Genomic DNA, 144,179 nt, shown 5'->3' on the forward strand with positions numbered 1-144,179 from the left:
TCTCCTTTATGGAAATCTTTTAGAGGAGGAAACCTCAATACATAAAGGAAAGAGGATAGATAAGACAATTCACTAATTCTCTCCTTTATGGAAATCTTTTAGAGGAGGAAACCTCAATACATAAAGGAAAGAGGATAGTCACACACTACTATCTCTTAAAATAAAATGCAAGTAAAATAATGTTATAGACAACAACTTAATAGACTTTGAGAGTAGGTTGTGGGAGAGTCTCTCGGCGTGTCAACCATAGTTGCTTGCATGAATATAAATGACTTGCTTGAAGTTGAGGTTGATGATCTGCATTTCAATCTTCCATGAAATAAGCCTTTATTCGATCAACTAAATACTTGTTCAGTTGATTGGACCCAATCAAATCTCATTGTTTTCATGCTTGATTTCAAGGTTTTCCCATCGACTGAACATCCTATTAGTTGACTGGAGTCCTAATCTTTCCTTTGTTGTTTTGATTCGATCAGATCAATTTTGCCTAATCTACTTATCCAGTCGATTGATCCTCCTGATCAATCGACCAAATTCTAGAACTTTATTTACGCATGATCACATCCTATATATGCTTTCCAGATAAGTTCGGTCAACTGGTCCTTCTAATTAGTCAACTCAACCTTTATTTTCTTCTTAGTTCAATTTGAATCTGATTTGTTCTTTTTCTTTGATTGGTCTACTAAAAACCCCTCATTCAGTCGACCAAATCCTCCGATCATAGATATTTTATTTTTTGAAAAATAAAGTTAGCAAAATAACAATAATAATAAACTTACAAAATAGAGTTAGAAATAGATAATTATGCATGAATCAAACTAGTAGTTAAGACCATCTGATCTCGAACTTAAAAACCTTCGTTAGTTTATTCAATCATATCAACACCTATCAATTTTGCCTAATCTACTTATCCAGTCGATTGATCCTCCTGATCAATCGACCAAATTCTAGAACTTTATTTATGCATGATCACATCCTATATATGCTTTCCAGATAAGTTCGATCAACTGGTCCTTCTAATTAGTCAACTAAACCTTTATTTTCTTCTTAGCTCAATTTGAATCTGATTTGTTCTTCTATTTGGATTGGTCTACTAAAAACCTCTCATTCAGTGGACCAAACCCTCCGATCATAGATATTTTGTTTTTTGCAAAATAAAGTTAGCAAAATAACAATAATAATAAACTTACAAAATAGAGTTAGAAATAGATAATTATGCATGAATCAAACTAGTAGTTAAGACCATCTGATCTCGAACTTAAAAACCTTCATTAGTTTATTCAATCATATCAACACCTAAGGTTATCCCAACTAGAACGTATTCTCAACATCTTCCAGAATCGAAAAGTCTCTCTAGGACTTACCTTACTTCTTTGTCAAATATTTGTCCAGTTGACTTATTTGAACTTTTTCTGTTTAGTATCTGATCGACCCTGATCCACTAAGACTTTCCTAGAATACCAAGTTAGCACAATAGATATGAGTAGTGAAGTAAAATAGTATGCTTCAGTTGTTCAAATACGTTGATATGATCGATTGTGCATTATCGACCGAAAATCTTGTTTCAGTCACACTTGTTTGGAGTTCACTTCTCTAAGACTTCTCGATATATATATATATATGTTGATTGGATCAAAAATAGGAAGCGCCGAACTATTGATCCTGCTCCCGTTAACATACCTTCCACTGATCCTAGATTCCCCTCAGAGCGGCATAGGGTTGAATTCATTAGACATAAGTTTACCATTATTAAACCTAGGTTCTTAAATAGGACATTTTTTGCTCAGTTTTGTCAGCCCACGGTCCATATGGTTAAGCACTATCAACTTAGTAAACTGGTTTATTGCAATCATACAGTAAATCAGGACCTATGTGCTCAGTTCTTCAACAACCTAGAGAAGGTTGACGATCTGACCTACTCCACCAGAGTTGGTGGATAGGATATCCAATTTACCCTTGCTTTTGCTTCGCACTAGTCTAGAGCTTAGATCATCTGCATGTTCATTTTTGTGTTACTCGGCTAGGGATTTACCATTTGGTGACCCCTATTCTCATATCACATTAGACACCATCTACATGTATTTCTTTGGGGAGGAGAGACCAGAGCTCTTGACTGAGTTCAGGCCACTCTCCCTTAGGGTTCAGGACTATGTTATGTACAGAGTCCTGACAACTTGCATTTTGTCGATCACATCTCGGGATATCCCGAAGATGTGACCTTCACATTCTTTTTTCGTGTATGCATTATGCCACCGCTTAGACATCAATATAGCATTACATATGTTCCATAACATTGTTCATGCATCCAGCTTAGTCACGTCCCTTGAGATCCACATGCCCTATTGTCATATTTTGACATCTATTTTCTTGACCCTTGGGATTGATACCACTCAGGGGACAGTTGTCCCTCTAGGACATTATGGTGAGTTCGGGCAGCGTAATCTCAGATTAGCCCACATAGACATTACCGCTGAGGGGATCCTAGCTTGGAAGGGTAGGCCACAGCCAACAGTTGCTCCGAGAGGGCCCGAGGCAGACGACAAGTTCATTGCCTTCTTTGCTCCAGCTGAGGGAGAGGACTGGCTTGAGTTCACAACCGATGATATTCATGGACAACCCTCCACTTCGGCAGGGTCGTCGACCTCGACACGACCATCCACCTCCTTATCAATCAAGGACCGACTTACACGTCTCAAGGTTCAATCCGCACAATCACGACGGCTTATCCTGGACGAACTTCGCTTACTTCGCACAGAGATAGCCTCCGGCTTTTCCTCTCTTCGTCAGGGACAACCTGCACCCGAGCAACCCCCACCACCAGCTGATGATCCTTCTGCCTGACTCTAGCCTTCTATGCATTGTATTTGATCCTAGACATCCATGCATTGTATATTGGATCTGGACATCTCCTTAGTACTTTGACTGCTTACATGTTTGATTAGTTGAACTTTCGTCTATGTTAGCACTTATTTGATCTTTCTTACTCTCCGTTTGGTTCTCAAAATTTTAGAAAAAATAATGTTTTCAAAATTCCAATTTCATTAGACTTTCTAAACTTGGAGTTAGCCTAGGGCTTATCTTTAGATATCATGTTCCCTTAGATTCAGCCAGAGCATCTCACAAGCACACTAGGTTTACCTTGTTTGTGTTTGAAAAACTTAGAACAGCGTGAAATGCATAGGGTACAGCCTAGACTTCAGAATTCTTATTTCTGTGCATCGCAGTAAGTCTGGGTGTTAAAAACCAACATTACATTAATCAAATTAAGTCATCCAGACCTAGTCAAATCTAACTGGATCAATTGACTTAACTTGACTAACCAAGTGAAAGTTGTTGCTCTCTAAGTAATCAGCTAGTAGCTAACTGGTTAGACATGTGGTCACAAAAATTAAATGCTTAATTTTAATATTTTTAAGTTACTCATGCTTGGACTTTAGGGCTTAACAAATTTCTCTAAGAATACAAATGGCCTTAGTTAAGATTTTCTAAATCTAGTTAAGTGTCATTCAAAAGATTTTTCAAATTTGACTAAGTGTTTGAAAGTTATTTTTAAATTATAAGTAAGTAATTTCTAGCTTCTTTTAAAATTAAGTATTTTTCCAAAATATTTTTTTTAAATTTAACTAAATATTGTTCAAAAATCATTTTGAAATTAACTAAAAATTCTTTAAAAGCTTTAAGAATCAACGAAATGATTTCCAACAAAGCCTTTCAAATGTCACTTTTCAAAATTAAGTATTTCTTCAAATTTAGCTAAGTTAATTTTTAAAGTCAAAATATTTTTCCTTAGCTAAAATTACTTTGCAAACTTACTCCTTTTTAAACCATCACTTAGCTATTACTCCTTTGTTTATTTTGATATATCGCAAAGGGGGAGAGTAGGAAAATTCAAAATAATTCAAAAAGCAAAATTTAAAATTTAAACTAAGAAGAGCTTTTATTAAGGGGAGGCTTACATCGTTAAAAGTTTAAGTATGTTTCAGCTTAAGTTATGCTCGCATTTAAATTTATTTACTTAAGCGTGCTTATGTTTCTTACTTAAACTTTGAAGATCATTTATGTATCTATTCTACTTAACTTTAAATTTTTGTTGCCATAATCAAAAAGGGGGAGATTGTTAGTGCAAGAAGCATCCGACAATCGAACCTAGGTTTTGATAATGGCAAAGAGATTCAAAGTTAAGATTCTTTGTGATCTAACATGTCTGATGAAGATTACGAGAAAAGTCATAAGGGTTCTTAGGTAAAAGTCCTAGCTGTGGTTAGATAAGGTGAAAACCCTAGGGGGTGGTAACCCTAGGTCCTAGGAGTGGTAACCCTAGGCGGAGGAAAACCCTACGGGGTGATAACCCTAGGTCCTAAGGGGTGGTAACCCTAGGTCCTAAGGGGTGGTAACCCTAGGTCCTAAGGGGTGGTAACCCTAGGTCCTAGGGGGTGGTAACCCTAGGTGGAGGAAAATCCTAAGGGGGGGTAACCTTAGGTCCTAGGGGGTGGTAACCCTAGGTGGAGAAAAACCCTAGGGGGCGGTAACCCTAGGCAGAAAGTCCAGTCGGTCTGGAGGACCGGACTGACACCAAGTAATCTCTCCTGAGGGGAGTAAGTGAGGGCGCGTTCCCCGCGGCGAGAACAGTAGGCATCGGATCGACCTAGGGTCTCCGGTCGAAGATCCGAAGTCAGACTCGGACAGTCCGATGACTGTCACACTCTATAGTCATACTGTTATTTATGTGCTAACATTGTCTTGCAGGGTATGTTATTGTTTTGGGACTAACATGTCTTGCAGGTACAAAAGGAATAAGCTAAGCCTTGGATGAACAGTGTCCGAGGCGCTTCCATGGAGTTTGGAGGCGTCTCGGGTGCAAAGGAGCTGAAGTCTGCGCGGCAGAACTGGAGGCACCTCGGACCGAGCTGGAGGCGCCTTGGACCGCAGATTGGAGGCGCCTTGGATTGGCATGGAGGCGCCTTCAAGTGGATCAGAGACGAAGATTTCAGTGTTGATCCACGCGGCTGACTTGACATGTTAGAGGCGCCTTGGATAGTGTTTGAGGCACCTCCAGCAGTGTATAAAAGGAGCTCTCGAGCAGCAAGTTAAGTAATCAATTCACAAGCGACCTTTCTGCATCCAGCTGCTTACCAGAAGCTCCGACAAAGCTACAACTTGACACTGACGACCCGGAACTCTAAATCTGACATTTCACTTGTCGTTGGTGTTGGAACCCCAAGGTGTTTTGATGTGATCAAACAAGCTAAGTTAGGTCCTGCGGTTGTTTAACCCTTGTGTCTAAGTGTGCAGGAGCTTAGGAACACAGGAAGTCGAGCGGAAGACGCGGCTAGCGAGAAGGACGGCACGGGAGAGAGCCGACGGGCTCGGTGCGTCCGAGGGACGAGGTGACCGCGGAAGAGTACACCGGTGGACGAGAAGAACGTGCGCGGCGTTCGAGGGACGAGAAACCGGGAAGGAAGGCTGCTCGAGGAGAAGGCCGAAACATGGGTTCGGGTGAGCCCTATTCCGGATGGCCGAGATCACCCAAGCTAGTGGAGCCGGAACAGAAGACCCGGACCGAGACGAGCTGAACCGAAGCGGAGCGACCTGATAGAAAAAAGTCAACCAGAGTTGACTTTTGCGATCCGGGGCGCCCGGAACCATCCGGGGCGCCCGGACCCCTCCGGGACGCCCGGAACCCTCCGGGGCGCCCGGACCGAAGTTTTTGACCAGATCGAGTCAAACTCGATCTGAACGTTGGGGGATAAAGTTTTATCCCCTCAGGGCGCCCCGACCAGTGCTATAAATATAGCACTGGTTTGCACAGATCATTAGAACTCACTTGTAATCAATTCCTTCTGTGCTTTCAATTCTGTTCTTTTCATTTGTGCTGTCAACGTTGTAAAGAGGCTACTCCGCCCAGAGGAGAATCAGATAGTGCGCTTACATTCCTTGGATTAGCAATCCCCTGATTGCAAACCAAGTAAAACTCTGGTGTCTGCTTTTCTTTACTTAGTCTCTTTTATTTATTTATTACAAGTGTTCATTATATAGTTGAAATCCGAGAAAGGTTCGAGTTTTATTTTGTAGGGCAATTCACCCCTCCCCTCTTGCCGGCTTCCAAAGGGACCAACAAGTGGTATCAGAGCAAGGCGCGCTTCAGGAGGACTAACCACCGATCGAAGCAACCGGACCAAGCATCGTCCCACCAAAATTCGAGGAACTTCGCAGTGGAAGCATCGTATAGAGGTATTCCTAAAAAAGATTTTGAAATTTAGTTTATTATGAAATATGGTTTTTAGCTCCAATAGATAAAGATGGAAAAGAAAAGAAGAGAGCGATTGGACAAAGAAGGAGCGGTAGGTAACAGCCGTGCGGAACATCACCTGCTGAGCGTGTTACCGCCTCAAGAGGTCAACCGCATCGGAAACTATTTATCTGCTAAAGAACTTTGGGAGAAGTTCTTGGAACTCCACAAAGGCACGTCCGAAGCAAAGCTCGCTAGAAGGGACATCCTCCGCAACAAACTGATGAATATCCGTCTGGAGAAAGGTGAGAAAGTAGCCGGTCTACATGCAAAGGTAAAAGAACTAGTTACTGGTCTCGAAAACCTTGGTGAAATGGTAACAAACCGAGACACTATACGCTACGCGCTCAACGCGTTTCCAAGAACTCTGGAGTGGACATCAATCGTCGATGCTTACTACATCTCAAAAGACCTGGAGGTAAGTACTTTAGAAGAGTTGTTTTCTACCCTTGAATTACACGAAACTAGATATGCAGAGATATCAAAGGGCACAACCCAGACTATGGCGCTGAATGCAACCAGCAAGGATGAACCCGAGTCAGACTCCGAAGACGATCAAGAAGCGTACATGGTAAGAAACTTTAAAAAAAAATTTAGATCTAATAAATTTAAAATGCAGAATAAAAAGAATCAAAAAGGTAGAAGAAAGGTACGGTGCTACCAGTGTCAGAAGGAGGGACACCTAAGGGAAGACTGCCCAGAACTCAAGAAGGTCAAAATGAAGGCACCTAAGAAACACAACCTAAAAGCAACTTGGGATGTCACTTCTTCATCTGTATCAGAAGCTCAAGAATATGCGGGGATTGCACTGATGGCAAGCCACGAAGGACAAAGTACATCAGAATCCAGCATCGATGAAGGGGGAGCGACCTCAGATGGAAGTAGCGAAGCAGGGGGAGATTCAGGCTTCAAGTCCGATATGGTAAGTGAGGTATGCCTCTTACCCCCTGATGAACTTTACTTTGGTATCAAAGCTATGACTAAATCCATGTATAAATTAGAAAATAAAAATGCCAAATTATAAAATGAAATATTAGAAACAAAGAGAATTTTGGCAAAATCATGTCTTATAGAGGATTTTGAAAAATTGAAAATTGAAAATGAAAAACTAAAAGAAGAAATAGAAAGATTGAAAATATCTAATTGTTCAAATATTTCTACTTTTAGAAATTATAAAAGTTTAAATTGGTATTATAGATTTCATCAAAGTCAAATTAGAAATATATCAAAAATCTATATACCTAGGAAATACTTGGTTAATCCTGTAGGTAAGAACCTCTATTGGGTTCCAAAAACCTATTTAATTTAAAATTAAAATTAGACTTAGCATCTTCAGCAAGGAAATTAAACAACTAATTTCTTTATGAGACTTTGTCTAAGGAAGTGGTTGTTGCTCCAATAACCAAGAAGGCCTAGTGCCTCGCCACGACCTAGAAGCTAAGTATCGAAATAAAAAGTTTAATTGATTAACTGAAAAAGTATTAATTTAAATTACTTAATGCTTTAAAAGAGTTATTGAATTTGTGTTAGAAAATATTTTAATTTTTTTTTTTAACTTAACTTAGAAATTTTTTATTATCTTAGAAACTTTTATGAAAATTGACTTAGATTTTTTATAAAAGTAAACTTAGAGTTTTTTTTTATAATATTGCCTTATCATTTTTTAAAAAAAATTGACTTAGAATTGTTTCTTATGATTTAAAAAAATTTTTTGGGGAATGCTGAGATAAGTTTTAAAACTTCAATTTTTTAACACTTATGATTGTTCTTATCTGAAAAATATTTTTTTCAAACAAAAAATTCTGAAGAGTGTATTTACTTAGACATTATTTTACACTTGAAAGTTCATGTTTGAATTGACCTTAGACTTGTTTATAACCCCAAATTTTATGTGATCAAAGGGGGAGAAGTATGTTAAGTCTAGGGGCAGGTACTATAATACTATAATTTTTCAATTGAAAAAATATTTGGACTTATTTGAATATAAATTGTTTTTATTGCATATGGTTACCCTAACTTAACTTGGGTTGCTCACATCAAAAAGGGGGAGATTGTTGGAACCCCAAGGTGTTTTGATGTGATCAAACAAGCTAAGTTAGGTCCTGCGGTTGTTTAACCCTTGTGTCTAAGTGTGCAGGAGCTTAGGAACACAGGAAGTCGAGCGGAAGACGCGGCTAGTGAGAAGGACGGCACGGGAGAGAGCCGACAGGCTCGGTGCGTCCGAGGGACGAGGTGACCGCGGAAGAGTACACCGGTGGACGAGAAGAACGTGCGCGACGTTCGAGGGACGAGAAACCGGGAAGGAAGGTTGCTCGAGGAGAAGGCCGGAACATGGGTTCGGGTGAGCCCTATTCCGGATGGCCGAGATCACCCAAGCTAGTGGAGCCGGAACAAAAGACCCGGACCGAGACGAGCTGAACCGAAGCGGAGCGACCGGACGGAAAAAGTCAACCAGAGTTGACTTTTGGGGTCCAGGGCGCCCGGAACCATCCGGGGCGCCCGGACCGAAGTTTTTGACCAAATCGAGTCAAACTCGATCTGAACGTTGGGGGATAAAGTTTTATCCCCCCAGGGCGCCCGGAACCCCTTCGGGGCGCCCCGACCAGTGCTATAAATATAGCACTGGTTTGCACAGATCATTAGAACTCACTTGTAATCAATTCCTTCTGTGCTTTCAATTCTGTTCTTTTCATTTGTGCTGTCAACATTGTAAAGAGGCTACTCCGCCCAGAGGAGAATCAGATAGTACGCTTACATTCCTTGGATTAGCAATCCCCTGATTGCAAACCAAGTAAAACTCTGGTGTCTGCTTTTCTTTACTTAGTCTCTTTTATTTATTTATTACAAGTGTTCATTATATAGTTGAAATCCAAGAAAGGTTCGAGTTTTATTTTGTAGGGCAATTCACCCCTCCCCTCTTGCCGGCTTCCAAAGGGACCAACAGTTGGCATATTCTTTTATTACTGTTAATTGTACTTGCTTGTAAAAGATTTTCGATACTATAGTTGTTACCCACCGAAAGCGATCAATGATCGCGGGCCTTGGAGTAGGAGTCGCCACAGGCTCCAAACCAAGTAAATATCCTGTGTCTTTCTGTGTTTGTCTTCTCTTCACTGTTTCCGCTACTTTAACTCGAACAATTTACGAATTCGAAACGCGTGAAAGCCACAAGCGCTATTCAACCCCCCTTCTAGCGCTTCTCGATCCAACAAAGATCGGGAGAAGTGTTTCGAAGAAGAAGCTTGCCAACAGCTATATACCTCGCGCTCCTAGGGCTCCCAATCGATTGGGCATGCTCTCAATCGATTGCCACGTCAGATCTACGTCATCCCAGCCGTCCATCGCTCGCTTCCTACGTAACGGTTGAATCCCAATCGATCAGCTGATCGGTTGGGGAGGCCTGAATCAATCGACCGATCAATTCAGAGCACCTCTGTGCTCTTTGCAAAAAATCCAGAATCGATTGACCAATCGATTCCATCTGCCTCGCGTTCTAGCGATAAAAACTGAGCCTAATCGATCGACTAATCGATTGACAGCTTTCAATCGATCAACTGATCTATTCAGAAGCTCACTGTTCGCTCAGAAACTCTCCTAATCAATTGAGAAAGTTTTGATTGATTACCCAATCGATCAAGACAATTTCTGCACAAAATCGCATCAACCAATCGATTGACTGATCAATTAACCCCCCAAATCGATTGGACAATCGATTGGCAAGTAGAAAAATGCGTAGATCTTGAAACAAACTTCGTTTCTCATCCGAGATCAGCTCATTCTGATATCCGAGTTAAAAGTTATGGCCTTCGGAAGTTTACTACATCTGAACTTCATAGTTCCATGTCAACTCCCTATTGGACTTACGACTGCTAAGTGTTCGGTCAACTTTTGACCCAACTGGACTTTCTCTTTGTCAACTTCTTGTTGGACTTCTGATCACCAAGTGTAGTTCTCCTTGACCCACTTAGATTTACTGTCTCGTGTCAAGTGTCCGGTCCTCCATGACCCACTTGGACTTCCTTCCACCAGATGTCTGGTTACCCTTGACCCATTTGGATTTCCTTGTGTTAAATATCCGATAAATCTTTTGACCTATTTGGACTTCTCAAAACTAGGTGTCCGGTCAACCTTGACCCACCTGGATTTCCACATGTCTGGCTTCACTCACCAGGTTTTTCCATCTGCCTAGCTTCACTCACTAGGACTTCTCATCTGCCTATCTTCACTCACCAGGACTTTCACCTAGCTTCACTTACTAAGGTTTTTACCTGACTTCACTCACTAGGATTTTCCCACTGCCCAGCTTCACCCACTGGGACTTTCACCTAGCTTCACTCACTAGGATTTTCAACTGCCTAGCTTCACTCACTAGGTCTTTCACCTGGCTTCACTCACCAGGATTTCCCAACCGCCTGGTTTCACTCACCAGGACTTTCAACTACCTAACCTCCAGTTAGGACTTTCCCAGTCAAGTATCCGGTCAATCCTTTGATCTATTTGACTTTTCTTCACATCTAACTAATCAACCTTGACCATAGGGGAATTGTATCAACAATCTCCCCAAACTGACGATTGCATCTGTAATCTCCATGTATTGTCAAACATCGAAACCTAAACATCAAGACTCAAGCTTGAGTCAACTCAAGCTTAGTTAACCAGGTCTACCTTTACCTAGGGATATTGTACCAACATTATATAGTTAAATTAAGAAACCCTAAACTCTATAAAAAAAAGAAGAAAAAAGTCCAAATTTCTCTAAAAGCTATAAACAAATAAATATATAATCTAACACTCCCCCTTAAACTCACAATGCTATAGTTAGAAGTATTGAGAGTTTGTCAGATAAGAAATGAAAACATGAAACGGAATATGACTTGATAAATATACCAGCAATCTGTAGCTTTGAAGGAACAAAAGGTAATGTGATCCGCATACGTTTTCGAAGGTCCAAATATGGTAACGATTTATTCGAAGTCAAATTTACTTAAAGTTGTTAAATGTTTGTTTAGAAAATGATCAAAATCCAAAAAATAAAATAACTTGCTACTTAAGGAAATAGACCACTTAAGAAGCAAGTTAACTTGAGTGACTCGACTAATCAAGTTCAAGTCGAAACTTCAACTCAAGTTGCAAAACTTGAGGAAGAAAATTTCAACTTGAAAGGTTAAGTTGAGCGACTCAAGAGAACGTTGGAAAAGTTTGAACTGGGATCCAAGTGTCTAAATATGGTACTTGGATCGCAACGAGCTGTGTACAACAAATCAGGACTTGACTATAAACCAAATCAAACAAATAAACCATATTTGTTATTAATTAGTCAAAATATTAGAAGTTAAGTCCAAGCATGGGTTCAAATAAAATATTTAACCAAACCAATTAAACCAAATCTCTACTTGATCCCTAAAAGTCAAATTCATTACTTAGATAGACCATATCTAAGCTATGACTCAGGGGGAGCAAGTAGAAAAATAGTTCAACCAACATGATTAACTAATTTTACACACTTAGGATTAGGTTTACTTTCTACTTAGAATGGTTAGATAAAAAAGGTTTACCAAACCCTACAACATAGCATCAGAATGGATTGGGATGATAGTACGTCAAGGAAGCTTTGTTAAAGGCATGTCTAAGTTGAATCTTGTGTATTCTACCTGGTGCATTAGACTTAGCGGATCTGATCGAAGCTACCCTAGTCAAACATGGGCTAGTTAGACCAAAACTTAGTATTAAGTTTTTTGGGCAGAAACAGTTTGGAAAGTATTCAGCAAGTGATCCACCATTGATATACAAGAAGGTCATATGTCTCGCCACTGAACTGAAAATTATTATTAGAAAGCATGCTTGATTAACCCAAAGCTAAGTTTGAATCTAACATGGATTCAATAACTTTTTTCAAACTAAATTAAATTAATTTCAAACTTAAATAATTTTAAACTTAATTAAATTAATTTCAAACTTAAATAATTTTAAACTTACCTAATTTCAAAATTAAATTATTTTAAAACTTAATTAAATTTTTTATTTAAACTTAATTAAATTATATTTAAAACTTTATTAAAAATTTAATTATAAAACTTAATTATAAAATTATTTAGAAAATTTAATTAAAAATTATTTTCAAAACTTAATAAAAAATTATTTAAAAAATTTAATTAAAAATTACTTTCAAAACTTTTCAAAACTTAATTAATATTTTTAAACTTAATAAATATTTTTCAAGAACTAAATTTATTTTTTTAGAAAAAAAAACTTAATTTAAATTTTTCGAAACTTCATTCAAACTTTTTCAAAACTTAAAAATTAATTAAAATATTTTTCAAAACTTAAAACTTAACTAAATATTTTTCTCTTATTTACATTTCTTAAAAAAACTATAAATAAATAAATAAATAAAAATATGATCAGTCGACCGAACATATTGATCGACCGACCGAACCAACGTTGTCCTTTAACCAGTCAATCATATTTAATTTTTAAAAGTCGGACGAATAATCAATTCATCGGTCGACCGATCACCATTTTCGGTCGATCAAAGACTTTATGAATCCCCATTTGCCCTATGTTGGTGACCGGAAAACCGTTCATCTTTACGTTATCGATCGACTGAACATCTATCACTTGGCGTCAAATGACTGTGAATTTATTGGATCAGTCGACCGAACCGTTTATCGGTCGACCGATCAAAGTTTATATAACAACCAGCAGCACCGAATTATTTCATACAACTCTCTTCTTACTCAACATCCCTCCGCAGTCTTCCCAGTACCTGTGTTCACAGACATGCCTTGGTATGAGTTCAAGTTTTTTCCCTTTCTTATCATACAGTTTACTTATTTTTTCTTCTTTTCTAGTGAAAAACTTCGTAAACTTGCCCAAAAGGAGGCTAGCTCCTCCAATCACAGCCAAGACCCTAGGTTCTCCATAGAAGACTTGCATCAATCTTTTTTCCAACAAAACCTTTTTAGTTGTGGGTACTAGATGTCTTGATCTATCGTTTTATCAAACCTATTATCCTGAAATAATCGATATTATACACCATTACTCGTTAGACAATCTGGTTCTCTGTAGACATGCATATAATCCCACACTTTGCACTGAATTTTATCATAATTTGTGTGAGATTGATGCATATCATTTCAAAACTAGAGTTGCATCGAGGGATATGTTGTTTGATTTTAATATATTCTCTCGCTTTTTACGCATGCGCCCCTCACTTACCCGGATATTTTCTTATCCATCGTACCCTGACATTTTGCCCGATCCATTTTCTCATCTAACCCTACACCTCATGTATGTCGATTTCTTCCAAGGTCCTCGACCAATGAAGATGTCATCAGTCCCACTAAGCCCCAATGACAATGCACTCTACAAAATAGTCGTCTCATGCATTCACCCTCTTTCATCCAGAGATCAGGCAGTTCTACGTCCTGTTCATCTTTTTCTGATGTATGTCCTTAAGCATAAACTAGATATAGATTTTGGGTATTGGGTTTTTAAGTTCATAATCTACTACTCTGGCTATAGTACCTCATTTAAGGTACACATGATTCATTGTCATATCCTTACAGCCTTTATAACTTCCTTAGGAGTAGGTGTTGGGCGTGGTGAGTTGATAAAGTTATCCGATTTTGACCTAATTGGTGTTCGTCAAATGCCCTTGGCTGGGATTAAGACTAGTTCTCAGGATCTGGTTTACAAGCATACTCATCCATGCTATGTTCCACTGGTCAAGGAAAGGGTTGATGCTGAGGACATTCCCATTACTGTAGAGGATCCATATATTCTGACGTTAGCCATTGAGTATTCCCAGACTCTAGTCTTTGATGTTACTCAGGCAACTTCATCTACAGCCCCTCCTCAATATAGTGATCCATTTAGTCAGTTACGGGATGATATTTTTGGTCGTTTCGACTCTCTTCAGACGATGTTTCAGGGCCAGCTGGCAGACTTTCGTCAGGATATTACTAGACGAGTGGAGACATTGGAGGCGCAACAGACTAGGATGTTTGGCTTTTTCGTGCTGCCCATGATCCTCCACCTCCTGATACCTGACTCTCTATATTTACTTTTGGACTAGTTTGACTTTTCAAACTTATGTGTGTATTTGGATCTCGTACTTGTTAATTATGAGGAATTTTTATTTATAGTCACTTGTGCATAATTGTTGAATGCGTTTTATAGAATAGGTTCCTTTATTTTTGAAAATTATTATTGAGTAGCTTTTCAAAATTATTTTTGTAAAAATCCCTTTTTAAATTTTTGTTTTCAAATTTTTTCAAAAGATTTTTATCTTTTTGGAGTAGCCTAGGACTTACCTTAGAATTGCATGGTCCTATAGTTTTAGGAGCCAGCATATCACAAGCACAGTATGATCCCTTGCTTGTACAACCTAGAATGGGTGAGATGCTTAAGACTTAGCCTAAGATTTCAGATGCTTATGTCAGTGCATCACTATAAATCTAGGCTTTAAACAACTTACATAGATCAATTTGAGTTAGCTAGCTAATAACAACCTAGCTAGTCCTAAGTACTCAAATTGACCAACCTTAGTCAATAGCTACTATATTATGGTAGTTAACATTGTATTAAGGTTGGACATTTCATCATAAGGACTTTCTTTTTAGTTCTTAATTCATGCTTGGACTTTTAGGATATTATCAATTTTAGGGAGAGCTTCGAGCTAAAATTTTTAAATTTTACCTTACAAATTTTCAAAATCTTTTCCTTTTTATAAAATCATTTTCAAAATTATTACTTTTTAGAAACTTTTTCGAAATATTATTGTGATTTCCAACTTAGTGGCAATTTTTCAAAATTTTACACTTCTCAAATTTTTCATAATTTTCAAAATTATTTTTCATTTTGATATAACTTGATAGAAATCAAAACAAAAAAAAATCCTTAGCTTTTCAAAGAATCTTCATATTTTTTCCAAATTTTACTCTTCCTAAATATTTTTCTCTAACTTTTATTTTTGCTCCACTTTAACTTTGCTAAATTTTATCTTTGTTATGTTTTCCAAATCTTAACTTCTTTAACTTTTCAAATAATTTCCGAATTTTATACTTTTTGAAAGATTTATCTTTACTAAAACTTGTTACAATCTTCAAACACAATCAAAGGTTTAATTTCTTTTCTAACATTCTTACTTATACTTATTCATTGGTTTATAAGTTTTCCCTTATTTTTGATGTGTGTCTAAGGGGGAGAGATAGTGAATTCAGGAGGAGTTAGTTAATTTAGGGGAGAGTTAAAATTAAAATTACTTGTTTATTTAATTTTTACATATTTTAACTTAACTTTGAACCCTAGTTACCAAATATCAAAAAGGGGGAGATTGTTGGTGCAAGTTGCACCAGAATCAAACCTAAGTTTTGATGTTGTCAAAGGTTCAAGTTAAGTCTTGTTGTGATCTAACAAGTTGACTGAGTGTGCAGGTTATTTACTCAACCGGGAAAGACCTAGTTGAAGGCTAGGCAGGAGAAGTCTTAGCAAATCGTGGAACTCAGGTGAAAGTCCAAGTGGGTCAAGAGGATCTGATGCTTGGCGGTGTGATCGAGAGGTCTGGAGGACCGAAGATCAAGAGAAAAGTCCTGGCGAGCCGATCACGGCTAAGTGAAAAGTCTAAACTAGATCTGGAGGATCAAAGTTTGGCAGGTAGGTTGAAGTAAGCAACTGGAGGAGCGGCAATGGGGTCGGGTTCTTGAAGGGAACAATCTAAGGTCGCTGATCCAACTGAAGAAATCGGGAAGGTTTCCAAGTTGAGATCAAGACAGTTCTACTGTCTTATATTACTTATGCTTTATTATATTACTGTGCTAACATTTGTTTTGCAGGATTATTCTTTAACACTGTTTTGTAGGTTCGGCTGGATCGGTCGACCGAACAAGGAAAAATCAAAGCAGTTTTCAAATCAGACCAGAACATACCAGAGTCTGGTCAAAGCTTGATCAGTCGACTGAATAGTAAGATCGGCCGACCGAACCCTTATGACTTAGCACAGACCAGTTCAATCAGCATCGATCAGAAGCAAAAGGAAATTGAGCTGATCGGTCGACCAAACCCATGGATCGGTCGACCGAACAATCAACCATTAATACAGCAATAAGTATGAATCTCGGCAAATCTTGACGAACAGGGAAGGAGCATGTTCGGTCGACCAAACAAGGGGATCGGTCGACCGAACTCTTAATGAACATTAAATGCCGAAGATCAAATCAGTATCAAGTAAGGAAAGCAGCTGGTTCGGTCGACCGAACCCAGGGATCGGTCGACCGAACATAGACGATTCTTATAAAATGAAGCTCGAGGCTAGAGGTCGGGCAACTCTTTCTGATTGACTCAATGTTCTCCTATGCGTAAGCTACTCATGCTACAAGTCTTCTACAACTCTTCAAGCTACTCCGTTCGGAAGTACCGACCAAGCTTCAACTTCATATTTGTCGGTATATTATTTTAGCTTGCATTGTATTCATTTATCAGTAAGATAGTAGGTCGTTACTATCTTGCTTACCTGTACGCACTGCTTCTTTCTGAGGTTTTCGGAAAGAAGAGTTATAGTGGATTGTCCATCGGTGCGGTCAAGGATCGCGGGCCTTGAAGTAGGAGTTGACCTAGACTTCGAACCAAGTAACCGAATGAGTCTCTTTTTACTTTCCGCTGCACAACTTTGTTTTAATCTCTTAAAAGATTTTTTTTTAAAAGAGCGATATTCACCCCTCCCCTTTATCGCACTCATCCGATCCAACATGAAATACCAGAAAGAGGTGTCATATAAACTTCTTCATGAACATCATCATTTAGAAATGTATTCTTGACATCCATCTGAGATATTCTCCATCGACAAACAGAAGCAACAACAATCAGAGTACAAGCAGTCGTCATGTTTGCAACAGGAGTAAATGTTTCCTCATAATCCATGTGATACTCCTGAGAATAACTTTTAGCAATAAGACGAGCTTTGTATTGTTCGATAGATCCATCGGATTTAGTTTTAATCTTATATACAAAACTAGAGCCAATAGTATATTTTCCTGGTGGCAATGGAATTAAATCTCATGTATGACTCTGATGCAAAGCAGTTAGTTCCTCAACTATAGCACTCTGAGATACAGGCTCAGAAAGACAATGAATAGATGCAACAAATGAAGCAAAAGAATGAGAATAACATGAGTAAGCAAAATCTGGTAGTTTAGTAGACTTACGAACACGAGTGGATTGACGACGGTGGAGAGAAGGATCATCCGCAACCTCAAGAGATGATTTAGTAGTGGCAGAAGGAACATGTGAAGCAGATATCTTAGGAACTAAAGTACCAGATTCAGTTGAGCTATCAGTAGGAGCTGTGACTGAAGCTTCCTCAGTGTCGGTATTGAAAGGATCAATGTAAAGGAGATCTGACTTTGTCATATTATGCGAACTAGCAGGAATAGAAAAGAATGGAATATGTTCAAGAAATACAATATGACGAGAGACATATAATTTTTTACTAACGGGATCAAAGCAATGATATCCTTTTTTACTAACACCATAACCCAAAAAGATACAAAAAACAGACCAAGAGGCTAATTTATTACTTTCGACATGTGGACGAAGGACGAAGTAATTACAACCAAAAACATGCAAAGAGGAGTAGAGAGGAGCATGCCCATATAATTTTTCAAAAGGTGACAAGCCTACATTGCGTGAGGTTGGAATTCTATTAATCAAGTGAGCAGCGGTAAGGATTGCTTCCCCCCAAAAGGTACTAGGAACACTGGCAAACAATAAAAATGAACGGGATGTTTCAACAAGATGTCTATGTTTTTGTTCAGCCACACCATTCTGTTGAGGAGTATTTGTACACGAGGTTTGATGAATAGTACCATCAGAAGCAAGTAACTGTGAAAAATGATTCGAAGTGTATTCACTCTCAAATCACAACGAAAACACTTTATGACACTAGAATATTGAGTTTTCACAAGAGCTCTGAAGTTATTGAAAATGGTAAGATAATAAGACCTATGTTTCATAAGATAAACCCAAGAGTAACGAGTGCAATTATCAATAAATGAAACATAATACTTTGAACCCCCTTTTGTAGGAATAAGAGAGGGTCCCCACACATCAGAATGGATAAGATTAAATGGAGCAGAAGAAAAAGAGAGACTTTTAGAAAATGATAAGGTAGAAAATTTGGCTAGTTTACAACCAGTACAATTAGAAATATCAGAACTTTTTAAAGGTCATACTCCTGTAGAAACTAAAAACTACAAACGATACGCCGAAATATGATCTAAATGAGAGTGCTATAAATAAAAATCAGAAAATGAACGATTCAATTGAAAAGATGATAAATCCACACTTGATGCTACAACTTTTGGTACTTTAAGTTGATCTAAAACATAGAGTCCTCCTTGCCTATGATTGGTTTCAATCAACCTTTGAGATTGTGGGTCCTGAACATAACAATTGGATGAAGAAAAAGAGACTAGGTATCCAGACCCACATAATTGACTAACAAAAATAAGATTTAAAGTAAAACTCAGAATATAATAAACATTAGTAAGAGATAAAGAAGATATAACAATTGAACCAATACCTACTAATGATATAGAAGTATCATCAGCAGTCACAATAGATATAGATGAACTGGGAGAAAATGAAACAAAAGATGACAAATTGGATGACATATGATGAGAGACACTAGAGTCCAAAATCTACATGGATGAAGATATACCTAAAATATCAGACAATAACAAACCTATATGAGAGAAAGCTAACATGGCAGATGACTGTTAAGCAAAAAACTGTTGAAACTGCTCAAACATATATGAATTAGATTTCCATGAAGCATCTGCATGACCAAACATGATGACAGAATGAATAATTCTCAAAATAACTAAACTATAAGGATACACATTTGTATGATCCGTAAAAACTGATGTCAGGACGACCCGTGGTCACACAAAGAATCTGAGACAGAAAAGGATGTTAAATATAGAAATCAGTAGCATAGGGCGTCAGTGTCAAAATCAGTAGAAAAGGACATCAGTGCTGAAATCGGCAACATAGGACTTCGACACCGAAATAGGCAGAAAAGAGCATCGGTGCCGAAATTGGCAGCATATGATGTCGGTGCCAAAATTAGCAAAAAATAGTGTCAACGTCGAAATCAGTAGAAAATAACGTCGACGCCGAAATCGGTAGGACAGGACGTCGACACCGAAATCGACAGAAAATAGATGTCGACGCCGAAATCAACAATAGCATGACAGAAAATAGATGTCGGTGTTGAAATCAATAGCAGCATTAGGAGACGGCAGTGGCAACAAGAAACAATAATAGGGGGGCGGTAGAAAAAATTAGGTCGGAGAAGGAGAATCACTTTGATACCATGTAGAAATTAAGAGAAGAAAAAACTAACCATATTATTGAATCTAAAATTGATACTTAGAAATACCGAGTATAAGGTCTTATATAGATTAAGAAACCCTAAACTCTATAAAAAAAAATGAAAAAGTCCAAATTGCGCTAAAAGCTATAAATAAATAAATAAATATATAATCTAACATCAATGTGCTTAACGAATTACCTTTATTCAACAATGCCGTATAAGGAAATGCACCCGAGGTTAATTTTATGGTTAACAACAATACACAATATATAAAAGGATACTATCTAACTGATGAAATCTATCCAGAATGAACTACTTTCGTCAAGAGCTTTCTATACCCTAAGGATCCTAAGAGAACAATATTTAAGGAACAACAAGAGGTCGTGAGAAAGGATGTAAAGCAGGCATTTGGGGTACTCCAATCTCGATGGGCAATGATAAGAGGTCCAAGACAATTTGGGTATAAGGATAATTTGAAGGACATTATATATATATGTATTATTTTGCATAATATAATTATTGAGAAAGAGGGAGATACAGTAGTCAATTGGTTGGATGATGAAGGAGATCCTCTATCACAAATATTTCAAGATTTCATCCAAAAATTGTAAGAATACCTCCGGAGAAATTGTGAGTTCGTGATAACCAACTGCATCATTAACTTTGACTTGATTGAATATATCTAGGGATGCTACAATTGTGATCCATGAAAAAAAATAATTTATTAATTGCAATACATGTATTGTAATATATATATAATTATTAATGTTATTTCATATTAACGAAGTAGAGCCTTGGCGCATTAATAAAATTATTATTTTATGATCAAAATATCACAGGTGTTTTATTTTAACATTACACAGATATATGATAACGAAGGAACTCATGGAAAGATTCCACGCCATTGGATATCATAATAAATTTTAAAATTAATTTTTAACAAATACAAAATATTTTATTCGGTATATCACCCCATACGCTAAACAAATACTCCCGTTGAAAAATTAATTTTAATTTTATTGTTTTATTAAAAAAATAGACTTATAATTTTACATAAAATAATTAAAAATTTTAAGACAAAAATACCCTTGAAACGCCGCCAGTTCCCTGCTCGCGATCGCATGGGATTGAAGCTGCAGAACATGAACTCCAAAACCCTTTCCTCCGCCTCACCTTCCGTCGTTTATCCAAACCCTAGCAAGTCCCGTCGATACTCCGTCGACGCCTCCTCCGGCTCCAAGGCTCTGCGATACTAACGCAAACAGAGTCCCTCCTCACATAAAACTCTAACAACAGCTCCTCCTCCTGGTGGTTATCCTCTTTACAGACCTCGCCCTTGTGCTCACCATCAATCTCGAATTAGAGCACATCAAGGTAGAATCAGATATTGCTTCCGAATTTCTTTGCTCCTCCCCCCCTTGCTCATGTCGGCGGCGCCGTTTCTTTCTCATGATGTCATGTAGATGTGCGGCATGACCAACCTGTCGTAGCCACGGAGGTACGCATCTAGGTCCGCCATGTTTTTGTGTACTGAAAATTGCAGCCTCCTAATGTTAATGTGGACTGCAGGGTACGTTGTGGAGCGTGCTACAGGGTCGTCCCCGTGGCATTGACGACATCTGATTTGGAATTCAAATCTCTGTGGCATAGCTTCTCTGATTATAGAGTAATAATTTCTTATCGTCTTCTGGAGCTTTTTTTTTTTTTTGGAATTTATGATTTGTAGAGTTGATTCTTCAGTTCATTCTTTCTTTATTTGCAAAAGCTTATGAGGTTTCAGTCAGACGAAGTTGAATTTGGTATTTATTTATGGGGCACGTTGGTATTATTATATCAATTGCTGAGCTTTGCGATAAGGACCTGTTTAGTTGGGTGGATAGAAAGACCTAAGATGAATGGATCACTTCAATTTTTTAATCTTCCTCCAATTTACTTGGGAGGACGGGTTCGGGAAGGAAGGAAAATTTGATGGCTGAAACAACCACCTCAAACCCCTATTTTTGATCCAACTATATTGAGTGGCGAGTTATTTTCTCTTTGTTTCTTCAATTTTTCACATACTCTTTTACCTGCTGTGAGTAACACTTGCTTGCATTTTGATAATAAAATGGAAATAAATGTCCAATAAGGCTTTATATAAATTGTTAAGATATTCCAAACATGATTTGAATAATCTTCATCATCATCATCATCATCAATCAAGCTGTGTTTTTCCCCCAATTTTTGTGGTCAGATCCATTAATTTTATTCTTTCTTCCATTGAGCTTTATGCAAGGTTGCATGACTAGTAAGATTCTAGTTAATTAAATCGTTTTTACATTCACTATATTTTCTTGGGTCACCTTCTATCTAAACACATTCCACTCTAATATAAAAAGGGCAACCCAGTGCATGAAGCTCCCGCCATGCGGGGTCCCGGGGAAGGATCCATTGTACGTAGCCTTACTGTGTTTTTTTTTTTTTTTTTGCAAGAGGCTGTTTTCAGGATTCGAACCCGTGACCTTTTGGTCACATGGCAACAACTTTACCGTTGCGCCAAGGCTCCCCTTCACATTCCACTCTAATATGTTTAACTATTTTAGTATAGTATTTTTTGGTCATCTTTGATCAGTACACCATCTCAATCTATTTTCTGCAATCTATCTTCTATTGGTTTTGGAGCTACACTCAATTTCTTATCAATATTTGGATTTTATTTTGGTTCTTTTCTGGTAATTCCACACATTCATCTTAGTATTTTCATTCTACTACATAGATCATCTATCTAATCTTCAAATTTTTTTTTTTCAAAATGTAAAATCATGCAGATGATTTCATCGAATAAAAATAGGAATGTCAAGGATGATAAAATGTTATGGCTGCTTGGCATGTGAACTGCATATCTATGCATTCAAAGGCTGCCAAAGTTGTAATAAGAAAGGATTCAACATCCATTTCATGTGCTAAATAATAGTTTAGAAAGACAGTCATGAGAGCTACCGGTAAGGGATTTAGAATGACAATTTCCATAAGTCTGGTGTTTAATATCTCCTTAAGTGTCTGAAAGCTAAAATCACAATTGGCTGCAAGATAACACGGGATACAAAATACTGCATAGGCATACAGAACATTTGCGCACAACCTTGCATTAAATAACTAAAAGGTAAATAGAAGGTTACACCAATCTCTTTATTTTTATTGTATGCTGAATAGTTTATTTAGATGGGTAATCAAATAAAGTTTCTATGTATCAAGACATCAGATGATGCAGGATTTTACTGTAGCTCTAATCCAACACCAATCTTAACAATTTCCAGGAAATAAGATAAATATGGAGACTATAAAACAAATAAACTACTTTATTAGCTTCAAATATAATATCATTTGATGTTTGAATTTTGAACAATCAATTAAAACAATTAGTCATCATAATTTTTTTTTACACCGGTAAGAACTATGTAAAATTGAGAAGCTACTGCAGCCTGAAGTTTGCTTTGACCATCAACTTTTAGTCAAGTAGTGGAATGACACGATAAGGCCTATTTTTCGGATGAATGAATGGGGCACCCAAGTTCAATACATTGATAAAGCTAGCTCATAGTTCCTGACATTGCTATGTAATTGGACTACAGTTTTTCAATTCCAATCAGCCAAAAGAAGCCTGTTAGGCAGCATATCTATGGTGATAGCAGTCTTAAAACACATGTCCATTGAAGCATTTGGACAACATATGAAAAAAGGCCTATTGCCTCAAACTTTAAAAATAACATCCCAACTCTCAGCAATCAGCATGCAAGTTTCATGCAATCTCATTTAATTATTTATTTGAGGTTGATGTAGAAGTTTAATGGTTGAGTATACTAATTGGAGCTGCAATTTGTCATTAACATTTGATAAATTCATTTGGCCATTTTTTAAAAAATTTATATTGCTATAAACTATACACTGAACAAATTATTGATTCCACCTCAATTCTGTGTAGATTAAGTTACAATGTATATCTCCACATAAATATGGGTACTCTCCCAGTTTGGTGAGTCAAACAAATGTGATATGACCTATTGAGTTAATGTTTTTACTCTCATTTGGTGAGGAAAACAGATATGATATGAGCTATTTAGTCATATGTTTTTTTTTGGTATAAAAGCAGTAATAGTTCTTACTTTGATTCTTCATCCTGTTTTAAACTTTGCCTATGCTCATTGGTTTTCTTAAACTGCCTTTTAGCTTTTATGATAAATGATAGGGAAGACCAAATTATGTCATAAACAAACAAATGACTGCAACTGTGACTGTGTTGTTACTATTATATGAAAATGCTGTAATTAACCAAGTTACATATGACACACTTGTACTTGATAGTGATGGAACTACTAAATGCCTTTCATATTTCTTTTGGTCGACCAAACTTATGAGTTCCCATTTCCATGAAGTTCTATGAGCCAATGCGCATGCATGCCAAATTTACAAAGGAAAGATTTACATAAGTACAACTAGAGATTTACAATAGTAGCAGATTCACACCATACGTTTACGTAATTATGAGATAATCAAATGCTATTTTTTAATATGTAGACGTCTATTTTTTAATATGTTGACTAGTATAAATGCAAGATTGTATTTATGATCAAGGTTTGGAAAATCACAATAGGTGATATGCGGTTAACCTATTGCATAATATATATGGATCTTTGAGAACGCACAGTCAATGCTAAAAAATCTAAAAAAATAAAAAAGGGTGCGATTAACCTATCGCATAATGTATATGGATCTTTGAGAACGCACCGTCAATGCTAAAAATCTAAAAAAACAAAAAAGGACAGTCCGGTGCACGAAACTCCCGTCATGCGGAATCCTGGGGAAGGATCCATTGTACACAGCCTTACCTTGCTTTTTGCAAGAGGCTATTTTCAGGATTCGAACCATTGCGCCAAGGCTCCCATTCAAAAATCATGTTGATAAAAATCTAAAAAGATATTATGTTAATCAAAATGACTAACATACAACCATTCATTTTCCAAAACCATGTTGATCATATGTATGTTCAATTAAAGCTACCAAGTATGGTCCCCACGGACGGGCGTAGTTGGTTCATGCAACAATATTGCTGTCGATAGACCTGAGGTCGATTCCCAATGGGTGTAGAATGCTCCGTTGGTTGCCTCGACCCTTCCTTGTATGCGCTGATGTTGCTGGGTGAAGCCCCCATGATTTACCTCCATTCTATGGAGAGCCACCCTGATTGGGCCGTCGAGGTGACGGTTTCATCTTTTATTGTCAATTAAAGCTACCAAATAATGATGTATTTAGATTTAGAGGAAGAAAAGAGTGGCTTACAAACATTTTGGCAACACATTCATTTAATTTACTTTTTTCCATATACATTCTCATTGTTGTAAATGAACTACATTTGAAATATGTTGTTCATATGTTCACATAAGAAGAGATAGATTGATAATATGTGAAGGAACTCTTCCTTTGTGAACAAAATTTATAGCGAAAAAATATTAAACTTTGTATATATGGAGGGTGCTTATATAATTTCTTATTGTTTAATTATTTTTTTCTTTACTTTTGTTCTTGTCTTATTTCTCTATATGAAACAAAAATTCTATTTAACATTGATTAACCTCTTAATTCGTTCATATTTTGGCAATGTTCTTTTCTATCCAACTCTTGTTAGCTGATATTATATGTAAAGTAGGAGTACGAGTAAATGTCTGAATTGTTGTTGATGAATAATGTATTATCATATTAATTTAAATATGGTTGATTAATCTGACAATTATACATAATTATGATTAAATGTTTGATTAATGAATTCTAAATAAAGCCCAATGAATGTAGATGGTTTTTTATTCTCCATTAAGGATTTTTTTTATCCCTTTGATCCTCCCTCAAACCACTTTCATCATTATCTAATGTTTTGATTATGTTTTTTCTACTTAATACATTAAATTTCATCTTTTAAAATGATGTTTTTTGGGACGTGAAATAGATAAATATGTTATGTCCTATAATAAATGCAACTAGAATGATGTCACACTTCATTCTAGATTTTTTTTTTAATTTAATATATTTATTTAATAATTTTGGATAATCATAATTTAGGTTTTAATTTGACACATAATGCAATAATTTTAAAATGATTCTATTATAATAATATAAAATTAATATGTATAACAATTTAAAAATGATTATATTTAATAAATATTTATATACTAATTTAATCAAATATTAAATATTTATATATTAATTTATTATATATAAAAACTCCGCCCATGACTATCGGTTATGGACGGTCCCAAGCCCGGATAAAGGAGAAGGGTTGTGTTAGGTTGCCAACCAACGTTAAAACTATGACAAATATTCAATAATTTATTGTAACAATTTTAAAATGATTATATTTAATTTAATAAAACATTTATATGCCAATTTAGTCAAATATTCATATACTAATTTAAATTAATTATATTTAGTATAATGATTTACTTAATACTTATCACTTGATGTATTCCTCATTTCTAAATTTATAAGTAAAAGGTGCATATATGGCCCCTCAAACAATCAATGATAGACACACAAAGGATTAAACATTGATTATAGATGGCTTTATTGTTGGATCGAAAATGCTAGGGGGCGTTGAATAGCTCTCGTGATTTTTCACGTTTTTCGTAAAACTATCGAGAGAGAATATGCAGTGGAACTGAGAAAGAAAGTAAGAATGACAGAAACCAAGCTAATACTTTTGGTTTTACTTAGTTCGAAGTCTCTGACGACTCTTACTCCAAGGCCCGCGATCAATGATCACTTTTGATGAGTAATTCACTAATAATTCGATAGTTTCAAATGCAAAGATAAGTACAATGAAATAATAGTTTAAATGCTATAAATGAAAATTATACCGACAACTAAAGAGTTGAAGTTACGAGCTTTCGGTCGTCAGAGCAGCGTTACGGTTTCGTTGAATTGTCTTTGGAGCAACGCGCAAGAGAGATCGTGATTTGAAGTTCTGTTCAAATAACTGCTCGAACAACTCTTTTATAAAGTGTTGAGGGCGCCTCCAACCGTGTCCCAGGCGCCTTCAGCTTCAGATGTTATCCTCAAAGCCTCGGTAGCGATAAGTCGCGTAAATTGTGGTTTTTATTCTCTCCAGGATGCCTTCTAAGCGTTTCAGTGCGCCTCCAATACTTCAAGGCGCCTTCCATGTGCTCCAGGGCGCCTCCAATGCTTCAGGGCGCTTGCCATATGCTCTAGGGCGTCTCCCCACGGCGAAAACCTTATCCCCAAGGTTTATCTGCGCGAGGGCGCCACCGCCCTATCCAAGGCGCCTTCCATTGGATCTGAGGCGCCTTCGAGCAGCTCTGAGGCGTCTTGAGCACTGTTCACCCAAGGCTAACTTGTGTGTTTAAGCTCCTTTAAACTATGTTGTTGGTCCGGGTCGGTCGGTTGGAGAGGGTTGAGTTGCCTAAAACACAAAAGCTAAATACCTTCTCGATCTTTCAACTCAGGTTAGCAACAATAACAAATAAAATTAAACAATAAGAAACTAAAGAAAAGAAGCATCAGAATTTACTTGGTTACAACCTAGGTAGTTGTTAATCCAAGTCAAATGAAAGCTCTTAAAAAGTCTCCTTCATTGAAGGCGGAGAAGCCTCTTACACTCGTTAATAGCTCAGACTATTGCTAGGAAATCAATACAAAAGTTGTTACATCGTTCCTAGGTCCAGGGGTCTTTTTATACCCTGGAAAAACTTATCCTCAGGCTGGAGGCGCCTTCCATAGGGCTGGAAGGCGTCTCCAATGAGGCAAAGGATAAAACTTTATCCTTTCCGCCAACGGCCAAATTGCCTGGTCAAAGGTGCCTTCCATGGCTAGTTGAAGGTGCCTTCCGCCTGAAGGTCACGGAGGCGCCTTCAACTCAACTCCTGTTGAAGGCGCCTCTAGCAATTCCATAGCTCCACTCTAGCTCTTCCGCTGCTCCGATCGCCTGGGTGATTTCAGCCAACTGAAATACGACTCACCCGAACCCAATTTCGGCCTTCTCCTCGAGCAGGCTTCCGCTTCTGCTTCTCGTCTCTCGAATGTCGCGCACGTCCTTCTCATCCACCGACGTACTCTTCCACAGCGTCTCGTCCCTCGGATGCACCGAGCCTGTCGGCTCTCCCGTGCCATCCTTCTCGTTAGCCGCGTCTTCCGCTCGACTTCCTATGCTCCTAAGCTCCTGCACACTTAGACACAGAGATCAGAAAATAACAGGACCTAATCTAATTTGATTGATCACACCAAAAACAACCTTGGGGTTCCAACAATCTCCCCCTTTTTTTATGTGAGCAACCCAAGTTAAGTTAGGGTAAACAAACATAAAGTTAAAGAAAAAAAAAATACAAGTATGCAATAAAGTGTAAATATTTTAAATTTTAGAATTTAAAATTTTAACTAGTACCTCCCCCTAGACTTAATTTTCCCTTCTCCCCCTTTGATCACATAAAAAAATGGGGTATATAAAAAAATCTAAGGGTAATTATTTAAAAAGAACTTGCAAGTGTTTTGAGAATTAAAAATTTTGATATCAACGTAAATCATTTAAAAACTTTAAGTTTTGCTAAAGGAATTTCCAAAAATATTTCCAAACAAATTTGAGAAATGCTGACAACTATGTAAAGTATTATCTAATCGTTAGTCAATTAAACATTTTATTTCGTTATTCGGCTTCCAGGCTGTGGCGATGCACTAGGTCTTCTTAGTTATTGGATCATCAACCACTTCTAGACAAAGCCTTATAATGAAATCAAATATTTAATGTACTATCTGAAAGTCCTAAGTCTAATTTTTAATTTAGACAAGTCTTTGGAACCCAATATAACTTCCTTCCAACTAGGTTAATTAGAAATTTCGGGGTAGTAACTTTTGGGTAATTTTCTGATTTGACCCTTGTGAAATCTAAGATACTAGTTAAGATTTTTATATTTCCTAATATTTTTATTATATAAGCATGCACGATTTTTCATATATTCTATCTCTGTTTTCAATTTGTCATTTTCTATTTTTAAATCATCAGATAAATCTAGCGGACATGCTTTGGACAATTATATTTTCAAGTCTATGTTTTCTTTGTCTAACATGCAACAATTTTTTGATAAGAACTTAATAAATTTGAATAGCTTATCAGGCGGAAGAGATCGTACCTGACTTACCTTGTCGATCCCATCATCCGTAGCTCCCCCTTCATCGATGCTCATTTCGGAAGAGCTTTCTTCGTCCTCTTGATGACTTGCCATCAATGCAAGTCCGGAAAAGGCTTCGACCTTCGATTCAGACGATGTTTCGTCCCACGTCGCCTTTAGGGTCTTGTATTTGTTCTTTTGAATGGGCTTCTTGTTCTTGCCTTTGTCCTTTTCGTTGATCTTTAACTTAGGGCAGTTATCTTTAATGTGTCCTTCTTCATTGCAGTGGTAGCATCTGATTGTCCTTTTCTTTCTACCTGCAGATGGTTAGATTTTTGAGTTTTAAATAATTTCTTAAATTGTCTTACCATCATTTATCGTTTCGTTGTCGTCGAGAGAGGATTCTGAAGTTTGTTCGTCTATCTTTGCCTTAAGGGCAATATTGTGCTTCGGCTCCTTCGGATATGCACATCTTGTTTCGTGGACTTCAAAGGTAGAAAATAATTCTTTTAACGTAGTTGAATCTTAATCCTTAGATATGTAATAGGCATCTACTAATGATGCACATTCAGTACTTCTAGGGAATGCGTTAAGCACGTATCTTAGCGAATCTCGGTTACTTACCTTTTCTTCGAGATTCGTGAGTCCAGTGATGAGCTCCTTGATCCTTGAATAAAGGTGTGCAACTGTTTCGCCTTATTCCAGTTTGATGTTGCTGATATGATTTCTGAGCAGATCCCGTCTTGCGAGTTTCGCCTCCGAGGTTCCTTCGTGTAGTACCCGGAACTTCTCCCAGAGCTCCTTCGCAAAATCGTAGGCTTCGATCCGATTGACTTCTTGTGGCGGTAGAACGCTTAGTAGATGGAACTCTGCTTTCCCGTTTGTCACGAAATTAGCTTGCTCCTTTTTGGTCCAGTGATATTTATCTTTACCTTCGTGTGCTACAAAATCAAACTCCATTATTAAAAATAAATCGAAATCAATCTTGAAAAATATCTCCATCTTCTTTTTCTAGTTGGCGAAGTCCCCCTCGAACTTTAGTGGGTGGATGCTTGAACCGACCATCTCATGTGCTTCGTTCGGCGGTTAGTCCTCCTGAAGCAACTTGGCTTTGATACCACTTGTTGGTCAGGATCGGCCGGCTGGAGAGGGTTGAGTTGTCTGAAACACAAAAGTTAAACACCTTCTCGATCTTTCAACTCATGTTAGCAGCAATAGCAAATAAAATTAAACAGTAAGAAACTAAAGAAAAGAGACACCAGAATTTACTTGGTTACAACTTAGGTGATTGTTAATCCAAGCCAAATGAAAGCTCTTAAAAAGTCTCCTTCATTGAAGGCGGAGAAGCCTCTTACACTCGTTAATAGCTCAGACTATTGCTAGGAAATCAATACAAAAGTTGTTACATCTTTCCTAAGTCTAGGGGTCTTTTTATAGCCCTTGGAAAAACTTATCCTCAGGCTGAAGGCGCCTTCCATAGGGCTGGAAGGCGTCTCCAACGAGACTGGTTGAAGGCGCCTTCTGCCTGAAGGTTGCGGAGGTGACTTCAACTCCCGTTGAAGGTGCCTCTAGCAGCTTCATAGCTCCACTCTAGCTCTTCCACTGCTCCGATCGCCTGGGTGATTTCGGCCAACCGAAATAAGGCTCACTCGAACCCAATTTCGGCTTTCTCCTCGAGCAGGCTTCCGCTCCGGCTTCTCGTCCCTCGAACGTCGCATACGTCCTTCTCGTCCACCAACGTACTCTTCCGTAGCGTCTCGTCCCTCGGACGTACCGAGCCCGTCGGCTCTCTCCCGTGCTGTCCTTCTCGCTAGCCATGTCTTCCGCGCGACTTCCTGCACTCCTAAGCTCCTGCATACTTAGACACAGGGATCAGAAAATAACAGGACCTGACCTAACTTGGTTGATCATACCAAAAACAACCTTAGGGTTCCAACATATGTTAGTCCAAATACACAAAGATACCCTGCAAAACAGAGTTAACACAATAAATAATATAGAAATATAATATTTGAAAGTTTCCGGACTGTCCGGTTTTGACTTTTGGATTTCCCATGAAACCCTAGGTCGAACCAACGCCTATTGTTGACACGTCCTCACATACTCTAGTTTACCTTTTGACAAACCGGTCCTCTAGACTGTTTGGATTTTTGCTCAGCATCCGAGACTTCAAGACTTTCACCTAGTGTCTTCGACCCTAGGATTTTTCGCCTGGTGTTCGCGATCTCCAAGACTTTCACCTAGTGTCCTCGATCCTAGGATTTTTGCCCGACATCCTTGACCTGCCAAGACTTCGCCCCGTCCTCCGGACCAGGACTTCGTTGCCTAGCCGCAACTAGGACTTTCCACCTGCCTATTGTCCACTAGGACTTCTTTGCCTAAGATCACTTATGACTTTCTTGTACACTCAGTTAAACTTGTTAGAACAATAATAAGACTTAATTTAGAACCTTTTGTCAATATCAAAACTCAGGTTCGATCAGCTGGTGTTTCTTGCACCAACATTTGTCACGAGTGACAAGCACATTTCCAATGCATCAATCATTTGGGCAACGACACTGATCATTGCATGAAAATCACGTTGCAAAAGTTGTGAGAGGTTAGGCAATGTCTCGTGTAGTATGACCACACAAACATTTTTACCTTCCCTTCGCTAGCTCTTCTTATCAAAGTGGAGGGTGTAACTTGACAATCACAAACTTAAAAAACTCATCATAATGCTTCTTAGTGAAAATGACCATAGTCTTCGAAACATCACCAACCTCAGTGGCATCCATTCATTGGACAACGTCTAGGTCAACCATGCTTAAGCATGAGGGCTTTCCTTGTTGCAGCCTAGGTGAGTGAATATGTTTTTGTTGAAGTAGAAATTATATTGGATAAAAATGAAAATTACAAAAAATCTAAAAGACCTGTTTAATAATATTGACAATTAATCAGTTGCATAGGAAAGAAAAATACATAATGATATTTTAAGGTTAAAATTGTGATATTATAAAATTTAGAGGTTCAATTTGTAATACAACATATTAATAATTGCATGATGAAAGGATTAAATTGTTAATTTAAAATTTTGAAGGTCAAATTGTAAGGGTTTTTTTGTAATGATATTAATTAATTAAGTTATACTAAACACCTGCACAATTGTTAAAAGCAAGAAACTAAATTAAATGAACGAAACTTTTAAAATTTAAATAATGGTTCAAAATAAATAAACAATAAGTTATATTGGAAAAAATGGAAAATTTGGTAATGTGAAGGGATTGAGGGTTGACACGAGGTGTACCATGCAAGGTTTAAAATTTTGACCCATGTTGAGATTTTGATTTTAGACCGGAATGATACGGTTTCAGTATCATATATATATATATATATATATATATATAATAAAGCTTGGTTGTTATTATACTAGTGTTATGTAACTTGGCAGCATAGGTTTGTCAAAACTTTTAAAATAAAGATTAAACATTTATATCAACAAAAATGTGCTTCATATGGTTAGGAACCAAAAATTTAAAAATAAAAAAGCTAGGTATGTTAATATTCATGATTTCAAATCTTAAATTGATTCTAAGATAAAAAAAAAGTTATTATCTATAATAATTATATAAATTAAAAAAAATCATAATATATATATATATTAATTATATAAATTATTAATTAATTAATTAATTAATTAATTAATTAATATAATATATAATTATAGTTTATAAATATTCTAAATAATTTATTATTTATATAGCTTATATTGAATTTAAAATCAAATTTATTTAAATATATATATTTTAAATTTTTTAACAATTACTTTTTTTAGAATTATTTATAAAATTTTAAGATTATTATAAAATTTCAAAATTGTTTTAAATATTTTTATAAAAATAATTTAAAGTTTGTTTTTAAAATTATCTATTTTTTACTTTAATTTTTTTTATAATTTAAATAACAATAATAAAAATATAAAATTATATATTATAATTATATTTATTAATTAATACTTTATTTAATTAATTATTAATTTATATAATATATAATTATAATTTATATAATAATTAGGAAAAAATACCTTTAACCTCCCTCTATTTTCTATTAAGTAGCATTTTGCCCCTCTATATTTTAAAAATAACATTTAACCCTCTTTGACCAAAGTTAAATGTGAAAAATTTTTGTAAAAGATAATTATGTCTTTTTGATATTTTTTTGATAATTTTAAGAGAAAAAAAACCATATTGAATTTATTGATAATTTACGTCCACTTTTGTTGATATCTGAACTAACTCTAGACAATTCAAGGCCCTAATTGATATTTCACCATGTGCATGGCTACTGATTTACTAATTAAAATCAATAAATTATATGTAACCTCCAACAATATATAAAAATTAATACTTAATTATACGAATAAAATAAAATTAAGTAGTTTAAAATGTATATTTTCGTCGCCCTTGCTATGCAGCCTTTGTTTACAATGTATAATAATTATTTTCTTCATTTCCCCCTAAATTTAAAATTTTCACGATTATATAAGGTTTCGCGAAAATAGATGAAGGTATAATTTTCTTTTCTTACTCGAAGGTAAATTTTCTTTGACTTCTTCGAACTCTTTTGCTTTCTTATAGATGCACGCGAGCCTTACATCTAAGTTCATCATTGACTTGATCGTCAAAGAGGGTAACACCGACAATGTCAACCCTCAGCTGACAAGCTTTGCTTTGCAAGACACCGAGAGCGAACCCACTGACAAACCGATATCAACCACAGATCCGAGCGAGTGATGAAGGGCACCATCACTGGATGCTTCTATATATTTTTTTTGTCCTTTTATGTATTTTTTCCCCATGTGTACACCATCGATCTAACTAATCAATAATTAAAGAGTCGACCTTGAAGATATATGTAATTATTTTCCACGTCAATTCAATTTGTTTTTTTTCCTCTTAATATTATCAAAAAATATCAAAAATATAAGGACACAATTGTCTTTTACAAATTTTTTCACATTTGACTTTGGTCAAAGGCGGAGTTAAGTGTTATTTTTTAAATACAGGAGGCAAAAATGCTACATGATAGAAAATAGAGGGGATTAAAGGTATTTTTCCATAATAATTAATTAGAAATTAGAAATTATATATATATATATAATATAATGGTTTTATTTAAAAGCTTTAATAAACCCTAACTTTTTTTCAACCTCGTGATTCCGCCCCCCATTGTGATTTTTTAAACGTCGCCACCATCGCCTCGCAGCCGCCTTGCCACCACCGCCTCGCAGCCGCCTCACCGCCTCGTTGCTGCCTCATCGAGCTAATCTTTCGTTGATGCTTCCAGGTAAGTCTTCATCTCTGAATTGATTCCTTCTTTCTTCTTCCTTCTTCCTTTTGCTGTGCGCGCGTGACACACACGATGATGCACACAAAATTGTTGTGCGCGCTGTGCCGGTGCCGGTGCCGGTGATGGTCCCCCGTCGGAATGGTAAAAACCTCCCGTTTCGAACAGCATGACTTGAGGCGAGAGAAGAAGGATAATCAAGGACTCTAGGGCAGTACAAAGCGAGATGGTCTCAAAAGTGAGGGGTGAAGGATAACACATTGGAGCAAGTTTAGAGGACTTGGTGCTTCTAAGGGATGGGCCAGATATAAGGTGAATTTGAGAGGAACAAAGAACATCGACAAGGTTGAAGACTTAGAGATATGAAAGTTATGTGAGATTGAGTGAAGTGTAGCTTGGACTTTTGCTTTTCAGCAACATCATTAGAGATGACTTGTGCAGCTAGGTAGGAATAAACTACCCGATGGCTTAGTTGAAGCCTTCAATCTAGGGGTAACAAGTCTTGGACCATAGTTAGCGGCTGAATTAGATCATGTGACATTGTGTAAGCTTACAATGAGATCAGTCCAGTAAAGGAGGGATCATCGAGCTGATTTAAGCTGATTCAAGCCAATTCAATCGATTAGATGAAAGCTTCTAGTTGGTTTGCAGATAGTTGTTGTCTGCCCTATGACTATTTGCGTAATCAATACATTTGGTCAATCGATACATTTGCTGGATCGATCAATTGGAGGCTGGTTTATTAAATTGGAGGCAAGCAATATAGAGTTATTGTTGCAACGTCTATAAAATCTTTTGGAGAGCTTTGAGGAATAAGAGGTTGCTCGAATACATTCTCTTACTCCTCTATTATTTTGCTAACAAGATTCAAAGATTTCCAAGGGTTTGGACAAAGATGAAAACTCCAACTCACTCTTGCTATCTTTTTTACTTTGCTTATATTTCATAATTATATTGAGAGGAAAGTTTGTATTGTAAACACCCCAGTGGGATTGTATTAGGTTTTTTTCTATTACCTTTCATTAAGGGGTGGTTTGTGGACCTTTGCAAAGTTGGCGTACTAGATGTGTCATAGGTCATGGAGCGGGGCCTCCAGATTATGTTAAATCGTATGTTAGCATTATTCTTATTTGAATTATTGTTATTTTCATTGTGTTTATATTTAACATGAACAATCAAACACACATTAGCACCTTGTGCAAATTAACCATTGCATTTTCTTTATATTTTGCAAATTTTAGTATAGGCATTAGCTATTTACTCCTTCCCCCTTTAATTGGAGTCGAGCCTAATTTGAATTGACCATTGATCATCACAATATTCACCAAGCTATTCAACCCTGTTGACGTCGAGTTACACAATCAACTTCATTGAAAAGAGCTCATGGAAGGAAGGCAAAAGAAAACCTATTCATTATTAATGTCGCCGATGTCTCGGGGATCAATGCTGGGGTACACAAGTTTCTTATGCGTGTCAAAATAAAGAGCATCTATTCAGGGGTCATCATCATTGGGGTCATCATCATTGTCCTCGAGTCTGAGATCGCATAGTAGTGCACGAGATATTGTTCTAACCTATCACGACATCTGAAATATGATCTTTACACAATGGCTAATATCCTTTGTTGTCAAGTGATGAGAGGTTGCCTAGGTTGTCATCAAGTTTTCTCCTCTCATTTCACCTGTCACTTGCAATAAAACCATCCACAGACTGTGTTTAATCCTCTGTGCATAATCCTTTGTGCATTTGCCATTGATGACTCTAGGGACGTCCTATATATGCATCTTTCTTTCAAATTCAGCAACATGGAATATATCAAGTATAATGAAATTATTATAATTAATTTTAACTTAGTATTTATGATATTGGATTTAATCAATTTTAAATTGTTATAATAAATTAATTTTACATTGTTATACTATAATCAGTTTTAAATCTTATATTATGTATTAAATTAAAGCCTGTAATATAATTAACTTGAAAACAATTTGATTATCTAAAATTATTAAATAAAAAATTCTCACTCGAGGCACATGAATTTCATTTTAGTATTTTTTGTATTGTGTGATCCTTTAATCCCTTTTTTTTCATCAAGTGTTCCCTTTATCCCTTGCTCCCTTTAATTACATTTTTTTGGCATCTTCACTTAAAAGAATACTTGCAACGTGGTGCATAAAATTCAAAGGAATTGTTTAATCATAAGCATGGATGCTTTCAAAATATTATTGAATGAGCATTTTGGCGGATAAAGAAAAGATTTCCAATTAAGCATGTAATGACTCGGTGTTAAATCATCGACATGCATCCCTTAAAACTGCAATTGAATGTGTTTGGAAGTGTTAAAGACAAGATTTTCAATTATAGCTAGTTGACCAAAGCCATGTAATGCCCCCTTTGTACCATAAGATTTCAATTATAGCTAGCAGACCATAGCTGTCTAATACTACCTCTATAATACTGATGAATTTACATGGTGCATGTTACCAAACTGAGAATGATTAATTAATCTGTTTTCTCATGGAAAGTGATAATATAGCTAGAGTGATCATGAGTGATCAAACTATGAATGAATTCAGCTGTTCTCTCGTGTAATTTATATGTGTATTTTTTTTATATGATGTTTTTTTGTTTGTTCATACTAGATGTGAATTGTCCGTTTTCAAATTCAGATTGTTTGTGGCTATTATGTGCTTGATAAGTTACAAAGTTAACAGCTTCATTTGCTTTGTTTATTTTCTTTAGCATGATGTATGATCATTTCTTCTGACATGTTACTAATATTGTCCTTAGTTTTCAAGCATGACTACTCCATCCAAAAAACCTTCTGGAGGGCAATCATCAAAGAAGGATACATTGAAATGGTTGGAAGAGATGGATGATGTGTTTGTTGATGCAATGATAGAACAGCAAAATAATGGTAATAGGGTGGATGGCATGTTTACAACAGCGGCCTACACACAGATGACCAGTATTTGTCAAGAAAAGTTAGGCATTTCTCTGACAAAAGATCATTTAAAAAATCGAATAAAAACTTTGAAAAACAATTTTGTTGCTGCATATGAGATTTTTAAGAATGCTAGTGGGGTTCAATGGTCTGAATCGAAGAAGATGTTTGATGCAACAAATGAAATATGGGATGAACTTATCAAGGTTTGTTGTTTCTTAAATTTATCTTCCTTATGAGTATATATCACGTGATGCTTACGGTACTTGTATGTAGGTCAAACCACAGGCAAAAAAATGGCGGACCAAACCCATTCACAACTATGACAAGTTGTGTGTGCTATTTGCCCCAGACCGCGCCACAGGTGATGATGCATTTGCTGGTGCATTCTTCAACAATGCACCAGAAGATGAGACTCCACAAGACCCCTTTCTGCAAAATAATGTTATTTTTGATGAGACACGTGATGAAGCAAGCTCATTTCAAGATGATGCAATTTCCAGCAAGTCCAAAAGGAAAAGATCAGCTGTCAGTGAGACTATTGATAAAAGGCTCCAGGATTCTGAATCAGGACTGCTTCGGATAGCCTCAGCCCTTGAAAATGGTCAGTTGACAATTAGGAAAGCTGACCGCCCAAGAGTCGATGAGGAGTTTACAAGAAAGGAGATCTTTGCAGAGCTAGAAAGATTAGAAGTTGATCCTTCAAAGATTGTAGATGCATACTTGCTCCTCTCAGCAGATCAAGAGAAGACAAAGACATTTTTTGGAGCTCCTGAAGCATATAGATTGAATGTGATATATAGGATGATGTCTCAGAATTAACTGATCCAACTTAAACTTTTGAATGATGTGGCTTTATGTGCATATTTAGCCTGCTTGGTTACTGGGTTAGAAGCTTAATTGAATGTCACTGTAGCAAAATATGCCATGGTACCCTAGTTTGTTGATGTTCTCACTTTTAGATTTGTATATGTAGTCGTGATCAACTGTAATCATTCTCAAGTGTTGGTTGATGCCTTTTTGAAATAATATACTCTTATCTAGGGACGGAGCCAAAGGCCCTACCCTTCTAATTTTTAAATATAAGAAGTGTATAAGGTATACGAATATGAAATGAAAGAGAGGCGAATGGGAGGTAACGACATGATCGCCTCTCCTCAACATAAATATATACATTTCATTCCCTATTCTTATTTTATGATCAGTCCAATCCTTGTAACTAAACCTGACCGTTTAAAATAATTGATCGGACATATTTTGGAAAATCAATTCCATTTAGTAATGCAATGGTTCTGTTAACTCCTTTGTCTATTGTCGTCGACCTATTGCTATGCCTCCTAATTAATCCTGAGTGGAAATATGTGAATAGTTTTCAAAGGTTTGTGCCAAGTTTGATGCGTAGTAGAGTTTAGGAATTTACATTGTCTTGAGGATCTCTTGAATTTCATTTTTTTGATCAATTTTAGGGTTTATGTCATTTGAACCTCATGTTGTCATTTGAAACCTACAACCCCTCCCCCATGCAAACGAAACTCCCCGTGATTTATTTTTCTTCTAGATTACATGGGGCAATTCTGAAGGAACATCGGGGTGAGGATTATCATATTTTTTGCTGCAATTGTTAGAGACATAGAAGGCACATATAAGAAAATCCATCGGTATATATTTTTTTCAAACAAAAATTATCTAAATTGTTAAAAATCCAATGTATAGTATCTTGTAGTAATTTTACTTAAAACTAAGTTAGGGTCTTATACTTTCAAATTTTGGACACACAAACACTCCTATGCAATTCTTGACTCTGATAGTGTTGTAAACCGCTACATATAGCATGCATCTTGCAATCCTAAGCAATCCAAGTTTAAATAAAAGTTTAGACTAAAACTACTCCGAATGCTCATTGAAGTACTCTTTTGTGCTCCTTTAACCTTATGAACTAATAAAATGCATTCATCTTTCAATCCTAAGCAGTTTAAAAACATGTAACAATTTTGACCAAAAGTGCTACATATGCAAATTTAAGTGATGCATTGTGTTCCTTAGATATTCTACAACATATAAAATACACTCATCTTCTAGTCATGAGTAGTAGGCCTGACCTCAGGCTAGTTCTAAACGTGATCCGGAACTGGGTCAACGGTCTAGGTAACCATTGACTTAGTTTCGGTTTAAAAACTATAACCGACCTGGTAGGGTGCCAGGTCGGTTACAGCTCAACCCTTCCAAAAATTGCTAATCGACGATTAACCACAATTTGGAATCGGCAGTTCAAGTTTAGTTTATTTTTTTTGTATTGGATCGTTCGGATAGTTGGAACCGTCGGTTTTAACCGTTTAGGATGAAAAGAGGGGTTTTTTTTTTTTTTTCAATGATTGAGATCATTTGATCAATGACAACAATTTGGTGTCCGTTACTCTTTAAGCTTTATAAATAGAGAACTCATTTTATTGTTTTCACGTACATTTTCTCTTCTCTCATTCTAAGGTAGATCTGCTACCTTAGTGGCCCCCCTAGTGCCGGCCCTACGGATATGGAGGGAGGTTCATGCAGGTACACAGGCCATAGGCGCATGGCGGGGTAAACCCCAGGTCGTCAGTTCCTGAGAATCGACCCCTAACCATTACGCCAGAGATACCATGCGCCCACCGTCTGTGCTACGCCCTGGGGGCTTCTCTTCTCTCATTCTAAATTCTACAATCTGTATATACTTTTGACTCCAATTCTACACACTTTTGACTTCCTCTTCTGAGTTCCAAATATAATTAGAAGGAGATCGAGGGTAAGAAGAAGGCTGAGGACGTTCATCATCTTAATCTTAGAGGGATAAGGAAATAGCGAATCTAAACATTCAATCCACTGGTGATGAAATCGAGCAACTTTTGAATTTGACTGTGACGCCCAAAACACAAAGAAGTACTGATGCAATTATTTTTAAGGTTCAGGAAGTTTCTGTTTTAAAATCTTCTATTTTTACTAAACATTTAATAAGGTCACTCTTCCGTCGGGAGAATTGCATGTAAAATGTAAACACTGTAATGCTTCTTACAAATTCCAAGCCGGTTATGACTATGAGTCATTGAAACAACACATAGAAGTGAAGCACCCGACGAAATATGGAATTGATCGTGCTTACGAACAATTATCTAGATTTTCCACCAGTGGAAGTAATGATTCTAGTTTATTTTTATATTCTGATAATAAATTAAGAGAATTATTAGCTATATTTGTTTTTGTAAAATATTTTTCATTTAATTTTAGATCTAAATATATTTTTGAAGATTTTTGTAAAGAGTCTCTTAATCTATCTACTAAATGTGTTCCTAGAATTATACTTACAAAAACAATTAAAAGATCAGTAAAACAAGGAGAAAAATTAATTGAAGAATTTTAAAATTAAATAATAAAGTTTCTTTCAATATTTGGAGTGATTATTGGTAAACATATTCATATATGAGTGAAACTTATCATTGGATTGATAACTCCTAGAATATCCTAAAAAGATTGTTAACTTATAAAGTTTTTGATGAATTGTATAATGCTCACAATTATTATGTTTAATTTTAAAAGAATATGGATTAACTTATAAAATATTTTTAATATCATTTGATAATGTTTGTTCTAATAGCGCTAGTATTTAAAAACTTAAATTTATATGTTAATCTATTATTTGTGGTTTGTTTTTTCATATTCATTGTGTTTATCATGTTTTAAATTTACGTGTTAAAAATGGATTAAGAATTTTATTTAAATCATATTGAACCAATTATAAATGTTATTTCCTATTCATGGTTGCATCCATCTATAATAAAACAATAGGGTAAATTTTGTAAAAAAAATATGAAATGAGACCTAAAAAATTTTCACATGATATACCAACACGTTATTACAAGATTCATTTTAATATAGAGAATTATTATATTAAGTTCTTATAAAAAATATTAATAATGTAATATATATATTTATTTTCACAACAATATAATATTTTAGTAGTATTTGTAAAATCTTAAAAGTATTTAATAATGCAACCAAATAACTTTTCGATTTTTATTATCTTACTTCTTTAGTTTTAGAAAATTATTTTTGTAATATAGTATTAATTTTAAACGAAAATAATACCAATTAATTTTTACCTTCTTATGTATTAGCAATGAAAATGAAATGAAAAAAAACTATTTTTTCCATATTCCTTAAATTTATTTAGTTATATTTGATTTTATTTAGTTACATTTTATTTAGACTCTAGATATAAATAAGAAGTTTTACTTGAAATATTATGTTTGTATTATGACTTTTTAATTCCATTTAAAGATTTTTTTTCTCATCCTAATAATATTGTATATAATCTTAGAAATTATTTATATAATATTTATAAAGAATATAGTATAAAATATAGAATACAATGTAATAGTTCTGAAACACAAAATACAAATAGTAATAATTTAAACCTACAAAAGAATAAATTTTATTAAAAGAACACACGAAACATCCATGAGAATTCTCAAGTTCCCATATAGTAACTTAAATTTCTTTTACGACTTCTTTTGATTCGAATGAAACAGATAACGAAATAGATTTTGAAATCCTAAAATGGTGGTCATAGAAAACTTAAAATTTTCCCGACCTCTCCATGATCGTCAAAGAAATTTTAACTTGTTCAATATCAACAGTTGTTATAAAATAGACGTTCAGTGTCGATAGTAATATATTGGATGAAAGACGATCAATTTATATCTCGACTCGTTCAAAGCCTAAGAATTACTCGACGATCGGATCGAAGTCGAAATAAATCCAATGAATACAACTTTTAGATGATAAAATCAAAGAATTTAATATCGAAAGAACAAATATTATGGGAATAGAAAATAGAAATACGTAACAATGTCAGATCATAAGGTAAAATGGTAAAAGGATAAAATAAGTTCTCACCTTATTTTAAAAAATCACTAAAAATCTCTCACATTATTTTCTTTATATATATAAAAGATTTTAATAGTTGAGTTGATTTAAATCAAGTTGTATATAAAGATAAAATGTCTCAAAAATTAATATTTTAATAGAAATCAAATGTTTGTTTTTTCTCACACCTAAGGTTAATAAAGAAATTAAATATTTTAATAGAAAATAATATCAAATGACTCATATACTCAGCTGCAAATCAACTTATACTACGAACCTTTTTATAGTAAAACTAGATCCAACCTAAGATGATTATTTTAAATCTCTGGTATCTTAAATTTGCATGAAAAGGAAAATTTTAACTCTTAGGATAATGTAAAATTAAGGTGTGATAATTTCTCGATAACAATATTAGATTGATAATCAACAAAATATCAAACTTTTTTCACAAAAAAATAAAACTCAATACGGGATCCAGAATTTCATAATTTGAATTAACTCAATTTTGTATGACCATTTTTCAAATATCAAAAATCAACAAAAATATCTTAATTAGTCATTGGAATTTCATAAACTCAGTACCATTGGAGATAATTTTAAATCCTTTTGAATGGAATACCATTGCAAAACAAAATAACTAACAAGGAAAAAATTTACTGACTAGTCATTCTTGGCACATTGAATCATGGTCACATAACAAACATGTAACATTTGCAGCATTAGATACAAAAGGAAGAATTGGAAGTAGCCATAAACTAAACCTTCACATTTACAGCATAACCGGAGAGTAATTTGATACTTCAAATACTGAGAGTAGCTACATGTTCCCAGTGCCTCTTGTTGGACGACAAACATGGTTTTTCTTCCTCGAATGCTCTTCGTTGTGAAGTTGGGTGCGACACAGATAGCCATACCAGCAATTCTCTCTCGCAGATGCATCTGGTGGGAGAAGCTGCAAAAGTTGGAGAAGCACCAAGAGAAATGATGATTTCAATATACCATATACATAAGTATATATGTACATAGGAAATTGTCAATCTATGACTGAAGTTACACATTAGTTCTGCCATGCTTATTGAATTGCTCTCCTTCATTATTTAAATCTCCAAAGGTTCAGCACTGGTTTCATATACTTTCCACTTTGAAATTAATTGGATTCATGCGCAGGACTATGTCTTGGCGGTGGCAGATGCTTGGACCTATTCTAGTGCGAATTGATGCATTTCTTCTACTTCAGCCTGCAAGCTTGGGTTCTTCAAACTAAGCTACAAAGATGGGCTGAGCAAGTCAAGACACTGACTGCCAAGCAGTTTCACTTGGTTGAAATGGAGAAGAAGATCAACTCAAGGGGATAAATTTCCTCACTAATATATTATTCAAGCTAGGCAGTATTTCCTAGTGATATGGCTACACCCTCCCCTCTAACATCTATTTTTTTTTTTTTAAATCCTTTTTTGTTCGATGACTTTGGCAAGCAATGGCACTCCCTTGTGGCTCCTTTCTGAAGATGGGAATTAGGAAGCTTTTTCTGGTCTCCACAAGTTTAAAAGTCTACACCCAGATGGGTTCATCTCTGAATTCTTGATTGCTTCTTGGGATTTAATTAAGGGGGGCAGTTAAACTTTTCCATGATTTTGAGGGGAAAGCAAATTTGAATTACATCAACCAATTCAATATCATTCTCATCCCCAAAGTTGGAGTAAAAGGCTAAGTGACTTTCTGCCATCTTGGAGCATCTGCCACTGAAATTGATATCAAAACCCTTGTTACTTGGCTACAAAAATTACTCTATCTCATTTGTGAGTCACAATTTGCTTTGCAAAGAATAAAAGTGCTAAATATAGTTACACATGTGCAGCCGAGATCATTAGTTGGTGCTGATCCAGGCAAGAAGAGTCAGCGATCATTACACTCAATTATGAGATAAGAAGGCCTTCAATAATGTCAGTTGGTTAGCTCTCAAGAATGTTCTTTCTCTTCCCAATGCAATGGACTTCATAGGTTATGAAATCTAGTGCTCAGACCGTTGTGATAGTCAATAATCAGATTTGCTCTTGGTTTCAGTGCAGCAGTGGATCTCAGGCAAGGCAATTTTCTTTAACCATAACTTTTCATTCTTTCATCGAGTCCTCATTAAGGGAAAGGAGGCTGGCTTTTCTAGAGGGAGTAGCTCAATCTTGTTAGGATTGTAGTTTTGATATATTGCAATGTGCAGATGATATGTTATTTGTTCTCTAACCTCAGCTGTGAGAATTTGCAAATGCTAGTGGCAGCTTTTATGGCCATTAGTGGTATGAAAATCAACAAAAGAAAGTCCTCTATAATTTATATTGGGAGGGATTCACAAGTTGGAGACAATCAGGCAGGGATTTTCATGTCTATTGTAGCATTTTCCACTGACATATCTTCTCTTCAACTCAGACTAATAGGCCGAACAGAGGTTATTGAGACAACCTTATTGATAGAGTGGGGAGGCATTTTGACCCTTGCAAATAAGCCTTTCTCTCTCCAGGGGGTAGACCTATGCTCGTGATCAACCTTCTAAGTTATCTTGTGGTTATAGAAGTTTAGTGTATTTGATTCAGACTTGGCTCAGAGATTGTTTGTATCAAAATTTAAAATCTCAAGTTTCAAACCTTAACCGGAATGATATACTATCGTGTCGTACAAATATGGTTTCAGTATTTGGTAAGTATAAGAGTATACCAATTAAAAAGATCATTTCCATTAATATTTGATAATTACTACAAGAATCTTGATCACTTTGCTTATAAAGTTATCACCTATATTATATCTCATATCATATTTTGGTTTCTATAAATAAATTATATATATTTTTATAATTTTCCTTTTTATGTGTTTCTTTTGGGGTTAAAAACCCTAATAATTAGTTTCTTTGTTTCAATAATTGTTTCTACAAGTAAAAACTCAACAACTAGCTTAAAAAGAGTTTCGCCATATATAAAATGTGTATCTACAACCAAAATGTAGATCTATGTCAAATTTGTGTTCATATACATTACTGCTTCTATTAACAAACATATATATATATTCTTTAAGATGAGAATTATCAAAATGAGATCAAAATCTCTTATTCTAATCTTTTTCATCTAAAGAGGGGAAAAAATCAAAATATTTTATTCCTTTTCGAAATTCATGTAAAATTGCCAACTATTCTACTGAACTATTCATCTATTTAATTTATTTGCATAATTTTTAATATCAAAATAAAGCTAATTTGCTGGAACTATAACATCTTTGTAAGCAAGTCTTGCATAAAAAATAATTATGTCAAATCTTATTGTCCTTAGAAAGGACAATAATTAAAACTTTAGTGTAAACTTCATTCAAGTCCTATATCTCTCATTGTCCGTGCTGGTATTGACTTGTTTTGTGTCTCAATACGAGAGCGAAACAAAAAAATATTGACTGTTCCAACTCGCACAGCACAAGATTAATCAGTGGTTATTCATATAATCTTTAAAAAGCATTGTCAATTCGACTCATCACTTGTCAGATATCTCTCTTCTTAGAGCTCAGTTTGCTCACTGGTGAAATTGAGAGGCCTTATATCGTTAACTTAAAGCAATAAAATCAAACTCAGTTATACAACTGGTGTTGGCTATACTTTTTAAATGTTAGCCTGCATCGGAAAATGGTTCATCAAACATTGGCACTAGAGGTTGTTAACTGGTGGTTCCAAACCGGTCCTAGACTTCCTTTGGATAAACATTTGGGTGGCAAGATATTTATGACAATTAAGCATTGAATTTGACACATTCAGAATCACAAACACCTACCTTTAGCATGCACGGGTATCGGATGGTATCATAAAATGGTATGATATTAAAAAGAACCTTTCCTCTACTTTCTCTATATGCTCGAATGAGGGCATAAAACTTTGGCAGCTTGATCTCTCCATACCGATTTTGGGCTTCTCATTTAATCACCTTGTAGCTTATGGTGATTTAGATTTGTTTTTCCCATATGTTCAGTTGACGGTTCATTGCTTCAAAAGAGTCAGATACCATCTGGAGATGAAATGAGCATGGGATATTTTCAATAGGTCCACCCTATCAAATGCTCTTGAACAATGGTTGAACATTTTGGTGGTCCATTTGGGTGTGGGATAATATCTCTCCTATCAAGTTGAAGGTTCTAGTTTGGTTGAGCTCATGGAACCGACTAAACACGAGGGTAACATTGAGGAAAAAACATATCCAATTGCCGAATTTCTTCTACATCATGGGCAATAAATCCTCCAAGACTGTCAAACCAACATCACTTCTTAACATGTTCAATTGCAAGAATTGGTCGGTACACTTGACTCTTCCAAATCCTTATCATGGTATGCTGGATTCTTGGCACTAGACTGGATGGAGCTATGTGGAGCTCTCCAAGTAGAACACAACCTCAAGATTTTTAACACTTTTGCATGTTTGGTTGTATATGGTTTGTGTGGCCCGTTGACCAAGTTTTATTTTTTTTCAAAATGATCACTCGAGTGTGGAGGATTAATTCATAGATGCATTTGTACTATTCACCTCTGGAAGGTGAGAGTCCTAGTTAAATCTAGGAGAGCCTACATGTTGGCACTGGGCGACCTAACGGCCAGTTTATGAGTAGTGTCTTTCAATGTATATAGTACTGCAATCTAGCTGATGATCTAATCTGGGTCAAGAGTAGCCTCTCCCTCCGTTTTCTATGCTCTTGTATTTCTCAGTTCTCAATAAGAATGTGGTGGCATAGATCACTCAAGTGAAATAACAGAAAGCACTGTTCTGAAATGTTCCTCGGAAATAGCAATAGCTTGATGCACACTGTTATATAAGCATAAAACTCAGCAAAATTCTCAAAAGGAAACACTTACATGACTGGGCAATGAGACACGAAACCAGTACAGTAGATAATCGATCAACTTGTCATAACAATCACTGCATTCATTTTTAAGACAAGGTAAAAATGTTACTACTATCATGAACAATCATACAATCCTAAAAAACAACATACTTTCAAATAATGAAATGAATATGAATATAAAAAGCATTAAACAAATCAAACGTGTATTAATACACAGGACACTTAACAATTCTAGAACTGACGGATTTCACATTCAATGAAGTGAAACTGATTAACAATTCTAGGATGCAATTGATGTATTTCACAATCAAATAAGTTAAATTAATTAAAGTCTATAATAGATACCAGGTTATGGGTTATTGGTGTTATGGATTTAGTCCCAATTTTTTAAATTTAAGATTTCTAAGTTAGGTCCTATATCAAGATGTCATTATCCCTTTACAATCTACATAATATAAGATTCTAGTAGTGGAAACCTTGTTCGAAAAAAATAAACTGGGCATTCTAGGAGTGTTGACGGTTTCGAATTATCAAAAACTAAGATCTCAAAGGTTTCAACGACTTAAGGTGGAGCAACAAGATAATCGGATATTCAGAAGCCGAATGTTATTGGTGGTGGGATGACCAAAGGGTTGATCTAGAGGTGCCAGAATGGCATGATCAATTCGTTCACTGCCTGGTGACTTGCAAAGTGTCTCACAAACTTTTTGCAATCACCTTCGTGTATGGAAAAGTTATTATTGTTGGATGGAGACCGTTATGGGATGGCTTACAGCGTCTTGCCTCTGTTATGGGGAGGCCTTGGCTCGTGTTAGGGGACTTCAACTCATTCTTATCAGCTAGCGACAAATGCGGAGGACTCCCTACTGTACCTCATACTTTCACAGCTTCGTGTCTTCTGTGGGGCTGGAAGATTTGACATACATGGGCTGCCGATACACATTGACAAATGGGCACATTTGTAGCAAGTTAGATCGAGCTCTTACCAACAAACCATGGTTAGAAGAGGAGCTTCACAGCTTAGAGGAATTCACTCCACTGGGCTGCCTCTCAGATCATTCGGCTTGCATTTTTTCTACTCTAGATGGTGCCAACCAGATTCCTATACCTTTTAAGTTTTTTTTTAACATGTGGGCCAAGAATGAACTGTTCTTGCAGCTTGTGGAGACCAAATGGGCAGAACACTCCCAGCAAACACGAAATGGAACATCACACTTTTGGCTTTTACAACTTCTGAACCGACTGAAGATTGATCTAAAACAGCTGAACGTTAACCATTTCCAGCACATTTCACAAGGGCAGCAGCTGCACATCAACGTTTGGAAGACACTCAGATTGAGGGGCTTGCAAATGGCACCATGACAGATAAGTACAAGGCCGTACTATAGGATGTGACACGTTTAAGTGCTACTGCACACAGTTTTTGTATGCAACATGCATAGGTGGGATATTTCAAGCAGGTGGATCACAACTCCTTTCAAGCTCTAGTGAAGAGGAACAACCGGCGAAATGAGATCATGGTAGTGGAAAAGCCGGATGGGCAACTAACCACATCATTTGAGGAAGTTGTGAAAGCCTTTTCTGACCATTTTCAAACACAGCTTGGCATGGAAGTGGACCGGACTGAATTTCCACAAAATAGCTTGCAGTTTGGCCGGTTGTTGAGTTCTGATCAGCATGATGAATTTGTGAGTATGCCAACCCTGGATGAAATTAAGAGGGCGCTGATATGGGTCCAAGTTTTTCAAACAGTTATGGGACACTATAGGGCCAGTTTTTGTTGCTGTTGTACAAGAGTTCTTTCGTAGTGGGAAATTATTGCATCAATGAAACCATACCTTGCTTGCACTTGTTCCCAAATCGGCCCATGCTAGCAGCGTGTTAGATTATCAGCCTATCTCCTCCTGTACATTATTCTATAAGATTATTTCTAAGGGATTGGCAGTTAGGGTGTCAAGAGTCGTGGGTAAAATTCTTCATCAGTCTCAAGCGGCTTTTATGCAGGGCAGACTCATCATTGACAACATCCACTTAGCACAAGAAGAGGATCAGGGGTGGAAAAAATATCAAAAATTTCGGTATAACGCACATACCTTACCGTATTGGTATCAGTATAAAATCTATAATTTATTCAATATTTCGGTATATACCGAAATACTGAATAAATTATTTTATAAATTATTTATTTTTTCAATTAGGATTTTGGGCTTTAATAGGTTTTAGTTTGTTTAAAATTTTCTTTTCCCAACCTCATTCATCGACTCCACTCTCCACCAAGTTTGTTCTGGATTTTGACAAAAAAGCCAAAGGTTTGATTTCTCTTATATAACTTTAATTTTTGAACTTTTTCCTCTCTTTTTTGGATTTAGCATTGTATTTACAAGTTATATTTCAGATTGTATAGCAAATCATATGAATTATTATTGTTTTTCAAGATGGAGTCTAACACACTACCAAGTTCATCCCAAACATCAAACGCAATAGAATCTGAAGCACAGGAGTCTACAGGTTGGAATCAATTAAGAAAATCTTCAAAATCAAAGCCTCCTATAGCTCCTAAACAATCCGGAAGTATGTTTTGGGAGCATTGTGAAAAAGGAAAAAGGAAGTTCTGTGATGGAAGCGAACAACAAATAGGCATATGCAAATATTGTAAAGTTGAGATCCCAGCAGTTTACGGAAGTACCAATGGGTTAAAAAATCACTTAGTAAAGCGGTGTAAGTCAAGTCCGCTCTACAAAGCAAGTGGGAATGATAAAAGTCAACCTACATTGACGAATGAGATTATGGGACAAGGAAGTGTCTTAGTTCCTCGTACTTTTAATCAGAAAAGATGTGAATTGAAATTAGCAAGGTATGTGATTCTCGAAAAAATATCTTTTAAAGCTGTTGAAGGGAAGGAATTTGTAGAATTATTGCATGAATTACAACCGAAATTCAAAATTTCTGACTGAAATAAAGTTGCAAGTATGGTTTATGATCTATTCTAAGTTGAGAAAGTTAAGATACAAAGTGTGATCAACGATCAAAGGGTAAGTATCACAACTGATACTTGGATAACCATTCAAAACAAAAATTATATGGTAGTGACAACTCACTTTTTGGATGGTGATTGGAAGTTACATAAAAGAATAATTAACTTCACAAAAATCACTAGTCATGTAGGGGAAGAAATTGGTAAGATGGTTGAGGTTTGCCTCAGAAAGTGGGGGATAGAAAAAGTATTTTCAATTGTAGTTGACAATGCTTCCTCTAACGATATTGCAATTGATTATTTGAAAAGAAAAATGAAAAGTGAAAATTATTGTTGTTTGAAGGGAAATACTTGCACTTGAGGTGTGCATGTCATATACTTGTTAACGATGACTTGAAGGAGCTTAATGTTTCAATTTAAAGCTATAAGGAATGCAGAGAAAATTGTGTTGTAGCAGCTACTAACCAGTAGCTGCTACAATATATTTCTAAGTAAATTTTGAGAGGTCATACCTTTTGATTCTAGATGAACCATATAATGCACAATATATCAAATCGAAGATTTCTGAACGAGCTTTGATTTGATATTGGGCGTCTCGTGGTTCAATTTGAGTTAAAAGTTTTGACCTCTCAAAGTTAATTCGACAAACACATTGTAGCAGCTACTAACCAATAGCTGCTACAACACAATTTTCTCTGTTATAGCAGCAACTAACCGGTAGATGCTACAATAGCACTATGTTGTAGCAGCTATGGGTTAGTAGCTGCTACAATGTGTTTATTGAGTAAACTTTGAGATGCCATATCTTTTGATTATGAATGAACCATATAATGCACAATACATCAAATCGAAGATTTCTAAACGAACTTCGATTTGATATATTCTGAATCTTGTGGTTCAATCAAAAGTTATGACCTCACAAAATTCACTCAACACATTGTAGCAGCTACTAACCAATAGCTGCTACAACACAATTTTCTTTGTTGTAACAGCTACTAACTAGTAGCTGCTACAACATAATTTTCGATATACCAAAATCTTTGGTATGAAACTCATACCATACCAAAAATTCGATGTATAGTATCAGTATAAGTTTTTTTATACCGAATTTTTTGATACGGTATACGGTATGAAAATTCAGTATCGGTATACCGAACCAAGCCTAAAGAGGATATCACTCAGATCATCATAAAGATTGACCTCCAAAAGGCCTTTGACTCAATCAATTGGGACTTTATGAGAGAAGCTATGTTGAGACAAAACTTTCCTGTGCAGTTTGTATCATGGATCATGGAATGTGTGGCCACTACATCTTTTTCTTTGGCTATCAATGGAGGGACTTTTGGGCACTTCAAAGGGGCTAGAGGTTTGAGGCAAGGAGACCCATTATCGCCTTATCTTTTTGGCATTTATGTCTAGATTTTTGATAGGAAACTACAAATGTGCACCACGAGAGCGGACTTCAATTTTCACCCTCAGTGTGGGCATCTCTGTTTAGCAAACTTGACCTATGTAGATGATCTTTTCAACCGAGGTGATGTAGCATCCATGGGTGAGTTGACTACTTGTTTATTAGATTTTGGTGTAGCAGTCGGACTTCAAGTTAATAGACTAAAGTAAAATATCTGTTGGAGCAATCTTGCTCAAGACATTACTCATTGTTGATGTTTGGTTAAAATAGTTTAAGCTAGGCATTAATTGTGATCTAACATAAGTATTGAGTGAGCAGATACAAAGAAAAGACCAAGTATGAAGTTTTGGCAAGGAAAGATCCGGAGGTGTGATCTATTGGCAAAAAGGAGACTTAGCATGACGGAGCCAAAGGTAGCCCTTGAAGGCAAGCGCAAGGATGAGGAGTCGTGGAGACAGAAGCATCCTAGGGGCGTAAGGCTGAGGGAAGGTGCTTGGAGGCTTGAAGTCTAAGCTAAGGAAGTAAATTCAAGTGTATAAAATAATGTAAAACTGAGACGGTACAAACTGCTGTAAATTTCAGAAGTATAAGGTACTACCAGTCGACTGATGTCGGGAAAACTATAAAAGCAATTCTTAGAGCTTGGAGATAACCAACTATTCTAAAACCGAAAAAGTGCTCATCAAGTAATCCTCAAGCCTACAGATACTCATACTCTTCCTTCTGATCCTAACTTTCACTTTGTAAAAGGAAGAGGAGATTGTGTAAGGGTTTCTCCACCTTCGATTGTCATTCGAGAAGGAGAAGTTTATAGTGGAACTTCATTGTGTGGGTGTGTGCGCCTTGGATTAGTCACCTCAAGGAGGTGGAGACCAAGTAAACAAAGGGAGTTAGCATTGAATTTTTGTTTTCATACTTGTTCATTTGTTTCCTTTATCTTCCACTAACAAGTTGTAGGTCAAAAGCGAAAGAAAGGCTATTCACCCCCCCCCCCTCTAGCCGAACACAAAGGTCCTAACAATATCTTCCTTGAGTCTACAGTTGTAGACTCAAACGCTAGTAGATTCTTACCATCACTAGTTTCCAAGAGGGGACCATGTCCTTTTGATATATGGGGATCCCACTAGTAGTGGTGCGCCTTCAACTTTCTAATTATATCCCCCCTAACTAACTCTTTGACCCACCAAATCAATGCTAGGCAGAAAAAGACTCTGTCATACGCTGGCAAGGTGCAACTGATCACGTCAATCTTACGAGGAGTTTGAGTGCTTTTGGCTATCCATCCTTCCTTTGCTCCTTGACAACACTGATAGAATCTACAAAATTTGCAGGTCTTTTATGTGGACACCTAAGTATCCTCCAGTAGCATGGGCGGATATATGCAGACCGACGGATGAAGAAGGTTTGGGATTTAGAGACTTGCGAGCTTGGAATTTAGCCCTATTGGCTAAAGTACTTTGGAGGATACAGACTAAGGAAGATGCACTTTGGATAAAATAGGTCGATCACACTTAATTAAGGAGTGTAAATTTATGGACTTGGGAGGCTGCCCACACAAATTGTCAAACAGTTACTGCAGATACGGGATCTCGTATTATCGGCTGCTAGGTCATCAAAGGGGACAAAAGCTAGCAGATTGGTTTGATCAGGATGGTGGTGTGGCTCAGGTATATGACTTCTTTAGGCAGCCTAGTCCTAAGAAGCAGAGTCATGTAGTTACCCTCTATATGTTGGCACTAAAGCAGCTTACCATGAGAGACAAACAGGAGTACATAGAGGACCGGCAGTGCACCTTTTGTTGATAGATGTTGAAGTCATAGGAGCATCTATTCTTCGAGCACCCCCCTATAGCAGAGGATCTAAATGGGACAGGAGATGTCTACATATTGGCGAATGATGAGGGTCTCTAGGAGATATTATCATGAGAGTAGAATGCTGACAAAGGCTCATCATCTTGCCTCGTCGTCTATGATACACCATATATGAAGTGCTAGAAATAAAAGTTTCTTTGGTGAGGGACAGATAGATTGTGAGAAGATTTTTAGAAGTGTGCAAACTCATGTATACCGGTCCTTGGGAGCATAAGTCGCTCCTAATGGTCAATTCTTGTACTTTTGGTTTGAGATATAATTTTTTTTTACTTATTCAAAAATATATATATAAGATTCTAGTATCCATGAGGTTTCCAAAAAAAAGCTTACGAACTCAACATCCTATCCAACACTATTGAAGAAAGTAAACCACACTATCTAACATCATCCTTAGGACAACTTAGTATATGCAATGCATTATTTATCTTATTGCATGGAAAATGTCACTGTTAGAATATGTATATGTATATATATATATATGGGTATTTTTGTAATTATGTTATATATCTTTTTTCATATAAAAGGCCTAACTCTTGATATCCAAGACACGAGATTTTAATTTTTTCTTTTAACATGGTATCAGAGCCAAGTTAAAGTAAACCCTAATTTCTTAAGAAACCCTAATTTTTCTATCGTGTGCGCCGACACTACCCCGAGCCTTTCCTCTCCACGATTCCCTTCCATTTTCTCCTCTCTGAATCCTCTCTTGCCGTCGCGCCACCGCCGCGGGCATTCCGATCGCGTCGACGCTCCCTCGCCCAACCCCACCTCCTCTGCCAGCGTGTTCTCCCCGCTCCTGGCCGTCTTCGTTTTTCGCTGTTTTTTTTCGCCACGTACCTGTGCAACGGAGCCCTAACCGTCGGTAGCCCAAGTTCGTCTGACTCTGTTTCGTCGTCTCCGTCCCGGACGATCAAAGAGAAGATCGCCACGCGTCTGCGGCGCTGCTCAATCGCGCGGACTAACCGTCGCTGTCACTGTGTCCTTTCATTACCGCCGCCGCCTTTGTGCTATAGCTCGTGATTCTTCTCGTTGCTACAAGCTCTCACAGGCGCAGCTAGGGTTCGCAACATCTCTCTCGGACCCACTGCACCGGCTACATCATCAGCATCTTCTTCGGCATCCATCAGCGTTGTCCACCTGTCCGAAGTCCTCAGCCGTACTTCGCAGTCCTTTCCAGACTGATCAATGGTTACATCCGGCGTCCCAAAGCCAGATATCTCAATCTTTACCAACCACATCACTGCACCCCTTTCTCCCGAGCAGTTGGATGGTAATTCAGAATTACGGCTCTTGGGCCTCTCACATTGAGCTTTGGCTTGTTGGACAGGGTTATGAGACACATCTCACTCAAACTGAAGAAGATGTTCAAGTCGTCGATCGTTCTCTATAGAAGAAGGTTGACGCTCAGTTATGTTGCATTATCTGAGCCACCATTCATCCATCTCTTAGGAATGTCTTCCGTACTCACAAACCCTGCAAAGCTATTTGGACACAGGCTCTACAACTTTTTACAAACACCTCTCGGCGACTCTATCAAATTTGTGAAGTTCTCATGACCATCCTCAATGCCCATCAAATTAAAGACTCAATGTCAACTTATCTGGGTTCGGTCTCTAGCCTTCTTTGTGACTTCAATGAACTGCTACCGCCTGCGGCTACTCTTGTTGAAGAGCTTGAAAATCGGAAGAAATTTTTTACGTCTTTGGCTTTTATGGTCTGCCCACAGATTATTCTCATGTTCGTGATCAGATCCTAGACAGCCCCACAGAAGCTACCATGGACAATACTTGGACGACTCTCCTCCATGTCCCGATCAAAGTCTTGATGATGTCTTCTTCTGTTCCTGTTGACTCATCAGCTTTGGTCTCTCAACACAACAACAGACATCCACCTCACAAGGGTGACAAAGGATGTACTTGGTGTGATCATTGCCACCTACCGGGACACACGATTGATAAATGCTAGAGTCTACATGGTCGACCTCCACACGTTGCTCAGATCGTTCAGAGTTATGTTGCTCCTTCAGCTTCCGCTTCACAATTAACACCGGCGCCGACCCGACTACCTTCTTATAATGACTTTCTGAAATGATTTGAGGATCGCCAGGTTTTTTATTCCACTACTACTATTGCACATGCTGGTAATTCCTTTGATGACATATCTCGTTCTTCAGGTCCTTGGGTTCTTGATTCTGGGGCCACCGATCATATCACTAGGAATAAATCCCTATTTTCTTCTCTAACTACTTCCGGTTATTTACCAATGGTCACCATGGCCAATGGTTCCCAAACTCAATCCCAGGGTATTGGCATTGTTCATCCTTCTTCATCTCTTTCCATTCATAATGTTCTTTATGTTCCCGGAGCTCCCTTTAATTTATTGTCAATAATTCAACTTACTCAGTCTCTTGATTGTGTCATTTCTTTTACTAAAATGTTTGTTTCCTTACAGGACCGGAGTACGGGGAGGATGATGAGCTTCGGATGTGAATCTCATGGCCTATATCGGCTTCAACAACCCTCTCTTGTTGGTTCGGCGGCGACATCTCCACTTCTTATTCATGCTCAGTTGGGACATCCAAGTCTTGATAAGTTGAAACAATTACATCCTAGTCTTTCTCACTTAGAGTCTTTGTCTTGTGAGCCGTGTCAGTTAGGTAAGCATGTTCGTAGTTCTTGTTCTCCTCGCATTGAGAGTCGGGCTATGTCTCCTTTTGCTTTGGTTCATTCTGATGTTTGGGGTCCGAGTCATGTTTCATCTACGATGGGGTCAAGGTATTTTGTTACTTTTATAGATGATTTTTCCCATTGTACATAGTTATATCTGATGAAGGATCTTTCAGAGTTGTTTTCTATTTTTGAACCTTTTTTTCATGAAATAAAAACTCAATTTGGCACTTCCCTTTGAACTTTGCAAAGTGATAATGCACGCGAGTATTTATCTACTCAGTTTCGTACCTTCTTAGCATCTCATCGTGTGTTACATCGCACGTCTTGCCCTCATACCCCTCAATAAAATGGGATCGCAGAACGCAATAATCGTCATCTTCTCGAGACCACCCGGACTGTTCTTCTCCATTCTTATGTTCCTCATCAGTTCTGGGGTGACGTCGTACTTACTGCGTGTTATCTCATCAATCGCATGCCTTCCTCCACTCTCCAGGATAAAATACCTCATCATATCCTCTACCCTCATCATCCTCTTCATCCTTTACCACCTCGAGTTTTTGGTTCTATATGTTTTGCTAATAATCTTGATCCTAGCATTGATAAACTCTCTCCCCGGTCTCATAAGTGTGTTTTCCTTGGGTACCCACGGTCTCAGAAAGGGTATAAGTGTTATTCCCCTACTCTTCGTCGGTACTTCATCTCTGCTGATGTCACATTCTTTGATTCGGTTTCATTTTTTGGACCTCCCGCTTCCTAGTCCGAGGTTTCTCCCTCCTCTCCACATGCACCAATGGCCATCTTTTGTCCTCCGGAAGCGCCTCTATCATCCTCGGCCTCATCTCCTCCTTCAGGTTTATCAGCGTCGTCCTCGTCCTGCTTTGTCGCCGACCAGCACTGATACTGCTGCGAATACATCTTTAGAGCCAAGTTCTTCGTCGTTTCCTCTGATCCCGTCTCCTGACTCTGATATTCCTATTACACTTCGAAAGGGTATGTGTTCCACTCGTAATCCTTCTCCTCACTATGTTTCTTTGAGTTATCATCATCTTTCTCCTTCCTATTATTCTTATCTTTCTTCCTTGTCGTCTGTTTCTCTTCCTAAGACTGCAGGTGATGCCTCTGCCATCCAGGATGGAAATAGGCTATGCTCGATGAAATGTGTGCTTTACAGAGTAGTGGGACTTGGGACCTCATTCCTCTACCACCTGGGAAGTCAGTGGTTGGTTGTCGATGGGTGTATACAGTAAAGGTTGGTTCAGACGGTATGGTTGACAGACTTAAGGCGCGTCTCGTCGCTAAAGGCTATACTCATATCGTCGGATTGGATTATGGGGATACTTTTTCTCCTGTTGTCAAGATGTCTTCTGTACGCCTATTCCTGTCAATTGCTGTGATTCGCTATGGGCCTCTTTATCAATTGGACATCAAAAATACATTCTTACATGGTGATCTGCTGGAGGAAGTCTACATGGAGCAACCTCCGTGTTTTGTTGCTCAGGGGGAGTCTTCTGGTCATGTATGTCGCCTGCGGAAATTTTTATATTTTGATATGGCCTCGAGCAATCACCCAGAGCATGGTTTGGTAGATTTAGTACTATTATTCAACAGTTTGGCATGACTCGGAACGAGGCTGACCATTCTGTCTTTTATCGTCACTCATCTACTGGTTGCATCTACGTAGTGGTTTATGTTGATGATATTATCATCACAGGTAGTGATCATCTTGAAATTTCATAAGTGAAACATCTTTTCAAACATTTCCAGACAAACGATCTCAGCAAACTTAAATATTTCTTGGGGATAGAAGTAGCACCGTCTAAATAGGGGATCATCATATCCCAAAGGAAGTATGCGATGGATATTTTGGAAGAAACAAGAATGTTAAACTCAAAGACAGTCAACAACCCTATGGATCCTAATGTCAAGCTCATGCCAAATCAGGGGGAGCCTCTTCCAGACCCTGAACGGTATAGGCGATTAGTAGGGAAACTAAGCTACCTTACTCTTACTCGTCTAGATATTTCATTTGCAGTAAGTGTAGTAAGTCAGTTTCTCAATTCTCCATGCAAAGAACATGGGATACTGTGACTCGCATTATTCGATATATCAGAGACACACCAGGAAAGAGTCTTCTATATGCAAACAAAGGACATACTCGAGTTGTGGGATATTCTAATGCAGATTGGGCAGGATCTCCCTCTGATAGAATCTATTTTTGGGTTTTGTATATTTGTCAAAGGTAACCTTATTTCTTGAAAAAGTAAAAAATAGAATGTTGTGATAAGATCTAGTGCAGAGACAGAATATCGAGCTATGGCTATAGCTAGTCAAGAACTTATATGGCTAAAACAGTTGCTTTAGGAACTAAGGTTTGGAGAGGTTACACAAATGTCACTCATATGTGACAACCAGGCAGCTATGCATATTGCCTCAAATCCAGTTTTTCATGAGAGGACAAAACATATTGAAGTTGACTGTCACTTTGTCAGAGAGAAAGTCATATCTGGAGAAATATCTACTAGTTTTGTAAACTCACATGATCAGCTTGCAGATATATTCACTAAGTCATTGAGAGGTCCCCGAATTGACTATATATGTAACAAGCTTAGTACATATGATCAATATTCTCCAGCTTAAGGGGGAGTGTTATATATATATATATATATATATAAGGGTATTTCTGTAATTATGTTATATATCTTTTTTCCTATAAAAAGGCCTAACTCGTGATATCCAAAACACGAGATTTTAGTTTTTGCTTTTAACAGTCACAATTTTAGAAAATATACCAACTATCTATTAAAGATGGAGTCATGATTTCGATTCAATTGAATTGGATAGTACTAGAATAAAATCCATGCTATGGTCTTTTCAAGTTTATAGGGAATTAGTAAAGGCATGTAAGGACCTAATTTTGATCTTTGACTGCTTAACAAGCCGAACACTCTAGCACAATTTGAACAACATCTCAGCTCAAAGATGTCTAATAAATCAGCCTAAAGCAAGAGGGTATGGAAATGCTCCAATGTGTGATTCCCAAACTAAGAAGTCACTATGTGAGGTTCAGAGAATGCACAGGTGTGTACCCTCAAACAGGTAATGATTTCTACAAACAAAATATGCCAAATCATGGTAGTTCCCTTCTGGAATATCCAGGGTACTCATCCTTAATTGCTCAAACCCAATCACCGTTGTGCTCATCCTATGTAAAGTAGTCACTATTCAACTTAATCCGTTGTACTCATCCACATCACTTGATCTAAAAAGTTATGTATTATCTGGATTCCAAAACATGCGTTGTTTTTGCTCATGAACATCCATGCCTTGCATCAATCACTAAGGCCACAAAACAATTCAGGTTAATTCAAATTTTTATCAAAATAAACAAACCAGATCAAATTGTACTCATTCTGAATCCCAACGTTCTAGCTATTGTTAGTTATGCCAGGCCATAGGTTTGTCCTCAACTCACCCTAGAGTGACACAAAATTGCCATGATGTTTTAGCTTTTCCCATGTGGATTGAGACTTCAAAATTTAGAACCTAGCATTGGCTGTAGAAAAATGACCATAACAGAACCTGTGCATAAAGAATAACCTTAAAAGGTGCATGGCCTATAAGCATTTGTGATGACTTTATACAAGAAATTTCACTAAACACCCAAAAGTCCCCTAACAAAAAGCTAACTGAAACACACCACCTCACAACTCACCTTCTTTGTTCCAGCTTCCATGGGATTCATTGTATGCACCATAGAACTCTTCTCTCTCATTTCCTTACCCTACATTGTTGAACTACAACTAAATCAGACCTTGTTGTATGATGATCCATTGACCCATCCACTGAACCAAAACAACTCGAAAGAGGATGCCAAAAACATTTTGAACATCCCAAGAGGGAAGCGAAGTGATCATGATGGTCCAAATGCAGAAACCACTTGGATTAGCATACAAGGATGTAAAGCACAACTGCCAAGGTGAGAACCCTCCATTTCACATAATTGTGTGTAAACATGTAGCCAGATCAGATTAGATAACTGAGTTTTTTTTTAAAAAAAAATCTAATATGTTACAGATGGCAAACAGTTCAAATTTCACTTTCAAGTATCAACTATAGACACATTCAATTATACAAAGAATTAGAACACAATGCAAAACTATGCAAGTAGTTGCATGGGATGTTTCTACGAACTTACTTGCAAAGGTATGTCCTGGGAGTGATCATTTCCGGATGATTTAATTGCAGATTTGTTCTATCTGCAACAATAAGTTTTATGCAATGAAAATTTGTATATATTAGTGAACCAAAGAAAAAGGAATAAGCACTAAAAATGCCTGATACAGTTCCTTGTAGTTTTAGATAAACTTTCTTATATATTTTCTGCATTTTACACTTTGAAAAATCTCACAAGCCATAATTAATAATAGCCTGTTTATGTGGCCAGAAGTACAGAAGATCCTTGTACTTTTAGATAAACTTCCTTAAATATATCCTGCACTTCTACAATTAATGATGATGCCTATCATTGTTATTTAAGGCGTGGGGCGCCCAAAAGAGTATAGTTGTTATGGGGGGCGCATGGTGCAAGGTGAGGCGTACACCTTACCAAAGTAAGGCGTTCCAAGTAAAAAAAAATTTACCATTCAAACATATACAAGGAATTTCTATCAAAATATTTCACTAACAAAAATATAGTCCATAAAATATTAAACAATAATATAAATATAAAATTCACTAGCAAATAAATACGTTATACACAATTCAAATTTTAAAAAAAACATCAAATATCGAAATCATCATCATCTTCCTCAATCATATCATTATCATCATTAGATTTGTATAGCTGAATCATCAATTTCCTCAAGAATGATTTTTTCTTCTTCATCAATAAATTGACTTGTAGAAGATCTTCTCTTAGTTCCTTTTGATGTAGTTGCCCTTCGTTTGAAGAGGATGAACTCAAGATCTAAAACTGTAGGCATCTTCACCAACTCTAGAAGTTCGTGCAACTTCACTCCAAGTCAAATTATCATCATCAAATACTAAATCATTTTCTTTATCAGTGTTATTATCCAATCCCCTCATTAACCATTCATTACTATCGTCAATCTCATCCAAAGAAATAGGATTGACAGTGCTGAGGAAGACTCAAGTATAGAATAGATTGGAAACACTATTAACTAGATTTAGAAAACCTTAACCAATTTAAGTAACCAAATGAAGATTATACGAATAATTAAAATCTCAAACCAAGCAAGAATTTTGGAATTTCGATCTATAACAAAATGATACAGTTTCGATATCATATTGTATGTGTTGAAACGATTTCAATACTTAGTTAATTGAATTATAATAATAAAATAACTAATATTACTTAATAATAAATTGTAATTTTTAATTATATTTAATTATATAGTTATAACTCATATTTAATTTCCTGTTTATTTTTATTCATTAATTTAATTACCTTAGTAAAATTAAAAATGTTTGTAACCATTTAGTTTTAATTTTTATCTATAATTCCTTGTAATCTCTATACTTCTTTAGTTTTATAATAATTTACACGTAATCTATTCAACTTTTGCACTTAGAATGTTGAAATGAACAATGAAAAATGAGACATTTTCTAGTCCTCTAAATTTGAGGCATGCTTTACTTGCAAATTTTGTAAATTTTAACCAATTTCAAATTTCAAGGTTGAGAATCTTCATTTTTTATGGTGTAATTTTGTGTAAAATGAGCAAATATTTTTATTAATTGTGTAAAATTTATTTACGAGCATTTGATAAGAACTTTGAGTAAAATATCATTTTTTCATATTTGCTATGATAGAACCCTAAATGAAAAAAGTTATTAGATGTGATGAAATAATTTAAAATTCTACCATGAATTTTAATTTGGTTTTGTTTGTTCTACGTAATTATAATTATTAAAGTTAACAAAAAAAATAAAGAGATTCAAAAATTTTAAATTTTTTTGAGACATAAAATATTATATTTTAAAGGATCTAAGCATAGCATTGGTATGGTCACCTAAAAAATCCAAACTAGAAGTAGCATCTCACCAAGATGAGTCGATCATGTGATACCTTCCCTTCCATTCAACTAACAAAATGAATAGCATGGAAACTACATAGTTTCAATACTTATTTTATCATAAATAAAAGTATATTTTAGGTTTAAATTAGATTTGACAGGATCTAAGCATATAATTTGTTGGTCTAACCAAAAAATCCAATCAGGAGTAGCATTTCACCAAGATGCAGTCCATCATGAGATACCTTCCCTTACCAACTAACAAAGTGAACAGAGCAATGGAGACTACAAAGTTTCAATCCTTATTTTATCATAATCGAAAGCTTACCAATTTCTTTATTGCCAAACTTTGTGATCCAATCAGAAATGAGAACCTGCAATGTTTTCCCTGTGCGCTCTATACACCTTTCAGTTACCTGAATAACATTTTTTAGCATCATAAGAGCTCAAATTACTGTAAATTGTAAATACAGTTATGTAAATTATTCATACATCTTTTTCATATCGATTATTCCGGTGCACTGAATCAGGAATTCTTAAAATTGTGCGCTCAAAAACCTGCGGTTTAAAGATGTCTCATAATGATGTTGTAAAATAAACCAAGTTGCAAAATGCCAAAGAAGTTTATTATGTAAACAGATTGCAGTTATGCAAGCCATTATTAACTCTCCCAAGAATAGATTGTTAAAAACAATTAAAAATAGGATGCACATTCAACAAAATATGGCACCCTTAGAACATGATAATATTTCTATTATCAACACTCCTCAAACAAGCTAACAATTAACTTACAGTTAAGTATTGCAAATTCTTGTGTTCAGATTAACATAATCCTACCACCTACAGTCAAGCAACCAAGTTCCAATGATATGATAGTAATAGATGAAATGACAACAAAAATAGAACAAGACCAGACGTGGCCAACTTTACTACAATTGGCATAGCCAAATTGGCCTAATCAGAAGAAACACACTTAGTTTAACGGCGACTATAAGCCTGTATACCAGTTTCTATTTTGTTTAGTGCATTTTCAGTTCAATCAAATGAAAACAGATCAAAATGATAAAAACCAATATAATTTGAAATCAAAATTCCAAGGATACCAATGGCTTGTAATACGACCATTCAAAATAATAGCATCAAAATTTTAGCATAATTCTATGCCAACTCACATTTCTACATACTCTACAATGCATAATCATTCACTACAGTAGCTGCCTCTTCATATAAAAAGGAACTACAAATAGAATGTTGAGATAATACAAGACGAACTATGTCGGACATAAATAGCTCCTAAAGGCCAATTCTTGTACTCCTGATTTGTGCTATACTATTTTACTTATAAAAAAACAGGATAATATAAGACGAACTACCTTAAAATCATATGTCAAATATATAACAATAAAAAATAAAAATAAACATGATCAGGTAGAAAAAATATTGGATACATTGTAGAACATACACTAGTACACTACCCTTGACCACAAGATATAATTACTAAGAAAATTCTTAAACCATAAAATTTTCCCTCTATACATGGATAAAACAAACATTTTAAGAGTTAATATTTTATTGCAATACACAACACAGTTCTTTTTTACTCTTTGACACGGAAGACACAAAAATAAACCAAATAAATTGATCTCAAGAGATAGATGCTATGAAAATTCTTAAACCAAAAAAACTCCCATTCTACAATGTATACATAGCTAAAACAAACATTTTTGATAGTGTATCACAATAGACACTTGGTTCTTTTTAACTTTTCACATGGCAAACAATATAATAGAATAATTTGGTACAATATTCAGTCACTGAGCAACAGAAACAGATTTCCATGAGAAAAATGAAATGTATAAAAGAGAATTTTAGTAACAAAGCCATACCGGTTTGAATGTTTCTTCAGGACAAATCACATTGAATTGTTGTGCATCTAAACCTTGAGTAGTCCAGTAGGCACCACAAAATGTCCTACTGCATCCTAAGCCTGCAAGGTAATTCAAAATGGAGATGAGACCATGATGGATATGACGACAACAACAACCAAACCTTATCCCACTGTGGAGTAGCCTATATGGATCCTTCTACATCATTGAGCTCTATCCCCTATTATATCATCATCTATATTTAAATAAATTTTATTTTATTCTATTATTGCTAACCAAGTTTTTTTTGGGTCTTTCTCTTATGTGCGTATTTGTCATAATTTCACACCGTCTAACTAGGGCATTTATTGGCCTTCTAAGTACATGTCCGTGCCATTTTAAATATGTCTCTCCGAGTTTTTCTTCATGCAACTCCGAATTTCTCTCTAATGCTCTCATTTCTTATTTTGTCCATACGAGCATATGTTCACACATCCACCTTAACATCTTCATCTCTACAACTTTCATCTGCTCATGTGCTCAAGCTATAGCCCAAAATTCAGCGTCATATAACATAGTAGGTCTAACCGCCGTTTTGTAAAACTTCCCTTTAAATTTTAGAGGTACTTTATGATCACATAAAACACCCGACGCTAATCTCCATTTCAACCATCCTTAGAGACCATGATGGATGAGACTAACAAAATATATGTGATATGGGTTATAAGGAGCAGATCCCATGCAATAATGTGAAAAAGGATATAAGGAGAAGAAAGAAGAAATAGGGAGGCTTGGGTAAAATAGATACGCTTGGTAAGCAAATCTCGGTCGAGAATGTAGGACCGACCGGGCTAAAACCGACTAAGGGCATAACGCGTGTAGATATGCTTAGCAGGCAAATCTCGGCCAAGCATGGAGTACCGGTCGAACCGAAATAGGTGAAATATTAGCACGCGCACATATGCCCGGCAGGCAAGCCTCGGTCGAGCATGCAATCCCGACCGAGAATATAAGCTCGACTGAACTAAAACAGACAAAGAACTAGCACGTTTAGATGCGCTCGGTAGTCGAGGTCCGACCGAGCATAAAGTACCGGTCAAACTAAAGCAACAGAGTGCCAATGAACCTAGGAGCGCTCGGCAGGCAAAGCTTGGCCGAGCTTAGAAGGCATTTAAGCTTAAGTAATCTCTAGCATATGATCGGCCGAATGAAGGCCGACTGAACATAACAAGGCTCAAACATGCTCGGCAGGCAAAGCCCGGTCGATCATAAACACAATATAAATATAACACACTCGGTAGTAGAAGTCCGGCCGAGCATAGGCATAATATGCTCAATAATAGAATTCTGGGCGGGCATATCGACACGCACTTTCCTAAGGCTATTAGTATAAGATCGACCTGGCAAAACCCGGCCGGGCATAAACAACCTTGTTACATCCTTTACATATACCTGACCAAAATTAACTTAACAGAAAATATTCTCAATATACAAATACATCTGTTATATTAATGATATATGAACAATATGTAATCATATGACAGCCTGTTTCATTTAGCGGGAAATATTTTCTAGAGACTTCTGTAGGTAAACTAAACGACAAAGAAGGTACATCTGGGATACAAAAAATATTCCTTGAACTATTATTGCAGATAACGCCATCTCCTAACAAACTCTAACGAACTGGGGTCCATCTCATGACTACGGAGGTTATATGAGGTGATATAAAAAGGAGAATTCTCTCCAAGGCATCTGGGAGGATCATCGAGGGATCAGTAAGCGAACTCTAGAAAAAACTCTCTTACTATTCTTCTTCTTCTTCCTCTTCTTTCATCTTCAAAAGAGGGAACTGCCTTGAGTGTTGAAGGACCTAGCTAGGGATTCCCACCCCGGTCCTAAGTCACTAACGCTTTGTTGGCGGATCTCATGGTGCGCAGGCGAGGTCCTCTCTAGCAGATCTGCTTCGCCGGAGTTCTTCACCAGATTTACTTCGCCGGACTTCATCTTCTTCAGATCAACTTCATTGGAGGTTTTATTCTTCAGATCCACAACACCGAGATCTTCTTCATCAGCCTTCCTAGTCACCCCTCGGAGTCTCGCCGGAGATTCACCGCACCGGAGCTTCTTTAGATCCTCGGGACTCACCTTCTTCACCATCTTCATCCACCAGAACACCAGCGCTTCATCTCGTCGGATTGAAACAGGATCAATATGTAAAAAATCTCTTTAAGATGATTAAGCAAAAAAACAAATCAAAAGATATTGGTCCATGGCAAAAGATATAAGATGGATAGTCAAATAAACATCCTGAAAATTACTGTTGAATTTTCTTAAACATAGCACCCTCAAGTGGAATAGGTTCCAATAATAAAAAACTCAGTCGAATATTCAAATACTGGCAATAAAGAACACAACGATGAGATAACATTGTGCTGCAGCATCTAACAAAGATGGTTTGTTAATATACGAGCTTTATTGAAACACCTACAGCATATTCAATTGTATTGGTTGATTCTAAAGCCAAGGTTAAAAGTTTCAAAGCGTGCTGGAGTTTTGGTTTTTTGAGTGGAAAAGTATGGTTTTGGGACTGTACTCTGATACAGTTCGCTAATTATTTACATACAAATATAAATCTATACCAATAAAAATGAATTTGCATTAACATTTGGGATGTTATAAACTGGTATGAGCATCTCAACCGCTTTATTTATACCACATGTCCATCAGTCACAATATTAATTAATTACAGTCTTAATAAAATACAGTATGTATTAATTAATTACATAACCAAAACTAAATTTTAATTTAAATTAAAATCTATTTGATTACAATCGGTTAATTTAATTTTCATTATTAAATGAGATAATTAATCATATTAATTGTAATTTGTATTAATCATATTATATTAGAAGAGGAGCCTTGGCATAATAATATATAACTCAATATAACTAATTATATTAATTAATTAATTATATGTAATTGTTGTTTAATTAATTTTATGAATAATATATAGTTAATTAGTAAAGTATATTTTATGAATGAATTGATTTAAAGGTCTCCAAGTCATATTGACACGGTATGATATCAAAATTGAACTAGAAACACTGACAATATTCTCATTAAGAGACTCCCAAGCCCTTTTATTTTAATTAATTTTCTTTTAGAAATAAAAATTGTTTAATTAATCGACATTTATAATCAATTAAATCAGTTAATAATAAAATTTATCGAATAAAGTCAGTTATTTTATAACATAAATGTTAATCATTTAGTTAAGTTAATTGAATAAAATCAAATAATGTAGTTAATTCATTGTAATGAATAAATTTGATTAATTATAATCATATTTGTTAATCAAATTAATTAATAAATAAAAATTAAAAAATCTATATTATAATATAATTAAAAATTTTGAAATTGGTTTTTGAATTGATACATAATTATTTTTTATTATTAATTATATTATATTTAGTATATTTAACTAATGGTTTTTACGTTTATTATAATTAATATAATATGATTAATAAGGGCAGCTCGGTGCACAAAGTTTATGCAATCTTACCTTGCATTGGTTGTTTCTGCGACTCGAACTCGTGACCACTAGGTTATATTGCAGCAATTTAAATTGTTTGTTGGACGTTGTTGAACCATGATTATTAAGAATAATCATATAGCAAAAAAACTAATAATTAATTATTAAATAATTAACTAACACATGAAATTATTTACCGATAAATGATTATAAATTAACTAACAAATGAACAAGTGTCTCTCTTACTCTTCTTCCCATTATTAAGAATAATAATATAACAATGGAAAACTATTGATTAGTTATTAGATAATTAACTAACACATGAAAATATTAATAGTTTAGTCTAGTTAGTTAGGATACTCGGTTCTCATCTCGGAGACTCGGATTCGAGCCCCAACATCAACAAATTTCTTTTTAACATCTATAAAAAGACATCAAATGAGTTAATGCACCCCTGAACCTTAACTTCCCCGGCAAGGGACCGGGTCGGTTACCATTCAGGCTTGAAACCCAGACCCGGTTAAGGGCCCGAATGGAGACAGGATTGACCCGACTCGTGGGCACGTCTATAGGAACCCTCACTGGAGGTAATAGATACGATGATTAAGAGAAGAATTAGTATTTTGTGGACCAAATGAACCTAATTAGCATATATGCACTTCAAGTAAGATTAGATGAAGGTACCAAATCAGGATTTTGAGACGACCTAGATGAAGTATTACAAAGTATTCCATCAAATAAAATGATTTTAATATGAGGCAATCTAAATAGGCATGTCAAGGTGAAAAATGAGAAATATAAGAGGATGCATGGGGTTATAGGTTCAGAACAAGAAATGAAGAAGGGAAAACTATATTGAATTTTGTAATAGCATATGAGTTTATACTAGTTAATATATTTTTTAATAAAAGAGAAAAGCGATCATGCCAAAATTGAAAATAATAAATTGTAAATTGACTTTCTTATAGTTAGGAAGATGATAGAAAGATTTGTAAAAATTACAAGGTCATCGAAAAAGCTTATATACCCAACATAAATTAGTAGTGTTGGATATACGCTTTAATCATAGTATCAATAGAAGGAAAACATACACGACTCCTAAAATTAAGTAGTGGAGGTTAAAGTATGTGAAGCAAAACATATTTAAAGAAAAAGTAGGAGTCCAAGCATTATGTGAAATATACGGTGACTCTAATATGACATGGGATAAGATGATATCAAAGTTAAAAATAGTGAGTTAAAGGAGCATGCACCATCAAATAAGAAATCATGGTGGTGGAATGAAAAAATACAAGAGAAAGTAAAAGAAAAATAAAATTATATATTTGTAAAAATGAGGAAAACTTTAAAAAATATATAATAGCCAAGAAAAAGATGCTAAGAAAACAATGAATGAAGCAAAGAATGAATCTTTTGAAAGGTTATATCAAAAATTGGATAAAAAAAGGGAAAAGAGACATTTATAGAATAGCTAAAGTGAGAAAGAGAAAGAAAAGAATCTTATCCAAATAAGATGTATTAAAGATAAATGCAATAGGGTACTAGTAAATGATGGAGAAATAAACGAACGATGAAAGAAGTATTTTTATCAACTTTTTAATAATGGTTTAAGTAACCAACTTAATATAGATAATTTAAGTAGATTGACTATAGAAATTTAAATGTTTATTATAGAATTCAAAATTCAAAAATAGAATAAGCTTTATATAGGATGTAAAATAGAAAAGTGTTGGGCCAAATGATATTCCGATAGAGGTATGGATGTGGTTAGGAAAACAAGGTTTTAAATAACTTACAAAATTATTTAACAATTAACATTATATTGAAAAAAAAAGTATGATCAATGGAGGGTAAGTACTCTAGTTTTCTTATATAAAATTGTATAAAATTGTAAGGACTATAGAGGTATTAAACTAATGAGGCATACCATGAAACTTTGGGAAAGAATAATAGAAAAAAGATTAAGGAAACCATGGTGATCAAAAATAATTTGGGTTCATACTTGGAAGGTCGACAATAAAAGTTATACATCTTACAACTAATTGAAAAGTATCACGAGCAAAAGTAAGATCTATTGACTTGGAAAAAGTTTATAATATAGTCAGAAATTATATGGAGAATTCTAGAAAAGAGATGAGTCAGTATATATTAAATTAATTAAAGATATGTATGAGGATGTAACGACCAGAGTGAAGACTTCAGGCGGAATTAACTAAAACATTTCTAATAAAGATAGGATTACATTAAGGATCATCTCTAAGTCTCTATCTTTTTACATTAATCATGGGCGAGCTCACTAAACACATTCAAGACACAGTACAGTAGTGCATATTATTTGCAAATGATATTATTTTGTTAGATGAGGTGTGTGGAGTAAATGCTAAATTAGAATCTTGGCAAGAAACACTAGAAGTGAAAGATTTTGGGTTTAGTAGAGTAAAAACAGAGAATATATAAAATTTAAGTTTAATAACATTAGATGTAATGAGACAATTGTTAAGATAGGAGATGACAAGTTATTTAGAATTAAGAGCTTTAAGTATTTAGGATCATTTGTCTAAAAAAAATAAAAGGAGGATGGTTGAAATGAAACAGAGCGTCGGATGTTTATGTGATCATAAAGTACCTCTAAAACTTAAAGAGAAATTATAGTGGTTAGACTTGCTATGTTATATAGCAAATGTTGGACTATAACTCGAACACATGAGTTGCATTTATTGAGGGAAAACTCCGAAAGACACATTTAAAATGGTACTAACATGTACGACTAATAAATGTTCTAGTTAGGTAATGTGAAACTATAACAAATACGCACATCAAACGAGGAAGAACAAAAAAGACTTGGTTAGCAACAATAAAACAATATAAGTGGAAGGATCTATATAGCCAACCTCACCTAGTAAAATAAGGCTTGATTGTTGTTGTAGTAATAACAAATTTTATAAAATTAGAAATTATATTAAAAAAAAAGGGTAGCCCGGTGCACGAAGCTCCAGCCATGCGAGGTCCTAGGGAATGATCCATTGTACACAACCTTACCCTGCTTTTTGCAAGAGGCTATTTCCATTAGAAATTATATTACATTTAAAAAAATTATCAAAGGAAAAGGATAATCATCTTTGAAGAGGTTAAGAGGTTTGTTTTTCCTATTTACCTTAAGAGGTATTTTTTTCTCTTTGTTTATTTTGATGGAGAAAAAAATAAAGAATGAAAGTGAAAAAAAAAATAACTTATATTATCAAATCAATTATACATATTAACCAGCTAAATTCTAAATTTATATATGAATAAATATTTTGATATTATTTATGATATATATTAAATATCAATAGTATAAAGAAATTTTGATTTATTTGTAAATAATTATCTATGTTGTACAGGTGTGCTTCTGTTGAATGATTTATAAATTATTTTCTAAATAACATATTAATTTACTTTTTTACCATCTGATTTTTTAACTTTTTTTTTTAAAGTACTCCTTATAATATCCAATAAGAATAAAAGCAAAGGTGGTTATTTGCTATTAAATTTCAGATATGCTAACCGGCACATAAAACAAAATAGTTTCTATCAAACTGCGCTGAAAATTCTGTTTTAGCAATCACAACAATACACAAAAAAAACAAGATAATAAACACACTTACAGTTTTGAGGTACACCAATATCTGGTCGAGAAGGCATCTTTGCACCACATCCATGACAACTTAAATGAGTAGTAGTGCCATTGCACCTAAATCCACCAAGTTCACTGCCTGTTCCAAGTCTTGAATCAAAAACTCCAACTAGATCTTAGTAGCAAAATCAATATTTCAAAGCTAATATAGCGTGTGTGAATTTGAATTTGCAGAACTGACCAGGGGACAGAGCTTCCATCTTGTAATTCAGAAGCATCGGTAGAAACATGATATCAGTTTCCAATATCTACTTAAAACCTCAATACGAATGGACAGTTCTTCTTAAGATTAACTAATGTAATCAGATTCTATGCAAGCTAGTATGAGTTTTAAAAATATATTTACGTGATATCTATGGCCTCTAATATTTTATTTGAAAAAATTGTTCATAAAGGTCATAATCTTCTGTTTGAATATTTGCTAAATGAACAAAACTGATGTTATATATTGAATATTTTATTTAATTTATTTTCACAATTTAATTTTTAATTTTAGCTGCTAGAATAGTTTTCAGGGATTCTTTAGTAGTTGGAATGAGTTTAGGTTGAGTCGATCAGATAAACGTGGTGATTAGACTAAGATCAATTCAAATTAAGATCGATTCAGACTTGTGATTTTGACATTGAACCAAGTTTATACTCAGGATAGACTGATCAAATGTACATTGAACCAAGTTCATGGAACCCTCTCGTGACCCGACCCCCACTTCGTGCCCTGTTATTAAAAAGGATATTAAAATGTGGCTTAATTAGTGAAATGGTATTCCAATACTTGTATACTCATCAAGTATATTTGGCTTCCCCTTCCATGTTTGAGATTGAATTTTATTCTAATACTTGTATAGTCAATAAAAAAATTCCAAAGGAAACAAATGATGAAATAAATACTAAAAGCTGAAATCATGAGCATACCCGTATATAAGAAACCTAGCTGCCCACTAAGACTCATGGCCAATATTTATTCTACGCATGACATTAATTGTTGTATATTATCAGTAAGGACTTTAGCCCACATGTCAGATGGCACTATTCCTAGTCTCAAGTCTGAGGACCTTACTTTAATAATTCACTTATTAGTGAATTTCTCTTATTGTAAAGAGATAAGTAAAGATGGAAACAGACATATGGATGACTATTAACAAGTGATATACCGATTAAGACTTTGATAATGTATATTCAAGTAAAATCTTAACTTGAAATGAAATGTGTAACAAATTTTATTTCTTAGATTACAATTTATACCCATATCTTCTATTTATGCACTAAGCAAGCTGTGCTTACTCTCGTTTCTTTTAGACTCCAGTTTTATAGACCAAGTCAGCTTTTACCATTGTAATTGCCAGTGTGTAGAGTTTGCTCAGAGATTTTCCTCAATGTGTTTGTGTCTTTTACTTCATCTCGTTTACCATTTTGATTCTGTACATCTTGTATTTTTCCTCTGTCGAATAAATACTTGATTTAACACTTTCCTTGCTTGTATGGACGATTTTGGTTACACTTGGTAAATGTGCTCTTACTTGAAAAAGGTACAAAATGCATATTTTGGTTGTCTGATATATGGATTCTAATCTTATTTCTTGCCATATGGATGTCGATATTTTCTATTGAATTGCCACCAAGCGGGATACCTCCTAGACATGGAAGACAACTGCCACGTCAGGATGACAACTGGAGTGGGCATAAACCATTCGAATCCCCCAGAAGCAAATACACATCTTTGAAAGGAGAAGACAGATGCACAAATTACCACATTGAAAACATGGAAGCTCAACTTCAATGCCACCATTGTCTGAGAATGTGTGTGGTCTCTTTCTTGATGGATACTTTGGCATCCCCAAAACCTAAAAGACACAACAATATCAGAGATATTGGGATAGATCAAATGGACAACAGTTACACCATACATCATTTTGGATTCATGCACAGAATTGTTACTCATGAATGAACTTCATTAACAATTAGCAAAACGGTGTGTAAGAAAGCACAAAGATTAAGTAAATCATGAGTACTAAGTGCTTGCAATTATTAGTAGAACTGAAAAGGGAATCAATAGAACTTATTAGTTAAGATGCAAACTACCCAAATCAGTGTCCATGCCAAGTTTATCTTACATGAGTTCCTAGTTTGACGATCACCGTTACATGATAGATATCTCTGGTAAGTAAAAAAGATGCACAAATTTAATTCAGACCAATGTCTAAACTAAAAAGTTTTCATGAAGTGTACGGTTCCAAAGATCTGAAACATATCAAAATATCAACAGGGAAATGTCTCAGTAATAAATAATTATTAGTACACACGATGATTTCTTAAATACATTAATTCCATTTTAATGTCAGACTGTGTGACGTTGCTAATTTATATGTTGTAGAATTTCTCAGACAATGAACTGGATTGACTCAAACACTTACATATAGACAAATAGAACATACAGGATTTTAAAACTTAATATCTACAAGCAAAAAATAAGGTTAGGAATAGAAATTAAAGAGTAGATAACTCACAATATTAGACTTAATTGAAGCATATTTATTCAGCAAATTAATTTCTTCACCAGAACGCTTTAGGGAAGAAAACTTTTGCAAGATAGCCTACATAAGAAGGTTAAAGTGAACTCCTCCGCCAAAATGTGAACATATAAAACTTTGGACAAATTATTTGAGGAAGTAAGATAGAAACAAGAGCTATTGATCACTCTCAGCTCTTAATTAAACAACCTAGCTCAAAAAAATCATTACAGCCCATTACCAATCTTCACACTGTGAACATTGGTACCATACTGACACTATGTTGATTTGTTTCAATAACAAGCAAATTTAGTATCTTTATAATTATAGGAAGATATCTCAAAATCAGCTAATTAAAAATAATAAAATATTAATATTTTACATCAGTTTAGGTTTATATTAAACATAAACCTACTACATAATCCATTGTATGTGTTTTTTTTCATTTAATTTGTGTTACTTGGTATAAATTAAAGCTTGAATAATCACACTCTAAAAGACAAAGCGAGTAGAGCTAGAAACTTAATATGAAATACAACATAGACCAATTCTACGCATTGTCCTAAAAGGCATCCTGAGATGCCACCTAGCAATTTCAACAAAGGGTTGTTTCTCCATCCGGCTAGGCGCCGCTAGGCGGATTCCTCGGATTAATAAGATTTATTAGATTTATTAATTTTAAATATAAAATATCAAAATATAAATTAATTAATAATAGTTATTAGAATTTTTAAATTTTAAATATAATATTATTAGAATATAAATAAATTAATAAATTTTATTAGGATTTTTTTAAAATTTTAACTATAAAATTATGAATATAAATATGATTTATATGTATTAATAAGATTTATTAGAATTTTTTAATTTATACTTAAAATATTATAAATTAATTAATAATAGTTAATCCTAGTTTTTAATTTAATTTATATTATTTGGTATAAATTAAAGCTTGAATAATTAAATTTTAAAAGAGAAAGCGATTAAAGCTAGAAACTTAATATGAAATACAACATAGACCAATTCTACGCATTGTCCTAAAAGGCATCCTGAGATGCCACCTAGCAATTTCAACAAAGGGTTGTTTCTCCATCTGGCTAGGCAGCCTTTTAGAAAATAGGCCTAGCAGACTGCCTAGGCAGTCCAAGCAGATCTATGAAGAAAAACCAACTTTTTAATAAATTTGACGGATTTTCTCCTCTTAGAGAGATTAAAGTTTTTGTTATACCCTATGAACTTACTTGATTGTTTTATGGCATTAGTTATATTCTCTATACTTTGCTTTTACAACATGATTTTTAGGTATAATTTAGGTATAAGATTATTTCTTTCTATAGATGCTTATGTTTTGTTTATTTCCAATTTGGGTTGATGACTTTAGAAAAGGACTCAATTCTGCTCATGTTAATGATCTTTGATACAATGTTGTATTGCACCAATTTAGATCTAATCAGAACTAGGAACCTCACTTTGATACTTGATGCAGAACAAACATCACAAAATAAGAATGCAAGAAAATCATTTGGCAATTAAGAAATCAATTAAGACTTTCATTGATATACATTTTTATTTATTTACACCTCAAAAGGTCATCACTTTAGAGAGATATTCTGTCTTCAACTTATCCACATACTGAAATTTCTATTAAGTTGATAAGAGAGGTGTATATTGATACTAAAAACACAAGTGCAATCAAGGAATCAAATGTTGTTCCGTGCCGCCCAACACGGACATTTTTTACCGTTCTGTCGGTTGGCCGAAACCGGCACAGGAGGCATCCTCGTCTCGAGGAGTCGCGGACGCCTCCGATGGCGCTGGAGGAGACGCGGGGCATCTCCGGCGGCGCTGAAGGAGTCGCGGGACGCCTCCGGCAGCGCCGGAGGCATCGCGGGAAGTCTTCTGCGGCGCCGAAGGCGTCACCGGACGACCTTGCGGCGATCGCGAGTGAGAGATCCGTACGATCACGTTTTTTTTCCTTTTTTCCTGATAAATAATTATTTTATTTAATTAATTTAAATAATTCCTAAGGATGTGTGATATTTCAAACAGGCTTTTATAAATCCTAATTAAATTATCCTAATAAAATATATAAAAAATATATTTAAAATTAAAATAAATTTAATAAATTTTATTAATTAATATTCTGATTTTTTTAAAAAAATGTTTTAAATTTCATTTAAAAATTTCTAATATTTTTTTTAACATTTTGTATTATTTTAATTTCATTTAAAATTAATTTTTTTAAAAAAAATTCTAAATAAATCTAATAAATAATATTTATATTCTGATATTTTTTATTATTTTATATTTTTTTACTTGATATTTTTTACTATTTAAAATATATATTATTTAATTAATAATTAATTAAATGAATAAATAGTTAATTTATATAATAATAATTATTATATATAAAGTAATATCTTATATTAATTTATATACTTAATTATTATAGATATATCCATTTTAATTCGAGTTATTGATATATCAATCTTATTTAAATAAAACTATTCTTAATTATTTTTTCTAACAATGTTTAATTGTTCAATAATTGAGAACTTATACAAAATCAATATACAACTTATTTTTATATACACCATAAACATATTTATCTTATAATTATTATATATAAATAAAAAAAAATATCGAAACTATATCGACACGGCACGATACGATACCGAAATCTCGGCACGGGTCGAAATTTTAAACCTTGAGTGCAATGAGTAATAATCATACAAAGTATCTAGTTAGTACTACAGTAAATATCCTGCATGAAGTTTAACTTATTTATTCAAATTGCCCCATAACAACTATTCTAGGAGCATTCTTATTTAACTTATTTATTCATATTCCAAAAATCTGTGTGAAGTTTAATACACTGCCATGCTGCATCTCACACAATAACTAACAAAAAAAATTAACACGGTCGGTATAGCAGGGATAAGAAAACTTTAAAAAAAATACAAATAAATAAAAATTTCAGTCACAAGGTGCAAATCATCAAGAGAAATATGCGAGCGGGATATGTAGAGGATCAATATAAATTTTAGCAACACAAGTTGAATCAGTTAGATGAAAACATGGTAGAGAAACGAAGGATGACCAAAGAAAGTTTTTCTTTTGACTGATCTAAATAACCTAATATTTACTGATGCCAATTTGTGCTGTAAGATTCTAAGATTGGTCGAGAGCTATATAGCAAACACAATATTTGGGACAAATAGGTTGGTGTTTGCTGGCAATTTATAGTCACCCAACGCACTATAAAGAATCAATTAACATTAACTTACTGTGTCACCCAGCCAGTTGGAAGTAGACTGAACTCGTAAGATCTTAGAACACATACTAATTTTCAAAGAAAACCTAGAACTAATGTCATAACTATAAGCTGTTTTTACCATATCTATTTATTTTTATTATTTTCCCTTGTTTGGCATGATACAAGGATAATCTTTTCATTCCTTTCCTTTACTTCTTTCTTGAGCTCAACCTAAATTTGGGCCCTGTCATAACCAATAGCTTCCTTGCCAGGCTTCAGTTGAGAACAACATCTATTTCTGTCCCACACACCCCTCGAAAAAATGTCCATACATTCCATTAACCCTTATTTTCCACAAAACACACTAACTCAAAAAAACATTTTCTGAAAATATTTTCCACAAAACTAGCAGACCCTTGGAGAGCTAAAAACATTCCTCATCCAACAAATATAAATGCAAAAAACACAAGGAGATCAAGAACAAAAGTACATAACATGGGAAAAGGAACAACCTCTTCAAGATTATGCAAAAAGTGGTTTCTTCCCACCGAATGTACAACTGATCTACATTGTGGACACGAGATACCTTCCTTGGATCTGGTAGATGATCTTCTTAACCATTCTGAGAAACAACCATTACTATGCAGTAGAAGAGAAGGTTTTTAATATAGTGTTACAGAAAAAAAAAACTAATCCGAGAAAATATCAGAAGAAAATTACCAAAAATTATGAAGACAAGGAGCAACCGTCACAACATCATGCCAAATATTTAAGCATATGCTACACTTTGCATGCTCAACATCAAGAGATATCTGGCATTAACAAGTAATAAAATTGTTTGGGAAGGAGAAAAGAGAAAAATTAAAACTAAACTCAGAAATTATCAAGGACAAACCTCTATTCTCTTTTTATCATTTCCTCGTGAAGGTAATGGTTCAAAAACATAGGTAAGATATCCTAATAAGTCAAAGAAGCAAACAAATAAAATGAAGTTTAAAATCAGTCATTATGTTTCAAAAATGGCATCAGTCATCTATGATTTGGTTCCCCAAAGAATATTTCAATTCAAAGGGCTCAAAATGAAAGAAGAAGACAACTAAGTATTATTAGTTTCTGAACTCAAAAAGATAGATGAAAAAAGTTGGAATTCTAATGTCCATACAATGATGTGTTGAAAATTGAAGCATGTTAAGGGTACCACGCTCATGCAGCAACATGACTTTTAAGGCATGAGTGAAACTCAATTCACAACACAATATTTGCATTCAAATTGATAAGGTAACTACTTACCTCACAAGTTCAACTGCTTAATAAGAAACGAATTCATGCATTGTATTCTAAGCAATTCTATGTATGTATTGGACTGACCCAAATTCAAAATGTGGATTAACCTAATTTCAATATGGTGATATGAAAAATCCTAGCAACAATAGGGCATTTTACTCTTACCATATTAAAATGCTTGGCTTACTACTTACTGCAAAAGCTCGCGCGCGCACACACACACACATGGGTTATTTGGATGAGAAACATTTAACATTTGACCTATTAAGGAGAGAGAGGAGAATTGAAAGAAGGGGACTAGAATAAGAGCATAGATATTGCCTGAGGAAGGGAGGAACCTGTCATTTTGTTAAGCTGGGAACCAGAGCAGTGAAAAGGAGATGATGAAGATGGAGAGAAAAGGGAAGAAGAAAGAGGAAGAAGGGAGACAAAGAAGAATAGAAGAGGAGGAGGAAGAATAAGAGCAGGAAGAAAACACTTAAGGACACTGGAATTTAGTTTATGTTTCCTTGTGGAAAACAATGAGGGGAACAAACATGGGATGGAGGAAGAGTGGTAGGGAATTTGGAAAGGGTGGGAGGCAGGGAGGGAGAGGCGGGAGAATTTTCTTCCCCTTCTACATTTACCCTTTGTTTACTCTGAATGATGGAATGGAGAAGGAAAGGAATTCAAAGTGGGAAAAAAATCTCTAGGCAGAGGAAAGAGAAAAGAAAAAAATCTCTAGGGAAAGGAAGGAAAACAAAAAGAAAAAAAGACTACGAAGAGAAAGACGAAGGAAGAAGAAAAAAAACAACCCGCTTAGCGGTAGCGCAAGGCAAGCTTGCTTGGCCGCCACACGCGGCCGCGCAAAGCGACCTCATGCAGGGCCGCTGTCTGCGGTCGTGTGAGGCCCAATTGCGAGTTAGGAGAAATTCGGTTGCCCAGTTAGGAGGGAGGAAATTGATTTCCGCCCAATTTGAGCAAACGAAAAAATATCAAAAAATGATCCATTGATGGATTCATAAATTCTTCTACCCATTAGAAACAGAAGAAAGGAAAGTAATTCACCTTTTTTATGAAGTTAATTCACCTTTTTTATGAAGTAAATTTGGGAAAGTTTTCTATCATGGAAATCTTTCCACAGTAAATAGGGCCTTAGTTTCCATCCAAATTGGATAAAAAGCAAACATAAGAAACGGAAGTAATTCACCTTTTTTTATGAAGTAAACAGGGGAAAATTTTCTATTGTGGAAATCTTTCCACAGTAAATAGGGCCTTAGTTTCCATACAAATTGGGTAAAAAGCAATTGCAAGCAGCTACCTATCTTTTCTCTAACTTGGATATAAGTATCCAACACATCTATTTATGTTTCCTAGACTTATCTAAAAAGGTTCAAATTTTAGGCAATTGAACAAGGACAACAAATCTTTAAAATATAAATAATTACGATATTAATCTATATAGAGAAGCTTCATTTTTATATTATTGATAATCTAATATAGGGATAATTGATAAATGTGGCATAAACTTTAGTATCTTAACAAATCTAGTACGGTCTTTTAGTTTTTAACAAATCTGTTCATATATTTTTAATCTATAACAAATTTAGCATATTATTGTATTAGCACATTACATAATATTCTATGAAGAATTTTAAATCAATTAACATATTAGATTTTAACTTATTTGATCATTGTAGTAAAAAAATAATATTTAAATCGAATAGGCAATATATTAATATTCTCATTGTTTAAAATTACTCAAAAAAATATTAAGTAATGTTACAAAATGTTTTGTGACAATTTAAAGTATGTGCACAGATTTGTTATAATCAAAAGATTGTGCTAGAAATTGCAATTATTCTTGTAATCAAGTTATTATTATTATTATTATTATTATTATTATTATTACAAATTTAATAATACGCATGATTGTCAGTATTGGCATTGGATGAGAATTGTTAAAGAAATTCAAAAAAAAAACATGTTAAATACAGACTAAATTAAAATCAGTTGGCCCATGTTTGCTAGTCGAGCCACCCATTCAACCTACCTAAAATGGTTGGGTAGGCTACCGAGCCAAACCAACCATCCTACCCAAACTGACCATCACACCCTGTCAAACCAACTTTAATCCCTTACAAACCCAATCGCCTCTCTCATCCTACTTAGCATGCCCAATCCAATTGTTCCTAACTGAATTGACCATCTGACCGACTTGTTAGGTCCAGCCAACCCTACCAAATCAAATCAGCTTGCCCTAACTGCCTAGCTTGAACAGCCTAATCAATCAACTCATACTACCATACTAGTTTGACCTGCCATACCTAATTGATTGGCTCAACTCAACCCCACTAGGCCAACTAGACAATTGAAACAATCAACACGCTCAACCCAACCGGATTGCACGACTCGATCACGCACTTGAACCATAAGCCTCACCTAGACAATAATCAAGCCCAACAAACCCGTCTGATTCCATTGGGCCTCCCAACTAGCTCAGGTTGACCGGCTTGTAGGCCCCCTTGGATTAATTCATCTTGAGACACAAATTTGCAGAAGAGGACTCATGAACGACATACAAAGACTCGAGGATGAGAACAAAGGGCTCGCGGACAAAGGGTGAGGACGAAGGACTGAGAAAGATTTATTGATAAAGTGAAGGGCTGGTAGATGATAAGGGAAATTGAGTTTCATTCTTTTTAAGAGAAAATCATTTTCCATAAAAAATGCTTATATTTTTCATTGATCAAAAGAATTATTTTGTTGACTATAATTTTTCATAGCACCAAAACACTAGAAAAGTGAAGAATATTTTCTAGGAGAATATTTTCCAGCAAACAAATGGAACCTAAATTTAAATCCTCTACTTATCAAGCTACTAGGAAAGGGCATAGACTATGACATCTTAGCACTCCTGTGTATAATCTAGTGAATTCAAAAATAACTCAAGCCTAATTATACCAACCTAATTGGCAATATATATCTTCTTATGTTAGTGGATTTGGCAATATCGGTAACTACATTCTTTGAGTTCGTGTTAAATCTGATTAGATGACTACTTATCACAAAAGCTTGATTATTATGAAACTAGACACCTTATACTTTTAGATTCTTTATAAGTTATCGAAATCAATCAGATTTAGGGAATTATCGAAATCTACTGGATCAAGTTCCAGCTGCAGATGTAGATAAAACTTAAAATTAATTATGCTGGGTTCAAGTTGGGAACGTTCAAAGTAATATATGTCCAGGTAGGTCAAGACATCAGGTTGAATATAAGAAAAGCACAGGACTTGGCAAAGCCAAAAAGTTATATCGAAACAATAACTTAATCCATGTATCAAGAAATATTTAAGGATGGGTAAGGTAAGGTCCGGTGGGTTTTCAGTTTATCTGGACAGTCATAGGTGAAGATGATACAACAACCAAGCCTTATCACATAGGTAAAGATGATACAACAACTAAACCTTATCCCACTCTATATAGATCCTTCTATACCATTGTGCTCTATCCCTTACTTATTATCATCTATATTTAAATAAATTTTATCTTATTTTATTATTGTTAATCAAGTCTTTTTTGGTCTTCCTCGTTTGATGTGCTTAGCTGTCATAGTTTCACATTGCCTAACTAGGGCATTTACTGCCCTACATGTCCGTACCATCTTAAACTTGTTCTCAGAGTTTTCCCTTAATAGAAAATTATAATTTGCATTTTACACCTTATGCTTTTGATCATTTAAATTTCCTTTCTCGATTTTAGGTATGATAGTTGATATCAATTCAAGTCTTTTCCATCTAAAGTTATAACAAAGATATTATTTGGGTGAAATTGTCAAACTTTCTTTTGACAGGATGTCTTCAACCAAGTTCATAATATTGTAAAAAGAGCCAAATTTTAACCAAAGTGTATATCGACGCATTAATTGAAGAAAACCAATGATAAATTAAGAAAAAAATCAATATTAGGAAGCAAATTGAAGTCTTTCCTCATTTTATGTCTTGATTCTAGATTACATGTTGAAGTTTTCTTATAATATCAAGCTCCCACAAAAATGAATTAATAAATATCCAGCTATTATTAGAAACAGATATAAGATCTCGATCAAGAAAAAACTCAAATAAATAAATAATGTGTGATCAAATAATCTCACTAAGATTGACAAGATGAGAAAAGCTGGACAGATTATCCTGACCTTCTTTATCAGGACCTGAAGTGATTTCACTGCCACTTTTAATAACCACTGTTTCTTCAATTAACTCCCCATCAACAATTATTGGATTTGAACTTCACCAAGGAAGTAGTTGGTGATATGAAAAATAAAATAAAATTAGCCAAGTAGCTGTGTATCTTACCAATATGAAATAACTTGTGTTAAATTAATGATAAATGGGCATAGGATTAGGATAGGCGCATGGACACAAGCATTCTAATAGATATCAAAGAATTTTATGATTGTTATGATCAATAGCTTATATTCAAATTTACTCTGGCAAAATGGAACGAGTATTCTCTTGCAAGAGACTCCCATGTTTTTAAACAGTAAAGTGCATCTACCTTGGGTCAGTAGTGTGTTAGTTTAGGATGAACACCTCAATTATTGACAATTTTATGCATGATCTCACTGACTTCCGTGTTAGTCCTCCAACAATTATTTGCAGCTCTAATTCAAATTTGAAACATAACAGCAAGAAAGCATAATACCAAGAAGAAAATCAAACAATAATTTATAATGTTTTTCAGCTAAGTGAATTGCATGCTTTAGTGTAATAAATATTTAATGGTCAGGAGACCTCTAGAACAAGTAAATCTAAAGTAGGACATTGCTTGTTCAGACTTGGAGGTCTCCCCAGTCAATCTAATGGTCAAAACCTAAAATTGAAGGAAACAATAAGAAAAATCTACTATATTTTATTAACTATGGAAGGAAAAGGAACCATTTCAACTCAAGAAAAATTTGTAAAGAAACTTCTCCGTCTTATAGTTCATTCAGAGAGGAGAGGAAACTAGTGGTTCATAATTACATCACCTTTCTCCATCATCTAAGTTTACTCAGTCCTCCAGGAAAAGAAAATCATGTAGCTTTTATCAAGTAAGCATATACAAATCTGTGCATTTTATCAGGTAGCTTGTTTAATCCTTCAAAAATGGTACAATTCCATCTATACTCGGCATATATCTCTCCACTTAACCAAAATGGTCTTTGCCACAAGTTCATCATCATGGTCAAGCTATGTTTGTCACTATTCTGTTAAGCTACATGATTTGTATTCTTCTGTTAAATTTATCCAAGGATATATTAATGGCAATATTCAAATCAATTCTACCAATCACCTTTGGAGATGTTCATATAATCACAACTTATTTTCCCTCATTCTATAATCTATTGAAGTTTCACCTAATTTCTATCCAATTTTAGTTTTTTGTTTTATTTATCTTTTCTAGTAAGTATACACATCCTGCTTAACAGTTTGATCCCTGTTAAAATTGAATATTTGCATGTGTTGGTACCTAACAGCCCAACACACAGATACATAAGAAAGAATGGGGAGCTTACCAGGTCTTATCAAAGCTTTTTTTTAGTCATCACAGAGTACTTAAGAAACTCTACTGTTTCAACCACCCATTCAATAATCTTTATGTTATCTTCTAGTCAAATAACACATCTAAAATATCCAAAACTTTTACTTGTAGCATTTCTGTTAATTCATCATTAACTCTTCAACCGATTCTGTTCTTACCCAAAATGGTCTTCTCACAAGTTCATACAACCTGAAAGATTACATACACTCACATTCTCCATTTCAAAGGATTCCTGAATATCAAAACGATGAATCTCCTAGTAAAGTTTCACATTAAAAAATAATAATAATAATAATAATAATAATAATAAACGCCTACCAATGTTGTCTTCTACTGTTCTGAATAGACAAACCTCAAGTTTCTCAGCGTCACGATATCACTATCGTTCTTCCACGTAATTTCGCACCATTGGTGCTTGTCATCCGAGCTGTTCACAGTCGCCGAGCATATAAGGGCCTCGCAAGATTCAATCTTTATGGACGGGAATGCAGAATCAGTGGGGACTGGCTCGCGCAAAATAATCAACACTCGATTAGAGAGGTAACGGGCAGCAATAAAAAACCAAATTTAAACTACAAAGCGTAAGAATCCAGCCCTAGGATCCTGTTGCAAGAAGTAAACTGAAAGACTAGAAGTCATGCCAATGTTGAGACAAGGGAAGGGAATACCTAGTTTGGCCCGCACACGAGAGTCGTCTTTGCTGCGAGAAGTTTCGGCCCGCTCCATTGCTGGGTCTTGGAAGGAGCAAGCGAGATAGGGAGGGGTCAGGAAATGGCAGTGATCTGCAGGCGAAGGGGAAGACAAAGAGAGGGTTTCTTTCTTCCGAGGGAAGGAAGAGAAAGCGAATGAGATATTGCGAGTTTCGGAACTCGGCGGCGTCGTCTCATGACGTGCCGACAGCTATAGGAAGGCCAATTGGCATTTTAGATTTTCATATTATTTTTCCAAATTTTTTATTTAAATTGATATTTAAATAATTTTTAAAAGTGTATGATTTTAGTTAATACTTTTTTATTATAAATAGTCTATTAAAGATTTAGCCATCAAACCGCCGAGAGATGGGGATAGTCATATCGAATTGGACACTGTTATAAAAACGAAAAAATAATGCCTCACTATCGATATTTTCATTTATTTTTAAAAGTTTATGTACATGATTTTGTCACATTTACCGGACTCAAATAGATTAATAACATATGCATTGGGTAATAAATTAATGTTCAACGGGTATATATTATTAAAATAAAATTCCTCACATTTTAGTTAAGACTAAAAAAAAAAGGAGCACATATATCCTGGACCATTTTTTTTTTTATGATCCAGGGATATATCATTCGTATTTACAATCGAATCGTAATCACGATTTGACCGTAAATTATTACAATCCTTTCCTGGATTCACCGTCCCCATCAGATTATATTTTTTGTTCGGAGTTGACGACCGAAGGTTGCCCAGAGACCTCCAGTGATGGATAAGTGGTCAAGTTACTGGGCGTCAAGCGAGGGTGTCCTCCGAACAACCTCCGTCCGCTCGCTCCGAACAAAAATTATAACCTGATGGAGGCGATGAACCCAGGAAGGGATCACAACCATTTACGGCCGGATCACGATCACAATTCGACCGTAAATACGAATGACACATTCCTTGGACCACAAAAAAATGATCCAAAAAATCCTGCCTCAAAGAAAAGAGAACAAACATACCGTTGGATCTAAAGTATTATCCTGACGGGAGAGGAATGTTGAGCTCTAACTTGTGAAGTTCTTGAGAAACACTTTGGTTTTGGAAAAATGAAACAGGTGAAAAGATGAAAAAGAAAACATCAAAATGGAGTTGGAGTGGCAGATTAAATGCAGACGAAAATATTCACAGGAGGGTCAACACCAATGAGAAAAGAGAAAGCCTTCGACAAGAGCGTACGAATAGATTCACAGGAGCATCAACAAAACTAATGAGAACATCTTTTGAATTCAGAATCACAAATATGCAAAAGTTATCATAGTTCAAATGGCTTGTCTGAGTGGAGTAATATTGCTATCACTTACAAATTTCACAGCAAATGCTACGCAAAGACATAACTGAAACATTTATTGAAGAAGAATTTCACGGCTATAACTAGTGGTACAGGAAAGGTAGTCTTTACCTTCTATTTTTCACTGATTTTAATAGCGAACTAATTAATCGGGCAACGAGAATTCGCCACTCGCATGGACTTCCTTCACTCTCTTATCGTACTCGTCCTCCTCCTCCTCCTCTTCCTCTTCTTCTTCTTCCTCTTTCTCTTGCTCTTGCTTTCCTTCATCCTCTTCTTCTTCGACCCAACCAAAGCCTGCCACGGGTGTTGATGATGAGGGTGGAATCCGTGCATCACCTACAATTCTCATAATTTCCTCCTCACTCTGTAGGGAGTATGTTGGCGCACTGTTATCCCTCTTGTAGTATTGCGCTTGTGCGGCTTCAGCTAGCTCCCTAGGCAAATTTTTCAAGAACCAAGGATGGTTCCTTATTTCCCTTATCGTAATTCTCTGCAGGCAAAACAAAGTCATGAAATTTATTAAAATAACATCAGCACAAAAACTGCAATTTTTTTTGTCTCCTAAACATTGTATTTGCTAGATATTACAATTTAGTGATGGTGTATTCAAAACAAAGTCCCCGCATAGAGAATTACCCTAGTCGGGTTAGCGACAAAGATCCTTGATAGTAATTGTCTGCAATCTTGAGTTATATGAACATGCTCGGGTATCTTGTACTGAACAGCTACTATTCTCTGCAATCCAAACAAGCAAAGTACTTAGCATCTTGTGGAGGAAGCAAATGTAACAAATTGAAGCAAGAACCTTAGCATCATAAGAAAAAAGGCAGAAAGGAGGCTTTTACCCCAATAGTTTTTCTAAAATTCTTTGGGTCGTTTGGATCCTCGAAGGGGTAGGCTCCCACCAGCATTACATACAATGTTACCCCACACGACCAAACATCAGCCATCTATGATAACAAGATATCCTTGCAGTTAAATGTATCATGGTAAAATTTAGTGAATTCAATAACAAGAACAGATAAAAAGATAGCCATATTTAATAAACAAGCATATGCAGGTTGATTATCACATTGCTTTGCAATTTGATGGATTTGATCTACCATATTAAATAAAAATTTTGTATCTTGCATCTTTCACATGATCTGCAAGCTTTCACAAGAGTAAATATTAGTTCTGAAGATTCTAGCTCTAACAAGCAACCAAAAAGTGGCGAGACTAAAGCATCCTATGTCGGAAATTGATTTCCATAATGACTGTTAAATTAACAATGGATGTTTAGTTGGACACAAATGATCTATATTATGAATAGATTACATGAAATCAATTTTTTGAATGAATGGAAAACTAATGCCCAAAATTAAGCTACTCAAATGATATAGAAACCATGTGTGTGTATTGCCAGTTTGGTTTAAGTCAATTTGAGATCAAATGAGGCTGCAAGCACAAATTCAATCATGGAAAAGTCCACCACTTTGCGCATGCAAAGGTAAACTTGAGAACTCCAACATGTGAAATTGCACAAGATGGAAAAAGGATGGATAAGCATTTAGATGCACAAGAGGTCACATGAACCCATGGTGGGATCCACAAACGTCCATGATGGAAATCCATGCAGATGCAAATGGCAACCACATAAACTACACATATGACCAAGGTTTGTGATACCAAGTCATGCCAACCGGCACGAGCAAATTACTATTACGCTTGCTGGCTGGGCCGCGAGGTTAAAACGACCTCTCTGCAACCTTGTGGTAGCCATGCGAAGGTCGTCGCAACCTGGTTTGTCGTTTTCTTGGTTTATTTTATTTTCTTTCTTCTTGCCCCTTTATTTTCATCTCTTTTAGGTTTAGAGTTTATAGCTATTTTTATCTCTTAGGTTTAGAATTTATAGTTTAGGGCTATTTTCATTTTTTTTAGGTTTAGGTTAGGATAGTTAATTTTTTTTATCTTTTATTTTTTATAGTTAATTCCTTTTCCTCCGATAATTTATTTTCCTCTATCGTCTATTTCTTTTCCTCCCATCTATATAAAAAATAAACAATAGAGACTATGGATTATTATAGAGACTAAGAAAAAAATGAAGATAGAGGCAAATTTTAGCGAAAACATCCATATCAATCAAATATTAATAAAAATATTTTAAAATTAATATATTTTATATTTAGAAAAGTAGTGAAATTGTACCAGCATGACACGATACGGTACTAAAACCGTATCATTCTGATCATAAACCGAAACTCTAACACACTTGAAATTTTAAACCTTGCATATGACAACCATGAAATGCCAAGGCCAAGAACCACATTAGTAGACTAGGAAGGTAAAGTCGAAAGGGGCAATAACCTCAAAAGATCATTGACTTTTAAGAGAGTGTTACCCTCTATTGCATATATCACCCAAAGGATGCTTGACATCGACTTAAAAGGAGTTGCTGCCAAGTTGGTGCATATGCACATGAAAGAAATTTACCTTACTCAAAATTTATTATTTATTTTTAAAAATAATTTACACCAAATGATAGCTGGAAAGTAGCTTCAAAAGAATAAATGTTTTTTTATTTAGTAATATGTGAAATTGGAGACAACTAGTAGACTATGCATTGTTACCTTGGCTTGAGCCCCTTGCATGACTTCACATTTCTCTTCATCGTGAGCCTTCTTCTTCTTCACCTCAACCATAACCATTGATGGTGTAAGCCCATATACATTCGCACTAATCAGTGATCCCTTCTCACCCTCTTCACTAGTTCCTTCTAAAGATCCAACATCCATTCTTCCTTACCTTAAAAATTACAAACTTTATAATATCCAAGTTTTACATTATTTCTAACACAGGTTCCCTGGATAGCAATCTGGTCATTTCCCTTATTTCTTTGAAAAAAACCCATCAGGCCAGAGCCACAAGAGAAAGACATGGCATCAAATGTAGTAATGTTTGGTGACCTCGACAATGGATGATGATGAATGACTCATTAGAGAACAATTTTAAATAGGATTCCATCGAACTTCCCTTTCCGACCCTGATTTCAAATCTTATCTGGCTTAGATTTATTACTCAACAATTTATCATCTTCTAAATCTAAACCATCATAGTTATGTAATTGGTTGACTTAATCTAGAATTGGAGAAAAATAACCCTTTCTTAAACCAAGGATTTTCCATGATCTATGGAATGGTGGCTTCAGGTTGGAGCTTAACGTTAATGTGGCAATGGAAGAGATACAAGGTCTTACGAGGAACACCACAAACATAAGAAGGATCCTTCATAGATGAACTTGATAAGTGAGTGAAGAAAGATGACATGTGGAACTTGGTGTATATACTTTGAGGCAACCAGAAGGAAGTGGACTCTTTAGCAAAGAACACAAGGCATACTCTAAGGTAACCAGAAGGAAGCGGATTCGTTAGTAAAGAGTGAAAGATGACATGCTGCACCCGAGTGTTTGAGGACATGACATAAATGGATTCAAGGGCAATGAAGAGCATCAATAGAATTGAAGACTTGAAATGAATGCGAGCTACAAGTGATTATGAGGGAATTAAATCTTGGGGTTTTCACTTTTAGGTAACATCATCAGAGATGATGTGCATAACTAGGTAGGGGTTAGACTACCCAATGGCTTATAGAAAGCCTTCGACTAAGGGAAATAGGTTCTTGATTGTAGTCGGTTTAGTTTGATCCTAGAACTTCACGTATGATTACAAGGGGTAAGCATAGTGAAGGAGGAACCTTTAAGCAATTACAGTCGACTAAAGTGGAGTATCTGTCAGTTGGAGAGTTAGAGAGTTCAGTAGATTCATGAGTCGATTGACTGCAAAGGTTTGAGAAATAAAATATTTCTATTCAAATAGTAGTTGACTGGAGCCTTTGACAAGTCAACTGGAAGATGAGCATCAGCTACACAAGATTTCCAATTAATTGCCCTGACAATCATTGGCTAATTAATAGCTACATGTACCCATGGAGATTATTCAAATCAACTAGAAGCGGATAAATAGTGTCGTTAGAAACTTTCTTGTATAAGATTTGAAGGTTTCTTGAGCGGTAAAAAAGTGCACGAAATCGTTTGAGAATTTTCAGTATCCAAGCACTTCTACTTGATTGAAATAACTCTCTAAGGATCACAATCCAAGGTGAAGGTTTATTTATAAACTCTTAGTAGTCTCCTCTCCTTAGCTATTCATTTCATTTCTTATTGAGAGGAGAGTTACCTGTAGTTATTCTAAGGATTGGAAGTATATGAAGCTTCCTCAATTGGCTTTAATTAAGTAGCAATTGTAGTAGATTTATCAGATTGACTCACCCAACAAGTTATAAGCGGAGACTAGGAACCACATAAATCTGTGTTAGTATTGTATTTTTTTATTTATTATAGTTCCGTCGCATGTGAGTACAAATGATTAATTGTCTTTGTATTTGCAAGAAAGCTTTAATTTCTAGATCATGGCTATTCACACCTCCCCTCTATTTGATGTGTGCCACATATTACAACGGTCCTTCACTATGTATTAGATGTACTCGAGGAGGTTGAACTACTAAGGACTAAACCAATATAAACACCCATGGATCCTAAATGTCTGATAGTCACTAACCCTGAAAATATAAAAGGCTAGTAGAAAGACTAAATTATCTTATAGTCACATGACCTAACATCTCATTTGCTATTAGTGTGATCAGTTCATTCTTAATTCTTGGAAAATCAAAATCATGAACACTGGGTATCTACTCTAAGAATCCAACATTACATGAAATAAAAAAAAAAATCTTACTATCATGATTTAGATCATCTTCAGATAATAGGGCACTCTAATATTGATTGCATCAGCTCCTTTATAAACAGAGAATTAATATTTGACTATTGTGTTTTAGAAGGTATCCTTATTTTCTAAAAGAGCAAGAGGCAAATAGTGGTGACAAGGTTGAATGCAGAGATAGAATATAAAGACATGAGCTAGCAACATATGAGCTTATTTGAGTTAAAATTCTGGTGACCGACCTAGGATATGCCTTTACAAAGCCATAAGTTGTGATACATATAACCTCAAATCTCGTATTTCATAATAGACAATTTGTCACTTCATTAGAGAGAAAGTAAAGTTTAATGAGATTATCACTTTTTCTTGTCAATTCTAATTATATTTGAATACCAAAGCACTATGAGGTGTTACAATTGAATATATTTGTAACAAGCTACAATATATTCAAACTAACTTGAGAGGGAGTGTTATGGAAACCAAGTCATGTATATGTAAACTATGGGAGTACTTCTAACATTTCATTCATTGATAATATTTATATATGAATAGTTAGGGGCTACCAAGGTTGACATGAGGAATAATTCTCCATAATCAGAACAAATAGAAAAATAACTCAAGAGGAACGAGAAGTACACAACTTAGTGAAAACATATCAATAAGATTTGGCAAATAACTAATACTAGGCAGTGGAATACAATATGGTTATGAACCTAAACATATTCTAAACAAGAACATTTGCCCATCTCCAGAAGCTTCTTGTCTGCTGATACAAGCAATGCTTTTTTGAAGAAGTTTCCCCATCTCCTGAAGCTTCTCCATCCAGCAGCTCCGTGCAAAAATTGACAAGTGTGCTACTATGCCTGCAGCACGTAGGTGCTTGCTGACAAGTAGTATGATAACTAGCAGCAGAGCTCCATATCAGGACTGATGTTGTTGCATCTGCTTATGACATAGACAACCTCAATTGGCACTTGATTCCTTGTCTCCTGCAGCCAGCTACCACACCACAAGCTGGCACCATCAAGCAACAAAGAGGCACTTGCTCAGTGCCTCCCAACTTTTGTTGGGAACCAAACCCACAAACACATAGCACTTGCATACAATACTCTTGTCCTTAAGTGAACCAATTGAAGCACATGTCCTCCTAGGTAACAGCAATAGCTATCAAATTATGGTCAGACTTCTCTAGCATAGCTACCCAATTGCCATGAAGAAGAGATGTGATGTCTTTGTCACTCATTATGAACCACTGCAATGGTCGTTCCCCTATGTGTAGCTATTGCGAGTCTGCCACTATTTACGCCATTAGTGATGCGCCCCCCACTACTCTAACTACTGAGATAGCAAAAGACGTAGAACTAGCGCCCATCAATAGATCACGAGCAGATCTATAGTACACTCCAAATTCTGAGACTTGAGCCTTCCTTTAGAGAATTAGAGAAAGAAACAAAAGGGGAGAGAGTTACATAATTTGAGGCTGGAATAGGAGAATGAACCTTTATGGGGATGGAGAGTCATTCCAAAGGGTCACAAGTGATAAAATTGAATTTGAATTAGAAGAGATGCAACTCAATTCAAATTAGAAGTGGGCAACTCAATTTTGAGTTCAACCAATGTTGGCTACTAATGTGCACATTATCGTTTAACACTGCTTCGTGAGTATAGGTAAGGGACAGGACCCCTCACTGATTTTGACTTTTGGTCAAAATCGCTCAATGCCTGTAAGGATAACAACAAAAATCCAAATCAAGATAAATGAGATCCTAGGAAGCTGTATATAAACCATATCCATATGATTCGGGCAACAACACTGTAACAGAATAGTATTTAGTCATGCCAAAAATAATAAACAAACGCTTAATCAGATATGTAATGCGATAAGGTTAATAATATTTACCTTCTAATTCATCTCTCTTCCTCTCCCTCTTTCAACTATCTTTCTTTCTGTTCATCAAGCAGTACGTCTTATTTAAGATAAAAGTGACATCTTCTAACCTTAATCCTAAGAACTCTGGGAAACAGTCCATATTCTAGTCTACATAGTTCCGGTATTCCAGATTTAAGCATCACAAATTCAATCACCCAAAGTTCACCGAGATCAAGTCCTAGTCAACACATAACAACAGATAAAACTTTCACAAACCATAAATTTCTCCCACTTTTCCTTTGTCCCATTTTTGATGATCAAACATCAATCACTCAAAGAACATCATCTCAGATAACATAATCGCACTCTGTTGCATAAAAACAGAGATTTTCTAGTGGCTCACAGAGAATATACAAGTCCTAAAGGGAAAAATAATCAAAACACATTTATCAACGAAAGAGAAAGGAAAGCAACAAGCGGAATAGGGTAATAAGAGGGAACGCAAAACGGCACAAGAGCATCAAACCCATGATGACAGGAGGAGAAAGCAACAATGGTACCTATCACATCAATTTTAAAGCGACCACGTCACCCTTTGGGTGGTCGGCCCCCACCAGGCCCACCAACTGGGTGACTGCACCACGCCACCATAATAACCACCCAGTTCTTCCCATGAAATGAATCCATTCAACCACAACAATTATCAAACAAAGAGAAACGCTGCCGGGGGTCCCGGTTTGCAACGTGCCATTCGGTGGCACACTTAATTATAAGTTTACGATCTAAGTTAGTAAGTGCGAATGGCATGCATCACGTGATGTCATGAGGAAGCCGCGCACGTGCTTCATTATTGAGTCGCCGCACGCTTTCCCGGCACGCAGGATGCTGTGTAAGAGAGGGAGGGAGACTGACCTTGCCGTCGTACTCCCGACGCGAGAGCACCTCGGGAGCGATGTAAGCGGGCGTCCCGACCGTGGATTTGGGCCGCGAGTGCAGCAACGACGACTGCCTCATGAGAAAAAAATAAAAGATTATCAACTTTTTATGAGATAAGTTTGGTGGTGTATGTATATATTTGATTTACCTTCGAATAACCGAAGTCGCAGATCTTGAGGCGAGGTGCTGGGCTACCATCTAACAGTGTGTTTTCTAGCTTCAGATCTCGGTGGCATATTTGCTGCAATAGTGGGATTGAGATTTTTCAGAGGTGATGATAAAAATCTAATTTTTTTAGCATCCTCTAGGGGATTTTACCAGGAAATGGCAGTAGCTGACGCCGCATATGAGCTGCTGGAAGAAGTATCTGGCCTGGTGGAACGATCATAGATATGCAAAGGTAAAAAAAAAATCTTCTATATCAAACAATCAGATGATTCCCTCAAGAAAAGTAACCTCATCTTCGCTGAACCTTCCAGCGCTGCAGATCCGCTCGAACAGCTCGCCTCCTGCAGCGTACTCCATGGCGATGCCAAGATGCGTAGGCGTTAAGATAACCTAGAAAAATCAAAGAAAATAAGAGTTTTTCATGTATTCTCAAATAGATATTTTTCTTGTGCAGAACCTAAAGAGAAAAAAAAAAAGGCAACATGAAAGAAGCTCTTCTTGCCTCTTTGAATCGGATAATATTAGGATGGCGAAGCGAGCGGTGGTTGATGATTTCTCTTGCAACATTCTCATCGATCTACACACGCATCCAACAAGGAACCAAACGGAAACAAGAAATCTTAATCTCCAATCAGATTCATCAACCGAAATCATGCGAAAAATAAAAGAAAGAACGAAAAAAAAGGACCTTGAGGCCTCTGGGGATGTACTTGATAGCCACTAGCTCCTTCGTCTCCTTGTTCCGCAGCAATCTCGCCACCCCAAAGTTCCCTGACCCCAGATCCCGCACCAGTTCGTACTTATCCATGTCCCCCCTCCTCAAATCAACAAACTTCCACAAAAGTTTGCCCTAAATCCAAGACACCGGTCGAATAGCAGTCGGAGCAAAAGCTGTTTCGAAGCTTCTCAGCAGAAGAACACTCGATTCTTTGAAATCGACGGGACCAACGCAACGGAGCTCCCTTTTGGTTTGTTTATTAAATAAGGCGAATCGGACGAATCCCCAATTTAATAGGCGGATTCACGTGACGCGATGGGGGAAAATTGAGCCGACGACTCGATCATCCTCCTCTCGTCCACTTCATCTAGTAATAAAATCGCTCACCTCAGCGATCTCTCTGCCTCAATCGCCGCTTCTCGAGAAGTGGAATGTGACAAAAGGACACACCACGAGCAGCGCAAGAAATCGAGATTCGAGCGACGGGAACTGGGAAGATGAAATTAAAATGGCAATGCATTCGATGTACCTATACAAGGATGCCACAGGGAGATCAGATCCGGTCCATAAAAACAGTCGATCAAGGGTTGGACGGTGGTCGTGGTCAGAGGTTAAATACTCAAAGATACCAGGTTAAATATTCTCGTGTCCCCTATCGAACCGATTAAATCATACCTCAAACATATCGTGCATATCATAAAAATATCAATGCATAAGATGTTATCATAATAAGATCTAAAATTTGAATCTCGATAAAATTGAGATAAATATATTTTTTATGTATTAGTCATTATTCCAAAGATTAGTAGCCGTTCATGATATACCTCCTCCGTATTGATCCTGGGACGGATTGGCAAGGGCGCTGGGATGAACGTATTCGACTTTTGCCACAATATCATAAAAATATCATAAGTCATGATCATCCGATCAATGAAGGGATATAAAAATTTTAGGACAGAGGATCTGACGGATCATATCTCGTAATTAATTATTATCCTTTTTGGATTTACAATTCCTTAAATTATACCCAGAGGTCGATTCGGAGGCTGTCGATAGTGAACAAGTGGCCAGGCTACCGAAGACAGCCTCTGAGTGGCCTCATGTCACTATCCTGACCTAAATTATAATTTAGGAGGACGATAAACTTTGAAAAGAATCGTAATTTACTATGATAGGATTATGGTCATAATTCGACTGTAATTACAAATGACTACCTCCTTATCTATTTTCTTTTATGCACCAAACGATCTAGTCAGGACCGTCCATAAGATTCATATCCACTTAAATTAGGAAAAATTATAGCAATTATGTTAAAGAGCACAATTATTTCTAAAAAGAATCTCGATAAAGCTGAGATAAATACCTTCTTTATGTGCTAGTCATTATTCCAAAGACTAGTAATCATCCGTGATTTACTTCCTCCATATTGACCCTGAGACGATTGACAGAGACGTTGGGATGAGTACATTCACCTTTTGTCACCACAATTACTTCTTAAAAAAAATTTAAAATAACCTCCATCAATTTTTGTAATAAAAATACTTTCATTCTAATATTATTATTATAACAGCCCATAAAACACCTACTATTATATATAAAAAATAAATAGATTTAAGTTGCTCATATTTATCTTTTTTATATAATTGATTTCATAAATTTAACTAAAATTCTTATAGCAATCATGAACGAGTTACTACACTAATTAATAACTACTAATTGCTACAGCTGTTTTAATAATTAATTGTTGGTTGTCGTTACAATTATAAAGTGGTTTTAATTAATTATTAAATAATATTAGATAAAATAATTATTTAAAAATATTCTATATATATTAGTTTTAAATTATATTATATTAAAAATAATTTAATTTTATATGTTATAAAAGTATTTTCAATATAGGAGTATTGTTTTATCATTTTTTTAAAAAAAAAAAGATTTGTCCTTTCGATTCTAATCATTAAGAGCGATTTTTTTATTCTTATCTAAAATAAATATCTAAAAAGATTTACTGAAAATCTGAAACTAATTCAATTATTATCATTAATTTAATTATGCTTATTTTATTTTGGCTATTGTGAACTTATGATCGAGATTACTATATCATGTATTAGTTTTATCATGATAAATAAAATATATATTGTAAGTTATAATGATAAAATTTTATTCGATCGGCTTGTTTTCTAGTCAAATTGATGAAAAATATTTATTATTATAATATATAGTGACTTGTATTTTTGTCTCGGCTCTATCTTCTTCCTTATCTCTAAGATATTCTCTCTCTCTCTTTTGTTTTTTTTCTTTTTTGCAATAATAATTAGATAGCTTTTTTACTAGAAGCTTTTATTAAGTAAAACTCATCGTCACATTTTTTTTTTAAGATTAAGCACATCTCGCGTGCACACAATTAGTTTGTTCTTTGTATCTCCTTAATCTAATCCTCTCCAATTTCTTATTAAATCATATTAAAGTTTCCTAAAGATGATATTATTGTCGTTACACTTGTATTAGGGTGAGGGCTAGGAAATAGCGGTGGAGAGGGGAGCAAAAGTTAATGAAATATAATTTTAAAATAGCCGATAAATATATCTTAAAAAAAATTTACACTAAAATTACAAGTATTTATAACGAAAAGTCATAATCTAAAATCGTTGCATAATAGTTTCATTATCAATTCCATTAAAATATTTTTCTCAATGTACCGAATCATACTAGCATTAAGCCAAAAATATATAAAATTATTGAACCTATGTGTAAATAAGGGAGGTAAAAATATAAATTATAATGATATTAATTGATTAAGGGAATGGTTAGTAGGTGTCACCTGGATAAGAGAAATTGGTGAAACTTGCTGAGATGGTTCCAACAGATGAAAAGTCTCAGGTTTTTTAGATCCTTAGCCTCCCGACTCTTTAGCCTCCCAGTCTCTCAAGCCTCTCAGCTCCTTAGCCTCTTGGCCTCCCGACTCCTTAGACTTTCAGCCTCTTAGGACTTCCAGCTCCTTAGCCTCCTGGCTCCAAACTCCTAAGTCACTGCCTCCTTGGCTTCCCAACCCCTTGGCATTGTAGGAGACAGGACCATTTTAGAAAAATAATAAATTAACGTGCAAATCTCGAATCATTTTAGGGGAAAAAAATAAATCATCACGCAAATCTTGAATTATTTCAAGAAAAAGTAACATTGTGAACAAGTCTCACATTATTTAAGGAATTAAATAATAATGACATAGAAAAGGGAAAGAAAGGAAAAAGTCTATAGTCTCCTTAAAAAAGTAGTCATTTTTGGTATCTAGATACATACCTATGTATATTAAAACTCTAATACTCTTTTTTTTTTTTTTATCTAACTTAAGAGTAGAAGTGGCGGCATCGGGGAACTCTCTAGCAGTCTATCTAACCCTCTTCTTCTTGGTTTATCTTAATCTAGGCTCCTAACCATATCACCATCCTCGTTGCTATTTGACAATTGGCAATTAAGTTGGCAACATAGTCAACTCACCGGTGACTCACTCATTGACGTTCGCAAGCAGGATCAAATTAATGTCATCTGTGGGAAAAGTCCTCGAATTTGGAGGATCGAAAGCTCCTTGAGGTTCTCCATTCTCAAAGGGCATTCTCATGTAAGTACCCTGGATTAGTTTTGATGTAGTCAATAGAGTTAAGTTATGTCTTGCGGATTTGCTACATTGTGTCTAAGTGTGTAGAGACTTAGAAACATAAGAAGTCAAGCAGAAGACATAGTGAGTAAGAAGAATGGAACAGGAAGCGAAAAGCTACGGAAAAATGCACCGGTGGAGCAAAAAGGATGTACACGGTGCATCAAAGGGATGAAAAGTTGAGGAGGAAGCCTACTCAAGGAGAAGGTTGGTGTTGGTTCGAGTGAGCTCAACTCTGGATAGCCGAATCATCACCCAAGAGAGTGGGAACGAAGAATGGTCAATGCTGAAATTAACCATTCAAATGAATAGTATTCGAGACACCTCAAATGAGACTGGCCCGAGGCACCTCAGGTCAACTGGAGGCGCCTCCAACAAGTTAGAGCCATTGGCGAAGAGATAAATTATAGAGTCCAACTCAGCCTATTCAAGGCACCTCAGATGATCCAAGGCGTTTCGCATGAACAATAATTGAGTACAAGTTGCCCAAGATTACTCGAGGTGCCTCCAATCTGCCAGATCATAAAAATGAATGTTGGTGTGGACAAAGCTTTATCCACTTGGAGGCGCCTCCAACTGTTCGAGGCATCTTGTGTTGGTCCCTTGGCGGTCGGCAAGAGGAGGTGAATTGCCTCAAAATGAAAATCAAACATTTCTCGATTTTTCAAACTAAATTAGGCAAACACTTGTTTTAACAACAAAAAGTAAATGAACGAAAGTCTGAATATTTACTTGGTTTGCAATCAGAAGATTGTTAATTCAAGACAAAGATAGCTCACTAAAATCTCTTTTTTCCAAAGGCGAAGTAGCCTCTTACAACGTTGAAAGATTAGAACAGTGAAGAACAGAACTAGGAAATGAAGAACAGAAGTCGTTTACAAGTGTTGTTCTGACTACTGAGATCAAGGTTGTATTTATAGTCAAGCTCCGGCGCCTGGAAGGGCTTTAGCTACTTAGGTGCAGATAAAATTTTATCGACGGTGCAATGGATCGCAATAGCTTGATTTGGATAAAATTTCTCTGGTCTGAGCACTTGGAACAACTCCGAGCGCCTGGACCCTTGTTGACTTTTATCTGTAGCGTCGCTAGTTGAGGCGCCCCCGAGCTACCCCGGGGGTCCGAGCGCCTAGACCATGTCCGAGCGCCCAGACCAGGTCAAGGCACCCGAACCCCAATCAACTTTGAATTGACTTTTGTGTTCGGGCTTCTGCTTTGGCTCTGCTCACTTGGATGATTTATATCATCCAGAATTATGATCATATGAACTCATCTTCTGGCCTTCTCCTCAAGTAATCTTCCTCTTCAGCTTCTCGTCCCTCGGAAATGTCGCACGCTCCCTTCTCGTCCACCAACGCACTCTTCCGCAGCACCTTATCTTTCGGACGCACCGAGCCTATCGACTATCTCCCATGTCGTCCTTCTCACTAGCTGCTTCTTTCGCTTGACTTCCTGTGCTCCTTAGTTCTTGCACACTTAGACACAGCGTATCAAAAGATAATAGAACTAACTTGACTTGGTTGTGTTGGATCAAAAGCGCTAGGGGGGATGAATAGCGCTCGTGACTATTTCATTCGTTTCTAAAAACTATCGAGTAAATACGCAGCGGAAAAGTAATAAACACAGAAGCAACGCTAACACTGTTTCTTTTACTTGGTTCAGAGCCTGTGGTGACTCCTACTCCAAGGCCCACGATCGTTAATCGCTTTCGTTGGGCAATCACTATAGATCCGAAATTATTTACATGAATGTAAGTACAAGTACAGAATAAAGAATGATTATACCGACAATACAAAATGAAGAAAGTAGTCGTCAATTATCGGAACAGCAGAGCGTTATTGAGGCGTTCGGAGCAGCGCATAGGAACACAAGTTGTTATGTTCTTTTTGTTGTCTTCGAAGTGCTGCCCGAGGCTCCTTTTTATAGCCTCTTTAGAACTAATCCAGATCCTCAAAACTCAAGATCAAGTTTGGCCTGAAGCGGATCGGTCGACTGATCCCCATGTTCGGTCGACCGATCAAATGATCTCCTCCTCATCTAATCCGATCACCCTGCTTCGATCAGGTCAACTCATATCCTTGGTTCGGTCGACCGATCCCCGAGTTCGATCGACCGATCCCTCGATTGAACCCAGTCTGCAACCTGGAAATCTAATCTGGTTGTACTGGGGTTCGGTCAACCGATCAAGGCTAAGTTTGACCCTGTAGAATCGTTAGTTCCCTACAAAATAGAGTTAGGTAAGTAGCAAATAATATCAAACAAATAAGTTGTCAGCCTTCGGATTGTCCGGTTCTTACTTCGGATTCCCTCCGAAAATCCTAAGTTGAATCGACGTCTACTGTTCCCTCACCGGGGAGCGCGCCCTCACCTATTCCACTCAGGAGAGTTTACCTGTTGTCAGTTAATCCTCTAGATCAACTGCACTTTTGCTCAGCGCTCGAGGTTCCAGGACTTTCCACTGGGCGTCCGCTCCACGACCCACCCAGTGTTGGTGTAGTGAGCATCAGATGATCGAACTTGAGTTTTGATTATGGCAAAGAGTTCAAAGTTAAGTTTGTTGGATCGAGACGCGCTAGAGGGGGGGTGAATAGCGCTCGCGGCTATTTCGTTCGATTCGTAAAACACTCGAGTAAAAACGCAGCGGAATAAACAGAGAACAAGCACACAGAGACAGGAGGATTTACTTCGTTCGGAGCCTTGATCGACTCCTACTCGAAGGCCCGCGATCCTTGATCACTTTCCGTGGGCAACAACTATAAGCTCGTAAAAACTATTACAAACTAATTACAATTCAAAGCAGTAAAAATATTATACCGACAACAAAAGACTAAATCTGAAGCTCCGGGTTGTCGGGGTATCGTTGCAGCACTTCGGGATCATCTCGTAGGCAGCTTGTAGCAGAAAGTTCGCTTGGAATTGCTTGTTGTAAGCTGCTGGTCGAGATCCCTTATAAAGGGTGTTCAAGGCGCCTTCTACTGTTCACCAAAGCGCCTTGAATGAGCCGAGTCAGCCGCGGAGATAAGTGCTGAACTGGTCGAACCTTATCAGGTTCAAGGCGCCTTCATCAAGCTGTCCAAGGCGCCTCCAAGCTTGCTTCGCAGCAAGTTCAGGTTTTGCACCCGGGACGCCTCCAAGCTCCATGGAGGCGCCTCGGTACTGTTCATCCGAGGCCAATTTTGCACTTTGGTCCCTGCAAGATATGTTAAACACAAAAATACCCTGCAGCACAAAGTTAGCTCATAACACATAAGTGATAGTATAAAAGTGAAAGTTTGACAGTCTCCGGACTGTCCGAGTCTGACTTCGGGTTTCCTATCGGAAACCCTAGGTCGACCCGACGCCTACTGTTCCCTCTGCGGGAAGCGCGTCCTCATCTACTCCACTCAGGAGATTTACCTGCTGCCAGTGCGATCCTCCAGATCGACTGGACTTTTGCTCAGCACTCGAAGCTTCCGAACTTTCTGCTGGACATCCGCTTCCCGGCTAGTCCAGTCTTTCACCTGGTTCGCGATACCAGGACTTTCCACCTAGGGTTACCACCCCCTAGGACTTTTGCCTAAAGCATTCGACCTGTCAAGACTTTTCGCATAGGGTTACCACCCCCTATGACATAGGGTTACCACCCCCTAGGGTTTTCCCTTTGCCTAACCGCAGCTAGGACTTTTCTCCACCTAGGATTACCACCCCCTAGGGTTTTCACCTGCCTAACTACAGTTAGGACTTTCCTGCAATCTCATTCAGACTGTTAGATCACCACACACCTTAACTTTGAATCATTTGTCATTATCAAAACTCAGGTTCGATCGTCGGATGCTTCCCACACCAACAATCTCCCCTTTTTTGATTATGGCAACCCAAATTCAAAGTTAAGTAAAACAAATGCATAAGTATATAAAAAGATTTTAAGTGAGCAAGCTTAAGTATATAAATTCAAATAAAAACATAACTTAAGCTAACACTTAAACTTTGTGAAGCTCCCCCTTAATATAGGGTTTCCTTTTTGAATTTAAATAAAGTTTTACTTTTGAATTACCTACTCTCCCCCGTAATAAAAGCAACACTTTTTACTTTTGAATTTCCTACTCTCCCCCTTTGCCATATATCAAAAAATAAAAGCATAACTTAAGCTAACACTTAAACTTTGTGAAGCTCCCCCTTAATACAGGGCTTCCTTTTTGAATTTAAATAAAGTTTACTTTTGAATTACCTACTCTCCCCCTTAATAAAAGCAACACTTTTTACTTTTGAATTTCCTACTCTCTCCCTTAGCCATATATCAAAAAATAAAAGCATAACTTAAGCTAACACTTAAACTTTGTGAAGCTCCCCCTTAATACAGGGCTTCCTTTTTGAATTTAAATAAAGTTTACTTTTGAATTACCTACTCTCCCCCTTAATAAAAGCAACACTTTTTACTTTTGAATTTCTTACTCTCCCCCTTTGCCATATATCAAAAAATAAGCCAGTTGGAAAGCATGTTTCAAGTTTTTAGAAAAAATAGTTTTAGTCTTTGAAAAAATACTTGTGAAACACTTAGCTTGTAACTGAAAAATTTGTTAGTTAAGGGAGAAAGAGGACTTGAAAAGGAATAATTTTCTCCTAAGTTAAAAAGGCTAATTTATGGATGACTTGAAGGATGACTTTAGCCTCTTTGTAAACTTAGTTGGGTTTAGAGGAAAAGAGAAAAAAATATGTAACTAAGTTTAGAAAAACTTAGCTAGATTTTAAAGAATTTTGGAGGTAAATTATTTTGAAGGCTCTTTTTACTTGGCAAAAAAATTTTGAAAGCCATGAGTTAAATTTTGCAAATAAAGAAATATGCTTTTAATACTTTTAGCTAAGTATAGAATGAATCTAATAGGTAACATATCAAAAATTCATAAAGATGGCTAAGTTTGAAAGTTGCTATATGAGTCACTTAGCTAAACTTTTTGCAAACATTAAATTTTTGAAAATGTAGTTTCAGTTTGAAAAGGTACTTAGTTAAACAAAAACTTACTTTTGAAGAAAATAGGAGTAAGAATTTATGAAATCTTAGGACGAAGAGGGAGTAACTAAATATTTAATTTAGGTTATTTTTTCAGTTGGTCCTTAAGTCCAAGCATGAGTCAGGTTAAATAGATGTTAAGTTATTCAAATTGTTTTGATCAGGTATCTATCACGCCCCGGAGGAATCCCTGTCCAAAGAAATTTCGGCAGCATCTCCCCTATACGGTGGACAATCTGAAACTTTTCTACATCCTCATATACCTCAGCCACATGCGGCTGGAATCAAAACAATAATAAAATATAACCACACAAACATCCACGCAGTTTATATATAAGTAAATAAAACAGTAATACCACGACTCGAAACTAACCCTACTCCACTACACCCATAAAACACAAATCCGACAAACTCACCTCTTCTGCCGTCCAGGCAGGCATGTAGTAAAACATATCGAATAAAAATCCATCGACATCACAAAATCCATACAATGTCTATACCATCAACCAGAACAAGTTTAGCATAATCTAAGTAAGAAAACCAAAATACCAACAATATCTTTGAGATCTGCAGGGACTAGCAACTGGAACTCTCTCCTGACAGCATCAACCTGAAAAATAACAACAATGGAGGCGGGGTGAGTCCAACACTCAGCAGGTACAACTGATATACATAATAAGGAAATAACATCTAGCACTAATCATGCGTACAGTCTCTTGATATAAGAAGGATAAAATGTAACTGAAGTAAACAGGAGAGAAACTGTACTAACCAGGACCTGGGTATAAGGACAAACAGTCTGAGAGGTATAGAAATCCTGTATGCATGTCAAACATAGGCATCCAAACAATATGCAGCATATAAATGCAGCAAACACAAACACAAGCAAAAAATGCATCATGCATATGATGTCAATGACGCGTCCTGGTCACCCCTGACACAATCAACCATCTCACACACAATAGTGAGGTCGAGTGGGTAGGGTTGTGACAACCGTGCACTCTGTCGTCACTGCTCCTGATAAGTGACCGAGTGGACGAGATGCTGTTGGAGTACACCTATCCTCCTACCCCAAATCATAAATGGGGGAGCGCAATGCTCTCAACTCCCGGTACACGATGACGGGGAGGAATCCCTGCCGACTACCACGTTGTGTCACACTACCCATGAGCGGACCAACGGAGCCAAACAAAGTCCCTGCTGCAACACACTTTGCCTAAATCGACCACTAACCCATGAGTGGTGGTGTGTGCAGATCCATGTAACTGGCGATGTGCTCAAGAATAATGGAGCGAATTATCGTACAGTATGCAATCATGCAAATGGTACATGGCACTAACCACAAAATATCCTGAGCTAATCCATATATATATAAAAGTGAACCATAGGTCAACGAATCAAATCAAAGGTACACTGAAGGTATAAAACCTAGGTCCTGAACATGGTGAAGCATGGTATATCACTACCCCTATAAGCATATATAAGCATGTAAGGAATACATGAGATGCAAAACAAGCAATCAACCAAGCATGTAATAAGTATTGGGTAGTGACTAACTGAAACAAATGAGAAACATAATTATTACAATTTGTTAAAATCACTACTATGTATATCAAACGACATAAAGTCAGAAGTACCCACCTCCTATAGAAAGGTCCAAATCCGACATCGAGATACTCGTCTCGCGTCAAAGTCCTGTAGTAAATCGTACAGTTTAGCTAAGTTAATTAAACAATTAGCTAAACAACTTCCTAATCCACCAAACATCTAGGGTTAGTTTCATTAACCCCAAAATTACACCCTTAGATTTTAAATCAACCAAATCTCACCTAATATAAATCTATCACCTAACCATATAATCCAATTAAAACCTAATTCAATATATATACCTACATGAACATTTCTTGCTAACATAACTTAACACGAAACTTACCAATTCGAAGACTTCTCTGTTGAATCACAACATAGGATGGTCACTGCTGGAAATTGGTGGTAGGAGCAAGGTAAACTGCTACTGCCCTCTATGCGATTATCCCCAATCAACACTAGTCCCTCTATTCACAGCCTTGTTACTGCTGGTGGAATATGACCCAAGGAGTTCACCGCTGAAATTGGATCATCGAAACCGTGAATCACCCGTAATCAGTATTAACCTAAGTTATACTGACCAGACAAGAATAAAATCTTATACGAATCATACATACCCCATTTTTGTGACAAAAATCCCTTCCTCTCTAAGGATTGGCAGCCAAATCGTTGCCGGTAATGTCACCAATCTGGCCGCCGGCAGAAACCACAACCTACTATCCTCGACAGATCGAAGATGGCGGCTTGGATCGGGAAGAGGGCCTCGACTCCTTGCTTCTGTCCGAAACCAAACGCGTGCAGAGGTGGCAGTGGACCGAGGCTAGGGAACGGAAGCAAGAAATCTCCAGCAACGGTCGGCACTGCTCCGTGCGGCGGCGACCACAAATCGGGATCTAGGGCACGGTCCTTTGCAGCTTGAGCACAGCAAGAGCGGCAATGTCACGAGCTCCGGGAGGAAGAAGCTTGGGTTGCCGAAGGGATAGGATCGGGTGGTAGTCAGAGGAGAAGAAACTCCTGGATGCTCGGACGACCACCGGTTGAACTTCATGAGGCATTTCAACCATCGGCGCTGGAGGAATCGGTGCCGGAGAGGAGAAGAGGAAGAGGGGTGCTAGGGCACAAGAGAAGGAAAGAGAAGAAGGCAGTGGTACCGGCTCGGGGAGGAAGAAGGAGAAGAGAAATGCGGGCTTCTCTTGGTCTCGGCTTTAGGCACGCGGGAGGAGATGGAACCGTCACGGCCGGCGGTTAGGGCAGCTCGGTGTCAGGTTCGGCAGTGAGGGAGAGAAAACGGCGATTGGGGAGAAAGAAAAGAAAAGGAAAAGAATAAAAATAAATAAACTTTTCCTCGCTTAGATTGGGTAACCTAAACAAGCTTTTCCCGGACCCCGTTTTTATCCCCGTAAACTCGTCCATACGAGCTCCGAAAAATTTCCAAAAATTCTGGAAAATTCCCCTTATTATTTTCGCCATTTTTCCCGGTATTTTACAGTATCAGAGCCCTAAAGCATGCTCAATATTACAATCTCCATTAGAAAAGTTTTTTGAAAGATATTTAATTAAATTTGAAAAGCTCTTCAAAAGTTACTTGATAATTAGCTTGACTCCGTTCACTCCCCCTTAATTAATGCAAACATGAATCCTTAGGGTTCTAGAGTCCAAGCATGTATAAAATATAATAGGTATTTTATATTTTGTCTAATTTTCCATCTCATCTATTCTAGGTTTTCAGGCATGTTTAGCTTATGAGTGAGTGTCAGATAAAGTTAACTTTGTCACTAAAACTATTGAAAATATAAGTTTGAATTTCAAATTAGTAAATAGTAAACTTTGAGACTATAGTAAAAATTAATTGGAGTTAACATTTGCAATATGATTTGAGAATTAAAGATTTTTAAACCCTTTTAAATTAATTAATATTTTGAAATTAATTGAATAATATTCTAAAATTAATTGACTAATATTTTGAAAAAAAAAATTAAATGATTTTGGAATGAATTTTTAAAAGATTTTTCAAATAATTTTTAAATGATTTTGAAATTGATTTTCAAAAGATTTTTCAAATAATTTTTAAAGGATTTTGAAATAAGTTTTTCAAATATTTTTCAAGGGATTTTGAATAGTTTTTCAAATATTATTCAAAGGATTTTGAAATAAGTTTTTCAAATATTTTTCAAAGGATTTTTAATAAGTTTTTCAAATATTTTTCAAAGAATTTTTAAGTAACTTTTTCAAATATTTTTCAAAGCATTGTTAAATAAGTTTTTCAAATATTTTTCAAAGGATTTTTAATAAGTTTTTCAAATATTTTTCGAAGGATTTTAAAATATTTTTCAAAAGTTTTTAATAAGTTTTTCAAAGGATTTTTAAATAAGTTTTTCAAATATTTTTCAAAGGATTTTTAAAAGGATTATTAAAATATTTTTAAAAGATTTTTGAAGAAATTTTTTTAAAAAGGATTTTTAAAATAATTTTTAAAAGATTTTTGAAGGAATTTTTAAAAGGATTTTTAAAATAATTTTTAAAATATATTTAAAAGATTTTTGAAGGAATTTTTAAAAGTATTTTTAAAATAATTTTGAAAAGATTTTTAAAAGATTTTGAAAGAATTTTTAAAAGGATTTTTAAAATAATTTTAAAAATATTTTTAAAAGATTTTGAAAGAATTTTTAAAATGATTTTCAAAATAATTTTTTAAAGTTTTTTTAAAGGAAATTTTAAAATGATTTTCAAAATAATTTTTAAAAGGAAAAAGAATTTTATAAAAAAATAATTTTTAAAAGATTTTTAAAGAAATTTTTAAAAGGATTTTTAAAAGATTTTTGAAGGAATTTTTAAAAGTATTTTTAAAATAATTTTGAAAAGATTTTTAAAATGATTTTCAAAATAATTTTTTAAAGGAATTTTAAAAGATTTTTGAAGGAATTTTTAAAATAATTTTTCAAATAATTTTAAATGGATTTTTAAAGTAATTTTTTAAAGGATTTTTAAAATAATTTTTAAAGGAATTTTTAAAATGATTTTTCAAATAATTTTTAAAAGGATTTTTAAAGTATTTTTTAAAAGGATTTTTAAAATAATTTTTAAAGGATTTTTAAAGGAATTTTTAAAATGATTTTGAAAAGATTTTGAAAAGATTTTGAAAGAATTTTTAAAAGGATTTTTAAAATAATTTTGAAAACATTTTGAAAGAATTTTTAAAATGATTTTCAAAATAATTTTTTAAAGGTTTTTTAAAGGAATTTTTAAAAGGATTTTCAAAATAATTTTTAAAGGAATTTTAAAGGAATTTTTAAAATAATTTTTTAAATAATTTGTAAAAGGACTTTTAAAGTAAGTTTTAAAAGGATTTTTAAAATATTTTTGAAGGAATTTTTAAAATAATTTTCAAAATAATTTTTTAAAGGATTGTAAAGTAATTTTTAAAAGGATTTTTAAAAGAATTTTTTTAAAAGAATTTTTAAAAGAATTTTTAATATAATTTTGAAAATAATTTTTAAAGGATTTTTAAAGGAATTTTTAAAATAATTTTCAAAATAATTTTTTAAAGGATTTTTAAAGTAATTTTTAAAAGGATTTATTAAAGATTTTTAAATAATTTTGAAATATTTTGAAAAAAAATTTCAAATAATTTTGAAGTTAATTTTTAATATATTTTTTAAAGTGATTTTTCAAATATTTTGAAATTAAGTTTTTAAAAGATTTTTAAAATATTTTTTAAAAGATTTTTCAAATAAGTTTTTAAAATTGATTAATTGATTATAGAATTTGAATTACTTATAGTTATGAGTTTAATTTTGAATTTGAATTTTAAATTCCTTAGTCATCTCACCCGATCTAAATTTTCAATCAGGGAATCCTATAATTTTTGTGAGATGAATTAAGGTTCAATTTAAGGGTTTGGTTTAACTTTGTGTTAGATTCAGGTTTAGCTTTGTGTTCAACAAGTAAGCATTCTTTGAATAACTTCTAGGGTATGGTGAGTCACAAGGAACTCATTAAAGTAATCATGCATTCGAGGTTTTCCAAATAGTCCTACCCATTGAACTTAATACTAAACCTTGGTCTAACTGGTTAGGATCCATTTAAGGGTAGCTTCGGTCAGTTCCACTTGGTCAAATGCACCAGGTCGAAGCCATATCTTCCTAGACATGCGATGTCCAAGCTTCCCTAACGTACTATCATCCAAAAACTTCACCAGTACCGTGGGTCAAGTTAAACCTAGCCCATTTTATCTAACCTTAATTACCCTGCCGGGTAGTCTACTCTTGTTTACCCATTTCGGGTAGATTAAGTTCGGTTACCCAGTCGGGTAGTTTAGTTAGGGGTGCCAGCTATTCTGGATCCTCCTTCTATATTTTTATTTGATTTAAATTGAATTTTTTGAATTTTGATTTAAGTTCAAATTTTTTAATTTAATTTTGAATTTTTTAATTTAATTTAATTTCAAATTTTTTAATTTAATTTTGAATTAATTTCGAAAATTTTAAATTTCATTTTGAATTAATTTCAAATTTTTAAAATTTAATTTTGAATTTTGAATTTAATTTAATTTTGAATTTTAAGTTCGTTTAATTAATATCGTTTTTCTTTTTGCTCCCCCTGGATCATAGCCTCGATATGATCTATCGAGATAGTAGACTTGATCCTTGGGGACCCAATATTGACCAAGTCCAACTTGATTGACCAAGTTGGACTTAGGTACTCATGCTTGGACTACCTTTCTATTATTTCTATTTACTAAAAACATATATGATTTATATTTTGTTTTGGTCTTAAATCCAAGTCTGGATTTGTTGTAACTGGTTCGCTGTTTTCCAAGAATTAGATCCAAATTCTTGGAACCCAAGGTGAACCGTTCCAACGTGTCCTTCAGTTCTTTAATTTGAGTTTTCAAATTGGAATTTTCTTCCTCAAGTTGTTGGACTGGAGTCGAACTTCCAATTTGAACTGGCTCAGTTAAAGCACTCAAGTCAGTCGCTTCCTTAAGGGTTGTTACCTCCTTTTGGAGCGACTTTACCCGGATGTTGGATTTAGACAATTTCTTAAGCAGGTATGGAATTAAGTTTTCCGAATTTTCTAAGTCAATACTAGACATTAAAGAGCTTACAGTGAGTTTGGGTCCTTCGGAAACGGATACGGATCCGTGGCTTCGCTCGGACTCGGTGTCTGACTCCTTCTCGGTTTCAGATTCGAACTCTGACTCGATTTCGGCCACGGATGCTAGTACTAGTAGAGCAAGGAAACTCGTCTGCTCTTCTGTATCGGATTCGGATTCGTCTGATGACTCAGACCATGTTGCCTTCATCTTTCTAGCTTCCTGTGTTATGCTTGTACCTGCAACCAACGCAATACCTTCCTCGGCCGGAGTAATATCAGTCTGCTCATGTAATTCAAATAATTTATCATGCTTACTTGTGTCTGACATACCTTCGTGTAACTGAATCAGATTCTCCCACAGCTCCCTAGCGCTTGAGAATAGGCCGGCGTGATTCAGCTCCTTATTCGTTAAGCCGCACTGAAGTGTATACGTTGCTTTTGCGTTTGCTTCTACCTTTTTGATAAGGTTCGTGTCCCAGTTCTCGTACAGTAGTGGTATGCCGACGCCGTCAGTTGGTATTTCAAGTCCAGTCTTGGTGATCATCCAGACATCGAACTCGGTTTGTAGGTACGACTCCATTCGGCCTTTCCAGTAGCCGAAGTCTTCGCCGGAGAAGAGCGGTGGTCGAGTGGTGCTATGGCCTTCTTGGAGAGCCATTGAATCTTGCATGAAAAAGTGAGCAAAAAACTTGTCCCAGGACTTAATCCTAGATTAGTAGTGTGGTAGAAGGATAGAAATAAAAATTTACGAGTTTCGAGAAAAAATAATAAAAAAATAAAAAAATATTATTAAAAAATATTTAAAAAATATTATTTCAAATTTTGCCAAATTCAATATTTTATCAATACTAATAAACCGTGAAAGGATGAAAATGAATTTTTTGAAAATAATTTTGGAGGGAAAAAACGAAAGGCGTATATGAATGGTGGTTGCCCTCTAAGAGCGAGAAAGCGACGGAAAAAAAATGCATGAATGGTGGTTGCACCAGTTCAAAGCGACTACGCTCTGATACCAATTGTTGGATCGAGACGCGCTAGAGGGGGGGTGAATAGCGCTCGCGGCTATTTCGTTCGATTCGTAAAACACTCGAGTAAAAACGCAGCGGAATAAACAGAGAACAAGCACACAGAGACAGGAGGATTTACTTTGTTCGGAGCCTTGATTGACTCCTACTCGAAGGCCCGCGATCCTTGATCGCTTTCCGTGGGCAACAACTATAAGCTCGTAAAAACTATTACAAACTAATTACAATTCAAAGCAGTAAAAAGATTATATCGATAACAAAAGACTAAATATGAAGCTCCGAGTTGTCGGGGTGTCGTTGCAACACTTCGAGATCGTCTCGTAGGCAGTTTGTAGCAGAAAGTTCGCTTGGAATTGCTTGTCGTGAGCTGCTGGTCGAGATCCCTTATAAAGGGTGTTCAAGGCGCCTTCTACTGTTCACCAAGGCGCCTTGAATGAGCCGAGTCAGCCGCGGAGATAAGTGCTGAACTGGTCGAACCTTATCAGGTTCAAGGCGCTTTTAGCCTTTCCAAGGCGCCTTCATCAAGCTGTCCAAGGCGCCTTGGCTTCCTTCAAGGCGCCTCCAAGCTTGCTTCGCAGCCAGTTCAGGTTTTGCACCTGAGGCGCCTCCAAGCTCCATGGAGGCGCCTCGGTACTGTTCATCCGAGGCTAATTTTACACTTTGGTCCCTGCAAGATATGTTAAACACAAAAATACTCTGCAGCACAAAGTTAGCTCATAACACATAAGTGATAGTATAAAAGTTAAAGTTTGACAGTCTCCGGACTGTCCGAGTCTGACTTCGGGTTTCCTATCGGAAACCCTACGTCGACCCGACGCCTACTGTTCCCTCTGCGAGGAATGCGTCCTCACCTACTCCACTCAGGAGATTTACCTGCTGCCAGTGCGATCCTCCAGATCGACTGGACTTTTGCTCAGCACTCGAAGCTTCCGGACTTTCTGCTGGACATCCGCTTCCCGGCTAGTCCAGTCTTTCACCTGGTTCGCGACACCAGGACTTCCACCTAGGGTTACCACCCCCTAGGACTTTTGCCTGAAGCCTTCAACCTGCCAAAACTTTCCGCATAGGGTTACCACCCCCTATGACCTAGGGTTACCGCCCTCTAGGGTTTTCCCTTTGCCTAACCGCAACTAGGACTTTTCTCCACCTAGGGTTACCACCCCATAGGACCTAAGGTTACCACCCCCTAGGGTTTTCACCTGCCTAACTGCAGTTATGATTTTCCTGCAATCTCATTCAGACTGTTATATCACCACACACCTTAACTTTGAATTCTTTATCATTATCAAAACTCAGGCTCGATCGTCGGATGCTTCCCGCACCAACAAAGTTGTGGTGTTATCTAACAAGGTTCATGGAGCTTGCAAGAAAGTCCTAAGTGATACTTAGGCAAAAGTCCTAGCTGCGGTTAGGCAAGGTGAAAACCCTAGGGGGTAGTAACCCTAGGTCATAGGGGGTGGTAACCCTAGGTGAAGGAAAAAGCCTAAGGGGAGGGGGGGGGTAACCTTAGGTCCTAGGGGATGGTAACCCTCGGTGGAGAAAAACCCTAAGGGGTGGCAACCTTATGTCCTAGGGGGTGGTAACCCTAGGTGGAGGAAAATCTTAGAGAGGGGGGGGGTAACCTTAGGTCCTAGGGGGTGGTAGCCCTAAGTGGAGAAAAATCCTAGGGGGCAGTAACCCTAGGTCCTAGGGGGTGGTAACCCTAGGCGGAAAGTCTAGTCGATCTGGAGGACCGGACTGACATAAGGTAATCTCTTCTGAGGGGAGTATGTGAGGACGCGCTCCCCAGAAGAGGGAACAGTAGGTATCGATTCAACCTAGGATTTTCGGTAGGAAATCCGAAGTCAGAACCGGACAGTCCGGAGACTGTCAAAATATTCTATTCATATTATTGCTTTGTGCTAACTTTGTTTTGCATGGTATTTTTGGGACTAACATACTTTGCAGGTACAAAAGAGCACCTTAAGCCTCGAATGAACAGTGTCCGAGGTGCCTCCATAGAGCTTGGAGGCGCCTCGGGTGTAGAATGTGAGCTGGCCACAAAGTAGTGCTGGAGACGCCTTGGACCAAGTCTTGGAGGCGCCTTGGAGTGGCTTGAAGGCGCCTTCAAGTTGATAAGGTGCGACGAGTTCAGCAGTAATCCACGCGGGTGACTCAGAGGCCTGGAGGCGCCTTGGATGATCTTGGAGGCGCCTCCAACAGGCTTTAAAAGGAGGCTTCGAGCAGCAGGTTGAATCATCAATTAAAAAGCTATCCTTTGACTGTTGGCTGCTCAAGAGACGACCCTGAAGTGCTGTAGCTACTCCCCGACAACCAGGAGCTGCGATTCTACTATTCTTTGTTGTCGGTATCATTATTTCTAAGTACTCTTAGTTGTAATCTCAAATTGTACTGAATTTACGATACTATAGTTGTTGCCCACCGAAAGCGATCAACGATCGCGACCCTTGGAGTAGGAGTCGCCACAGGCTCCGAACCAAGTAACTCATTGTGTCTCTTTGTGTGATTATTTTATTTATGCTACTAACTCTCAAACATTTTATGATTTTGAAATGAGTGAAAGGCATGAGCGCTATTCACCCCCCTCTAGCGCTTCTCGATCCAACACCCAGTCTTTCACATGATTCGCGACACCAGGACTTTTCAACCTAGGATTACCACCCCTTAGGATTTTATCCGAAGCTCTTAACCCACCAAGACTTTCAACCTAGGGTTACCACCCCTAGGACATAGGGTTACAACCCCCCTAGAATTTTCCCTTTGCCTAACCGCAGCTATGACTTTTCCTTACCTAGGGTTACCACCTCCTCGGGTTTTCCACCTGCCTAACCGCAACTAGGACTTTTGCTTAAGTACACTTAGGACTTTTCTGTTATCTCATTTAACCTTGTCAGATAACAAAACATATTAACTTTGGACCCTTTGACATAATTAAAACACACGTTTGATCGTCGGATGCTTCCTGAACCAACAGTCTCCCCCTTTTTTATTATAATAACATGGTTCAAAGTTAAGTAAAAATATAACAATAAATAAAGAAAGTTAAACATGAGCATCTATGTAATAATTTTAAAAAAAAACGTATGCTCCCCCTTTCATTATGTATAAATTCTTAATTTGTTTAACTTTTTAACTTCTTAATTTTGACTTTTCTCTCTCCCTTTGACATAAATCAAAAAGAATACTAAGAAGAAAAAAAATATTTATTCTATCTAATTTTAAGCTCCCCTGAAAGGTAACACTAAGTGACATTTAGCTTTGAAAATAATTCTTTTTTTTTAAAAAAAAAACTAAGCTAAAGTAGATATATATATATTTTTTAAAATACGTAGCTTTTTCAAAAAAAAAAACTTAGATAAACGTAAGTTTTGAAACTATCATAGCCTTTCCAAGAAAACTTAGCTAATATTTTTAGTTTTGAAAATACTTTAAAAAAAACTTTGATAAATTTAGTACTTAGCTTTTAAAAAGACTTTGATAAAAAACTTAGTTTTTAAAATAAATTAATTAAAAACTTAGCTTTTAAAAGACTTTGATAAATTTAGTACTTTGCTTTCAAAACTTAGCTTTTAAAAAGATTTTGACAAATTTAGTACTTAGCTTTCAAAACTTAGATTTTAAAATGACTTTGATAAATTTAAAAACTTAATTAGAAGTACTTGACTTGATAAAAGCTTAAGCCAAAAAAAAAAAATGATAAAAACATAACTTAAAAACTATTTTGATAAAAAACTTTAGGAAATACTTAGCTAAAAGAACTTCCTTTTTCAGAAATATTTTGAACTTTTTAACTAAAACAATGTTTTAACAAAATAAAAAAAAATAAAGTCTTTAATTTTCTCTGCACTCCCCTTAATCAAAGTATGTAAATTAAAAAAAAATGTTATTGTTTATATTTATTTTCCTAATTTTCCATCTCACTCATTCTATATTATCAAGTATATTCAGCTTATGAGTGAGTATGAGACGGAGTTAATTTTATTTCAATTTTAGAAAAAATTAAAAATATTGAAATTGAGATTTAAAATCTAAGTTTGAATTTCTAATGAGTTTGAATTTAAAATATGAGTAAACATTTAAATTTTTGAAGATTTTGAAAATATATTAATTAAGTAGGAAATTATAATATTACCCATTAAGATTTTGAAAAATTAAATATAATTTGAAAATTAATTATCATTAAGTTTTTCAAAAATTAAATATTATTAATTATCATTAAGATTTGAAGAATTAAATATGATTTTAAGATTTTGATTTTGAAAATTTAATAATTTGAAATTTAATTATGATTTAAAAATTATAATTTTGTAAATAATGATTTTTAATTTTGAAATAAAAAAAAATTATAATGTACTTTTATTGAAATTAATTAGCCTTTTAAAATTAATTATGATTTGAAACTTAATAATAATTTTTTTAAAAAATTAATTATGATTGTTGAAATTAATTTAAAAAATATATTTTAATTATGATTTAAACATTTTGAAATTAAGATTAACATTTTGAAATTATTTTTTTGAAATTAATTAAGTTAATTTAATTGAATTAATTTGGAATTACTTTAAACCTAGGTCCATCTCACACTTTCTAAGTTATCAATCATGGAACCTTAATAATTTTGTGAAATGGTTAATTTAATCTTTGAATTATCATATAAGGATAGATTTACAATTGAGTTAGACTAAGATTTTACAGTTTGTCAATTAAATATCTATTTCAAGGATTGACTTCCAGGTTGTGGTGAGGCACTAGGCCTTCTTAGATATGAGATCATCCACCATTTCTAGACAAAGTCTTTCAAAAAAAATTAGATATTTAATTTTCTTACAATAACTCCTAGGTCTAACTAGTCAACTGCAAATCATGGCTAGGTCCTTATCTAGCATAATCTAAGCATGAATAGTGAAAATAGTAACACAAGCATCACACAAATCAAGAATTTATTAGTTAAGTTAACAAATTACAATTTTAAGTTAACTTTTATATTGAGTTTTAAGTTTACCGATTAATTTGGTGTTTATTGATTGGTTTCATAGTTAAAAGACACTTGATTATAGCTTGGTTTGTAGAGTTTAAGTTTCATCTTAGACTTGTAATCCAAGTCTAGATTTTGTGATTTGGTTAAATTATTAACAATCTTTTCTAATTTATCAATTTTATCTTTTAAAATATTATTTTGTATTTCTAATTTTCTAAGAGTTAATTTCTTATTTTTACTAAATAATTTTGAGTTAGTCTTATTTGAATCAACTTTATTTATTACATTATTAGCATGCATATCTAATTTTTTAGAGACATCTAAACTAGTGCAATCAGGATTAGTTAGGGTGCCGACATGTGTTGCAAAAATTAGATTTTCATATAATGTAAATTTACTAACCTTGATTTCTCCCCCTGAATTCTTGGATCTTCTTTCTGGGCATTGTCTTTTGCAATGACCCATTCGTTTGCACTTGGATCATTCAATGTACTTCTTCCCTCTCCAGATCGATTCCTCCTTCTCCTCCGATTGTGTCGCCTGAATCTTACAAGTAGGGCACTTATTTCTATAGTACCCTCTCTCCCTACATTTAAAACAGGTTATATGAAATTTATTATTTGAATTTACAATATTACCTTTTAGATCCATGATAGGATTCTCTCCCTTGACTGTTGACATCTCGAATTCGGATTCAGATTCAGCTATCTCTTCTTTAGCCATCAGTGCTATGAAATCGGTCTGGTTTGATTCTTCGAAATCTGGTTTGGAGGTTGACTTTGGAGATTCGTACTCAGATTCGAACTCAGGTTTGACTTGATATTCTAGCTCTGAAGTAATCTCATGAAGCTTGAGCACTTTCTTCCAAAGCTCCTTAGCATTGTTGAACTTTCCAACTCGATCAAGCTCTGAATTTGTTAGTCCGCATAGGAGAGCATATGTTGCTTTTGCATTTGCCTCAAATTTTCTTCTTGTTTGTGCATCCCACTTGTCACAGGCGATGTTGGGGTTACAAGGTTGTAAACATAGTCTCACATTGAAAACACATGGAAAAGATCATGGGTTTATAAGAGAAAAGATATCTCCATTGGCACGAGACCTTTTAGGTAAAGCCCAAGAGCAAAACCATGAGGGCTTAGGCCCAAAGTGGACAATATCATATCATTATGGAGATATCTAAAATTCTTTTCGATCCTACAATTGGTATCAGAGCTTGGACTGCAGAACGTTTAACCGCCGACTGTACACAAGAGCTATGGTTTGATTGAGCCATGTGGGTACAATATTGACCTCGAACAAAGAAAGTGGGGGCTCCTATATTGGGATCAAGAGGACCAGATACTAGATAGGAAGTCCTAGTTGCGGCTAGGTAAGGAAGTCCAAGTAGGCCGGGTGGACTGAGAGGCAGGAAGACCTGGTGGGTCAAGGATCGGACGTGAGAAGTCTGTGGTCCTTTGTTTGAGAGAGGGATTGTTAGGGTTGCAAGGTTGCAAACATAGTCCTACATTAAAAACACATGGGAAAGATCATGGGTTTATAAGAGAAAAGATATCTCTGTTAGAGTGTATACTAAAAGTTTAGCTTTTTGTAAACATTTATTTTTGAAATAAAGAATCACATTGGTCAAATGTCTATATGATATGTACCCTATGATAAGAGATTAGTTGGTGTTCTTATGCTTGTATGTTGCTTAAAACCTAAATTCATGCTCATGAAGGGTTCGACCATGATAGAAGTAATTGACTAGGAGAGTTTAAAATTTAGTCTACCATGATCATGACTTGCTTATTAATATGTTATGAAGAGTATTTAGTGTTTTCACACTTGTATGTTGATTGGAACCTAAATGCATGCCACCTTAGGGAATTAGGGTTTCGGCCATGATAGAAATGAAGACCTAGAAGTGTTTAAAAATTTAAACTATCATGCTCATAACTTTCTTTATGAAAAGGTAGGAAGATTTCTTAGGGTTTCATGCTTGAATGTTGTTTGGAACCTTGAGGTATTGCACCTTAGGGCTTCGGCCATAATGAGAATTAAGACCTAGGAGAGCTTAAAACTTACTCTAACATGCTCATGACTCTTCTTATAACATGATATAAAGCTAACTTAGGGTTATCATGTTTTAATGTTGCTTGAAATCTAGATACATATCTTTTTATGTTTCGGCCATGATTAATTTTAGGGTCCAAGGAAGCTTAAAAATTAAATCTAGCATGCTCATGAATTCCCTTATGATATGATATGAGTTAGCTTGATATTCTTATGCTTATATGTTGTTTTGAACTTAGTTTCATACCCCTAAGTTTCGGCCATGACCAAGTTAAAAGACCTAGGGAGCTTAGAACCTAAACCAAATATGTTCATTATGTTCTTAATGATTTATGATGTGAAATTGGTTTAGGGTTCACATGCTTTTTATGTTGTTTATAACCTAGAACTAAGCATGGTAACTTTCGGCCACAACAAGACCAAGAACCTAGAGGGCTTAGAACCTAAACCAAATATGCTCATTATGTTCTTAATGATTTATGATGTGAAATTGGTTTAGGGTTCACATGCTTTTATGTTGTTTATAACCTAGTACTAAGCATGGTAACTTTCGGCCACAACAAGACCAAGAACCTAAGAAGCTTAGAACCTAAACCAAATATGCTCATTATGTTCTTAATGATTTATGATGTGAAATTGGTTTAGGGTTCACATGCTTTTATGTTGTTTATAACCTAGAACTAGCATGGTAACTTCCGGCCACAACAAGACCAAGAACCTAGGGAGCTTAGAACCTAAACCAAATATGCTCATTATGTTCTTAATTATTTATGATGTGAAATTGGTTTAGGGTTCACATGATTTTTATGTTGTTTATAACCTAGGGCTAGGCTTGGAACTTTCGGCCACTACATGGAATTAGGTTTAGAGACCCAATTATGATTTTACTAGGTGTCTCACATGCTACCCTATGAATGAAGAGATGCTAGTTAAAGTTTTCCATGCATGATTATGTTTCCTATGATGCATTATATGCTCATCTATGTATGCTTATAAACCATGCATGATAATGATTCTTATGATGTGTTTTATGCTCAAGTATGCATGCTTTATGATATGACAAGTAATATGCTTATTTATGTATGCTTATGAACCATGCATGATAATGACTCTTATGATGTGATTTATGCTCAAGTATGCATGCTTTATGATATGCCAAGTAATATGCTCATTTATGTATGCTTATGAATCATGCATTATGATGACTCTTATGATATGCTATATGCTCAAGTATGCATGCTTTATGACATAATAAGTAAAGGCCTAAGAGTTGTTTCCCTATTAAGTGGGACTAAGAGCACTCTTTATGATATGATAAGTAAAGGCCTAAGAGTTGCTTCTCTATTAAGCGGGACTAAGAGCACTCTTCATGATATGATAAGTGACTATGACATGTTATTTTACTTTGTATGGCTTGTACCAAGGGTGGGCTCCATAAGCTCCCCTAGGCCGACGGACTATGAACGGGTCTAGTAAAAAGGGATGAGCTCCTTAGTACGCCCCTAGGTCGACGGTCGTAGTACGGACCTAGTTCCCTAGTAGGTTCGGGGCTAGCTACCCTGTCCTAGGGATTGCACGCATTTATGTATGTATGTGGTACAAGCCGGACCCTCATGATGATATTATGTTCAAGTATTATATGATACATTTTAAGACATCTTGCACATGACATGACACATATTTTAAAAGACATCTTGCATGATATTTCTTTATGATATGATATGCTCTTATGATTTATATGACATGATGCTCTTTTATTTATGATATGATACATTATGATATTTTTTATGATATGATATGCTCTTATGATTTATATGACATGATGCTCTTTTATTTATGATATGATACATCATGATATTTCCTTATGATATGATATGCTCTCATGATTTATATGACATGATGCTCTTTTATTTATGATATGATATAGCATGATGTTTCTTAATGATATGATATGTTATGATACTCTGTTTATATGATACGATGTTTAGATGATTATGTCTCCACTGTTATATGCTTATGTGATTATGATATGAAATATGTTTTTGTGAGTAGGAAATGATCTTACTAAGCCTGTGTGCTTATAGCTTACTTTCCTTGTACCGCAGATAAAGGCAAAGAATGGATAAACTAGGGGAGCCGCAGGAGAGGCAAGAGATGTGTGTGGTGGTGGCTCGGCTAAGAAAAAGAAAAAGACCTGCTTATGTTATTTTATGTTGACATGAACTAAGTTTATTTATGTTAATGTTCCGCATGATTTCATGATTTCATAATAAGTTCTTCCGCTGTTTTACTTTAGAAAAGAAATTTTAATATGCATGTATGTTCCCCTTGCAAGTAAGTAACCCCACCCTACTAGCAGGAGGGGCGGGCATTACACTGCAGGTGGACTTAGTCCGACATGACAATAAGGTTGAGTGGTACTACTCTTGGAGTTAGATATTAATTAAGTGAGTTGTCAGTAACTCATTTAATTAGTGGGCATTCTATATCTTAACACAGGGAGACTAACACACTCATGATAAGAAGGAGCTCATATAGTAATCTGGGATTGGTGTGATAGTTCAATAATAACTCTTTAGTGGTATGAGTTATTATTGATGAACTCGAGTTGGGTGTTCGGGGCGAACATGGGAAGCTCAAGTTCATTGGGAGACCAAAACCAATTCCTCCACTCGGTCCCTGTCGTAGCCTCTTATTTATAAAGTCTTATACCCACCCAAACCCAATTTCTTACCCACCTTAAGGTGGTCGGCCAAGCCTAGCTTGGAGCCCAAGCTAGGGCCAGCCAAACCAAGGTTAGATGGGATCAAGTGGTGGCCGACCCTAGCTTGGAGCCCAAGCTAAGGTGGTTGGCCACAATTAAAATAAAAGGGATTTTATTTTTTAAAATTTTTCCTTATGTGGAAGCCATGATTAAAGAGAGTTTTAAAATTAAATTTTTCCTTTTATAGTTTCTACAAAAGGATTAAGAGAAAGGTTTGATATCTTTCCTTATTTGTAGTTAAAAGGAAGATTTTAATTTTGGAGAAAACTTTCCTTTTTGTAATCATCCACATGTTTTAATAGAGATATTTTAATTTATAAAAGTTTCCTTTTATAACCAACCATGAAGGAAATTTTTTAAAAGAGAAATTTTTATTTAAAAAATTTTCAGAAACAAATTAGGAAGTTTTAATTTTGTGTTTAAAACTTTCCTTATTTAGAGGACATGTAGGGGTCGGCCATTAAAAGAATAAAATGAAATTTTAATTAAATTTTCCTTTTATTGGCAAGGAAAATAAGGAAGTGTTAATGTTTAAAACTTTCCTTATTTGCCAAGACCAAGGAATATAAAAGAGAGGGTAGAGATGCTTCACCTTACAACAGATCTATTATTCCTCTCCTCTCCTTTCCTTAGTGATGGTCGGCCCTCTCCTCTCTTCTTTCTCTCTTCTCCTTTTGTTGAGGTTGGCGGCACTTGGAGGTCTTATTCATCTTGGTGGCCGGTTGCTTGTGGAGAAGAAGAAGAGAAAGCAAGCTTCCCTTGAAGAAGAGTTGGTGGCCAAAACTTGCAAGAAGAAGGAGGCTTGGGTGGATTCTCGTCTCGATAGATCGTCACCCACATGACGTCTGAGATAAGAAGAGGAATACGACAGAAGATCGTGAGGTCTATAAGCTACAAAAGATATAACTAGTTATTAGTTTCCGCATCATAACTAGTTTATTCTTTTGTTTAGATCTTGAAATACCAAACACAAGAGGCTAATGATTCTAGGCTATCGAATTTATGTTTTGATTTTGTGTTTCTTTTATTTTTTTGATCTTGTGATTCGATTATTCTTAGTGGTTAAACCTAGGGTTACTATAAGGAGATTAAATATTGAATTTCGTCGAAAGGCTTTGTCTAGGAAGTGGTGGATGATCCCATACCCAGAAAGGCTTTGTCTAGGAAGCGGTGGATGATCCCATACCCAAGAAGGCCTAGTGTCTCGCCATGTTTAACCTAAAAGCCAATATCTGAAATAAATATTTAATCAAATTTGTAACATGGGTGGATTTAATCAAATATTTAAATCAATAGCTTAGTTCAATTATGATACATAGTTCTTGTATCACTACCCTTGTCTCCATTTTTTCAAATCTTAGATTATGCTCCAGAGTTCTTATTGAATGGAGTAGTACTTCACCTATCCATTTGCCTTCATTCCTGTAGACTTAGCACTAGCCTTCATTTACTGCTTTCACTGTTTCCGGATTCATTGTTTTAAAATTTTTGCATTTTAGTTTCCAGAGTTTAAAGAGTTTGAAGAGTTCATGGAAAGGCTAAAATATCTATTTGTAATGCATCTTGTAAGACTTCTGAATTTTAGCACACCATTGATACAAAATTTTACATTTCTGAATTTCCAGCTTCTCTGAATTTTCCAGCACTGATCAGATTCAATCATGCTCACTTCTTAGTTGCTGATATAAACTTCATTCTCCATTCCTCTACCTCAATTAAAGTTCTTGAATCAACCAAGCAATTTCAGAACCCTATAACAGTATCAACATCTGGAATTCATTAGCATTAACATTCCACATTTTTCTCCTGATATTACTACTAAGAACAATGTTTCATATTCAATCAGTTTCAGAAATTCAGGGGCAGCAACACAAACAAAATGCTCAGAATTCATCATTTTTAAACCTTCTCACAACATATGTCTCCTAGAGTTTACACTACGACTATTCCAATGGTCTGTTCCTTTCCATCTTAGTCGCGAGCAACTGTTTATAATTTATAAAGAACTGATAACATGATCTTCTATGTGTGACACCACACACCATGTTATCTACAATATAAATTAATTGAACAACTACACTTAATAAATAAATGTAGATATTGACCAATGTGATTCTTTTATTTCTAAATAAATGTTTATACAAAAGCTAGGCTTTTAGTATACACTCTAACATTATCTACCAGTACATGGTGTGTAGATACAGGAGCCACTGATCATATCTGCAATACATTGCAGGGGTTCCAGGAAACCCGACGACTATATGAGGGAGAGATAACGGTCTACATGGGTAATGTTACAAAAGTGGCGGTTGTTGCAGTGGGAGACGTCTATTTATCATTCGATAGGAATAGAACTTTGATTTTGAGAAATTATCTTTATGTACCAAGTTTAAGAAAGAATTTAATTTCAATTTTAAAACTGTTTTTGGATGGATATGCTGTTTCTTTTAATGACAAAGTGGCTGTCAAGAAAAATAGGATAATTATCTGTTCTGGTACATTAGTTGGTAATTTTTGTACTCTAAATCCGATAACTCCCACAAAGTAACAAATGGAAATTAATAACACATCTTCTAATTTTAATAAGAGAAAGGAACCTTCGGAAATGAACCAAACATATCTTTGGCATCTAAGGTTTGGTTATATTAACTTGAGTAGGATTTAAAGACTAATAGTCGATGGACTCTTGGGTTCATTAGTGTTGGAAAACTTTCCAACTTGTGAATCTTGCTTAGAAGGTAAAATGACCAAGAGACCTTTTAAGGTCAAGGGGTATAAAGTCAAAGATGTGTTAGAACTGGTTCATTCTAATTTGTGTGGTCCTATATCTATCCAGGCAAGATGTGGTTTCGAATATTTTATCTCTTTCATAGACGACTATTCGAGATATGAGTACATTTACTTAATGCGCCGTAAGTCTGAATGCTTTGATAAGTTTAAAGACTACAAGGCTTATGTGGAGAAACATCATGGTAAAATTATCAAGACACCACAGTCTGATCGTGGTGGTGAATACCTCTTTGGAGAGTTTAGGAATTATTTATCAGAGGTCGAGATTCAATCCCAATTGTCTGCACCTGGTACACCCCAACAGAATGGTGTGACAGAATGAAGGAATAAGACTCTTATGGAAATGGTTAGATCGATGATGAGTTATTCATAATTACCAAATTCATTTTGGGGATATGCTCTGAAACAGCAGTGTATATTCTGAATATGGTACCTTCTAAATCAGTACCCTTTACTCCCATAGAATTATGGAATGGACGTAAGCCTAGTCTGAAACATATTTGGATTTGGGGTAGTCCAGCACATATGCTGAAGAGAGACACTGACAAGTTGGAATCATGTACAGAAGTTTGTCTGTTTGTAGGATATCCTAAATGAACGAAAGATAGTTTGTTTTATAATCCTAAAAATTAGAAGATCATTGTTAGCACCAATGCTCGATTTTTAGAGGAAGATTATGTAATGAACCATAAGTCCATGAGTGAAATTGTTTTAGAAGAAATTAGAGAGGACACATCTAGTCTAGTACCAACAGTACAAGATAAAATATCATAAGAAACTACAACACGTGTCACAAATGATGCACAGTTACAGATAGTGCATCGTCGTAATGGGAGGGTTGTGAGGCAACCTGAAAGATTCATATTTTTGGGAGAGTCTTCGGACTTGATCCCTGGTGAACATGAACCTGATCCCCGGACATATGACGAAGTACTCCAAGATAAAGATGCAGTATCTTGGCAAAGAGCAATGAATTCTGAAATAGAATCTATGTATTCTAATAAGGTCTAGAAGCTTGTAGAACCACCAAATGGTGTAAAAACCGTTGGATGTAAGTGGATCTACAAAAGGAAAAGAGGGGCAGATGGGAAGGTGGAAACCTTCAAAGCAAGGCTTGTTGCGAAGGGGTACACTCAGAAAGAGAGAATCGATTATGAGGAAACTTTTTCACCGGTGGTCATGCTTAAGTATATCCGGATACTCTTATCTATTGGCAAATGGATGTCAAGACAACTTTCCTTAACGGAAGTCTTGAAGAAAACATCCATACGAAGCAACCAAAGGGGTTTATTGCAAAAGGCAAAGAGCAACTAGTGTGTAAGCTCAATCGGTCGATTTATAGACTGAAGAAACCTTCAAGATCTTGGAACATCCGGTTTAATGAAGTAATCCAGCCGTATGGATTTATTCAGTGTCCGGATGAGTCTAGTGTATACAAGAAGTGTAACGGAAACGTGGTGATATTTCTTGTACTATACGAAGATGACATTTTGTTAGTTGGAAACAATATCAAACTGTTGTCGGAAATAAGGGTATGGTTGTCCAAGCAATTCGATATGAAGAACTTAGGAGAATGCGCACATATTCTCGGGATCAAAGTAATAAAGGATCGCAAGAAAAGAATGTCATGCTTATCTCAAACTTCATATATCGATACAATCCTAGCTCGTTTTAGCATGTAAGACTCCAAGAAAGGTTTTATACCCTTTAGGCATGGAGTATCTTTATCTAAAGAGATGTCTCCGAAGAAATATTTGTAAACATTACTTTTGAAATAAAGAATCACATTGGTCAAATGTCTATATTTATATACTAAGTGTAGTTGTTCAATTAATTTATATTGTAGATAACATGATGTGTGGTGTCACACACAGAAGATCATATTATTAGTTCCTTATAAATTATAAATAGTAGCTCACGACTAAGATGGATAGAAACAAACCATTGGAATAGTCGTAGTTGTTGGTTAGTTCTAGAAAAATGTACCGGTTCCACTGTACAAAATTTTTTTGTACGAGTGTCGAATCTGTAATGCCCGAAAATTCTCAAAACTATTTTAGAAATATTCTATGATTTTTCTGGAATTTTAGGATATTTTTACAGAATTTTTAGAGTAGCGGAAGTAGCAAAAACAAATAGAAAACGAAAACGGCCTAAGCGGGAATTGAACCTGAGACCTATGGTTTACGGATAATTTTAGTAACCAGTTGAACCCAGCAGGGCCGTGCTGAAAGGAAAGGGAAACATTTATATTTAAGTTTAAGTTGGGCCGAAGTACCCACTTGATATAAATAGGGAATTAATGGGTGAAGAGTTATTTTTTTTTCTCTTTAACGTGACTTGCTCCTCCTCACCCTAGTTTCCGCCGACCCTCTCCCTTTTCTTTCCCTCTCTTGGCGCCAACCACTAGCAAGGCTAGGGTTCCGTCCCAAGGGCACATTCCGGCGACGACTTCGACACGTGGACGTTCCCCTCCGCGAGAAGAACGCATAAACGCGAGAAGGTCGTCGAAAGGATCGTCTCCTCCGGAAATCCAGCGATTAGAATCGTAAGAAACTTCGAATAGGAGGTAGGAAACCCCTCACCTGCAGTATAAGTAGCTTCCGTGTGAATTCCATGTATTAGTTTAGTAATATGTAGACTATCGACACAAAGAATACGAATTAGCGCATACTAAGTGTTCGATTAAATGATTTAGCACAGAAGAATGCAACTTAGGCATTCTAGCAGCTTAGATGAATGCAATAGAGGCATTTTATAGTTTATGTAGTCTTGCTCTAGCTTTTACAGGACTAGATGTCCAATGGGTGGGCTCCCACAGTCGCCTCTAGGTTTAGATAACCTAGCTCTAGGTTCAGACAACCTAGCAAAAGCAAGACAAGGATTTATTAGTTTATGTTCAGTATTTTACTTTTCAGTGGCACTGTACTGGATTAGATATCCATTGGGTTGGGCTTCCACAGTCGTCCCTAGGTTCAGATAACCTAGTAACTCTACTAAATTCGGGATTTGCAAACCCGAGTTTAGTTAGGGGTGCGCGCATAGCACGTACAGTTGCCGGGCCCAAACAGCAGCATGACTAGTATTTTCACCTATTATATGTATATAGTTTTCAAACTCTCGCAAAACAGTTAGGTGAATTCTACAGCTTTAGCATTTACTAGAATTAGCTCAGTTCAGCTTTTATATCAGTTTAGTTCTGTTGATACACATGATAGTTGTGGTTAGCTTTTATAGCATGTCAGTTTCTTACTTCCATGTTTAGTATGCCATGACTAGCTTTGATTTCCATGTTTGATAGCATGCCATGTTTTAGTCTAATTAGTACCTATTTCAAATAGCATGTTTTAAAAGCATATTGCATCGAATGCATGTTTTGTGAGGTAGACGGTTTCTTACTAAGCGAAAGCTTATAGATACTTTCTTTTCCTTATATTGCAGATAAAGGTAAAGGAAAGATGGACTAGCGGAGGCTGGAGGGCAATGCTACGAAGATGTGCGTGGGCAGGAACTTGGAATAGAGATCTTAGGGGAACTTTAGCAAGCTTGTTTAAACATTAGAACTTTTCAGCGTTTTAGTATTTTGCACTTTAGTATGTTAATTGTCATGAATTAGTTAATCATGCACTCTATTATACTTAGAACACTTCTTTCATGATGTTAGAATGTTATTTGCTATTGTTAGAGTGTTTCCTAGTCATTTTAGAACTTATAATATGATTGAGGCACGAAACAGTGCTGAAATTAGAGCTTAACTGCAAAATCAGAAACCTCAATCGATCGGTGGATCGATTGGGGGTGTCCAATCGATCAGCTGATCGATTGGGCAATCTGTTCCGCGAACAGTAGGCTTCCGGATCGATCAGCCGATCGATCCAGCCATTTCTGTCGCGAACAGAGAGCTCTGGGATCGATCACTGGATCGATCGACCAGCCTGGATCGATCAGCCGATCGATCCAAATTATTGCCCCGAGCACAGTAGCATGCTGGATCGATCACTGGATCGATCCAACCCATGCTCAGCGTGCAGTAGTCGGCTGGATCGATTGGGAGGTCTGGTATCAGCGGGAAGATGTTTAAGTTCAGTTCCTTGACCATGGGGAAGGTAAAACAAGTCATGAATAGTTAGTTTACCTACCTTAGCATGTATAGAACCAAGAAATGTTAGCCGTTTAGCAAGATTTTAATTAGTACAGCTTCCGCATCTAGATTTAGTGATGGTCAGGGAATAGTTTAGCATAGCATAATATGACGATCAGCCTTACAGCTTAGTTAGTAGAAGGCGGGTCGTTACAGAATCTTTCCTTAAATAACATATTGTGTTCTTTAGAAGTTAAATTAGGAATCACAGACGGAACTTAACATCATTGATTCCAAATTTAACTTATTTGTTCTTAATGGTTTAGATTTGAATCGCAAGCGAAACTTGACACTATTGATTCAAATCCACCTATGTTATTAATTCCATTAAATATTAATTTCCAAAATTAGCTTCTAGGACTGCATGGCAAGGCACATGACCTTCTTGGATATGGGAGCAACCACCACCGCCTAGACAAAGCCTTTTAAGGAAAGCTAATATTTAATTTCCTTAAATAACTCTAGGTTAACCAAAAGGAGAATCGAATCACAAATTCAAAAACAAAGAAAACACACATTCGAAAAACTAATTCGAAATACTAGATCTAATGCCTCTTGTGTTTGGAATTCATACAAAAAGAAATAACTAGCATGATGCGGAAAATAATTGCTAATTATACCTTCTCTTTATAAACTAATGACCTTGAGATCTTCTGCCGTATTCCTCACCTCGCCTTGGACGTTGTGTGGGCGACGATCCTCCAAGATGAACACCACCCAAAAGTTTTCTTCCTCTTCCTCTAAAATCCGGTCACCACCACCACCAAGGAGAAGAGAGCAAAGGGAAAAGAGAAGGAGAAGGGGCCGACCACACCAAGATCTCCAAGCAAGAGAATAAGAGTTGTTTCTCATGAAGTCTCCTCACCCCTTCTTTTATAATACTTGCCCAAGGCAAATAAGGGAAGAATTTTTACAAAAATTAAAATCTTCCTATAGTTTTTCCTTTTCCATTTAAAATTTCCTTTTCTTTCCTCTTGATTGACTCAATCACCAAATCAATTTGGATGATGATTTATTTTATTTTCTTTTTTGGCCGGCTGATGTGAGCTCGAGTGTCGTGCTACGGGAGCTTACATCAAATTACAATTAATGTTTACCGAACCCCTCTACACTAAAGTAGTATAGAGATGACTCGGGTCGTCTCCCCAAACAATGTAGCAGTAAATGATAAAATTAGGATCAATTATTGCTTTAAATTTTTAACATGAAAATGGAGGGGTTGGGTTTTGAATTTTGAACTACGATATGAAAAACAAACAAGTATGAAATCTAATCATAATTAATAAAAGATATCCTATCTATCCATTAGTAGTGACTTCATAGCGCATTGTTACTCTACGCTACGATTTCACTAATAATAGAATTAAACTAAGGAATGAAAGAGCGAAACATTAAATGAAATCTAACCTAATAAATGAAAGACGATGCAAATAAGAAAACCTAGTCTAACTTAAACTATGATTGCAAGGAAATTAAAGACAACATAAAGTAAGCAATTAAAGAAATTAAGCATAGAATGTGATCTAGAGCATTAAAGAAATCTAATCCTAATTGCATTCAAACAAAGAACAAAACTTATAGCAATTGCAAAAGACAACACAAACAAACATTAAGTGAAATAAAGTGCACGAATTTAAATCTACTGTTGGAAGAAACATTTTGTCGAACACTTCACGACCATGAATGAAAATGACATGAGTACGTGCACTAAAACATGGGAGAACAATTTAATACAAGCATCAAACAATCAACTAAAAGAAACATCAACAATCAATATGATTCAAGTGAAGAAATGCAACAATCCTAAGCTGTCCAGATCTGTTGAAGATTAAGGAACTGCTCGGACTCAAATTGCTGCTGCTAGAAGAAAAGGTGCTGTCCGGAAGAAGATCTGCTACTGTCCAGATCTGAACCGGATGAAGAGCTATGGCCGGATCCCTTGGAAGGAGTCGCCGGTTGTCTCTGTCACAAACCCTAGCCCGCGCGAGGAAGAAACGCAGCGAACTCAGAGGATTTCGCGAACAGAGAGAAGACTGAGCGGTAGAGGCGAAACTCCTTGGTTGTGGTGTGAATAGAAGAAGGAAGGAGATGGTGTCCGGCCGGCGGCAGCGGTTGATCGGAGGTGGCCGCCGACCGTTGGTGAAGGAGGAAGAAGAAGCGAAGGGGCGGTGGTGGCGTGAGAAGTGGAAGTCGCGAACGGGATCCCCCCTCTCGGTACTATGCCGTGCGGAAGACATAGGGAGAGGTTTCTTAACGGGTCGGATTTGGATGGAGAAAATAGATCCATTAGGAATGGAATCCGGATCCATCAAGAATAGGGTTCAAAATTGGGCTCTAAATCAGATGAGTTGGGCTTTTGTGATTGGGCTTGAAGAGTGAAGCTCTAGTTTTTTCTTGATCCAAATTAGAATGAAATGAGTCAAGCTCTTCAAATTAGCTCATGTTCAACCTTAGCATTAGGTCCAATTAATTTGACTCCACTTATGCCTATGGCTCCTCTTTAATTCCCTACAAAAATCATGAAATAATAGCAAAATTAGGGAAAGAGTATAAAAAGCTCATAAATATATCCTAACTCATAAATCATAATATTAAGCAAGATTTAAGTGGATGAGGGGATAAAAATGTTAAGTATGAGAGCTAAAATATTACATAAAAATGCTAATTATCACCGGCCACCTTGCTTGGGCACCAAGCAAGGGTGGTCGACCCCCATAAGAGGAAAGGAATATTATTTTTTATAAAATTTTACAGGAAGAAAAACTCTTATAAAATTTTACAAGCTCTCTTTCCTAAAGTAGGAGTTAAAAAAAGGAAAGTTCTAAAAATTAAAACCATGTATTAAAATTTAAAACTTCTCTTATAAAATTTCCTTTTTTAACATGGTGATAGAAAATTTAAATTTTAAAACTTATCTTCCTTTTTTTCTTAAATCATAAGGATGGTTAAAAAGGGAAAGTTTTAAAAACTTTTAAACTTTCTTTTAAAAACATGTGACCTAATTCAAATAAGGAAAGTTTTAAAATTTAAAATATCTCTTTTAAAACTTATAGTTTTTTATAAAGAGAAGATTTTAAAAACTCAAAACACTCCTCCTTGTTTGAATTATTGTGGACGACCCCTACATGCTTGGGCACCAAGCAAAGGGCCGACCCCTATAGAAAAGGATGTGGCCGGCCCTTGCTTGGTCACCAAGAATTGGACCGGCCTCCTTCTTAGACACCAAGATGGACTTATATTTGGATGGACTTGAAGCTATAATGAGGCTACGACATGGACCTAGAGGAGAAATTGATTTTGGGCTTCCGATGATCTTGAGTTTCCCGTGTTCACCCCGAACACACAATTCTAGTTCATCGATAATAACTCATTCCACTAGAAAGTTATTATTGCACTACCGCACCAATCCCAAATTACATTATGGGCTCCTTCTTATCATGAGTGTGTTAGTCTCCCTGTGTTTAAGATAACGAATGTCCACTAATTAAATAAGTTACTGACAACTCACTTAATTAATATCTAAGTCCAAGAGTAGTACCACTCAATCTCATTGTCATGTCGGACTAAGTCCACCTGCAGGGTTTAACATGACAATCCTTATGAGCTCCTCTTGGGGACATTCTCAACCTAGATTACTAGGACACAGTTTCCTTCTATAATCAACAACACACACTATAAGTAATATCATTTCCCAACTTATCGGACCTATTGATTTATCAAGCTAAATCTCACGCTTTGATAAGTCAAAGAAATAAATATTAAATATATATGCTTGTTATTATATTAGGATTAAGAGCACACACTTCTATAATAACTAATGTCTAGTTCTTTTATTAAGTCAGTACAAAAAGAACTTACCTAAAATGGTCCTACTCAATACACTTAGAGTGTACCAGTGTAATTTATTAATCAAGATAAATTAATACTTAATTACACTACGACTATTCTGATGATTTGTTCCTTTCCATCTTAGTCATGAGCAACTGTTTATAATTTATAAAGAACCGACAATATGATCTTCTGTGTGTGACAATACACACCATGTTGTCTACTACATAAATTAATTGAACAATTACATTTAACAAATAAATATAGATATTGATCAATGTGATTCTTTTATTTCAAAAATAAATGTTTACAAAAGCTAGGCTTTTAGTATACACTCTAACAGGAGGGGCGTTAATAGCCGATCACCACTGACATTCGCTTCCTATATTTGTTAGTGCAGTGGAATATAAAACAAACTACAAGTAATAATGGAAGCTAACCCTAGAAGACAATACACAATAAGAAAAACAAACACAAACCCAAACACGTTCGTTTCATGTGGTACAGAGATGATGCTGCATGTCCGTAAGATGGATGATCCCTATCTATCGGTGGATTAGTTCCCGGAACTCTGACTAGCTCAAGCCTCTTTGTCGGCGGAGAAACCTCGCGACAAACACTTGATCACTAAGAGAGCTTTGGAGACTCTAATAGGATTTAACCAAGTCTATTGTCATCACCAAGGCCAACCACTCCAAGCTCCATTATATAGAGCTTAGAGAAATCAACAAGCTGATATACCATTACCAGTCGATTGGTCCTTGCTCCAGTCGACTGGTGCTGGCCAACGACACTCCACAAAATCCATGATTCTTCCAACGGCTCCTTACCAGTTGACTACTACAGTGTATCAATCGACTGGCTGTTAGGATGTATACTAAAAGCCTAGCTTTTGGTATAAACATTTATCTAGAAATAAGAATCACATTGGTCAAATGTCTACATTTATGATAAATGTAGTTGTTCAATTAATTTATATTGTAGATAACATGGTGTGTGGTGTCACACACAGAAGATCATGTTATCGGTTCCTTATAAATTATAAACAGTAGCTCACGACCAAGATGGAAAGGAACAAACCATTGGAAGGTCGTAGTGTAATTAGGTATTAGTTTATCTTAACTATATAATTACACTAGTACACTTAGAGTGTATTGAGTAGGACCATTTGAGGTCGTTCCTTTTATACTGACTTTATGAAGGAACAAAGACCTCAGTTATTATGGAAGTGTGTGCTCTTAATCCTAATATAATAATAAGCACATATATTTGATATTTATTTCTTTAATTTATCAATGGGTGAGATTTAGTTCGATGAATCAATAAGCCCGATAAGTTGGGAAATGATATCACTTATAGTGTGTGTTGTTGATTATAGAAGGAAACTATGTCCTAGTGATCTAGGTTGAGAATGTCCCCAAGAGGAGCTCATAAGGATTGTCATGTTAAACCCTGCAGGTGGACTTAGTCCGACATGACGATGAAGTTGAGTGGTACTACTCTTGGAGCTAGATATTAATTAAGTGAGTTATCAGTAACTTACTTAATTAGTGGACATTTGTTATCTTAAACACAGGGAGACTAACACACTCATAATAAGAAGGAGCCCAAAATGTAATTTGGGATTGGTGCGGTAGTTCAATAATAGTTCTTTAGTGGAATGAATTATTATTGATGAAATTAAGTTGTGTGTTCGGGCAACACGGATGCTTAATTTCATCGGGAGACTAAAACCAATTCCTCCTCTCGGTCCCTATCGTAGCCTCTTAATTATAGAGTACTATACCCACCTATACCCACCTTTTTACCCATCCTATAGGGGCCGGCCAAGCTAGCTTGGAGACCAAGCTAGGGCCGGCCATGGGTATGTTCATGGGTGAATTCATGTGGCCGGCCCTATTAAAATAAAAAGGAATTTTAATTTTAAAATTTTTCTTATGTGGATAATATAAAAAGAGAGTTTAAAAATTTAAATCCTTCCTTTTATAAGATTCTACAAAAGATTAAGAGAAGAGTTAAAATCTCTTTCCTTATTTGTAGATTAAAAGGTTGATTTTAATTTTGGTAAAAACTTTCCTTTTAATTATATTCATGATTTAAAAGAAAGTTTAAAAATTAAAAATTCTCTTTTATTAGTTTCTACAAAAGATTAAGAAAAGATTTAATATCTTTCCTTATTTGTAGATTGAAAGGAGATTTTAATTTTTAGAGATAACTTTCCTTTTTGGAAATTATCCACATGTTTAAAAGAAAGATTTTAATTTATAAAATTTCTTTTTATTAACCAATCATGAAGAGATTAAAATTATTGTAGAAATTTTTATAAATTTCTAGAAACAAATTAGGAAGTTTTAATTTTTGTTTTAATTAAAACTCTCCTTGTTTTGGGGAGAAGAGTGGCCGGCCATTATAATTTGAAAAGAGAAAATTATTTTAATTAAATAAATTTTCCTTTTCAATGGCAAAAGAATTAAGGAAGTTTTTATTAAATTTTCCTTATTTGCCAAGATCAAGGATTATAAAAGGGGGGTAGAGGAGGCTTCAATGCTAACGACTCTATTCTATTTTTCTCCCTCTTTTCCTTGGTGGTGTGGCCGGCCCTTTCTTCTTCTCTTCTTCTTCTCTTTGTGGCCGAACCTCTTCATGCTCATGGAGTTTTAATTGGTGGCCGGATCTAGCTTGAGGAAGAAGGAGAGAAAGCTTACATCCCTTGGAGCTTGGTTGGTGGAAAAGATCTTCATCTTTTGGAAGCTTTGTGCTTGGCCGAAATTTGAAGAAAGGAAAAGAAGGTGCTTTAGTGGTTTCTCATCTCGGAAGATCGTTGCCCACACAACGTCCGACGTTAGAAGAGGAATACGGTAGAAGATCAAGAGGTCTTTCTAAAAGGTATAACTAGTAATTTTTCTTTCCGCATCATACTAGTTATTTTTAGAAATAATACCAAATACAAGAGGCATGCGATTCTAGTATTTCGAATATGTTTTTCGATGTTGTGTTTTTTTTGTTTTTTTTCCCTTGTGATTTGATTGTTCTTTTCGGTTAACCTAAAGTTATTTTAGGAAATTAAATATTAGCTTTCCATAAAAGGTTTTGTCTAGTCGGTGGTGGTTGCTCCCATATCCAAGAAGGCCATGTGCCTCGCCACGTCAGTACTGGGAACCAATTATGGAAATTAATATTTAATGGAATTAATAACTTAAGGTGATTTGGGTCGAACGTGTTAAGTTCCGCAGGAGACCCAAGTCAAAACCTAAAAGAACGAATAGATTAAGTTTTGGATCAAACGTGTTAAGTTCCGCAGGCGATCCAAAATTTAATTTAAAAGAACACATTGTAGCTAGGAAAAGGTTCAGACCTTTGTACAAAATTTTTGTACAGTGGAACCTCTAGGTTTTCCGAGTAGCAACCAACACTGGCTACAATGCCAGTCGGCTGGCCATCGTGTCAATTGGCTGGCTACAGTGTCAGTCGGCTGGCTATAATGTTAGTCGGCTAGTTACAGTACCTATCAACTAGCTATAATACCAGTCAACTGGTTTTCATAACTGTTGGGCATATAAACATTCTGTGTCCTGTCCCAGTCTACTGGTCCAGTTTCCAATCTACTGGTCAAGTTTCCAGTCGACTGGTAAAGTTTTAAACTTAGGGTTTCCTTTCCTGAGTACATTTTTCTCGCACTCGGACTCTCTCTCGCACAACCTTGACCTTGCCTTTTAGCCTCCTACATCAGTCTTACATCTCTCAGATGTTTTTCCATCTTTCATGCTTTGCCTTCAAGAGTTTCCTTTGGCCTTGTCCTTATTGTCGGGTCTTTCATTACCAAGAGGCTCCTCACCTTCAAGACTTTATCCTTAGCCAAGAGCTCCTCGCTCCAGAACTTCAACCTTGTCAAGTCACACTTGGACTTTGTAAAATACCGAAAAAAATGACGAATAATGATAAGGGAATTTTCTGGAATTTTTAGAAAAATTTTTTTTGGAATTTTTCGGAACTTGTATGGGCGAGTTTAAGGAGATAAAAGTAGGTCCTGGGAAAAAGCCTGTTTAGGCTACCCATTTAAGTGAGGAAAAGTTAATTTTTTTTTCCTTTTATTTTCCTTTTTCTTTTTATTTAATTTCTTCTCCTCTCCCACGCCGCTTCCCTCTCCCGATTTCCCCGACCCCGTGCCCTAACCTCCCTTCCCAACCGGCGCCGATCACTTCTCTTCATCTCTGGGTGGCGCCGAAGCTTCTATCCCTTCTCCTTCGTCCCTGCACAAGCGTCGGCGAGCACGAGCCACTGCCGGCCGAGCCATCGCCGCCTAATTTTTTTGCCGATTTCCTGAGCCCTATATTGGGTTCACAACCTGACCGAGTCTCCACTCCCTCTCCTTCCTCTCGAGTCGACGCTGCTTGATGCTGCGCTGCCGGCGGACATCGTCCGATCACATAGGTGTTGTGCAGTCACTGATCCTGCTTTCTTCTCCGCTGATCACCGGAGGTTATTGGGTCATCTTCCTCTCAAGGTTGTCGCCTGCACAGGAAGATCTTCGGCAAGGAAGGGGGAGCCAAGCCCTAGCATCGATCTTCGCTCGCGATCAACCCATTTCCGGACAAGCCTTCCCTGATTCCATCTTTGGCCGATCTCCTCTCGTGCCTTGCTTCCTCCACAGAGCAGAGACATTGCGGAATTGATGTTGCATCACTGGAACAGCAGGTTCTAACCGAGAAATCATGGTTGTATCCTTACCCTTTTCCTCCTCTTTGTTCTGTTCGAGTGCCACCACCAGAGGGTGATCAATCTAGGTAAGCTTGTCTGAAATCTTGAAGAATTCATTGATAATGGTCTCATTAGTTTCCGTTGTGATGTTCTTCCTGATGTTGGACTCGTGGGAGGCATAGGAACAACTCCTTGATGGACTTCCTCTAGGCAGATTTCTGTCCTATGCATTCTTGTGGCTGAGTAAGGTTTCGATTGAAGTTTTGGGGGCTGTTTGAGGTGAGTGTGGTTATGTTTGTTGGATTCTAGTAGATACATTCCTGTACAAATTGCTTATTGGATTTATCATCTACTTTGGTTTGGATATTTATGTGGAATTAAACAGGGTGACCTAATCGACGTTGGATTAGGTTCTAGGTTTAGCTAGTTGTTGATTGTGTAATTAGCTAAATCTGTATATCGTGTTGTTACAGGACTGTGATTCGAGACGAGCGTCTCGACATCGGATTGGTTCGACAGGCGGGTACCTCTTGACTTATCTTTTATGATATTGTCTTTGGATATGCATATATTTTATAACTACAAGCAATGAACATGTTTGTCTTTGGTATGTCACTGTTTGATATCCATAGCATGTTAGGTTTATCGCCTGTGACGCATCCGTGCTTTTATCATGTGATTTATTGCCATGAGTACTGTATTACCATGAGTATCTTAGTTTCTAGAATAAGTGACATACCATGTTTTACTGAGGTTAGGACTAGGTTCTGGACTTTTGGTTTCAGTCATGTGTATCGAGATTATCTGATACTTAGGTTTTATGTCGTGACTGGCTTGTGTACCTCTATTTGTATATCATATATGATTCGTGTACCTAGACCTTGATTCTTGATATGTGCATATTGTTGGTACATATGTTATGGAAGGAGATATGTTTAGGATCTAGGTTGCTATACCATAGAGGACCTGTATGCCCTAGATCCGTGGATTGACCTACTGATACTGTGGTACCCATATTATGTATATATGGATTTTTCTATGCTGATCAGGATATTCCATACTTATTATGTTCAGGACATAGGTTTTTGATATTCTATCTGACCTGTGTACTATAGATTTTGGTATGTGACCATCGCTTTTACAGTACCCATTTTGTATATATGGATATGGTTATGTTGATCAGTTTTTGTTATGCATAGTGACATGCATCATGATTGCATGCTGTGCGATTGTCGGCTCCACTATGGTTGAGCCCATCGCCAGTTACATGTACTGCACACACCCCCACTCATGGTTTAGTGGTATATCAGGCAGGTGTGTGGCGGTTCTGCTGTTTGGCTCCGTTGGTCATATGACTCAGCGTGGTAGCCGGCAGTCAGTTCCGCTCTGTTTGGCTCCGCTGGCATTTAGTGTAGCAGCGTAGTAGCCGGCAGACGGTGGACTCTGTTTGGCTCCGTTGGTCAGGTGACTCAGCGTGGTAGCCGGCAGAGATACCTCCCCGTCATCGTGTACCGGGAGATGAGAGCATTGAGCTCCCCCATTTATGATTTGGGGTCACAGGACAGGAGTACTCCGACAGCATCCCGTCCACTCGGTCACTCATCAGGAGCAGTGACGACAGAGTGCACGGTTGTCACAGCCCTACCCACTCGGTCTCACCATTTGAGTGTGAGATGACTGACTGGCGTCAGGGGTGACCAGGACGCATCATTAGCATCATATGCATTGATGCATTTATATTCTTATGATTGTGTTTGCTGCATTTGGTTGCTGCATTTTGGTTGGATGCATACTTTTGACCTGCATACAGGATTATTGACACTTTCGGTTTGACGACCCTTTTGTCTGGATAGGAGTTCCTGGTGAGTACAGCTTCCTCAGTTACCTTTCAGTTTTGCATATTCCCTATATATGATTAGGAAGCTGTATTCCATGTTTGTTGCTGTTAGATATATCTTACTACTCATGTCCATTGGTATTCGCTGAGTTGTTGAACTCACCCCCGTTGACACTATCTTTTTCAGGTACCAGGTTATTTATGGTGTCGCTTGGAGCATCCTGTCTGCTGGTCCCCACGTCACATCAGAAGACTTATCGGTTTCACATATGTTTTGTTTGTTTTATGTATCAGTTTGTTTAGCTTTGTACTCTGGTTTTATTTTTGGAGTGTTGATGTTGTTATGTGGTATTTTGTATTTGTTATTGGTTGTGTAAGCCTAGCCGGCTAGCAGTTTTTTTTGTGTTTTGGTTTTGGTACAGCCGAGTGGGCTGCTTTATTTTTTTAACTGCGTGGTTGTGTCAGCCAGAGACTGAATTTGATATTAACTGCGTGGTGTTTGTTTTCTTTTATTGTTATTATTCCAGCCGCATGTGGCTGAGGTATATAGTGCTTGTAGAAAAGTTTCAGATTGTCCGCTGTACAGGGGAGATGCTGCCGAAATTTCTTCGGACAGAGACTCCTCTGGGGCGTGACAGACTTACATTGCTAACACTACATACTTAGACTTACACCGTCAAGACTCCACTTGGACTTTCACCTTTGGCAAGATCCAACTTGAACTTTGCCTTTGCCAAAATTATACTTGGACTTTTCTTGTTGTACCTGCATCCTGTATACTCACAAGTATATATCAAATATAACAATAGACCTAACTTAAACCTTTGCTGAAACATCAAATGATCAAAACCTATGGTCACACCGATTGCTCTAACAAATGATGCGGGCAACATGCTTAAAAGGAATGATTGTATTTAAATACATGATGATTGAGACATCTTAACATTTAATACGTAATTTTTTCATAAATATGCAATGGATTTGTCACATGGCTTAAGCAGTCGAGGTAGCTAAGATTATTCTGATTACACAATAGTCTAGTCAGTCAGATTCTTGCCTCCTTCGACTATACTTGAAGGGAATAATTGTATCCAGAGAATGATCAATAGGTGCCACATAGATAAGAGAAGAATGGTGAAACCTGCTAAGGTGGTTCCAACAGAGGAAATCTCGAGCCTCCCGGCTCCTTAATCTCCTAGCCTTTCAAGCCTTCCAACTCCTTAGCCTCCCCGCCTCTTGGGTCTACCAGCTCCTTAGCCTCTCGGCTTCAGACTCCCGGCCTCTTGAGTCTCCCGGCCTCCCAACCTCTCAAGACTCCAAGCTCCTTAGCCTCTCGGTCTTTAGGACTTCCCAGCTCCTTAGCCTCCCGTCTCCAGACTCCCGGGTCACTGTCTCCTTTGCTTCCCAACTCCTTGGTGGTGCAAGACACATGACCATTTTAGGAAAAGAATAAATCATCACAAAAATCTTGGATTATTTCAATAAAAGAATAAATCATCACATAAATCTCATATCATTTCAGGAAAAGAATAAATTATTGCATAAATCTTGAATTTTTTCAGAAAAAACAGCGGTATGAACAAGTCTCGTATTATTTAAGAAATTAAATAATGGTGACATGGAAAAGGGAACCGAAGGAAAAAATATGTGATCTCCTTATAAAAGATAATCTTTTCTAGTATCCAGGTATATACACACGCCTACATATATCAAACCCTAATAATCATCTTTTAACTTGAGCATTTGAGTGGTTGTACCGAGAACCCCTGGTCATCATTCTAACCCTCTATTTTTTGTTTACTTTCGTCCAAGTTCTCAACCACGTCGTCATCATCATTGTTATTTAGCGATTTGACAGTTAAATTTACAAGTGACTCTACCGATAAAAAAAATTGAGGGGGAAGGGGGATAATTGTCTCCCTCGGATGTAGGTAGGTTTGCCGTTGCTTGTATTTTTTAGTTCCAAATGTTCATTAAGATAAAATAAAAAATAAAAAATCACACTTATATTTTGACCATTGCATATCTATTATCTCACAGTGTCCAAGTCTCAAAAACAAAATTCTATAGTGAAAATTTAACTTTGTAGACGGCCACCCCAAAATCATAACATAAAGTTAACTTTATGGGTTTAGGAGGTTGTTGAGATCATTGGGCCAAGCATGTTGTGGGTAATGGCTTTTCCTTTCTCCCCCCTACTAATCTACTTCAAGCAACAATTAACCTCAAACAAATTTATCTTACTTTATACTTTTAATATTTCAAAATTGCTAAAACAAAAACCCTTGGAACTTTCCAATATATTCCTTTTATTTTATGCAGCAAGCAATTTATTAGTTGTAATTCTACCTTTTAGTTGTAACTATCTAGTGTATGTTGTTTCATAGTCTAGTTTATTAACTCTAGATTTAGTTTCATCTAGTTCACATATTTAAGGAACTCTTTTGAGATAGAGAGAATAGAAAGATACCAATGTAGTAAAACTAGAGATAGAATGCTCAAGCTTCATCATTAACAAAGAATACCATCACATTTAGCATTATAATGCCTATAAGTTGGCACTATAATTTATCCTCCTTCACATAATATGAGAATAGATTGTGAGGGATACCTGAGGTTTTGCTATAATGTAATTATAATGCAACATAAAGGCATGATTCAATTCCTGACAAGTGCAAATACTCTCGTGCGTCTTGTTTAGGAAGGTCTCTCGACTAAGGCTAAATAAGCCTCCGTGATTTATTCCCTTCTAAAGTATGTGGGCCCGTCCTGGAAGGACCGCTAAGATGATGACTTCACCTTTGACTATTAGATAATTATAATGCAAATCATTTGAAGTTATTATGCAAATTGTGAAAAAAAAAATTCCACAAACTACATCAGCATTGCTTATATAAATATGCCTCCAACTAATAGTTTTCTTTAACAAGTTTAGTTGACTAAAACACCACACCACGTAGCTAGAATTTGCAAACTATGACTGAGAGTTCCAATAGTTGACGGTTCAGTCTACTCAACCAAGTCATTAGCCTACTAAACTTCTTTTTAACATTATGTTCTCTTGAGCAAAAAGATTCTAGTTTGACTCTAAACAGTCAACGTAACTTAAAAGTTCTAGTCGAGTGGATAAGTACTATCAGTTGACACAATCTGCTTGAGAATCCCAAATTTGCTCAACTTACGCCTTGTGAGCTCACACAAAGCTTCATGATCAGCATAGACTACAAGTTAAGCATGTCATATGAAACATTAACTTAATTAAAAATTTTAAAGTAGAACATGGAGAAACATGTACATAAGTTAAGCATGTCATATGAAACAACATCAATCAAGTTGACTCGAACATCTCAAAAAATAGATTAACTTGTTCTTAATGTCCAAGATACACAAAGTTCTAATTTTAGCTATTCAAAATTTTATGTTTTTTTAAATATGCAATTTGGCCCTCTACTAGGAAAATAATAAACCATGAAAAATGCTAATTTTGGATACGCTTTGATACAAAATTGAGAAGTGTTGAAATTTTTAATATATATATCAAGCATCTTCTCATCTCATAATTAATCCTTGTTTTCTCCAAAATGATTCATAAGATCAAGAATAAGTTCTAAGTGATGCCATATGATTAAATTAGACCTCTTACTTACACTTAATGTTTAGAGATAGTACCATTAGGTGCCAAGAATTATATATGATGTGTCTCCAATTGTATCTAATGATATATATTATCATGAGATTTCACAATGTAATTAGGCATCCAAGACATAAATTTATACCTAGTGTCATGATTATGCAAGACTTATGATTTCACAATATCGTTGTGTACCTATTAATCACGACGACACAAAGCTTGATTAATTGGGTCTCTAATCTCCCTGATCTTCTAGGTGAGAAAGATCAATGACACAAATTCAATTTTTTTTTAGTTTATTTGGTCTTTAGCAGTTTGAAGGCACTATACAGTACTCCCCTTTCACATACTGTTCCAATGCTTGTTTGTTTGAGCTTCCTACAGTGGATTCACAGTTCATGCTGCTGCAGCACTTTTTTTGTCAGAGTACTTTTATCAGCTGCAGATAGATAGATCCTGCTTAATTATGCTGCAGCAAGCAATGATCTACTGATCTCCTCCATGTCTAAATGTATTTATATTACCACAACTAAACAAATTTTACAGGATGGATATAAACTCAATTGATGGTTTCTGGAAACAAGGTGATCATCAGTATCAGAAAGAAGACTGTAAGGTTGACAGTAACCAGCTTAATAATCGTCATTCCTACCAAATCCAACTCTTCATGCAGGCCCAGCAGCAAACATTTCTGCTGCAAGGACAACTAAATAATGCTGACTATCTGACCCCTCAACCCTGACAAAAGCATGCATCCATTTAGCAAATGCCATGAGAACCTTAACCCAATTAAACCTTGAATGAATAGATTTCTGAAGCCTGGAAATTAAATGCAGCAGTTCTTTTCTTTTTACTATAAGGAAATTGGCACCAGTGCCATTAGGACCAACAGTGGAGCCATAATACACATGCATGCATGCCATTTGCCTTCCTAAAACTCAATAAAGCTGCTGACAGAATCATTCCATTGGCCAGCACCACCTTTCTTTCTTAGAGTGAACCCTACTCTTGCTGAAGTGACTGAGAAAAGGGATGCCCTAACCACCATGTGGCATGCTCGAGATAAATATTTCAGAATTAAAAACACTGAGAAGGCCAGGGAGGATACTGAAATTTGCATGATGAGTTTGGTGGAGTGGCAATGAGCTGTCAGATATGGAGATACATGAAATCGAGTGAGTGATTAAATAAAGTTTTCGATAGGGTTTTAAATGACTGATCTGATCTGATATACCACATTAATACCTGTTGATGTCAGAAATGGTGGATGGAAAGATCTGAAACTTTTTTGACTGCTTAAAAGTTGATTAAGATTCACAGGTATACTGCAAACCAGACGAAGCTCTTATGAACTCCAAGATGCACCTTAGCTTGTGTCTCAACTGTTGTATTGTTCCAGAAGTTGATTTGTGATTTTTTTTTAAAAGAAAAATAGTAGAAGGTATATTGAGAAATAAATGTTTAAAATACAAAAAATTTAAAATAAAAGTTTTATGAATTGTATAAGTTTTGTTTTTTCCTCTAATTATGCTTCTTACTAAATCCTACATTGTTATTTCTTTTAACAGTAAAAAATAATCAGTTTATCCAAATTAAATTAGTGCCGTTAAAATTGTGAGAGAGAGGGTATATTGGGAAATATTTTTTTTAAAATTGAAATTAGTTGCTTTAGGCATAATAATGAACCCTTTTCTTTAAAAGAAAATGAGAGGGAAAATTTTATTATTTTTAACAAATAAAATTTGGGTACATTTTGGCCAAACTCTTGAATGTCTTAAAATAACATATATACTGGTAATAATGATTTGATTTTGTAAAAAAAATTTATTCATCCGTATGTCATGTCGAAGCTGCGACTCGATCTTTAGATGTTTAAGTGTTTAACAAATTAAAAAGACAATCTATCACTACATCATTATCTCGGAAGCTAAAACAACCTATTTGAATAATAATAGTAGTATCATCAATAGTAGTAATGACTTCCTATGCATCTAAGGATATTGAGTCTCATCTTCGGTGAAAAAAAAAAATGACAGTTTGGTACACGAAGCTCCTGTTATACGAGTCCCGGAGAAGAATTTATTGTACGTAGCTTTACCTTACTTTTTTACAAGAGATTGTTTCTAGTGTTCGAACCTGTGACTTTTTGATCACAAAGCAGCAATTTTACCGTTGTGTCAAGGCTCCCCTTTCTCTCATCTTTAGTGAATTAACGGATAAAATTTTCTTAATAGGTCGTTGACCAAAGAATGTTGGGTTGATGGACTATCTATTAGTGATTGGTGGAAAACTTTCGTCGAATCGAGTCGGTTACATTCAAGATTAATCAGTGTAAACTAAATATCTGATATCAATAAAAAAATAATAATAACAATGTTATCAAATCTATAGTCATTTCAGAGGGTTGATCTTCCTTCCAAATGGAATGAAAAGAAGTTTAAGGCCACACAAGATCTATAACACTTGATTAACCCATTCTTAAATATTGATTAGATCCGTAACGATAAATCTATGTGTTATATTATAATAAATCCATATTTAGATAAATAAATTCCAACAATAAAAACATGTATAGTCTAAAATAAGGGAAAATTTACATGTAGTCCCAAACACAAACAAAATTTTACATATAGTTCTCATTGCAAAAAAAAATCTTTGTTTTCATTCCCTAACCAAATATAATAGATATCATTTTACCTAATCACCCCTTATATTTTTAGGTATACAAAATTCAAAAATGAATATAACTCTTCTTAAATTCTGCACATTAAATTAGAAACTAGTATATTTTCTATCAAATTGAGCATGACTCTTTTTCCACCTCAATTGGATAAAAAATATACTAGATTATTTTTAAATAATGCTCAATTGGATGAAAAATATATTAGATTTTCTTTAAATGATGCTGAATTTATGAGGAACTATATTAAGTGAGAAAAAAATCATGCTCAATTTTTCTCTCCCTAGCCAAACATAATAGATACCAATTTACCTCTCATATTTTTTAGGTATAAAAAGTCCAAAAATAAGTATAATTTCTTTTAAATTTAGCACATTAAACTAGAATCTAGTATATTTTAGATCAAATTGAGCACAACTTTTTTTCCACTTCAATTTGATGAAAATATACTAGATTCTTTTTAAATAATGCTGA

At 35.9% G+C, this 144,179-nt stretch overlaps 3 protein-coding genes across 5 annotated transcripts; 1 reads left to right on the plus strand and 2 right to left on the minus strand.

Annotated features, from left to right (window-relative positions):
- The first annotated feature begins 20,779 nt into the window (after nt 1-20,779).
- LOC122006913 (uncharacterized protein At2g29880-like) lies at nt 20,780-38,160 on the plus strand. Of its 2 annotated transcripts, XM_042562605.1 has the most exons (5): nt 20,780-21,038; nt 21,128-21,162; nt 21,234-21,330; nt 36,926-37,285; nt 37,356-38,160. In XM_042562605.1, the coding sequence occupies exons 4-5, from the start codon at nt 36,935-36,937 to the stop codon at nt 37,899-37,901; spliced, it is 897 nt and encodes a 298-aa protein (XP_042418539.1). In that variant the 5' UTR covers nt 20,780-21,038; nt 21,128-21,162; nt 21,234-21,330; nt 36,926-36,934; the 3' UTR covers nt 37,902-38,160. The 2 variants fall into 2 exon arrangements, with proteins under 2 accessions (XP_042418539.1, XP_042418540.1); XM_042562606.1 differs by having other exon boundaries at nt 20,780-21,162; nt 37,368-38,160.
- Nucleotides 38,161-42,609: 4,449 nt separating this feature from the next.
- Nucleotides 42,610-84,388, minus strand: LOC122006914 (E3 ubiquitin-protein ligase CHFR-like). Of its 2 annotated transcripts, XM_042562607.1 has the most exons (15): nt 84,146-84,388; nt 83,830-83,980; nt 82,090-82,181; nt 77,524-77,585; nt 77,349-77,440; nt 77,141-77,267; nt 73,370-73,456; nt 72,613-72,706; nt 70,837-70,944; nt 63,682-63,782; nt 62,288-62,353; nt 62,124-62,211; nt 59,956-60,016; nt 46,846-46,909; nt 42,610-42,927 (listed from the first exon to the last, which is right to left on the minus strand). In XM_042562607.1, exons 1-15 carry the CDS (start codon nt 84,201-84,203, stop codon nt 42,793-42,795), a joined length of 1,386 nt encoding a protein of 461 aa, XP_042418541.1. In that variant the 5' UTR covers nt 84,204-84,388; the 3' UTR covers nt 42,610-42,792. The 2 variants fall into 2 exon arrangements, with proteins under 2 accessions (XP_042418541.1, XP_042418542.1); XM_042562608.1 differs by lacking the exon at nt 73,370-73,456 and having other exon boundaries at nt 84,146-84,387.
- A 1,028-nt stretch (nt 84,389-85,416) lies between these two features.
- LOC122006916 (serine/threonine-protein kinase SAPK7) lies at nt 85,417-94,472 on the minus strand. The gene is made up of 9 exons (XM_042562609.1): nt 93,932-94,472; nt 93,746-93,820; nt 93,532-93,633; nt 93,394-93,447; nt 93,224-93,316; nt 93,052-93,144; nt 86,358-86,462; nt 86,149-86,247; nt 85,417-86,002 (listed from the first exon to the last, which is right to left on the minus strand). Exons 1-9 carry the CDS (start codon nt 94,049-94,051, stop codon nt 85,655-85,657), a joined length of 1,089 nt encoding a protein of 362 aa, XP_042418543.1. The 5' UTR covers nt 94,052-94,472; the 3' UTR covers nt 85,417-85,654.
- Between the last annotated feature and the right edge of the window lie 49,707 nt (nt 94,473-144,179).

The sequence above is a fragment of the Zingiber officinale genome, chromosome 7B (genome assembly GCF_018446385.1).
Source record: "Zingiber officinale cultivar Zhangliang chromosome 7B, Zo_v1.1, whole genome shotgun sequence".
NCBI classification, from domain to species: domain Eukaryota; kingdom Viridiplantae; phylum Streptophyta; class Magnoliopsida; order Zingiberales; family Zingiberaceae; genus Zingiber; species Zingiber officinale.

Coding starts and splice junctions, on each gene's coding strand:
- LOC122006914 (XM_042562607.1), bottom strand. CDS start 84,203: ATGGAGCGGGCCGAAACTTCTCGCAGCAAAGACGACTCTCGTGTGCGG. Junction 62,212..62,287: donor ATAATCGATATGAAAAAGAT/GTATGAATAATT, acceptor AATGTTATTCAG/GTAACTGAAAGGTGTATAGA. Junction 60,017..62,123: donor GTTTGGCAATAAAGAAATTG/GTAAGCTTTCGA, acceptor TTATTGTTGCAG/ATAGAACAAATCTGCAATTA.
- LOC122006916 (XM_042562609.1), bottom strand. CDS start 94,051: ATGGATAAGTACGAACTGGTGCGGGATCTGGGGTCAGGGAACTTTGGG. Junction 93,821..93,931: donor ACATCCCCAGAGGCCTCAAG/GTCCTTTTTTTT, acceptor ATGCGTGTGTAG/ATCGATGAGAATGTTGCAAG. Junction 93,448..93,531: donor GAAGGTTCAGCGAAGATGAG/GTTACTTTTCTT, acceptor TCGTTCCACCAG/GCCAGATACTTCTTCCAGCA.
- LOC122006913 (XM_042562605.1), top strand. CDS start 36,935: ATGACTACTCCATCCAAAAAACCTTCTGGAGGGCAATCATCAAAGAAG. Junction 37,286..37,355: donor TATGGGATGAACTTATCAAG/GTTTGTTGTTTC, acceptor ACTTGTATGTAG/GTCAAACCACAGGCAAAAAA.